The 110,035-nt window shown below is 47.8% G+C and overlaps 6 protein-coding genes across 12 annotated transcripts; 3 read left to right on the plus strand and 3 right to left on the minus strand.

The window, feature by feature from the left end:
• Positions 1-10,274: 10,274 nt before the first annotated feature.
• LOC146356254 (uncharacterized) lies at positions 10,275-18,738 on the plus strand. The gene is given in 5 exon segments (XM_084831348.1): positions 10,275-10,344; positions 10,929-11,053; positions 12,113-12,225; positions 13,931-16,222; positions 16,225-18,738. Coding segments are annotated over 3 exon segments (2,421 nt in total). The 5' UTR covers positions 10,275-10,344; positions 10,929-11,053; positions 12,113-12,137; the 3' UTR covers positions 16,266-18,738.
• Positions 18,739-26,789: 8,051 nt separating this feature from the next.
• Positions 26,790-42,844, minus strand: LOC146356255 (zinc finger BED domain-containing protein 4-like). 5 transcript variants are annotated; one of them, XM_084831329.1, is made up of 5 exons: positions 42,028-42,844; positions 41,313-41,410; positions 40,475-40,603; positions 39,807-39,890; positions 26,790-35,920 (listed from the first exon to the last, which is right to left on the minus strand). In XM_084831329.1, exon 5 carries the CDS (start codon positions 34,828-34,830, stop codon positions 32,320-32,322), a length of 2,511 nt encoding a protein of 836 aa, XP_084687455.1. In that variant the 5' UTR covers positions 34,831-35,920; positions 39,807-39,890; positions 40,475-40,603; positions 41,313-41,410; positions 42,028-42,844; the 3' UTR covers positions 26,790-32,319. The 5 variants fall into 5 exon arrangements, with proteins under 5 accessions (XP_084687455.1, XP_084687454.1, XP_084687452.1 ...); XM_084831328.1 differs by having other exon boundaries at positions 41,313-41,573; XM_084831326.1 differs by lacking the exon at positions 41,313-41,410.
• Positions 42,845-52,096: 9,252 nt separating this feature from the next.
• On the minus strand, positions 52,097-96,707 carry LOC146356256 (uncharacterized). Of its 2 annotated transcripts, XM_084831868.1 has the most exons (3): positions 95,733-96,707; positions 78,931-80,605; positions 52,097-54,938 (listed from the first exon to the last, which is right to left on the minus strand). In XM_084831868.1, exons 1-3 carry the CDS (start codon positions 95,803-95,805, stop codon positions 52,319-52,321), a joined length of 4,368 nt encoding a protein of 1,455 aa, XP_084687994.1. In that variant the 5' UTR covers positions 95,806-96,707; the 3' UTR covers positions 52,097-52,318. The 2 variants fall into 2 exon arrangements, 1 of the variants encoding a protein (XP_084687994.1); XR_014787299.1 differs by lacking the exons at positions 52,097-54,938; positions 78,931-80,605 and adding an exon at positions 94,267-94,354 and having other exon boundaries at positions 95,733-95,818.
• Positions 61,953-77,869, plus strand: LOC146356257 (uncharacterized). 2 transcript variants are annotated; one of them, XM_084831643.1, is made up of 3 exons: positions 61,953-62,103; positions 63,460-63,695; positions 65,684-77,869. In XM_084831643.1, the coding sequence occupies exon 3, from the start codon at positions 65,755-65,757 to the stop codon at positions 67,534-67,536; it is 1,782 nt and encodes a 593-aa protein (XP_084687769.1). In that variant the 5' UTR covers positions 61,953-62,103; positions 63,460-63,695; positions 65,684-65,754; the 3' UTR covers positions 67,537-77,869. The 2 variants fall into 2 exon arrangements, with proteins under 2 accessions (XP_084687769.1, XP_084687768.1); XM_084831642.1 differs by having other exon boundaries at positions 63,613-63,695.
• On the minus strand, positions 80,512-95,719 carry LOC146356258 (uncharacterized). The gene is made up of 2 exons (XM_084831412.1): positions 87,189-95,719; positions 80,512-83,937 (listed from the first exon to the last, which is right to left on the minus strand). The coding sequence occupies exon 1, from the start codon at positions 94,123-94,125 to the stop codon at positions 91,819-91,821; it is 2,307 nt and encodes a 768-aa protein (XP_084687538.1). The 5' UTR covers positions 94,126-95,719; the 3' UTR covers positions 80,512-83,937; positions 87,189-91,818.
• A 221-nt stretch (positions 96,708-96,928) lies between the features above and the next one.
• On the plus strand, positions 96,929-109,729 carry LOC146356259 (uncharacterized). The gene is made up of 3 exons (XM_084831715.1): positions 96,929-97,112; positions 98,551-98,656; positions 102,859-109,729. The coding sequence occupies exon 3, from the start codon at positions 103,111-103,113 to the stop codon at positions 104,566-104,568; it is 1,458 nt and encodes a 485-aa protein (XP_084687841.1). The 5' UTR covers positions 96,929-97,112; positions 98,551-98,656; positions 102,859-103,110; the 3' UTR covers positions 104,569-109,729.
• The last annotated feature ends 306 nt before the right edge of the window (positions 109,730-110,035 follow it).

The following is a 110,035-nucleotide window of genomic DNA, read 5'->3' on the forward strand; positions in this document are numbered from 1 at the left end:
TTGGCCATAGCTTTCCTCCCAAGGAGCAAGCGTCTTTTAATTTCATGGCTACAGTCACCATCTGCGGTGATCTTGGAGCCCAAGAAAGTAAAATCTGTCACTGCTTCCATTTCTTCCCCTTCTATATGCCAGGAAGTGATAGGGCCAGATGACATGATCTTAGTTTTTTTAATGTTGAGTTTCAAACCAGCTTTTGCACTCTCCTCTTTCACCCTCAACAAGAGGCTCTTGAGATCCTCTTCGCTTTCTGCCATTAGGGTGGTATCGTCTGCATATCGGAGGTTGTTGATAATTCTCCCGGCAATCTTAATTCCGACCTCTGATTCATCCAACCCGGCATTTCTCATGATGTACTCTGCATATAAGTTAAATAAGCAGGGTGACAATATGCAGCCTTGTCGTACTCCTTTCCCAATTTTGAACCAATCGGTTGTTCCATCTCTGGTTGTTACTGTTGCTTCTTGACCCTCGTACAGGTTTCTCAGGAGACAGGTAAGGTGGTCTGGTACTCCCATCACTTTAAGAATTTGCCACAGTTTGTTGTGATCCACACAATCCAAGGCTTTAGCGTAGTCAATGAAGCAGAAATAGACGTTTTTCTGGAATTCTCTTGCTTTCTCCATGATGCAGCGAATGTTGGCGATTTGATCTCTAGTTCCTCTGCCTCTTCGAAACCCAGCTTGTACTTCCGGTAGTTCTCGGTTCGCATACTGCTGAAGCCTAGCTTGTAGGATTTTGAGCATCACCTTGCTGGCATGTGAAATGAGCGCAATGGTGCGGTAGTTTGAACACTCTTTGGCGTTGCCCTTCTTTGGAATTGGAATGTAAACTGACCTTTTCCAGTCTTGTGGCCACTGTTGAGTGTTCCAGATTTGTTGGCATATTGAATGCAGCACTTTAACAGCATCATCTTTTAGGATTTTAAATAGCTCAGCTGGAATACTGTCATCTCCACTAGCTTTGTTGTTACTAATGCTTCCTAAGGCCCACTTGACTTCACTCTCTAGGATGTCCGGCTCAAGTTCAGTGACTGCACTATCATGGCTATCAGGGACATTCAGATCTTTCCTGTATAGTTCTTCTGTGTATTCTTGCCACCTCTTCTTAATCTCATCTGCTTCTGTTAGGTCCCTGCCTTCTTTGTCCTTTATCATGCCCGTCTTTGCACAAAACGTTCCCTTGAGATCTCCAATTTTCTTGAAGAGATCTCTAGTCTTTCCCATTCTGTTGTTTTCCTCGATTTCTTTGCATTGTTCATTTAAGAAGGCCTTCTTGTCTCTCCTTGCTATTCTCTGGAACTCTGCATTCAGTTGGGTATATCTTCCCCTTTCTCCCTTGCTTTTCGCTTCCCTTCTTTCGTGAGCTACTTGTAAAGCCTCATCAGACAGCCACTTGGCTTTCTTGCATTTCTTTTTCTTTGGGATGGATTTCGTTGCTGCCTCCTGAACAATGTTACGGACCTCCGTCCATAGTTCCTCAGGCACTCTGTCTATCAGGTCTAATCCCTGAAATCTATTCCTCACCTCCACTGTATATTCATCAGGGATATGATTTAGGTCATACCTGAACGGTTTAGTGGTTTTCCTGACGTTCTTCAATTTAAGCCGAAATTTTGCAAGAAGCAGCTCATGATCTGAGCCACAGTCAGCTCCAGGTCTTGTTTTTACTGACTGTATGGAGCTTCTCCATCTTTGGCTGCAAAGGACATAATCAATCTGATTTCGATATTGACCATCTGGTGATGTCCATGTGTAGAGTCGCGTCTTGTGCTGTTGGAAAAGAGTGTTTGCTATGATCAGCATGTTCTCTTGGCAAAACTCTATTAGCTTTTGTCCTGCTTCATTTTGTACACCAAGGCCATGCCTGCCTGTTATCCCGGTGATTTCTTGACTTCCTACTTTAGCATTCCAATCCCCTATGATGAAGAGGACATCTTTTTTTGGTGTTAGTTCTAGAAGGTGTTGTAGGTCTTCATAGAACCGATCAACCTCAGCTTCTTCGGCCTCAGTGGTTGGGGCATAGACTTGAATTACTGTGATGTTGAATGGTTTGCCTTGGATTCGTACTGAGATCATTCTATCATTTTTAAGATTGTACCCCAGTACTGCTTTTCCCACCCTTTTGTTGACTATGAGTGCTACTCCATTTCTTCTAAGGGATTCTTGCCCACAATAGTAGATATGATGGTCACCTGAATTAAATTCGCCCATGCCTGTCCATTTTAGTTCGCTGATTCCCAAGATGTCGATGGTCAATCTTGCCATCTCATGTTTGACCACCTCCAGCTTATCTTGATTCATTGATCTGACATTCCAGGTTCCTAAACAATATTGTTCTTTACAGCATTGGATTTTCTTTTCACCACCAGACACATCCACAGCTGAGTGTCCTTTCGGGTTTGGCCCAGCCGCTTCACTCTTTCTGGCGCTACTTGGAAATACCCTCTGCTCTTCCCCAGTAGCATATTGGACACCTTCCGACCTGAGGGGCTCATCTTCCGGCGTCATATCTTTTAGCCTTGTGATACGTTCCATGGGGTTTTCTTGGCAAGAATACTGGAGTGGGTTGCCATTTCCTTCTCCAGTGGGCCACATTTTGTCAGAACTCTCTGCCATGACCTGTCCGTCTTGGGTGGCCCTGCACGGCATAGCTTATGGCTTCACTGAGTTACCCAAGCCCCTTCGCCACAACAAGGCAGTGATCCATGAAGGGGCAAGGGAGAGTATGGGAATGTAAAGTATTATAACCCATGCTGTTAGGCTACAAACTTACACAGTTACTAGGGAGTAACCCCCATTAAACATAGTGAGATTTTCTTCTGAGTGACTCACTCACTCCCCCTCTCCATCATCAACAGCCAAGACTTTCTGGGCAGGTCACAACAATTAATATATATACTTTATAAAGATATACTCTGAGCATGTGCAGCTTTGCATTTTAAATTCACTTAAATCGCATCATGGCTTTGGGAATAAAATTGAATGTGTTGTGCTGCCCTGATGTTTAGCACGTTTACTTGAGACCAAGCACCGTTTTGTTATAGAAAAGGAAAATATATATTGAAAGTAAAAATATTAAAATGAGTATATATGTATATATGATTAAGAAAGTTGCCATGCCCTTCCTTCTCTCCATACTCTCTTCTGCCACCCCTGGCAGTAGTGGGGAGGGGCGAGAGGACCCAAGGCAGCCCCCCTCCACTCAAAAGCAGGCGCTCAGGTCGAAGGTGGTGTAGTAAAAATGTAACCTAAAAGCCATTGTATGTGTCTTAAGCAGCACATAGTACTGTAAGAGCTGCGCATGCCTGGAATGAGCAGACAGTAACCCTAAGATAAGGTTGCTAAGCAAACCGCTGGCAACCAATCAAAAGTAACACGCTGGCTGAGGAATGCAAGCTAAGTGATAAAACTGTAGCGCGGAGGTTGCCCAGGGTCGACTCTGCTTTGAGCGTGAGCTCCTTTGTCGAACTGTTTGCAAACAATAAAATCGAGTTGGACCCAGCCTGAAGTTGACTCTCCTCTTTGGGGCAAATTGGACTAGCCTCCAGGGGGCGAAACTAGCATTTTGTGCAACAAACTGGCGAGCTGGCAGGAGTCCCTTGGACCACCCTGGGGTCAAACGACAGAACCGGCGAAGGTGCCTGTGGGGCGCGCCGGACCGCCTTTGAGGTCTGCCACGGCACCAGAGAACGGGGGTCGGGACACCCAGGAGGTTAAAGGCATGGACTCCATTGATTGAGTCAACCAGGCTGAATGGGTCTGAAGAGACGGCACTAGGGTGTTGGGCAGAGTAAGTACTTGATTTCCCTTCTGTCTTTCTGTTTGAGTTGCCTTCGGAGCGTCTGAGGTTTGTCAGACTCTGTGTAAACGTCTGAGGTTTGTCAGACTCCGTGTCAGTGTCGGAGGTTTGTCAGGCTCCGTGTATGGTTTCAAATAGAGGTAGGCACAATGGAGGCGGGTAGCTCCCGTTTAGAAAGCTCTGCCATTCCCTTGGGATGCATGCTAAAGAACTTTAGCAAAGTCAAGCGTCTGAGGTTTGTCAGACTCCGTGTACTAAGATGTCGAAAGGCAAGCTGGTTACACTGTCAATTGGACTGGCCAGCATTTGGAATTAGTTGGCCAGACATAGGATCCTTTGGTGTAAATCTTGTAAATGCTGTATATAAAAATGTGGTGAATAATGGGCAATGGGATCAATTCGCCTATATTGATGGGTGGTTGAATTGGTGCGGAAAGAATCCCCCTTAGTTACAGAAGTGTAAATGTGTAAATGTGTTACTGGCAAAGGACCACAGGGGCAAGAGACCCCGGGTGGTGTCTGAATCAAGTAGTAAGAGATAAATTTGCCTCAGGGAAGGTGAGGTTATCAGCATTTGGATGAGTGCCAACCAAAATCCACTGAAGGTGAGAAAAGGTTGAATATAAAGTTCAATATTGTAAAGTCATGATGGTATGCTCCGAGGTGAAGCCCAAAGCCCCTGTTCCCCCCGATTCAAGCCCCACGGAAGGAGCTTGAAGACTGGGAGACCCTGCCCAAGGTGCCCTGAGCTCCCCCCGGTCTGATTCGGCCTGTTAGGTTGGGAGGAGAGGTTGTTGGGGGGAGGGAGGGGGCCCTCCAGAGACAGTTTGTCTGCCACCGTATCCAAGTTTGTTAGAAGAAACAAAAGCAGTTGAAAAAGTTGCAACTTCTGAAGAAAGAGATTTGTTTGACGACTTAAAGACTGTGGCAAAATCAAGAAACAAAGACAGAGCAAGTTCTTAAAATATCAGGGTCTGTGTAAGCTTATCTCTGTCAGCCTGCTCAGAGCAGAGCCAAGGGGGACTTGCCTAACCCCCCTTCGCCGCGGCTGGTTTAGCCTTAGCAAGCAGAGAGGCTGGAAGGTGTCTGTGAGGACCTGACAAAAGAGTGAGATTTGCAAAAAAAAAAAAAGCATCACAGCTGGAAAGCTGAGCAGCACTGCTCTGTTCTTATCTGTGGAGGAATCTAGAAGAGGTGTAAGGTTACACCTTCCCCATTCGAACTGATGAAGAGACACAGAGCTTTTGTTAAAACGCATCCCTTCTTTATGGCCCAAGGCCTTCTTTGTTAGAGGCACTCTGCACATGGACTGGAACTTTGGCCAGTTAAAGACTTGCCGTAAAAAGTACTGTGAGGCTTGTCATAGCCTTAAACTCCCGTTGTTGTAGATTATGTGTTTGTTTGTGATCAGCTCAGTGTACAGTTTGATTTGTGATTTCAACACTCAGATAAAAAGCTGCATTTGACTGAAAGAACTGGGTATATTTAGCCTTGAAAAGAGAAGACTGAGAGGAGATCTGATAGCACTCTTCAAGTACTTAAAAGGTTGTCCCAGAGAGGAAGGCCAGGATCTCTTCTCAATAATCCCAGAGTGCAGGACACGGAATAATGGGCTCAAGTGACAGGAAGCTGGATTCCGGCTGAACATCAGGAGAAACGTCCTAACTGTTAGAGCAATACGACAATGGAACCAATTACCTGGGGAGGTGGTGGGCTCTCCCACCCTGGAGGCATTCAAGACGAGGCTAGACAGCCATCTGTCAGGGATGCTCTGATTTGGATTCCTGCAGTAAGCAAGGGGTTGGACTCGATGGCCTTGTAAGCCCCTTCCAACCCTACTATTCTATGATTCTATGATTTCCAAGGCTTTGATTTCATTTACCCTAATGAAGCATACAGACACAAATTTCTAGAGATTCATAGACTACAAAGGAAACAGCCTTCAAAAAGTTCAAAGAGAAACTACGAAAGTTAGTTTCCCTTTAAAAAGGGGGCAGCAAATTCTCTTAACTTAAGAGGTGAGAGAGAGAGAGTCCCCCACTCTCCCGTGATACTTCTAAGCCCAGCTGTGTTTCTGAAGCCTAAGAAAGTTCCTGCCCCATGTGTTCCAGCTCTTTCTCAAAATCTGAACTGTTCTGACGTTCCATTTGCTCAGAGGCAAACCTGACACTCTGCCAAAACTCATGCAGTGTGGAGTTGCCGATGCAAAAATGGTGGCTTGGAACTCTTTCCACATATGAGAACGCCCTTCCCTTAATTTTGATGGGCCCTGACCATGCAGTCAGAGGAGCAGTATAATGGTTAGATCTGCTCCACCATGCCCTACTATACAAAACAAATGTTTTCCAGTCATGGTGTTAGATTTTAATGATATGAAAAAGGTATAAAAGAAGGCAGAAGAAAGTAGCAGACAAAAAGGCTTAAAAAAAAGAAAGAAAGCTTATTCCAAATTTGTGTCGTTGAAATTAGTAAGATCTAAGCAAGCAAGTCTCTGTCGAAGCAATGGCAAACAGCCTAACTTGCAGAGAAAACAAAGAGTTAAAACTGGTGCATGGCACAGAGAATTTAAAACATGATTTGCAGAACAGGCAAGCCAAAAGATAAGTGTGCCTGTTACAAGAGGGAGGCTATAGTAGCCATAAAAAGGGGTGAAGCCCCCGTATGAAGCTTTAACAAAAATATTACCCACTAGAAGTGGACAATTAAAATAAAAAAAGGCTTTTCTTAAATTGAAGCAAGCCTTAATATCACCGCCTGCTTTAGCCTTATCAGACCCCAGATCATGAAGTTTTTAGAGCTATGGTGCACATGAGAGCACATAAAAAAGTGCCATTCCTGGAAAAAGGAAAAGGCAATGCTGGCAGCCACCATGGGCGGAGATATAAACAGCAGCTTGAGAGCACAGAAGCGACGGGGGGGGGGGGGGGCAGAAAAGGAAAGGGCCGACCGAGGCTCAATAAATGTGCGTATTGCCGAGAGAAGAGACATTAAAAGAAAGATTGTCCAGAGCTGAAAGAAAAAAAGAAAAGAGACTCACCCTGAAGGCTGCCAAATGCTGGCAGGGTCCTCCAGTGGGGGGGAGTCTAGCTGAAGGGCCACCACCCTACGAACAAATGCTCGGGAGAATCCCAAGGTAAAAGTAAGGGTTGGTGGCGAGGACTGTAAAGCCCTAGTAGATACTGGAGCCACATTTTCTATGATCCCTGTGTAAGCCCCTCCTCACGAAGACTGGAAATAACATACTGGAACATGCCTTTGTAGTTTCATCTGCATACCTGGTTGCCCTCATGGAGCGGGACTTGTTAACAAAACTGCAAGCTAAAATCTTCTTCAGTGATAATCAGATTGTAGTACAGCTGCAAGCAATGCAGGGCTCAAATTATCAAATGGCCTTTCAAGCAATCAAGATTGTGTCAGAGGCCAAAGAGACTGAGATTTTAGAGAATGTTGATCCATGTGTGTGGGCAGACAGAACCCCTGCCCAAGCAAATGCATGACACCAGTTAAAATCTTCTTTAAAAAGGGAGAGCCCTGTGTGCGTGAGGCAGTATCCTCTGAAAAAAGCCACCTGTGCAGGCTTGAAGCCGCTCATTGAAAAGTTCAAAAATTATGGTTAGCTAATAAAGGGATCGTCCCCCTTTAACACCCCAATTTTAGGTGCGCCCGAGGCAAATAGCACCTCCTTCAGGTTAGACCAAGACCTGAGAACAGTGGCTGATTGCCCTTTGTGCCTCAAAAATGATTCAAAGATGTTTGAGCCCCCAGCTCAAATGAGAAGTCGCCCATGTGCTTACTTTCCTTTTCAGAGATTTCAAATTGACTTTTCAGAGTTGCCCCAGACTCATGGCTATCGGTACCTGCTAGTAATGATAAAAGCAATTGACTGCACCGCTCAGACAGTAGCCAAGATCCTGTTAAAAAGTAATCCCTAAGCTCTTGTTACCTAAAGAGAGTGAATCAAATCAGGGGCCCCATTTTGTTGGACAAGTGACGCAAGTAGTGGCCCAGGCATAACAAACTAACTAGAAGCTACACCCCCCTTGGAAACCTCAATCTACAAGTCAAGTTGAGAAGATGAACCGCACCTTAAAGACAATGCTCATTAGAATTTGTTGAAAGATTAAGTTGAAAGGCCACAGGCCTTGCCAATCACCTTGACTCGAGTATGGTGCGCCCCCAAGGGAAGTATTAAATTGACACCTTTTAAACGTTCCATAAGTGCCCACCTCGAATATTACCTATGGCTGATAGCTTAAATGTGAATTTAAAAGTAAAAGTTTTAAGATTCAAGGTTATGTTACTGCTTTGCAGTCTGTTTTGTTTTCACAGGTTTGCAACACCGCACCAATCCTGGCCTTTAGATGCTCCAGTGCATAATCTCAATCCCAGCGATTGGGTGCTAATCCAGTCCTAGAAAGATGAACCACCTACCAAGAAGCAGAAGGGTCTGTTTCAGATCCTACTTACCACTCCCATTGCTATGAAAGTCGCCAAAGAAAAGAAGTGGATTCATCACACTGAATAAAGGCATCACCTGCACCAGAGAGGGTCACACCGGAAGCTGACCCACCTGAAGGTCACCGTTGGAATAATGAACCCCTGAAAGGACTCAAGTAGCTCTACAGAAAGAGGGTGCTCTCGTCTCAAGGGTTCCTGATGAACGGAACAATACTGAGTTCCAAAAGTTCAAAAAAAAAAGTGTTTTTGTTGTCAGCATTCTAGTAGCTAGAACAAAGGCGTCCCAGGCCTCACTTGCTGTTTAGAGAAAACCGTCAATGCCACAGCAATAATAGTTTGCGCCTTTAAGTGCGTAGTCCACCACTGGACCAAAGAGAGTATAAATTTGAGAAAAGCCTTTTGAGGGGGGAATTGTAGTAAAAATGTAACCTAAAAGCCATTGTATGTGTCTTAAGCAGCACATAGTACTATAAGAGCTGCGCATGCCTGGAATGAGCAGACAGTAACCCTAAGATAAGGTTGCTAAGCAAACCGCTGGCAACCAATCAAAAGTAACACGCTGGCTGAGGAATGCAAGCTGAGTGATAAAACTGTAGCGTGGAGGTTGCCCAGGGTCGACTCTGCTTTGAGCGTGAGCTCCTTTGTCGAACTGTTTGCAAACAATAAAATCGAGTTGGACCCAGCCTGAAGTTGACTCTCCTCTTTGGGGCAAATTGGACTAGCCTCCAGGGGGCGAAACTAGCATTTTGTGCAACAGTGGGAAAGTCGAGCAGGTGGCCAGCCAGGTCTGCCAAGTCCAGGGTGCCCAACAGGATGGGAGGAGGGAGGCAGTGGGACGGAGCACACCGAAGACCAGCTCAGCGGCTGTCACAAGGAGAGAGAGGGAGGAAAAGAGACACCCCTGACTCCCACCCCCCATCCAAGCATCTGGCTGCTAGTTGACCCGTAGCCCAACACTGCCTCTCAGGAGATGCACCTGAGTGCATGCAGAGTGCAGTCCCCATCCTGCCAGGAAGGCTGCTTCCCTTCCTGCTTGCTTGCTTGCACCACAGTCATCATCAAAATCAATGGTTTTTCTCTCTCTCTCCTCCCCGCTCCCCTGGTTTCTGCTTCTGGCCAAAACAACCACAGATTTATGTCTTTATTCCTAACGTTTCTCCTTCTCTCTCTGGTACAGCGTGCAGGGCTGACTCAGCCTGGCCACAACGAGGCCCCGGGGGCGACAAAACGCTGTGCTCTCTCCGAGCTGGGGCATGTTTCCATGCTATCAGCTTCACTTTATTTGCAGCTTTGTTGTGATGTTTCCCCAATCGCATCTTCTCCTTTTCCAGTTTTCACAGTACTTAAAGCCCCAGCTTATCATCGCTGTAGCCTGGGGCTCTGTGCTGTTTCCACTGAACTCTAATCAAATTATTTTCTTGATGGCTGGCCATTGATTGGCCCTAGTACAGTCTCACCACCAATCAGTTGCAAACAAACACCTGTGAAGAGCAGATGTCAAGAATGGTTCCTTTGCCCTGCATTTGCCCTTTGCACGCATTTCACTCCAGAGATTCCCCACACACACACACAAGTGTGCTTACCCCAAGGGAGGCTTGGAAGACAACAGCAAGGGAGAGGGCCTTCTTGGTGGTGGCCCCACCAATTATGGAATGATCTCCCCAATGAGGCCTGTGATGAGTTTTCATTGATCCTGGATAGCTCAAAATCGTTGTTTTTTAGCTATATGATGTCTTTGTTCATACTGTCTGTTCGTGTTTTTTGTATTTTAAATTTTGCGTATTGTACTAGTCGGGGGAGACCGGAAGCGCTGGTTCCCTCCTGGCCTCTCCCGAGTGAAAAAGCCGCAGCCTGGAAGGAGCCCACAGAACCCGCGCAAAAGTTTCAGAGAAGGGAGGCAGCCCAGCTTCTGTCCTCCAGTCCTCCAAGAGTTAAAAGGACAGCGATGAGGTTCCTAGAGAGGCAGGAAGTTCCACAATTGGGGAGGGAGAGACGTTCGGAACTGTTTCCGCCTTTCCGTTCGAGGAAGGGAAGTCCGCCCGGTGAGGTTTCCCTGGGAGGACGCCCGTGAGGGGACGGGGCTGAGAGGTGAGGGGGCTGCATTGCGGGGTGGAGAAGGAGGGAGGCAGCAATGTTTTGCTTTGAGGGAGTTTGGGGGGAAGAGAAAAGCCCCCCCATTACCTCTTCAGAAGGGAGGGGGAAGGAATCATAGGTAGCGGGGACTTGATCCAGGGAATCCAGTCGCCAAGTGGGGGCCAAAGATTTGCATGGCTGCGGTTGCAGGATCTACTCAGAGTTCAACCCAAGCTCTATGGGGGGTCAGGGATCGGGCGTGTGGGGAGGCTTGGTGCGGAGCAAGGAGTTTTGCTGGGTTGTGTGGGAGGAGGAGAAAGATCACTGTCAGAAAAGAAAATTATATAAAAGGGGAAGAGCCGCCTTGCAGCCTGCCCTGACCTGGTGCCCTCCAGATGTGTTGGACTACCACTCCCATAATTCCCAGCCAGCATGGCCAGTTGAAATATTAAAATCTATGGCCGGTGGCCATGCTCATTATGAATGATGGGAGTTGCAGTCCAGCACAACTGGGGGGCAACAGGTCGCAGATGCTGAAGTGAACCAAAGGATTTTCTGGCAGACTCTACAAATCTCTTCCCTTTGTTGGGTCTCTTCAGGAGGAGGAAAAGCACCGCCCGCCTCCCCTGCAGCTGGAGGGCTGGTTCCCTCCCTGCTTCCTCCCAGCGTATTCGGGGGAGAAAAATCAACAGCCCAGAAGAAGCCAACAGAACCTGCATAAAAGGTTCGGTGAAAGGAGGCAGTTTGAAGAGAGGCAGCTCAGCTTCTGTTCCTCAGTTTTCCAATGGTTAAATGAACCAACCTCTGGTTCGTAGAGAGGCAGGGAGTTCCACAGTTGGGGAAGGGGAGACCTTGGGTAATGTCCCCTCTTTTTATTCTGGGAAGGGAAATCCACCTGGGGGAAAGAGGTAAGGGGTTTGTACTGCAGGGGTGGAACATAGTAAAAGAGGCACCAATATTTTGCTATTGGGGGAGGGATTGGGGAATGGAAAAGCCCCTCCTCCAATTTCCCTTTCTGAAATACAGGTAGGGTGGACTTGATGCATGCAGTCTAGTCGCAAATTGGGGCCCAAAGGTTTGCATGGTTACTCTTGGACTATCCTTTCAGAGATCAACCCAGGCCCTATGTGGGGGAGGGTACGGATGGCACTTGGAGCAGAGCAAATAGTCTTGCTCATGGTGTGGGAGGAGGAGAGACAGGACAGGACAGGACAGGAAAGCGCCACCTTGGAGGAGGTCTGTGCAGTGTAGCCTTCCTGACCCTGGTGCTGTCCAGATGTGTTGGACTACGAATTTTTCTTTTATGAGTTCTAGTGAAGATCTTGTTTTATCAGTATTGTTTATTGTGTTTGGATTTTTCTAAGTGCTGGATTTTGTGGTCCTCAGGAGGAGAACTTCTGACGGTGCTGCATGCTCCTGAGGTTTGCCTCAGGAGTAGCTGTAATAGAGTGCTTAGTGCAGCAGCACCCACCCTCCGGGACATGCTGTCCATTGACATGAAGCAGGTGTCTTCAGGCTTGATCTTTAGACTAAAGATCCACGTCTTCGTGCAGGCTTTCCCTGAAGGTTGACCCAGTCAGGATGTGGCTGATGCATGATTCATTTACTGTGTTTTTATTGTTATCTTCTCTGTTTTTATCATTTCTGTACGCTGTTTTGATAGCCCACTGCAAAATGGCATATAGATCTATGTAATAACTACAAAAATAAATAAAATAACATCACTACTTGTATGTTTTGTAATGACAATATTCTTTTCTTTTTCCCCCCTTTCTGGTCCCAGTGCCCTTTGAGGAGTGTGTTTCTCCATGGAGGAGTCGGCTCTGCCCGATCCAGGCCAGAGGGGTCTGTACAAGGGACTCACAATGGAGAATTACAGGCATGTGGCCTCTCATGGTGAGAATCCCTTTTCTCTTTCTTGATAGAGGCTAGAAGCCTTGTTCCTCTTATTCCCAATACTTGCCAGAAAGGATGCAGCCAGAGAGGACCTGTGTGGCTAGTAGGTCTGCCTGGGACATTCTGGCTATACCTACCCTTCCTGTGCTATTTTTTCCAGCCTGGCAAGGATTCAGGGAGTTCTTTGCAGAGAGGGATGTCCCTAACAGTGGGATGGGTCTCACTGCAGACCCATAAGAGGGGGCTGTGCTATGGAGGTGGTGCGATAGTATAAGTGGATGCTTCTCTCTGGGCAGGGCCTTCTCTTCAGTTAGATATATTGTGAGACTGTGCTTCAGACAGATAGTGAATTTTCATGATTCTCTTGTTTGTTCCTCAGAATAGTCTGGAGTCTAGAGACATTTAGTTATCCTATAAATATCTCTAGTTAGCCACTGCATTCCTCATGGCACCTCCTTCCTCAGGGTTCCACATGCCTTGAGAACATTAAGGTTGGACTACTGCGCTGTGCTCTGTGTAGGGCTGCCCTTGAGCAGCGTTTGTGTACTGCAGCTGGTGCAGATTGCTGTTGCCAAGCTGGGGTCAGGAATCCACACTGTGGAGCACATTACTCCAATACTGTTTGATGTTTAATTGGAACACCGGAAATGGCTGAAAAATACTGAGTCGGACCACTTTTCCATCTAACCCAGTACTGTCGACAGTGAATGGCAGCACATCTCCAAGATAGTGTTTTACCGCCCTGCAGTCTTATGATATTCACCCTTGATGCTCGTAAGGCTCCAAACTCAAAGGCTTATGATCATCCAAATGGAGAGCAGGAGGCACAATGGAGACGATCATCGCCTCCCTGTCCTCCCGCTCTGCATTTTAAATGGGCTCTTTTGCCTATCTAGCTGGGGCATTCCAGAGAGGGAGGGAAGGGGTCTGGAGAGGCCTCAGGATAACGTGAATACTGGCCTCTCCCCTCCCACTGGAACGCCCCAGTTACCCCCTCTTCGAAGTCGATTTTGCGACCTGAAAGAGGAAATGGGGGTGGTTGTGTCCGCACTGCTGGTGAGGGGGAGGGGGCGGGGAGCATGGGTTCCCAGCTCCAAGGTCGGAGCATTCTCTATGAATTGGGAATCTGAAAAATCCTGTGCCTGCCCCCCCCCCCCCAATCTAGGGGCCATAGGAATACTCCTTTCACTGATGTAGAGGATGCCTTTTTGAATGTCCTTGTTAACTTTTATAATTTTTCATGCCTACTTTCAACAGTGGAGGACAACGTATAATGCTTAAAATGAACACCACTGTGGCTGATGCCTTCCTGGTTTCTTTTATTTATTCATTTCATTTCTATGCCGCCCTACAGCCAAAGCTCTCGGGATGGTTCTCAAAAATTGAAACCACAAGATACAGCATAAAAAATATAAAATATGAATGCACAAAACAATGATATAACAGTACAACCAGAATAAAAACCTAGCAACAATGCAGAGATTTAAAACAACAGAGCTAAAAGACTAGGAAGCTAAAATGGGCATCTGTGCTCAAAATCTCAATTTTGTGCTCAATTTTGGGCATCTGTGCTCAAAATCTTACTTGAGCAGATAAGAGTCGATTAGGTTTTGGGAGCTCTTGTGTTCCCTTCTAAGGAAAATCAAGTGGATTCCCTGCTTTGCAAGTTCCTTTTTGCTTTGCACTCATGTTCTGTTTCTTTCAGCCGGGAATGCATCGAAGGAAACAAATGAAAGAGCACATCAAGTGTCTGGAGAAAACAATGAGTGGCCAGACATGGAGGAGAATGTTGGGAATCAAGATGGGAAGGACAAGCTGGAAAGAAACCAAAAAAATACGGCAAGAAAGAAAGCCATTTCTTCTCTGGATGGTGACGTCCGTGCAATTACGGTACAACAAATAACACCAGAACAAAAGAGAGCCAAAAAATGTCTTGTGGTTGGAAAAAGGTTTGCTCATAACTCAACTCTTGATGATGATTTAGCAAGTGACGGAGTGGAGAAACGATATAAATGCCTTGAGTGTGGAAAGAGTTTCAGGCAGAGTACAGTACTTATCTCCCATCAAAGAACGCACACAGGGGAGAAACCATTTAACTGTCTGGAATGTGGAAAAGCATTTAGTCAGAAGGGGGCACTTACTTCCCATCAAAGAATTCACACAGGAGAGAAACCATTTAAATGCCTGGAGTGTGGAAAGAGTTTTCGTCAGGTCTCGTGCCTTTATTCCCATCAAAGAACTCACACAACAGACAAACCATTTAAATGCCTGGAGTGTGGAAAGAGCTTCAGTCAGGGCTCTCTCCTTAATTCCCATCAAAGAATACATACAGATGAGAAACCATATGAATGTCTGCAGTGTGGAAGGAGCTTCAGACACAGCTCAGCTCTTATTTCTCATCAAAGAATTCACACAGGGGAGAAGCCATTTAAATGTCAGGACTGCGGAAAGAGCTTCAACCGGAAGTATGACCTTGTTGCACATCAGAGAATTCACACAGGAGAGAAACCATTCGAATGTTTGCAGTGTGGAAAGACCTTTCGTCTCAAGCCAAGCTTTACTAGTCATCAGAGAATTCATGCTCAAGAGACCCCATTTAAATGCCTAGAGTGTGGAGAGAGCTTTAGCCAAAAGTATGCGCTTGTTTCACATCAGATAATTCACACAGGGCAGAAGCCATTTGAATGTTTGCAGTGTGGAAAGAGCTTCATTCACAGGCAAAGCTTTACTAGTCATCAGAGAATCCACACAGGAGAGAAACCATTTAAATGCCTGGAGTGTGGACAGAGGTTCAGGCGGAAGGATAGCCTTACTGCACATCAGAGAAATCACACAGGAGAGAAACTGTTTGAATGTTTGCAGTGCGGAAAGAGCTTCAATCGCAGACATAGCCTTACTAGTCATGAGAGAACTCACACAGGAGAGAAACCATTTACGTGCCTGCAGTGTGGAAAGAGCTTCAGGCAGAAGGGTGCCCTGAGAGCACATGAAATAATTCACATTGGGGAAAAACTATATAAATGTCTGGAATGTGGAAAGAAGTTCAGGCGAAAGTATGCCCTTAATTCCCATCAAAGCATTCACACAGGAGAGAAACCATATCAGTGCTTGGAGTGTGGAAAGAGATTCTGCCAGAGTAGTGCCCTCAATTGCCATCAAAGAATTCACACAGGGGAGAAACCTTACAAATGCTTGGAGTGTGGAAAGAGCTTCAGTCTGAAACCATCTCTTATATTACATCAAACCACTCACACAGGGGAGAAACCATATCAATGCTTGGAGTGTGGAAAGAGTTTCAGTCGGAAGGCATACCTTTCTTTACATCAAATAACTCATGCAGGGAAGAAACCATACAAATGTCTGCTGTGTGGAAAGAGCTTCAGTCTGAAACCGTCTCTTACATTACACCAAACCACTCACACAGGGGAAAAACCATATAAATGCATGGTGTGTGGAAAGCGCTTCAGTCGGAGGGCATATGTTTCTTTACATCAAAGAATTCACACAGGGGAGAAACCATTTAAATGCTTGGAGTGTGGAAAGAGCTTCAATCGAAGGGAATACCTTACTTCACATCAAAAAACTCACAGAGAGACCTCTTCGGAAGAGGAGGAGTCCGATACCCCAGAACAGCCCCCTCTTCCTGTAGACCTCAGGGAATATGAGGGAACCTGTGACAGCAGGCCTTCATCTGCGGTTCCCAACAACCCTTTGAACCCTGTCCCCATCCCAGCCATGATTCCAGACTCTCCTCCCACCACCCACGGCTCAACAGAGCGCTGGTGGCAATGTATCAGGTGGGATACTCAGAACCATGGTGGGAAGGCCCACCTGACTCCCAGAAGACCCTTTCGCCCAGGGTATACTCATGAGGAAGGGTCTACTCAGGAACAAGGGTCTGCTTCTGAGGAGGAAAACCCAGCTGTGATTACTAGTGAGGCTGACTCAGCTGCACCTGCTGAACCAGGGTCAGCCAGAATACAGGCTCTCAGTGTTCCCCAGACCTTTCCTTGGTCAACACTTCCCACAGAGCTATTTGACTAATTGCAGACTCAAGACAGGAGAAACTATTTAAGCGTGTGAAGTATAATGGGAGCTTGAGGCAGAGCACACATCTTCCTTTGCAGTGCATATGACCTAAATGGGTCATCTTTAATGCCATGGGGTGATTATATCGCATCAAATAGTATATGTGAGGGAGAATCCGTAGAAACGCTCCTCATATTGCGAAGGCTGTTTTCATAAAATAGGTCTTAACAGACATCAGCTGATTCACACTGGGGCAAGCCCAAGAAATGTTCTGGTCGTAGTGAGATCTTTTACAATAGATCAAAAGTTATACACTTCTGTGGGGGCATATGTCACGCACACACTGGGACTGTGGAATATGCTTTAGTGAATAGAAATTGTACTGCAAATGAAATAGTCTGCATGGAAGGGAAATCATTGAAAGGCATAGACTATAATGAGGAGGGTTTTTATGTGTGTAAATGAATGTGCTTCGGAGAGCTTTTATTAAAGACAATGAAATATTGGAATGTGAATGAAAAATTAAGCCTTCCACTACAAGGAACTAATCAGTACGTAACTAGCTTCTGTTGCAATAAAGGCTTCCAGCCTTTGAAAAAGATATTTGGAATCCATCTCAGTTAACTGTGGTGGCGATTCTGAGCTTGGAGGATATAAAACCCGCATTGGCATATGCCTCCTCAGTTTCTAGATTGTATTGCTTTTTGTTCAGTCATTAAGTCGTGTCCGACTCTATCCTCTTAATCTTAATTCTTAGTCATGTTTAGTAAAGCCCAAATATTAAATGCTTATGTGGCATTTTAAAATGTATTTTATTTTGTCCTCTTTTAAATGTGGTGCAGATATGTTTATTCTATGTAGAATTTTAAATGCATTTTACTTCATTATCTTGGATACGGACTTCATATGAATTCAATAAACTATTCTACATCAGAGAAACCGTATGAATGCCTGGTGTGTGGCAAGAACTTGGAAAGATTATTCACCAGACACATTGACAATTAGAATAATAATTCTCTGTCTCCATACACTGTTCCCGTTGGATTTCCATGTGGTTCTATCCAGTTGTGCCCTCTCCATTGATAGGTTTTATGATCTAGTGGAGTGGCAGAGTTGATTTTCAGATTCTTCATTCCCCATGAGGGTCCCCTGCTCCTCCCTGAAGTGAAGTCTTGGGTGATCCTCTAGCACTGTGTAGGAGGTGAGGCGGGGCTGAAGAAGAAAGGGGAAATTTCTGGAAATCACACAATCCTCCCCCACCCCCTTCCAGGTAGAAAAGCCTGTGTAACGTTATCAGTGGGGACACTTGGAGAAGGGCTGCAGCATAAGTTCTTAACACATGGCCAGGTTGGTATTGGGATAGCTTCTCTCTAATGTCTTTGGGGCCCAATCCATTTATGGCTTTAAAAGTGAGTACCAGCACCTTGAACTGGGCCCACAAATGAGCAGCCAGCCACTTTGGGCATGATGTGAACAAACCGTGCCATACTAGTTTTTTAAAAAGCCGAGAAAGAGGAATGGCTGGATGTCTCAGGAGGAATGGGGTGTGTGCTTCTGTTGCCAGAGGTGGGGGGTGGGGATTGTATATTTGCTTTGTGTGGGTTTTGCCTGTTTGGGGGAGCGGGAATGAGGGGGTGTTTGGCCTCTGTGTGTGTGGCCTAGTGAGGCCAAGGGAGGTGTCTGCGAGTGCATTATTGCCCACAGGCACCACGTTGAGGACCCCAGCCATAAACCCCTTCCCACCCATCTAAGCCCCTCTGCTCTCCCATTTTTTGCCACTGTTAACTGACTCAGGTCCCAGTCTGTGATCCTCCTTCCCCTCCAAACACAAATCCCCAAACCACAGTGTTGTCTCTTTTGCAACAGTCACCTTAATATCCTGTTTCCTTCTCACAGGCATTAGGAGGTATTAAAGCACATTTCAGTCCCCATTTAATTGGGGAAATTTTTCTTTAATGTGTAAAAAGAGTCGTCCCTAATCTGGCTCTCTCCAGATGTGTTGGACTGCAGCTCCCATTCTCCCCAGCCAGCATGATTAATGCGAGTTGCAGCCCAACACATCTGGAGGGCGGGAAGTGTAAGATCTGGAACACTGCAAGGCCTCTAGTAGCAGCAGAGTAGTCTTTGAGCTTCCCTGAGCCAGCAGGAGCCTACAAGAAGCCAGAAGGGACACACTAGATAAATGCAGTGTAGAAACTCCCCTAGGGATTGCTTGAATGCATTACAGTAGGAGTTATAGAATCATAGAATAGTAGGGTTGGAAGGGGTCCTCAAGGCCATCGAGTCCAACCCCCTGCTCAATGCAGGAATCCAAGTCAGAGCATCCCTGACAAATGGCTGTCCAGCCTCGTCTTGAAGGCCTCCAGTGTGGGAGAGCCCACCACCTCCCCAGGTAATTGGTTCCATTGTCAAACAGTTGAACCTCTTTCAGTCTGAGGGCCAAATTTAATTCCCCAGAAGCCCTCAGAAGCTGCATTCCAGGGGTGGTCAGGGCAAAAGGGTCTTGCCAAAAATCCCAGTATATTATAGCTTAAAGCTCTTAGTGCCATTAGCTAAGCCTTAGGAGAGGCATTTCAACCTTTTGGAATTGGGGGGGGGGGAGCTGCACAAAAGTGTTTTTCTTAAAAATACTGTCAAACTATGAGTGGACCAGGGGAAGAAGCTGGGCCAGGGGAAGGAGTGGGGCAATTGAAAGAATCCTGGAGGTCCAGCTTTCCCCCACGGAAGGCCAGATATGGGCCCCGTCCTGAGGGTCTATACACACATCCCTTAATCTCCCTAAACCACTGATATCTAATAATAATACATAATGGTTTAAACTGCACAATCTATTTAATTTGGCAGATGGCTCCCAGTCTTAGAACATTTTGGTGGGTTTTCAGCCATTAGCAAGTCCTCCAACTGCCTGTTATTGGCTGGAACTACTATTGGATTAGAGACCATCAATCCAGGAACATAAGAGAAGCCATGCTGGATCAGGCCAAAGGTCTATCTATTCCAGTATTCTGTTCACAAACTGGCCAACCAACTGCCTGAGGGAAGCCCACAAGCTGACACGAGCTGACATCATCCCAAAACCTGGGAGGGACCCATTACCCAAGCCTGATGGGGTATAGTATGTGTCATATCTTTCAGATATGTTGTGTGTATGTATGCTGATAACATTTTTTCTTATTTTTACATATATTTTCCAAAATTATAAAACAAATAAACAATAATTCATTCATCAACAGTGGGTTGCTGTGGATTTCATAGAATTCATTCAAAGAATTTGCAGCAGGCACTTACAATCCATTGCAGTTTATCTGAACCTAGTAAGTCTGTCCATAGATTCCCATGTGCGATTGGGGGTGATAATTCAGTTTTATTCTGGTTCACATAGTCAATAAATGGTTTCCAAATGTCATAAAAATCACCTCTGGTTCTTGAATGTATACAGTCAGGGCCAGAAATATTGGAACAAGGATAACTGTTTTGGCAGTTGGCCTCTGTACACCACCACATTGAAGTTGAAAGGAAACGCACCCAGATGGGAGAGAAGTCAGGACTTTCAGCTGTAATTCAAGGGGTTTGGCAAAAGTGGGGCACTAACCATTCAGGAAGTACAGCCAGTGGCATACACACACACCCATCATTGGTGGCTCATAAGTAATGGAACAAACCAACATCATTTCAAACTTCAGGATCACCTTTAATACCTGGATGAAAATCCTTTGCAGTCGATGACTGCCTGAAGTCTGGAACCCATGGACATGACCCAATGCTGAGTTTCCTCCCTCAAGATGCTTTGCCAGGCCTTTACTGCAGCTGCCTTCAGCTGCTGCTTGTTTGTGGGTCTTTCTGCCTTCAGTCTTGTCTTCAGTAAGTGAAAAGCATGCTCTATTGGGTTGAGAGCAGGTGATGGACTTGGCCATTGAAGAACATCCCACTTCCTTGCCTTGAGAAACTCTGGGGTAGCTTTTGCTGTATGTTTTGGGTCATTATCCATCTGCAATATGAAGCAGCATTCTATCAGTTTGGCAGCATTCGGCTGAATCTGAGCAGAAAGTATAGCCCTGTACACTTCAGAATTCGTCCTGCTGCTTTTATCAGCAGTCAGGTCATCAATAAACACCAGTGACCCAGTTCCATTGGCAGCCATACATGCCCATGCCATAACACTGCCTCCACCATGTTTGACAGATGATGTGGTATGCTTTGGATCATGAGCTGTTCTTTTCCTTCTCCATACTTTTCCCATCATTCTGGTACAAGTTAATCTTGGTTTCATCAGTTCAAAGAATCTTATTCCAGAACTGGGCAGGCTTTTTTAGGTGTTTGCTGGCAAAGGCTAATTTGGCCTTTCTGTTCTTGAGTGTTACGAGTGGTTTGCACCTTGTGAAGCCTCTGTATTTACAATCATAAAGCCGTCTCTTGACTGTAGACGTTGACAATGACATGCCTACCTCCTCAAGAGCGTTCTTGACCTGGCTAGATGTTGTGAAAGGGTTCCTCTTCACCATGAGCAGAATTCTGCGGTCATCCACTTTAGTTGTCTTCCGTGGTCTGCCAGGCCTTTTGCTGTTGCTGAGCTTGCCAGTTAATTCCTTCTTTTTCAGGATATTCCAAACTGTTGTGTTGGCCACTCCCAATGTTTCTGCTATTTCTCTGATGGGTTTATGTTGTTGCCTCAGCCTAATGGTGGCCTCCTTCACTCGCATGGACACCTCTTTGGACCTCATGTTGGGAGTTCCAGTGAACAGCTACCAAATGCAAATGTAACACTCAGAACCACCTCCAGGCCTTTTATCACCCAGGAAACAGGCCACACCTGGCCATGCAGCTGCTTGTCAGCCATTCATTCCATTACTTATGAGCCACCAACGAGGGGGGGGGAGGGGTATGCCACTGGCTGTACTTTCTGGATGGTTAGTGCCCCACTTTTGTCAAACCCCTTGAATTACAGCTGAAAGTCCTGACTTCGCTCCTATCTGGGTGTGTTTCCTTTCAACTTCAATGTGGTGGTGTATGGAGGCCAACTGCCAAAACAGTTATCCTTGTTCTGATATTTCTGGCCCTGACTGTATATTCCACATGTTTTGTCAGTTCTTCAAGCAGAGTCATAGACCACAATCTTTGTCCTCATCTGATTGTAGTAATCAATTGTGTGTTTTTTTCCCCTGGAAAGTTTAGTTCTATGGTTTGTTCAGTGATTTTTTCCAGCTTCTTTGAAGTTTATAGTCTTGGGTACACACTGCTGTCAGACCTGGTTTGGATGCTGATAGTCCAGACACTTGGTGCAGTGGTCTGCATCTGAGGAGCAGAAGAGCGGCTTCAGCATTGCTCACGTGTCTCTTACATTCGCAGTACTCTATGTTCTTGTATATATTTCACCATCTGTATGCTGCCTAAAAGGCCCTTGAGGTTGCCAACAATAAAATTGTAATCCAAAATCAAACAAAAGCAGCAGCAGCAAAACAAAAACAAAAAAACCCCCAATGTGATACAGCCCATCTGTGTGGGATAAATCCTCTCCCTGCTTCACTCAGTGGACAGGGGATCTGGCTTCTACTCTTCAATACCGAGTCAGGCAGGGGTGGTGCTAGGTACCTAAAAGGTCTGGGACACAGGCCCATAGGACAAAAAATTGCAGACATTTCTGTATACTAATTTTCATATGCAAATATGTGCATAATTAGAAATAATGACTGTAATTTAAATTTTAGAGCTAATTAGCTCTTCCTTGCATTCAGGACAGAACTGTGCAATGTCCCAAACTGCTTTGTTAAAACTTTCCCCCCAGGCACCCACACTTTTCCTTGGCCTTTTGGGCCCAAATCCAGACGGGGAGGATGGAGTACCAGTGAAGAGCTGTTGTTGTTATTGTTCAGTCGTTGTGTCCAACTCTTCGTGACCCCATAGCACGCCAGGCCTTCCTGTCCTGCGCTCTCTCCCGGAGTGTGCTCAAGTTCATATTCATTGCATCGGTGATGCTATCTAGCCATCTCATCCTCTGCCGTTCCATTCTCCTTTTGCCTTCAGTCTTTCCCAGCATCAGGGTCTTTTCCAGGGAGTTTTCTCTTCGCATTAGGTGGCCAAAATATTTGAGCTTCAGCTTCTGTATCTGTCCTTCCAATGAGCAGTCAGGGTTGATTTCCTTTAGGATGGACTGATTTGACCTCCTTGCAGTCCAGGGGACTCGTAAGAGTCTTCTCCAGCACCACAGTTCAAAAGCATCGATTCTTGGACGCTCAGCCTTCCTTATACTCCAGCTCTCACAGCCATACATTACTACTGGGAAAACCATAGCTTTGATTAGACGGACCTTTGTCGGCAAGGTGATGTCTCTGCTTCTTACTATGCTGTCTAGGCTTGCCATAGCTTTCCTCCCAAGGAGCAAGCGTCTTTTAATTTCATGGCTACAGTCACCGTTTGCTGTGATCTTGGAACCCAATAAAGTAAAATCTGTCACTGCTTCCATTTCTTCCCCTTCTATATGCCAGGAAGTGATGGGGCCAGATGCCATGATCGTCGTTTTTTTAATGTTGAGTTTTAAACCAGCTTTTGCACTCTCCTCTTTCACCCTCAACAAGAGGCTCTTTAGATTCTCTTTGCTTTCTGCCATTAGGGTGGTATCGTCTGCATATCTGAGGTTGTTGATAACTCTCCCAGCAATCTTAATTCCGACCTGTGATTCATCCAAACACGGCGTTTCTCATGATGTACTCTGCATATAAGTTAAATAAGCAGGGCGACAATATACAGCCCTGTCGTACTCCTTTCCCAATTTGGAACCAATCAGTTGTTCCATGTCTGGTTCTTAGTGTTGCTTCTTGACCCTCGTACAGGTTTCTCAGGAGACAGGTAAGGTGGTCTGGTACTCCCATCTCTTTAAGAATTTGCCACAGTTTGTTGTGATCCACACAATCCAAGGCTTTAGCATAGTCAATGAAGCAGAAATAGAGGTTTTTCTGGAATTCTCTTGCTTTCTCCATGATCCAGCGAATGTTGGCGATTTGATCTCTAGTTCCTCTGCCTCTTCGGAACCCAGCTTGTACTTCCAGTAGTTCTCGGTTCACATGCTGCTGAAGCCTAGCTTGTAGGATTTTGAGCATAACCTTGCTGGCATGTGAAATGAGCGCAATTGTACAGTAGTTTGAACACTCTTTGGCATTGCCCTTCTTTGGAATTAGAATGTAAACTGACCTTTTCCAGCTTGTGGCCACTGTTGAGTGTTCCAAATTTGTTGGCATATTGAGTGCAGCACTTTAACAGCATTATCTTTTAGAATTTTAAATAGCTCAGCTGGAATACTGTCATCTCCGCTAGCTTTGTTGTTAGTAATGCTTCCTAAGGCCCACTTGACTTCACTCTCGAGGATGTCCGGCTCGAGTTCAGTGACCGCACTGTCATGGCTATCAGGCACATTAAGGTCTTTCCTGTATAGTTCTTCTGTGTATTCTTTCCACCTCTTCTGAATCTCATCTGCTTCGGTTAGGTCCCTGTCTTCTTTGTCCTTTATCATGCCCATCTTTGCACAAAACGTTCCCTTGAGATCTCCAATTTTCTTGAAAAAATCTCTAGTCTTTCCCATTCTATTGTTTTCCTCGATTTCTTTGCATTGTTCATTTAAGAAGGCCTTCTTGTCTCTCCTTGCTATTCTCTGGAAATCTGCATTCAGTTGGATATATCTTCCCCTTTCTCCCTTGCTTTTCGCTTCCCTTCTTTCCTCAGCTACTTGTAGAGCCTCATCAGACAGCCACTTTGCTTTCTTCCATTTCTTTTTCTTTGGGATGGATTGAGTTGCTGCCTCCTGAACAATGTTACGGACCTCCGTCCATAGTTCCTCAGGCACTCTGTCTATCAGGTCTAATCCCTTATATTCATAAGGGATATGATTTAGGTCACACATGAATGGTTTAGTGGTTTTCCCTATGTTCTTCAATGTAAGCTGAAATTTTGTGATAAGAAGCTCACGATCTGAGCCATAGTCAGCTCCAGGTCTTGTTTTTACTGACTGTATAGAGCTTCTCCATCTTTGGCTGCAAAGGACATAATCAATCTGATTTCGATATTGACCATCTGGTGATGTCCATGTGTAGAGTCGCCTCTTGTGCTGTTGGAAAAGAGTGTTTGCTATGATCAGCGTGTTCTCTTGGCAAAACTCTATTGGCCTTTGTCCTGCTTCATTTTGTACACCAAGGCCATGCTTGCCTGTTATCCCGGTGATTTCTTGCCTTCCTACTTTAGCATTCCAATCCCCTATGATGAAGAGGACATCTTTTTTTGGTGTTAGTTCTAGAAGGTGTTGTAGGTCTTCATAGAACCGATCAACCTCAGCTTCTTCGGCCTCAGTGGTTGGGGCATAGACTTGAATTACTGTGATGTTGAATGGTTTGCCTTGGATTCGTACTGAGATCATTCTATCGTTTTTGAGATTGTACCCCAGTACTGCTTTTCCCACCCTTTTATTGACTATGAGTGCTACTCCATTTCTTCTTAAACATTTACTGATTAATTGCAAACTTGACCATGGCACGCTAGCAAGGGAGGGTGTGGGAGTGTATGGTAAACTATAATAACCCATGCTCTTCAGCTGCAAACTTACAGAGTTACTAGGGAGTAGCCCCCATTAAACATAGTGAGATTTATTTTTGAGTTAATCCTCAGTCATTCTCCCCCTGCGCCCTGCATCACCAACAAGGAGTACAGCATGAGACAGAGACCTCAGGACTGCAGGACATTGCTTTGTTGCTCCTGGTATTTGGACCAGGTGGGAGGCAGAGAGTGCACCTTATTTTATAAGGTGGCTCCTTATTTTATTTGACATACCTTTTTTGTGTGTAGTTTCTGGAATTCTAGAACACTTCTTTTTTTTTTAACAGTTCTTGGAAACTACCTTCTTGAAATTCTAAAATCTACCCCAAATGTTGCAATATTGTTTCTAGCAACCTCTTACAGAACCAAAATGCATAATTGGATACCTTTATTAGGACCAACCAACATTCCTAAAAACGGTATTGCCCCAACTGTGGGTTTGAGGTTTTATTTCTCATGGACCAGCATGGCTACCTTGGCCTATGGTTGTTTGTTTTTTACATTACCAAAGTTATCAAACCCCAGGTTTCTCTCTGAATCCAGATACTGTAACTATCTATAGTGCAGATGAGACAGGTTGCAGTTCTGAGCACATTTACTAAGGTATTAAGACTCCAATCCTACATACACTTACCTGGGAGTAAATCCTACTGAACTCACTATAACTTCGGTCTTTTGTTCCAGTTACAAGACTGGGAGGGGGAATAACTTTTCCCCCGGTGGACCCCTTCTTTATGTGGGTTCCCCAGGAAAAGCATCACTGACAGGCTGCCATCAGTCAGGAAGAACTTCTTGACACACCCTTGTCTGTCCAGCTGCTTGGGGAGTTTCTGAGCCCTATTGCCAAGGAACCCTGTCTTCAGACCGGACCTAGGAAAAAGGATGAAGAAAAAGTGCTTTGGACTTTCCTTCCTAAAGCCTAGAAACAGAGAATTTTCCAAAACCCTTCTAAACGTCTTAAAACAGAAGTGGTAGTTTTGTAACTATGCAGTCTTTCACATGGGGAAGAGCTCAGTGAGAAATCCCTTTCAAAACAACATGGCCAAATGTCCAAATATACAGTTGCAATCAAAATTATTCAACCCTCATTGCAAATCAAGTTTATTGTCAAAATTTACAGACTTTCAGCTGTTTGCAATAAACAAATCAAACAAAAGCAATTGAAATAGCTCAGCACAACGAATGCTTCAAGTGGTTTCCCCAAATTCAGCTGAAAATGCAACTTAGAATGACTTCCCCAGTCTCAAAATTATTCAGCCCCTTCATGGCAAGCATCTTTAGTACTTAGTAGAGCACCCTTTTGCTGTTATGACCTGCTGCAAACGAGATGCATAGCCAGACACCAGCTTCTGGCAGCGTTCCTGAGGAATCTTAGCCCATTCCTCATGAGCAATGGCCTCCAGTTCAGTAATATTCTTGGGTTTGCGTGCTGCGACCGCCTTCTTCAAATTCCACCAGAGATTTTCTGTGGGGTTCAAATCAGGTGACTGTGATGGCCACTGTAGAATCTTCCAGGACTTCTTCTGCAACCAAGCCTTGGTGCAATTTGAGGTATGCTTGGGATCATTGTCCTGTTGGAAGGTCCAACGACGCCCAGGCTTCAGCTTCCTCACAGATGGCATGACGTGTTCTCCCAGGATTTCCTGATACCTCAATGACTCCATCTTGCCTTCCACACGCTGCAGGTGTCCAGTGCCAGAGGATGCAAAGCAGTCCCAGGGCATCACCGAGCCACCACCATGCTTAACTGTAGGCAGAGTGTTCTTTTCAGCATATGCTTCATTCTTCTTCCTCCAGACATACCGCTGATCCATCAGCCCCAAAAGTTCCAGTCTTGTTTCATTGCTCCACAGAACAGAATCCTGAAACTTCTGTGGCTTATTGATATGATTTGGAGCATATTGGAGCCGACATTTCTTGTGCTTTTGGGTCAGTAGTGGTGTATGTCTTGGAGTTCTGTCATGGAAACCTTCTGCGTTTAGTACGTGCCTTACTGTGCTCAGTGAAACTTCAGTGCCTTTTGCCACCAAGTCTTGCTGCAGGCCTGTTGCAGTCACTCAAGGGTTTTTCTCAGCCTGCCTTCTCAGAAATCTGGTTGCAGCCGTTGAGAGCTTCCTTTTTCTGCCCCGTCCAGGTAGTGTGACCACTGTTCCTTTGACTTTGAACTTGCGAACTATGCTTCCAACCGTGTCTCTAGGAACATTCAGTGCCTTCGCTAGCTTTTTGTATCCTGTTCCTTGTTTGTGAAGGGTGATGATCTCTTAACTTTTTGGACCATTCTTCTGACATAGCCATATTTCTCACACGCAGTCGAACAGGACACTCAACAAACCCCTAGCCAGTTCAGGTATTTCATGTGTTCCAGCTCAAGCGCACCTGGTGCAACTAATGAAGCCCTTGATTCATTGCATCAGGTGTGCTTAAGACAACACCTGTTTTGCACATTTGTGCTGTTGTGAGGGGTTCTATTCAGGGGGTTGAATAATTCTGAGACTGGGGAAGTCATTATAAGTTGCATTTTCAGTTGAATTTGGAGAAACCACTTGAAGCATTTGTTGTGTTGAGCTATTTTGATTGCTTTTGTTTGATTTGTTCATTGCAAACAGCTGAAAGTCTGTAAATTTTGACAATAAACCCAATTTGCAATGGGGGTTGAATAATTTTGACTGCAACTGTAAAAAGGGGTTTATTTAGGAAATGTATGTTCTGAGTGAGAGAGAAAGAGAGAGAGAGAGAGAGAGATTCCAGTTAGATGGTATAGCTCAAGAAGGACGGAGGGGTTCTTTTTATGGGGATCTCTGCTCAGTAAAAGCCAATCCCTTTGCAGAGAGTGATGGATGGTCTATCCAGTTACACATAGCCTCCATTTCCGATGTCAGTGGCCTAGATTGCAAAATTACCTAGTGGCTGGACCTACCTTCTTAAAGATGGTAACTTACATCTCAAAAGCCTAAGGTGGCTGAAACCAGTCAGCCTATTCAAGAAAAGGGATAAAGGTTTTGTTCACATTTTGGAGGACAAAGAAGTGAGATAAAGCTATTCAGGTTGCTCAGCAGGGTGCCAACTGACCAGATGCTCTAGGGGGCACTCTGGACCTATATCAGAAGGCATGGGGTTGTCACAGTTCACATGCAGGAACTACCATTGTCAACCATTGAACTACCAAATCACTGAAGCATAGTTGGCATACCTATTGTGTTGAGGTCATACTAGTCAAGATTTCACAGCTTTTATCTAAACTATATAAAAAAAACCCCAGTTTGGGGCAGTCAGGGTGCCTGACCTCCCACGGTAAATTGCCATGTTGCTGCTGAACTCAGAGACCTGACACGTGGATGAACAATCCATGATGGTTTGTCCCCCTGGTTTGTTTCAGTGACTGGGATCACATGACACACCAACCAACGATGGTTTATTTTCTGGAACAAACCATCGTTAGTTAGCTCGTCAGCTGAACCTGGACCGTTGTTATCAGGGTGGGTTGTTTTTCCCAAACAACCCACCCTAACTACCTCTCAGCTTCATAACTGTCTCCCCTGTTTGCAGGTAGCCATTTCCTACAAAGCAGTCCCTTATCCCAAAAAATCTGCTCTCTTTGGGCATCGCTTAACTGAGCCTCTCTCTACAGACTGAGCCCTCAAAAACTGCAGGCTAGGATCAGTTACAGTTGCTTGTCTGAACTCGCTGTCAACGGGTGAACATGCCTTCCAGGAGCCCAGAGGTGCAGTAGCCTCCTCAGGGCAGTTGCTCTGGTTGCTAAGCAACAGTTCTGACTGGGAGTAGGCCTCAATTGCTGTGCGTACTACAGGGCGGGCTTCTCCTGCTGTAGGTGGCTGTGTGTAGGCCTCATCTTTTGTAGGCCTCATCCGGCTTTCTGGCCTTAGTTTGTGATCTTGTGACTAAAATTACTTGTCTCCCAGATGCCATGATATGTTGGCCCAACACAAAGGGCTCCATTCATTCAGAATTCACCCACCTTCATATGTTCCCTCAGATCCTCTCCATGACACAGTAACTCGTGCCATGGATTCCGGGTAGGTTTGCCCGTAATGCCTTTGATAGTGACATTTTTCCGAGGCAAAATGTCATCTTTATTAACCAGTTGCTGGCTTATAAGAGACAAATCCGCCCCCATGTCCAAGACAGCTAAATAATCACTTTCATTTAACTTCTCTCTCTCTTTCTCTCTCTGTGTGTTATCAGCGTCTGGCACTTTTCCCCACTTCAGCATGTAGCAGGACAAACTTTGGGTTTCTTTTACCTCAGGGGTGTTTTGAATTTGTACTCATTTAACCGGAGTAGGTTTGTCTTTCCTGTCCCCCAGTCGAGGGTGATGGGGCTTATTGTGACCCACTAAGCCACAATTATAACAAGCTTTGTCCGTGTTCCCAAATAAAGGTTTTACTTGATATCTTCTCTTAGAATTGTTCAAGGTCGGTTAATTTTTCTCCTTATCAGCTTCACTCTTAAATCCTCCAGATTCCTGGTAATCTTTATTTGTTCTACCAGTAAAATTAAATCCTCTAAAGCAAAACTATTGGTTAACTCAGCAGCATCCTTGACAGCTTTTGGATTTCGATCTAGAACCAAAAGTTGTATATCCTGAGGCAAGTGATGTACAAATTGATCTAGAGCCGTACGATTTCTCAGATCTTGTTTGGATTTAAACATTAACACTACTCACTGATCCATTTCTCAGAATTGTCAATAAGCTTATAGCTAAACTTCACATAGGACTTACATTTAATTTTTGTGAACCGCCCAGAGAGCTTCGGCTATTGGGCGGTATAGAAATGAAATAAATAAATAAATAAATAAATAAATACATGATGTTATTGTAGTGTTCCTAAACTTCTTTCTGAAAATTTTTGGCCCGTATCTAAACCTTTGATATACAGCAGCCTTGAAGGATTCAAAGTCCACTACCTCATCCACGGGAAAGCTATTATAAACTTCAGACAAGTCTCCTTTAATCAAACTAGGAACAAATCTCCTATATTCATTGGGAGCCATATTCCACATCTGAGCAGCTTTTTCAAATGTGGTGAAAAACACTTGTGGATCTTCCCCAACCACATACAGCGTAAAATCCTTAGGGGATAATGTAGGAGGTCTGGCTTCCTCCTCAGTTCTCCTTTTATCCTTCCTCAACTTTTTATCTTTTTCCAGTGTAATCCTTCCTATATCAATTTCTTTTCGGTACTTTTTCTAATTATACCTGTCCCTCTCTTTTTTACATTTCTGTCTCTCTCTGCCTCTTGTTGTATCTCTATTCTACAAATTCCAAGTACTGAGGCGACATTTCTATATGTGGATGTCTTAGTGGATTTATTTATTTATTTATTACATTTATATCCCACCTTTTTTTCCTCTTTGAGGAACCCAAGGTAGCGCACATAATCCTCCTCTCCATTTTACCCTCACAACAACCCTGTGAGGTGGGTTGGGCTGAGAGTCTGTGACTGGCCCAAAGTCACCCAGTGAGCTTCCATGGCCGAGTGGGGACTAGAACCCAGATCTCCCGGCTCCCAGTCCAGCACTCTCGCCACTACACCACACTGGCTCCCTGGATTTACCTAGTCTCTCCAGCACTCTGCCTCTGAGGTGATCTATTAACATCACTTTTAATTCTTCTACTGATTTCCCCTCATATGGTAGATTCGGACTCTAATATCTCTCTAAAAGTCCTTCCTTCTTCGTGCTTAAAAACCCCATTACTCCCCAGAGTTTTTTCACCCACACAACATTACTACTTGGGTTTCCTTAAGAGAGGTTTAGGATTGCTATTTTGTAACAGTACTTCCTGACTACAGAAATCTCTTATCTCTTATTCAGCAGTGTAAAAAATAAAGCCCCTTTATTTCAGATCCCTTCACTTTGGATCTCTGCGCTCTGCCGCTACTTGGGGAGAAATAAAACACACTTTTTCCATGTCCCAACCCTGCCACCGCTTGTGATGTAACCCCCCCCGCAGGTCCATCTGCCTCCGCTTTGGGACAGCTGTCCTCACTGTCCCACAAGCTTCAGCCTCTAAATTCACCAGGTAAAAGAGACACCCAATATGCTTAATTGGTTCCCTTTACCCAACCAGGAGAAGTACCGGGGAAATATGAACGCTATTGGTAGCGCAGAAAGATGAACAAGGTGTGGTATTTTATAAGTTAAAAACAAAGTTTATTTAATACAAGAGATGTTATATCTTATAATTAATCACGGAGTTTCCGGTCTTACCTTGCCTACCCTCCTATTCTACCCTAATTCCTATTCCCACAGCCCCACTATCTAGATGTAGCTTCATCAAACTCTAAGGCCCTGTCTCCAAACCCTATCTAACCAACTAACTGTCTGCTCCTGCCTTTTATAAACTTAGGGCACAATCCTATGCAGGTTTAGACAGAAAAGAGCCCTACAATTCCCAGCATTCCCCAGCCAGCAGCTGGCTGGGCAATGCTGGGAATTGTAGGGCTTTTTTCTGTCTAAACCTGCATAGGATTGCACCCTCAGTCTCTTCACACACACAAAAGCCCCTGCCACCTTTCACTCACTCACTCACTCCCAAGCAGTAAACCCTAACTAACTTGGGTTCTACTTAGCAAAGCATACACATTTAAACATCGATATAGACTCCACATGGCAAGAATTGTGATTTTGTCACAACCACCTTACAGGGAGCTAAGTCATAGCCACCAGCAGTACCAGCCAACCACCACTCCGATGGGCACGTTCAACGGTGGCACAGTCTCCCTGGAAGTGGAGGAACTGTGCAAGATGGCATGGGGGGCAGAAGCTGGCAGAGGGCACCGTGCTGGCACCGGGCAGGCAGGTTGGCAGAGATACCTACCTGTTCAAGGCTGGCACAGTCCCCCTGGTGGTGGAGGAACCGTGTGGGACAGGCTAAGAAGAGCGTCTCACCCATTCAGAGTTGATTTACTGCGCTGAAGGCAGCACAGTGGGCGGGCATGGGTGGCAAAGGCTTGCGGAGGAAGAGGGCAACAGCAAGGAGGGGACTGTGTGGGCACTGTGTGGGCAGGCAGGGAGACAGCTATGGGCATGGGTGTAAGTATGCCATAGGCTCATGCCACTGAAGGCACCAAGCCCAGCTACATCACCCTGGCACCAGGTGAGCAGGAAGGCAGAGTGACAGAGCCCTGCAGCAGACCTATGCCATGTAGGCATAAATCTGCAGCATTGGAGGGAGACACAGATGCTACAGCATCCCCTTATTCATTTCATTCAGAGCTACAGTCCTACACTGCAAGTGCAGCCAGAGGACAATACTGAAAATAATTATAATAATGATATGCTCTGAGTGGAGGACCCATAAAGAGACACAGAGATGCTAGGAGCATCTCCTTGGGCTCATTCAGAGTTGAGTGACTGCACTGAAAGCACAGCCAAATTAATAATAATAAAATATATAATGCCCAGCCTGACTCAAAGACAAAAAGCAAGCCAAAATATGAGGAAAAAGCAGGGTGAGTGTGCCACTCACTCACTCGCAGGCTTGAGGGTGGGGTATCCCAGCAGGGGAAGATTGACCTTGAGGAAGACCAGCTGCTCCAACAATTCAGTGTCCAAGCAGGAGCAGTGGGGTGTTGCATTGTCACCCACCACTGAAAACACCCTCTCGCTTGGAATGCTGGTTGGTGGGCAGCTGAGTCGTTCCCTGGCCACTTGAGCCAGGTCTGGCCAAAGCTGGCTGCGGGATGACCAGTAGGCCATGGGGTCTGTGGACCAGTCCTCCATGGGCTCCGCCAAGTAATGCTGCACAGATGTTATGGCGTCATCCTGGCGCCCGGGTTGGGTGCCTCTCACCCCAACCGCTGCCTGCACTGCCTTGGCCCAGAACCCCTGGCCTGTGGTCCTGCTACTGCTACAGGGAGTGCTGCTGCTGCTGCTGCTGGAAGGGACAGTCCCCTCTCCCTCCTCCGGCACCTGCCCCAGCCTCTTTGCCTGTGCCTCCCTAACTTGCCCCACCAGGATTTCCTGCCACCCCCTCAGGGAGTTCTCCTCACAAAGCCCATCCTTGAGACGGGGGTCACACATGGTGGCCAACATGTACGCCCTCTCCTGGCATAGGGGCTCCACCCGCCGTGCTAGGCCATCCCTCAGCCTTATCACCACTTCCCGCATGTCTGGCAGGAAGCGCCTGCCTGTGACAGTGGGATCCCTGAAATCCAGAAACTCACCCATCTGTTTCTGGAGATGCCTGGCCACAGGGATCACCTGGCTGAGGAGGGCCGTGCTGGTGCTCACGGTCTCTGTGGCCTCAAGGAATGGCTTGAGGACCGCCACAAGCTGGGACATGGCATCCCACTGCTGCTTGCTCAGTGGTGCCTGGATGCCAATGTCCCCAACCCTGGACACCTCGTGGACAGCATGCTGTTGCTCTACCATACGCTCCAGCATGAAGTATGTGGAGTTCCAGGTTGTTGCCACGTCCTGCACCAGCCTGTGCTGCGGGAGCCCCAACTCCTCCTGCTTCTCCCGCAGCAGCCTACTGCCCTTGACGCTGTGGTGCAAGTGCCCAGCCACCTTCCTGCAGCTCTCCAAAAGATTATGGATGCCAGACAGGGGGGTGGGATACACTATCGTGCTGCCCATATCGAGGGCATCCCTCACTATCAGGTCGAAGATGTGCGCAATGCAGTGGATGCCCTCAAATAATCCAGCATCGCTCACAGCTTTCACCACGTTGGCTCCCCCGTTCATGACCATGTAACCACGGGTGAGCTGGTGCCCGGCCAGCCACCCCTCCACCATGTGGTTCATGGCCTCCGTGATCTCTGCTGCCGTGAAAGACTGGTCCATGACTTGTGCGTGAAGGAGGGCCCAGCAGTACCCATCCTTCCCAGTCCCAGAAGTGCTGGCTGCCACCATCCCCGTGGCTGCCCACCAGTGAGCCGTCAGGGACAAGTAAGCATGCGCTCCACCCTCACTGGACCAAATGTCCAAGGTGAAGTGCGCCACCTGTGCCTCCGCCTGGCGCAGATGCTCCAGCACTCTCCCCCTGCATGCCTGGTACAGCGAGGGCACCACCCGCCTGCTAAGGCTGGTGTGACAGGGCAGCTTGTAGTACGGGACCACAAGGGCCATCAGCCTCTTGAACCCCACGTTTTCAACGAGGCTGAAGGGCTGGTCGTCCAACGCCACCATCTCACCAATGCAGTTTGTGATCTTGTTGGGCGTGGGAAACCTCCACCTCGTGGCCCCATACTTCCCCCACCCCATCTTCTCCATGGTGGCCTGCCTAAGCCTCTTAGGGGTGGGAGACTGAGAGCTTGCAGGAACTCCGGCCCCTCCAGCCCTTTGCTTGCCCCTGCTGCCGTCTGGCTGCTGGGACTTGGGGGCCTCTGCCCCGAGCAGGACCGACTGGTGCTGCCTCCGCAGGTGCAGGAGCAGGCTGCTGGTGCTGAAGTGCCCTGGCCGCTTCCCCCTGCTCATGGTCACCCTGCAGTGGCGGCAGAGAGCGGTGCTGGGGTCCACGCCCACCTCGAAGTGGTCCCACACGATGCTGCTCTGCCGCTTCTGTTGAGACTGAGCCTGCCTGCCTTCCGTCTCATCGGCCGCCGCAGGGGGAGCGGCGGGAGCAGCGGAAGGGGGGTCGGGGGGTGGAGAGTGAGCCTCGGCTTGCTGCTCCCCCTCCCCCGCACCCCCGAGGCTCTCCTCCTCCTGACCCTCTGCCACGCCGAGGGCATCTGGCGCCTCTGATGTGACACCCATCAGCGGGCCGCCCTCTCCCACGGCAGGAGGAGGGGGAGACGCTCCTCCTGCCAGGCTGCTGCTGCTGCTGCCACCACCAGCACCTGCCTCCTGAAGTGGCGACCTCTGGGCAGTGCTTTGGCTGGGCTCCGGCTGCTGCCAAAGAACAGGACACGCTATCTGGTCCGGGGGTGAGCCAGCCTGGCGACTGGCACTGCTGGTCCTACCAGCACCTCGCCCACGTCTGCCCCTGCCAAGCGCAGCACCACGGGTGGTGGTGCCCCGAAGACGCTTCATGTGTGCATCGTATGTAGCGCTGTGCCCCACCGTATATACTGGACTGTGGACGTACTGCTTTGGCCACGCACTGTTTGCTTGTGCACAGTAATGTGTATGCTGCACTCACACAGCGTGCGCACGTGCACTCACACACACACGACTAAAGGAAAAGTAGATGCAGGAAGAAAAAAACCACCAACACAAGCTCGGGGGGGATGACACTAACACTATCTATCTAAAGCCTAACAGAAAAGGTTTTTTTGGTATATGTTTTGTTTTTCATAAGATGATAGATGAAGAGTTGAAAAATGGGAAGGAATAGTAATTAAGAACGGGGGAGCCAAAGAACAGGCAATAAACAAAACAAGGAAACAAACTGAAGCCTAACAGCTAGACGAGAAAGGGTTTTTAAATATATATATCTAGAAGAAGGATTTAAGGGAAAGGGAAGACTAAGAAATGGAACTGAGAAAGGCTGGGTAGGCACTGGGAACTGCTGCACTAGCAAAATCCAGCACTAAAGGACTCTCCTCCTACCAACTCTCTCTCACACTGGGAAACGAAAGCAGAATCTCCTGTTATATACAACTCCTCCTCCACCACTGGGATTGGAGACTGCTGGGTTAAAAGTTCAGCCCTATTGGCACCTATAGGTGTCACTTGCCAAGGCTCATTTCCCTCGTCCCAACTCCTCCTTTCCCCCTCCCTAATCTTAAGCAAATCGTTACATTTCCCGGACAGGTTGTCTGGCCTTCGGAATCGTCCGGATCAGTCCAAAGCGATTTAAATTGATCTGATCCACTTCAGTTCAGAATTTGGATCCGGAACCGAAGCGGTGCACAGCCCTAATCACGAGTTGATTTATGAGTGAACTTTTTTCCACACCCAGGCCATTTCTTCTCTCTTTTCTTCGGGTGTTTTTTTTTCTTATACCGTAATTGCATGGAAGTCACCATCCAGATATTTATTCCTCTCTTTTTTCTTTGGTTGTCGTCCAACTTGTTCACCCTGTCTTGATCTCCAACATTCTCTTTCATGTCTGGCCACTTATCGCTTTCCTCAGACACTTGATTTGCCTTTTCATTTGTTTTCTCCCACACATTCCCGGCTGAAAGAAGCAGAGAAACTGAACGTTAAGTGCAAAGAAGAAAAGCACTTGCAAACCAGGGAATCAACCTGATGTTCCCACCCCTTCAAAGGGAACACCTCAGTTCCCTAAACCTAATCAAACTTCATCTCCACAAGTAAGATCAAGAGGAAGGGCACCAAAGAGATTTTTAATGGAAACTAGGAAGGCTGAAACCCTAGCAAAGTTCATTTAAAAAGTTATACATTGTCCTCCTGCATTGAGGAAAGCAGGCATGAAAAAGAAAAAAGGTGAAGGGGACATTCAAAAAGGCAACCTCTGCTTCAGTTTAGCTGAGCTCAAGAAGCCACAAATGCAGGAGGTGCTGTGTCCACTGCAGAGCAAATCAAAATACTTTCCTAAGTCACCTTCGTTTCAATTCTGTGAGGCTGCTGAAGCATCCATGCATTGAAATTCAAGAGCGTTTGCCCAATTCCTCCAAAAAAAGAAGTATGGAAGAGGGACAGACCTCAGTTTTACAAGGCCTTCTGGGCAACCCAAAAGTTCACAAAGAGGCTTTTATGATCCCAAGTACTGAGCACTGAGCCAGGACTCTCCATTTGGAGTGCTTCTTGAACCCTCTTTCATGGTTCTACCAAGCACCCATCCCACTGCATCTTCCTCATCCTACCACATCTGGCACCCAACTTCTTGTCACTTGACTGGCTGGTCCAATGAATATACTATCAGGCAGAGGTGTATTGCTACCAAGAAGAGAAAAATTATGGCTACAGTGTGAAGGAACTTAGGAAAGTGAACGTCTTATCGCAGAAGATATAGGACAGATACCTGTGCCTGAACGGATGTTTCCAGGAAGGGAGTCTGAGGGACTGAGGCAAATAGTGGTGACAAAAGATCTAAACCTTGCTGATAAGTTGAAAGCAAATAAATCACCGGGCCCAGATGGTATCTTTCCTAGAGTTCTCAAAGAATTCAAATATGACATTGCTGATCTTCTAACCAAAATATGAAACATGTCCCTAAGATCGGCCTCTATACTAGGAAGTATATTATCCACTATACTAGAAGACGGCCGATGTAAAACCAATTTTCAAGAAGGGATCCGGGGGGGATCCAGGAAATTACAGGCTGGTGAGCTTAACGTCTGTTCTGGGTAAATTGGCTGAAGGCATTATTAAAGATAAAATTAGTGAGCATATAGAAGGACAAGCCCTGCTGAAAAGGAATCAACATGGCTTCTGCAAAGGTAAGTCCTGTCTCATTAACCTTCTAGAGTTCTTTGAGAGTGTCAATAAACATGTAGACAGGGGTGATCCAGTAGACATTGTGTACTTGGACTTCCAAAATTCTTTTGACAAAGTCCCTCATTAAAGACTCCTGAGCAAACTTAGCAGTCATGGAATAAGAGGACAGGTCCTCTTATGGATCAGTAACTGGTTAAAGAACAGAAAGGGAGTAGGAATAAATGGGAAATTCTCCTAATGCAGGGAAGTCAATAGCGTGGTCCCAAAGGGATATATATTAGGACCAATGCTTTTCAATGTTCGTAAATGATCTGGAATTAGGAGCGAGCAGTGAAGTGGCCAAGTTTACAGATGACGCCAAATTATTTAGGGTGGTTAAAACAAAAAGGGATTGTGAAGAACTCCAAAAGGATCTCTCCAAACTAGGAGAATGGGCATCTAAATGGCAAAGGTGGTTCAATGTAAGCAAGTGTAAAGTGATGCACGTTGGGGCAAAAAATCCCAACTTCAAGTATAGCCTGATGGGATCTGAGCTAGCGGTGACCGACCAGGAAAGAGATCTTGGGGTTGTGGTGGACAGCTCAATGAAGATGTCAACCCAGTGTGTGGCTGCTGTACAAAAGGCAAACTCCATGTTAGGCATAATTAGAAAAGGGATTGCGAATAAAACTGCCAACACCATCCTGCCCCCTATACACATCTATGGTGCAGCCACACTTGGAATATTGTGTACGGTTCTGGTCACCACACCTGAAAAAAGATATTTCAGAAACACAAAACCAGCTAGGGAGGTAGTTCGACCATCGGATGACACTGGATTTAAAGGAGTACTGAAGGAAGACAAGGAGATTGCAGAGAAGCTGAATGAAATTCCTCTCATCCGTCTTCACTGCAGAAGATATAGGACAGATACCTGTGCCTGAATGGATGTTTTCAGGAAGGGAGTCTGAGGGACTGAGGCAAATAGTGATGACAAAAGATAAAGTTCTAAACCTTACTGATAAGTTGAAAGCAAATAAATCACCGGGCCCAGATGGTATCTTTCCTAGAGTTCTCAAAGAATTCAAATATGAAATTGCTGATCTTCTAACTATTCCAGCTAACCAGCTGGAAAAAGTGCAGAAAAGGGCAACTAAAATGATCAAGGGGCTGGAGCATCTCCCCTATGAGAGAAGATTACAACAGCTGGGATTGTTTAGCTTGGAAAAGAAGAGGATAAGGGGAGATATGATAGAGGCGTACAGAATTATGCATGGTGTGGAGAATGTGGATAGGGAGACATTTTTCTTCCTCTCTCAAAATACTAGAACCCAAAGGCATCATCCCATGAAGCTGCATGGTGGGAGATTCAGGACAGATAAAAGGAAGGACTCCTTCACACAGCGCAGAGTTAAACTATGGAATTTGCTACCACAGGATGTAGTGACGGCCACCAATTTGGATGGCTTTAAAAGGGGGTTGGACAAATTCCTGGAGGAAAAGGCTATCAATGGTTACTAGTCCTGATGGCTGTGTCCTACCTCGAGTACCAGAGGCAATGAGCCTACGTACACCAGGTGCTGGGGAACATGGGCGGGAGGGTGCTGCTGCACTCATGTCCTGCTTGTGAGTTTCCTGTGGGCAGCTGTTTGGCCACTGTATGAACAGAATGCTGGACTAGATGGACCCTTGGTCTGATCCAGCAGTGTTCTTCTTATGTTCTTAAATCACATCACAAAAATCTATAAGGTTTTCTTTCCAATTTACATTCCACAACACACAGGTATCAAACTAGCACTTTGGCCTTTTGCTCAAAGCAGTCCACCAAAGCAACTCAAAATAATATTAATACCAAGTAGGGCAGTCTGGTGTATTTGTCAGAGTGTTGGACTGGGACTCAGGAGATTCGGGTTCTAGTCCCCATTTGGCTGTGAAGTTCACTTGATGACCTTGGGCCACTAACTGACTCTCAGCCTAACCTACCTCACAGGGTTGTTGTGAGGTTTTACCATGTAAACTGCCTTGGGGACCTCACAAGAGGAAAAAAGGTAGGATATGAATGTACTACTAATAAAATAAAAAATAAAGAGCTCACTTAAAGCAACAGTCAGCCAAATAAGGAGTAGCAAAAACAGATAGAAAACAAGAGGCATCTAGTATCAGCAGTAAAAGCAATCCAGGAATGGGAACATATAGCCCACTGAAACATGATAGTCTTCAATATCCCTGACGAAACCAATGTGTGGCCAAAATCATGTGAGAAGAGATAGTCCCAAACTCTTCAGGGCTTTAAAGGTGATAAATGACACTTTGAGCTTGGATGTTTTGCATGAAAAAAGTCCAGGGTTCCATCCACAGCATCTCCACCTAGTGCTAGGAAAGAATCCTGCCTGAAATGCTGGAGAACTGCTGCCAGTCATTGTTAACAATACTGAGTTAGATGGACCAATGGACCCACCCTACTGGCTTTCCAGGGATACCTGCAACCAACCAGTAGCACCCAGTAGCAGCAGCAGCTGGACATCTAGTGGATAACTAGAGGTATTTGCAGTAGAACTAAAAGCCCCCAAACTGCAGCCTGTTCACTGGGACATAGAACAGAATCATGAAAATCCACCAGCTGTCTGAGGGAGTCCTGTGATTTCCAGGTAAGGCACAGCCCCACGATATATCTGAGGACCCACCTGTCAATGTCTCGTGGGCAAGCAGCTCTTCCTCCTTTCCTTCAAGCCAGGAGATGTGGTCAGATTTGGGCATCAGAGGCCCTTCTTCATGGGGGAACAAAACATGAATGTTATTTATGGCACTCGTAACTGAAGAAAATATCCAGAAATGTCAAATGAGACTTTGTCTGTTCTCCATCACATATCCCATCCAAGAGGCGAATGGTAGGAAGGCAAGATATTCTCAGACAGGAAAGCCACAGGTGGGGAGGGGAGAGGATGCACCTGGAATCATCCACCTGGTGTCTGCTGATTGCCTAGCTAGGGCTGAGATACCAGACGGGCCATGCTGCAGAGGAAGAGAAGCCAGCACCGCCCGGGGAAGGGAAGGGCCAGCCTAGAGAAAAGCACCCACTAAGACCATCCCACCACCTCCAAAGGAGAGCCCCACCTTATAGGCCTGGCACAGGATCATCTGACAGTTAGGGACTCCCCTCTCTGCAAAGAACCCCTCCCAGTGCTTGTCAGGCTGGAAAACATACCACAGGAAGGGTGGGGTTAGCCTGAATGGTCCAGGCAGATATGCTAGCCACATAGGTCCTCTCTGGCCACATCCTGACTGGCAAGTAATGGGAACAACAGAAACAAGCTTTTCAGCCTCTACCAAGGAAGGGAAAAAGGATCCTCACCCAGAGAGGCCACGTGCCTCTAATCCTCCATCCTGTCTTCCTTGTACAGAGGGTCCCCTACCCTGGATCCAGCAGAGCCCGCTCCTCCTCGGAGAAGCCCTCAGTGACCTTCTCAAAGGTCACTGGGAGCTGAAAGGGAAAAAAAAGAAAATAATGCATTCTCACCACAAAAATATCCAGGTAGTCTTGCCATTTTGTTTATTTCATAGATTTATATACCACGTTTTAATAGGCTATTAAAGTGGCTTACATGAATGCGGAAAACAGAAAATATAATAAAAACACAGCAAATTAATCACTAGTCAGCCATCACTCTGCTGGCTGGGTCACTGTGGCATTCCTGCCTTCTCCTAGTGAGAATTCCCCTTCTCTAAGGCCTTTCCCACTCCCAGCAGAAACCACCTTCTCTCATACTCACTGGGTTTCGCTGCCACCAGGACCTTTAAGGCTGAGGTCCAACCCTTTACTCCATCCTCTATCTACACAGACACACAGACTTTACTTATAAGACTCCCGCCCAAAGGAAAGTCTCCAGTAGTTCATCTCAGACTGCTAGGATCCAGCTACAGCAGACCTGGCTAGCAGATCTTTGATGTCTCCACCCACAGCATAAACATACACATTTCTTATACTTTAATGCAATACAGAGCCGTGGGCAACAGGCTCATCACATCCCTGTCTCATCCCTATCTGGCTCTCTCAAGCAAAGCGCCCAGTTTATATAACGTACATTCCACCCCACATCACTTTCTCAGCCAACCACCATACATACACAAATCCACCATTCGCCCAGTCACTCCTCTCTCTCTCTCTCTCCCCCCAACACAGAAATACTCACCATAAAATACAGTGATATAACAGGAATACATAACCATAGACTTATAAAATACAGATGTGTAACATCACAGTCACTCTTCATGGAAAGCCTGCAGACTTCTAAAGATCAAGACTGAAGTCACCTGCCTCATGTCAACGGGAGCATGTCCCAGAGGGTGGGTGCTGTGACACTAAGCGTTCTGTTACAGCAGCTCTTGAAGCAAAGCTCAGGAGCATGCGGTACCGTCACAGGTTTTCCTTCTAAGGACTGTAATATCCATCACTTAGGGAAAAAAAAACAATCCAAACCCAATAAACCATATTGGTAAAAGAAAATCTTCATTGGTCCTCATAGAAGACAAACTGGTAGCCCAGCAGATCTGGAGGACGCTAGGGCCAGGAAGGCTGCATCGCACGAACCTCCTCTTCCGAGGTCCCCCATCCCTTCTTTTTCTTTGCCCTCTCCCCGCACCACCAAGCAAGCCTATTTGCTCTGCACCAACCCGCCCCCCAAAGCGAAATACTGGTGCCCCGCTCCAGGGGGCGCCTCCCTCCCCCAAATAAGCTCAGCCCCTTGGGTGGCTCCTTTAGAGTCCTGGCAGGTACTGGCTGAGACCCAGAATGGATTCGCAGCCCACCGACATCGGAGCCACCAGCTTCCACTGCCTCCGTCCCTCTCTTCCACCCTGCAGTGCAGACCCCTTGCCCGCCCACCCCCGCCCGGCCAGGAACCTCACCAGGCCAATTTCCCTTCGAGGAACACAAAGGGGGGACATTTCCGAGTGTCTCCACGCCTTCCCAATTGTGGAACTTCCTGCCTCTCTAGGAACCAGAACTCGGCTCAGTTCCCCCTTGGAGGATCGAGGGGAAGGAGCTGGGCTGCCTCTGTACGCTGAACCTTTGCCAACCTGGGGTGCAAAACATAACTCAGCCTTCCCCGATCTGGGGTCCTCCGGATACGTTGGACCGCAATTCCCATCACTCCCACTCAGCACGGTCAGTTAAAATATTACAACCCGCAGCCTTGCTGGCTGTGAATGATGGGAACTGCAGTCCAACACATCTGGAGGGCACCAGGTTGGGGAAGGCTGAAATGATGCAAAGGGTTTTCTGGCCAACTCTTCCCGTCGTTGCTTCTGTTCCGAAGGAGAGGAAGCACCGCCTGCGATTCCCACCGCCCCTGCAGCCCGGGGGCTGCTTCCCTCCCGGCCTCCTCGGAGTGAAAAAGCCGCAGCTCTGAAGGAGCCACGAGAACCCGCGTTAAGGCTTCAGTGCCCGGAGGGAGTTGCAAGGGAAGCAGCCCAGCTTCTGCCCCTCAGTCCTCCAAGGATTGACTGAGCTGAACTCCTAGAGGGGCAGGAAGTGCCTCAATTGGGGAGAGCCTTGGAAATGCCCCCACCTTTGTATTCCAAAAAGGGACATCCTCAGGTTGAAGCTTCATGGCGAGGAGGGGGAGGGGTGTGAGGTTTGAATTTTAATTTATGCCCATGACCCTTCAGTTGATCAGGCCGAGGGGTCTGGGGTCTTTTGAGGTGGAGATAGGACACACACAACCAATGCAGATGAAAGAAAAAGGAGATTTATTGACAATAAAGAAACAAACAACAGCTGAGCCTCCCCAGAGAGTTGCAAACTATCTGAGGCTTAAGCGGCAGTTCACCTCTAGCTGCAAACTTAGTTACAAGTACCTCAAAGAACTATATGCTGCTTGGTCACAACTTAGTTACCCAAACGTGGTGCCTTAAATGATTAAATATACAGTTAGGCTCTGTCTGTTACGCAGCTTCCCTGCAGCCAGGCTCAAGCCAGAATCTGCTGTCTGAAAACCTCCAAAACTGTATGGCAGCGCAAAGATAACTGTGCCTCATCTATGCCTTGGATGGTAAAATCATATTCCCTGAATTCTACCCAATCCATACTCACCACACGCTGCCAAGCACTTGGCCAGAGCGCTTGACACGTCTCCTGTGGATCGAGGGTACTGTTGGCATGTGCACATACAATGATCCAGATGAAACCATGCCCCTCCTGAGATCCAGATGCAACCACACACGGGCAGGCTCAGGGGTTTTATCCTCCTTTTCCTTCCTTGGGGCCTATAGCATCAAAGAGGGCTTCGATGTGTTCTTTGTTGATCATGTCTCAAATTCCAAGATTGATGGTTGTTTACTGACAGGCTGACCATAAAGTGCTGCCCTTTGTTATTAAAAATCTGTGGATGCCCCTCTTAATCGCCCCGTCTCCATCTTTTGTAATTGATACTTTGGCAATCTTCAGCACATACCAAGGCTCCCCCATTAGGCCTTCTTGCAATAAAACCATCCACTCTCTATTCACACTCTCCTGCCCAGCTTTCCTGACCTGAGCTGGAAGGTTTCCATTGACACTTAAATGTTTTGGCTAAAAGGATTCACTCAGAATATTTACAACTCAAGTTGCATTCAGGGTCAAGCTTTGCATACATCCTTTTAGTTTTTCACCACATTTCTTACATTTCAACACATAAACTTAACTATTAAAGGGAAATATATGTGGATATAAGGAAATACGGGGCAGACAACATGAAAAATAGGAAAAATCAAATCACACTGTCGGGGGTTGGGGGTAAGATGTAAGGGGGCTGCACTGCAGGGTGGAAGTAGGGACAACACCAATATTTTGATTTGCAGGGAGGGTTGGGGGAAGGGAAAAATTCCGCTTTCGGAGTCATAGGTGCGGGGGGGGGGCTTGATCCTTGCAGTGCAGTCACCAAGTAGGGCCTGAAGATTTGCATGCTTGTTATTGGAGGATCCGCTCAGCGATCCACCCAGGCCCTAAGGGCGGGGGTATGGAGCGGGCATGGGGAGACTCTTGGTGCAGAGCAAATAGGCCCACTTGGTGATGTGGGGGGAGGAGAAAGAGCACTGTCAGAGAAAGAAGGGAAGGGGCACCTTGGAGGGGGAGAAGGTCCATGAAGTGCAGCCTTCTCCAACCTCCCCCCCCCCCCGATATGTTGGGCTACAGATTTTTCTTTTAAGAGACTCATCCAGATGTTGTTTTACCTGTATTCATAGAATCCTAGAATAGTAGGGACTAGTTCCCCTCTACTCAGCACTGGTTAGGCCTCATCTGGAGTACTGTGTCCAGTTCTGGGCACCACACTTTAAGAAGGATGCAGACGAACTGGAGAGAGTTCAGAGGAGGGCAACAAAGATGATCAGGGGACTGGAAACAAAGCCCTATGAAGACAGACTGAAAGAACTGGGCATGTTTAGCCTTGAAAAGAGAAGACTGAGGGGAGATGTGATAGCACTCTTCAAGTACTTGAAAGGTTGTCACAGAGAGGAAGGCCAGGATCTCTTCTCGATCATCCCAGAATGCAGGACATGGAATAATGGGCTCAAGTTAGAGGAAGCCAGATTCCAGCTGAACATCAGGAAAAACGTCCTGACGATTAGAGCAAGATGACAATGGAACCAATGACCTAGGGAGGTGGTGGGCTCTCCCACACTGGAGGCGTTCAAGACGAGGCTAGACAGCCATCTGTCAGGGATGCTTTGACTTAGATTCCTGCATTGAGCAGGGGGTTGGACTCGATGGTCTTATAGGCCCCTTCCAACCCTACTATTCTATGATTCTGTGAGATTAAGGAAATCAGAGTTCCTAACATTGTGGAAGGAAAAAGAAAGGTTTGGGGGTGAGCTTGTAAGAGTGGGGAGGAAAGGAAGGATTTGGAGGGCTTTGTCTTAACAATGGGGCGCCGCAACCACGCTAATCTTGACACACAAGTCACAATAAGAAAAGGGGCTCAAAATACATTCACGCTCATTTCTAGCACCTTGTGCGCTGTTCCTAACTGTGTTTCCTCCTTTTTATAAAGGATCTAGCCACCATTTGTCAAACCAGTTTCTCCGATGACCTTGGCTTGATCACAGTGGGGTGTAGGGAAGGAAAAGTGCAATAAATGGACTCAAATAATATTCCTGCCCAACAAACCTTCCCATTAGATGGCCAGGGAAGGCTGTTTGGGCTCCAACCAAATAGTGTCCAAAATGAGATAAAGCTCTGGGCATACACACACAGCATACAACGCGGATGTACTGTAGGAGGCTACAAGTTGTACAAGAAACTTCTGAAAATAGGATAAAACTGCAAAGATACTTCTCCCTGTTACTGTGCAATCTGTTCCTGGAGTGGAAGCCTGGGGTATGTTGAAACTCCTGGTTCTCAGTGGCTGAAGGAAAACTATGTCCATTTTAAAAAGGGGGGCTGCAGTGGAACTTTGCCTGTGTCTAGTTCCAAGAACCGCAGCTGCCAGACTCAGATGAGAGTAGGCAAAAAGTGGCAGAGAAGTGACATCACCATGGTATCCCATTCCTTTGTCTTTCTCTGGGCTTGCCCACCAGATTCCAGAGTTTGTCCTGCTCTGATCAAGTGGCTGGAACTCCTTCCAATAATGGATTGGCAAGGACACCAAGGTGGTTTCAGTAGGGTGGGCCCAGGTGGTACTTATTGGACAGATACGAATGGAACTGATCAAGTAAACCAACACACTGAGTGCTCAGAGCTTGGAACTCTTGAGCCCTTTGAACAAAAGTTTCAAAGGAACAAACAGGTACCACACATGATATGACAAAAGCACAAACAACCTGAAGGATTCCCAGGTGGGTACAATCTGGGCTCAAACAACCAGGGTGGGAACAACTCCTTCCCAGAGATATCTCACATATATAAGAAGGTGTTCTTGAGATGGACAACAAAATTCAGAAATTCCTGGTCTTGCGCCTGGGCATTGATTCCATCACATCCCAGGGAAATAACTTGCATGCATGATTACATTACCAGTGGGCCCATCCTAAGATGTTTGCTGCCACAAGATGTCTTGGATATCTTTAATATCAGCGCTGAAACAGTGTATTTCCCCTGCTGTGCAGCTGATCAGGTGGGCTGCGGGGGAAATTAGGTGGAGTCCCCACAGCTCCGTGGACTGCACTGGCAAAAGCCATAGGTTCTGCACCTAAGAACATAAGAACAGCCCTGCTGGATCAGACCAAGGGTCCATCTAGTCCAGTATTCTGTTCACACAGTGGCCAACCAGCTGTCAACCAGGAACCCACAAGCAGGGCATGAGCGCAACAGCACCCTCCCACCCATGTTCCCCAGCAACTGGTGTACATAGGCATACTGCCCCTGATACTGAAGGTAGTATATAGCCATCAGGACTAGTAGCCACTGATAGCCTTCTCCTCCAGGAATTTATCTATCAGAACACCTCTGCTTTATGGAACACTAGGACTGCTTGCAGACTTGCAAATCAGTTGAGTGGCTGAGTCTCCTTGCTTTCAAGTATTTTGAGACACACACCCAGGAATGCTGCTTATACAAGCAAGTCAAGAGGAGCCACTTCCAGTTTAAGAAAATCCAGCTGAACACCCATCCGAAAAGATGCTGCCCAATAACGAGAACTCTGAGGAAACTAATTATTTATTACTATTCCATAACACTCAATGGCCAAAACTCTCTGGGCAGTTCACAAAATTTTAAAACCCTTAAATTCAACGTGATCAAACGTAACATAAAACGGTTGAACATTTAAAACAGAATAACACGAAAGTGAAAAAGAGCATTAGGGAAAGATCTAAAAACATAAGATCCCACTTTTAAAAACAAACTGAAGATCTATATACACTGGGTGGTGGTGGTGAGGTTTTCTCCTGGTGCTGAAAAGACCAGTGTTGGCACCAGGCAAGCCTCTCCATGTAGAGCATTCCAGAAGCAGGACACCACCACCAAAAAGGCCCTCTCTGTAGTAGCCATGCACCTCACTTCATTTGGTAGAGACCCCCAGAAGAAGGCCTCTGAAGACAATCTTAGGGTCTGGGCAGGTATATTTGGAAGGAGACAATCCTTCATGTCACCTGGCCACAAGCCATTTAGGGCTTTAAAAGTATCAGCAATTTGAATTTGGCCTGTGGAGCTATGAACCTGGAAGCCAGTGCAGATCACAGAGCACTGGTGTCACATGATCATATTGACCAGTCCCTGTTAATGATCTTGCTGCCCTGTTTTGGACCAGCTGAGGTTTCTGGACCGTTTTCAAAGACAGCCCCATGTATTACACATTGCAGTAATCCAGATGAGAAGTTACCAGGGTATAGATAACTGTAGCTAGACTTTCTCTGTTCAGATTGAGTCATAGTTGGTGAATCAGCCTGAGCTGAGAAAAAGTGCTCCATGCCACTGAGGCCACCTGTGTCTCCAATGACACTGCTGGATCAAAAAGCACCCTCAAACGACAAACTTGATCCTTTAGGGAGAGTGCAGCCCCCTCCAGAAGAGGTTGAACATCACCTTGGAGGGCGTACAAACCACCCACAAATAGCACCTCCATTTTGGCTGGACTGAATCTCAGCCTATGGGCCCTCATCCAGTCCATTACAGAGCCCAGGCACTGAATGAGATCACCCACCGCCTCACCGGAATTTGATGAAAAGCAGCGATAGAAGTGGGCATCAACAGCGTATTGATGAGACCTCAGCCCACATCTCCAGATCCCCCCTCTCAGTGGCTTCCTGTACACATTAAACAGCATGGGAGAGGAAATAAAGCCCTCTGGAACCCCACTGCATAGCTGCCAAGGCACAGGGCAATAGTCCCTGTGCACCACCTTCTGGAACCGGCCACCCTATTTCTCCTGCTGGGGCAAATGTATGGAGAATAAGGGGCAAATTCATGGAGGGAAAGGCTATCGATGGCTACTATTCATCATGGCTACATACTACCTCTAGTACCAGCCATGGTTTGGTGCCTCCCCTAAGGCCTAGTTACTGCCAGGAAGAGCTTGAAACTAAAATACATTGGTAGTTGGCCAGCTCCTTTTGCCCTGCCCACCAATGGAATCTGCCCCAAGAGATTCTGCAGAACTAGATTCATACCATGGGCTGAGAGACGTTCAACACCCCTACTGCAATGTGTTCAAGCAATCACTAGGGGAGTTTCTGCATTGCATGTCTCAAGTATGCCCCCTCTGGGTTCCTGTGGACAATTGCTGGCTCAGGGAAACTGGCTCAGATCACTGCTGCTATGGAAGGACTTACAGCGTTCCCATGCTCCAGATATTACACCTCCCTCCCTCCAGATGTGTTGGACTGCAACTCCCATTGGCCCTGCTGGCTGGGGATTGTAGAAGAAGAGTTAAAAATCCTTTAAGTAAAATGACTGAAAAATAAGAGAAACTCTTCCCAGGAATTTGTGTATGTATAGCTCAAGATAAGAAAAGGCTGGCTTGTAAGGAAGTAAAACTAGATAAGGGACCAGATGTCACAGCAAACATCCTGTGAAAACTATGTCACTTCTTCACCTTAGCTGTTGTTTAGACAACATAATTATAGTTGTGCTTACATGTAACCATATAGGTGTTGAAAATTGTTGATGCAACTTAAACAATACATCAAATTGTTGATGCTGCATAGGCCTCATCTGGAGTACTGTGTCCAGTTCTGGGCACCACACTTTAAGAAGGATGCAGACAAACTGGAGAGGGTTCAGAGGAGGGCAACAAAGATGATCGGAGGACTGGAAACAAAGCCCTATGAAGAGAGACTGAAAGAACTGGGCATGTTTAGCCTTGAGAAGAGAAGCCTGAGGGGAGATATGATAGCACTCTTCAAGTACTTGAAAGTACTTGAGAAGAAGGCCAGGATCTCTTCTTGATCATCCCAGAGTGCAGGACATGGAATAATGGGCTCAAGTTACAGGAAGCCAGATTCCGTCTGAACATCAGGAAAAACTTCCTGACTGTTAGAGCAATACAACAATGGAACCAATGACCTAGGGAGGTGGTGGGCTCTCCCACACTGGAGGCTTTCAAGATGAGGCTGGACAGCCATCTGTCAGGGATGCTCTGACTTGGATTCCTGCATTGAGCAGGGGGTTGGACTCGATGGCCTTGTGGGCCCCTTCCAACCCTACTATTCTATGATTCTATGATTCTATAAAGAACTGAGTCAAAGTAAACTGTTGTTAGTCCTCTCTCAGAGCTCTAACCACGAATGCATGCACTCTTAATAAAGCCGCTTGAAAGAGTGACAGACTTGCATTTTCTTTGGTTGTCTGGGCCTCCAGCCTAAGAGAACCCCTTCCCCAACAGGATAATGGAAGCTGGAGCCCAAGACACCTGGAAGAAGCAAGCTTGGGGAAGCCTCTTATTACACAACAGTAGAGAAAATGTCCCCCAGTAGAGAAAATGGGGAGTGAAATACGCTTTAACACCTCCTAATCCCTGAGAGAGGGAAGCAGAATATTAAGACGACTGTGACAAAAAGACAGCATTAAGGTTTGAAGATTTGTGTTTAGAGGGGAAGGAGCAAAACCCACACAAGGCACATACCATTCCCCTCCCCACAGAACAAATGCATGCCCCATTCCTCCTAAGCCCCCCACCCGTTCCACTTGGAGGACAGAGGTGTGTGAGCCCCATGGCCTGAGCCTCTTAATCTAACCTGCTGCCATGAGCGTCCACAGGATTCCAGGTCCTGTGGATTCCAGTCATGACATCATTGCAAGCATAGCAACAGCAGCTGCAGTGCTGCGCTTTCCCCGTCTGCCTCTACGTTCAGCCTCCAGCTACATGGACAAGGCTCAGGACAGGACAGGAGATCAGGGAAGTCAACCTGCGACCCTTAAAGTAACCTGATATCCTCAAGTGGGGTGGAGGATGCTATCCTGCGGCTAGCGTTCAAGTGAGATTCAACGGTTTGATTGACTTGCTTAGGCAGAGAAATGTCTTGGGTTTGGCCAGAGCCTACCCCATACACCTACAGTGCTGTGAGCACAGCATGACTATGAAAAGTCCTCCATAAGTGTTACTGCAATGTGTTATGCGTGGGACCGCCCTTGACAACTCAGAAGCTTCAACTGGTGCAGAATACGACAGATTTTTAAGCAGCACGGCACAGTTTAAGCACATCATGACCAACATGGCTGCCTGCTCATTGCAGGCCCAGTTCAATGTGCTGGTACTCAATTTTAAAGCCATAAATAGATCGAGTCCTAAATACATTAAGGGGCAGCTATTCCCATACCTATCATGCCTCCCCTGGAGGACTCTTCCTCACCTGACGAAGACAGCTTACCAGACCAGGAACTGGAGGAGGAGACCCAAGAAATACCATGCCAGGCTGACTGTGAACAGCCAAGCCGCTCCCTTGTGTCTCTGCAGAACTCTGAATCTGAACAGGTGCAGTCTCCTCTCATAACTCCCCAGAAGAGGCGTATAGAGCAGACTCCATTTAGGTGCAGCGCTAGACTGCAAGAAAGGGCTCCTCGAGAGGAGGGCGTCTGCAGGCCCCTGATTAGTTGCAGCTGGGTGGTGGACAGAATCTGAAGCTGACCGGCTTGAAAAACCTTGCAGGACCCTGGCCTCTCTGCTGGAAACAAAACCTGTCTCTGGCCCTCTTCAGATGTCATGCTAAGCCATGGGGGTTCACTCCAAAAAGTGATCCACAGTGGCTTTTCGTGTCATTTGGGGGGAGATTGCAGTGGGGTTAGCAGGCTTCCACAGTGGTTCTGACAGGATCCCTGTGGGCATTTTCAGCCGTTCCACAAAAGAAAAAAAGGTGGACCATAAGAGTGTGATGGCAAGAGCAACCACGTCTGCTCATCGCCACGGACTTTCGCTATGGTTGCACAGCCATGTTTTCCTTTTTCCTACAGAGCGGCTGAAAAGCACGTTTTCGCACCATGGCGGCCACTGGGATTACTTGTGGCAGCACTGGCGTCAAGAGGATGGTGTGGGACTCACACTGCGGGGAGAGGTCAGAGAACTATGGGGCAGCCCATAGTTTGTGGTCCTGCGGCGGGCCCCTTGTAGTGGTTTTCAATCCTCTCCCCACAGCATCATTCCCCTGTCCACTCACCCCTCCTCGAATGTGTGAACAGGGCCTCTGACTCAAGCTCCTGCGTGTTTCTCTCTGTGCTCCACTTGGATTCCCTGATTTATGACCCAGACCATACTCAGGTTTGCTTCTTGTCTGCTCCTTGATTTATTTGGCTATCATCGCCTTTCTCCTTAGCAGCTTCTATATCCTTGGAATGTTGCTATGGCAACTCTATTGCAAACATCACAGGGTTGGCATACCAGTTTCTCCAGCTCTGAACTCCCGCTCTGTCTACAACCTGATTTCTGCTGGCTGGAAGCCCACACTGATCAGCTGAAAGCCCCAAGACAGTTGCAGAGCAGGACAACACCAACCTGACCATGCATTAAGATCTTCTGCTAGCTGGGGCCCCTCTCCATGTATCCCCATTGATACATTACAGGCTTCTGTAATGGGAAAGCGGAGTATGTGATGTCCACAAATTTCCTCTATTTTCTACGGTCCCCTGGGTCACCTCCCACACTGTTCAAGAGGATCACCCAACGCTCTAGAGCAGATCTAAGTGGGAGCAGGGGCTCTAGATGGAAGGAAGAATCTGGAAAAATCAACTCCGCCAGATCATAAAGCCTTCTGTCAATGGAAAGGATGCAGTTGGACAGAACCCAATGAAAACATGAGTGTGGAGGCAGATAATTATTATTCTAATCGCCAATGTGTCTGGCTAATAAGCACTGCAAGTTCTTTCCACACACCAGGCATTCATATGCATTGAGTACATTTATTTACCCTCACTCTGCCCCGCAAAACTTCTCATATTCTATGACTTTAAAGGATTTCTCTTCTATGCAAATTATTTCAAATAAAGGAAGATTTCTATTCACTAAAGCATGTTCCACAGTCCCTGTGTTTGTGTGTGTGTGTCTGACACATACCCACGCCCACACGCATGTGTAACTTCTGATTTATTGTAAAAGGTCTTACTACAACTGGAACATTTTTTGGACTTTCCCCAAGTACATCCTCTGATTTCTGTTAAGGCCTATTTTATGACAGCAACCTTCACTGTCTTAGGAGCATTTCTATGGGTTCTCCCTTACATAGACAGCAATTAAATCATCTGTGTGAAATAAGATGTGTGCTCTGCTTCAAGCTCCCATTATTCTCCAAACACTTAAACAGTTTCTCCTGTCTCGAGCCCATAAATAGAGTCAAATTGCTCTAGGGGAGCTGTTAACCAAGGAAAGGTCTGGGGAATATTGAGAGCAAATGTTCTGGCCGACCCTGGTTCGGCAGGTGCAGCTGAGTCCGCCACATTGGTCATCACATCTGGGCCTTCCTCCACACAAATGGACCCTTGTTCCCGAGTAGGCCCTTCATCATGACTATACCCAGGACAAAAGGGTATTCTGGGAGTCAGGTGGGCCCTCCCATCATGGCTCTGCGTATCCCACCTGATACACTGCCATCGGGGCTCTGCAGAGCCATGGGAGGTGGGAGGGGAGTTTGGAACCAGGGCTGGGCTCGTGACGAGGTTGAATGGGTTGCTGGGAACCTCAGACGAGGCCTCGCTCCCCCCAGACCCCTCAGGGTGCCCCAGGACTACTGTAGCAGAGGGCTGTTCCAGGGGATCGCACTCCCCCTCCTCTGAAGAGGTCTCTGTGTGAGTTTTTTGATGTGAAGTAAGGGATTCCCTTCGACTGAAGCTCTTTCCACACTCAGAGCATTTAAATGGTTTCTCTCCAGCGTGAGTTCTTTGATGTAATGTAAGCGATGATCTCAGAACAAAGCTCTTTCCACACTCCAAGCACTGATACAGTTCCTTGCCTGTGTGAGTTCTTTGATGTAATGTAAGTGACTGTCTCAGACTGAAGCTCTTTCCACAGTCCAAGCACTGATACGGCTTCTCCCCTCTGTGACGTCTTTGATGGGAATCAAGGGCACCCTTCTGCCTGAAATTCTTTCCAAACTGAAGGCATGCGAATAGTTTCTCCCTTGTGTGATTTCTCTGATGTGAAGTAAAGTCATACTTCCGGCTGAAGCTCTTTCCACACTCCAGGCATTTAAATGATTTGTCTCCTGTGTGAATTCTTAGATGGGAATTAAGAGCTGAGGTATGTTTGAAGCTTTTTCCACACTGCAAACACTGAAATGGTTTCTCCCCTGTGTGCCTTCTTTGATGTAAAGAAAGGGCCTCCTTCTTGCTGAAGATCTTTCCACACTCCAGGCATTTAAATGGCTTTCCCCCTGTGTGAGTTTTTTGATGGTATTGAAGGGCACCCCTCTGGCAGAATGTTTTTCCACACTCCGAGCATTTAAATGGTTTCTCCCCTGAGTGGATTCTTTGATGGATAGTAAGTGCTCCCCTCTGACTAAATGCTTTTGCACACTCAAGGCATTTAAATGGCTTCTCCCCTGTGTGTGTTCTTTGATGTGTGAGAAGGTCAGAACTCCGCCTGAAACTCTTTCCACACTCCAGGCATTTAAATGGTTTCTCCCCTGTGTGGATTCTCTGATGAGAAACAAGGGCATTCTTCTGCCTAAAGCTCTTTCCACACTCCAGACATTTAAATGGTTTATCATCTGTGTGAGACCTCTGATGTGAAACAAGGGCTTTCTTCTGGCTAAAGCGCTTTCCACACTGCAAACATTCAAATGGCTTCTCTCCTGTGTCAATTCTCTGATGCAAAGCAAGATCACGCTTCCGGCTGAAGCCCTTTCCACACTCCAGGCATTTAAATGGTTTCTCCCCTGTGTGAATTCTTTGATGGGAATTAAGAGCTGAGGTATGTCTGAAGCTTTTTCCACACTGCAGACATTTATATGGTTTCTCATCTGTATGTGTTCTTTCGTGGGTAACAAGGAGAGAGGGCTGACCAAAGCTCTTTCCACACTCCAGGCATTTATATGGCTTTTCCTCTGAGTGACTTGTTCTGTGGAAATTAAGAGCAGAGGCCTGTCTGAAACTTTTTCCACACTCCAGACATTTAAATGGTTTTTCCCCTGTGTGAGTTCTTTCATGTACTTGAAGGGCAGCCTTCTGGCAGAATCTCTTTTCGCACTCCAAGCACTGAAATGGTTTCTCCCCTGAGTGGATTCTCTGATGGACAGTAAGTGCCCCCTTCCGACTAAATGGTTTTCCACACTCCAGACATATAAATGGTTTCTCCCCTGTGTGCATTCTTTGATGGTTGAGAAGGTCAGCACTGTCCCTGAAATTCTTTCCACACTCCAGGCATTTAAATGGGTTCTCTTCTCTGTGAATTCTCTGATGAGTAGTAAGGCTTCGCTCATGATTGAAACTCTTTCCACACTGCGGACATTCAAATGGTTTCTCTCCTGTGTGAATTCTCTGATGTGAAGCAAGCTGATCATTCCGGTTGTAGCTCTTTCCACATTCCAGGCATTTATATGGTTTCTCCTCTATGTGGCTTTTTTGATGGGAATTAAGATTTGATATCTGTCTGAAGCTCTTTCCACACTGTAGACATTTATATGGTTTCTCATCTGTGTGTATTCTTTGATGGGTTTTAAGGTGAGAGCCTGAACTGAAGTTCTTTCCACACTCGAGACATTTATATGGTTTTTCTCCTGTGTGAGTTCTTTGATGAAAATTAAGGAGATAGCCCTGACTGAAGTTCTTTCCACACTCCAGACACTTAAATGGCTTCTCCCCGGTATGAGTTCTTTGATGTACTTGAAGGCCTCCACTCTGGCGGAATTTCTGTCCACACTCCAAGCACTGAAATGGTTTCTCCCCTGAGTGGATTCTCTGATGGACAGTAAGCGTCTCCCTCCGTCTAAATGCTTTTCCACATTCCAGACAGTTAAATGGTTTCTCTCCTGTGTGCGTTCTTTGATGGGCGCGAAGGTCAGCATTATCCCTGAAACCTTTTCCACACTCAAGGCATTTATATCGTTTCTTTGCTGTGTGGGTTGAGCAGTGGTCATCAAGGGTTGATTCACGAGCAGACATTTTTCCACACACAGGGGATGTCTTCTCTCTCTCTTCTTCAGGTGTTTTTTGTTGTACCATAATTGCATGGAGGTCACCATCTAGACATTTAATCCTCTCTGCATTTCTTCCATTTCCCAGCTTGTTCACCCAGTCTCAATTCCCAACATTCTCTTCCTCGTCTGGCCACTTAGCACTTTCCTTGGACACTTGAAGAGCTCTTTTGTTTCTTTTCTCCCATACATCCCTGGCTTAAAGAAACAGAGAAACAGAACATGAGTGTGTCAGAGCTCCCCTTATGACCTGGACCCCCTGGACAACTCCTTAAGGATCTCTTGCCTCCTGAATGGTCCCACCTTCCTTTTATTAAACTTCCCCTTCCCAATAATGTGGGGTTTAGGCTGTAGACATATCCTAGCTGCATTTAGACTGCTCTAGGCTGCTTCTTCAGGCTCTGGTCTCTCTGACTCTCTGGTCTTCTTCTGTCTGGCTTCCCTCTCCCTTTATATCCCCTCCTTCCCTCAAACTGAAAATACTGTTTCAAACCTGGAGAAAGGACACCCAACTCAGTAAAAAGAAACCAATCACAGAAATGAATATGAAACTTAACTGGGGAAATGAAACTACTCTTCTCAGGGATACCCCCTCCCAACAAAAATCCCAGGCCACTAGGCCAGACCGTTTTCTTTTCCTTGGCTCTGTAAGCCTCAAACCTTTACAAAGTTCAATGAAAAAGACTTGTAAACCAGGGAATCCTCTTGATGTTCCCACCCTTAGAAGGGAACACCTCAGTTCCCTAAACCTATAGTAAAATGAGGAGCAAGGACTCCAAAGAAAATTTAAAGGAAACTGGGAAGGCTGAAACCCTAGCAGAGTTCATTTAAAAAGTTATACATTGTCCTCCCCCCTTGAAAAAAGCAGGCACAAAAATTAACATCCAAGGGGCCATGCAAAAAGGCAGCCTCTACTTCAGTGTAGCTGAGTTCAAGGGGTACAAAGGCAGGAGTTGTTCTCTCCACTGCAGAGTAAATCAAAATACTTTCCAAGGTCACTTTATTTCAATTCAACGGTGGGGGGGGACTGCTTTCCAGAGGCTTCTCCCACCTGTTTACCATCACCAGCTGACCAGTGTAATATGGTTATGTGGTTGGGGTCAGTCTAAATCACCTCTAGGATCCCTTACAATCCAGTGCTGCTGAGCACAAGAGACTGCAGGTTTCCCCCAAGGCTGTCTTTTGGGCAGGTTACCCAAAGGTTACATTGAATTGGTAGCCTTTGTCCGACAAGGCCTGAGGGGGTAGGAGGGAGTGAATCTGGGGGAAGAGTGGATCAAAGGCAAAAGGAAAGATTGGCTTTTGTCCTGGAGAAGAACATCGCTGGGCAGCTGAGAGGGAGCAGGGATCGCTTGGAGCTGTGATGCTGAGGGCCTTCATCCTGAGCGCAGGGTAAACACGCCTTTTATAAGAGAAACCCCACAAGTCTCCAGTGCCCTCCTTCTAGGACACTGAAGTCCGGGTTGGTGCTGAAGCCCCTGCAAGCTCTCCCCCGTCAGGAGTGGGGTGCAGGAGCGCAGCAATATAAAAGAGCGACCAGCAGCTGAGAGGGAGCAAGTGAAGATCCCCCTTTGCTCCTCGGTCCTCAGTCCTCGAAGCTGCTGCCCTCTGCTGCTGCTGCTGCTGGCTGGTTGCAGGTATCTGGGCAAGGCGGCTGGGTGGGTCTGGCATGTGCTCCTCTGCGCGTCTCCAAGTGCGAGCTGGTGATATTACCAGCGCCAGCTGACCAGCCGCTCCCCTCCTCCCCGGGTATTAAAGGGTGGGGGCTGCCACAGACCGCACCTCTGCGCATGCCTCGGTGTCGCGCTAAGTGCGTTCTTAGCGTCGTCCTTACAGATGCTCAGACGAGCGCATGCCAGACCCAGAGAGGGCAGAAGCTTCAAAGCACAAGAACAAAAGAGCAAACGTTGATCTTCACTCGTTGCCCTTTCTTTTATATCGTCCTTTATTTTGTTTTTAATATGTGCCTGGGGAATAGATTGAGTTAGGGGGGAGAGGGTGAGGCCCCAGAACTGTAGTCACGGGCAGGGGGAGGCATGGCGTTGGGGGATGAACCGTCCAGCTGAAGAGAAGGGGGGCTAGACCCCTTATGGCCAGCCCCTCTTCTGGTTCTTCCCCCAACCAGATGGTTCCTGGCGGCCTTACCAGGGGCCTAGTGCTGCTGCTGAATGCCAAGTTGGTGCAAAACAAAATCTCTCTCACCCATGATTTGATTGTGGATGAGGGGCCGACCTGACATGCATTACTGAGATCTGGGTGCGGGAACTGGGAGGTGTTACTCCCTCCCAGCTGTGCCCTCCTGGGTACTCGGTGCAGCACCAACACCGACTTGAGGGTTGCTGTGGTCTCTAGGAGTATGACCTCCCTCTCTAGGCTTCCTGTTCACTCGAGTGTGGATCTTGAGTGTCTGCACCTTGCATTGGGTAGCTGGAACGGATTAGGGATGCTGCTGGTGTACCGCCCACCCTACTACCCATGAGACTCCCTGCCTGAGCTGATGGAGGGTGTCTCGGATTTGGTGTTGAGGACGCCAAGGATGATGGCTCTGGGGAACTCCTCTTCCATGCCAAAACCACTATATCCAGGGCGGCTCAGGACTTCAAGCCCCCCATGACAACCATGGGGCTGTCCCAACTTGTCATCAGCCCAGCACATGCAAAAGGACACGCTCTTGATCTGGTTTGCGCGATTGGGAGGGAGGATGGTGATCAGAAAGTGGGGGAATTAACTTCTCTCCTCTGGTCCTGGTCAGATCACTTGCTATTGGGGGTTGACTCTCAGCGGCCTTTCCCCTATGCAAGCGTGGGGAACTATTAAAATGGTCTGCCCTCAGAGGCTAATGGATTCGGAGGGATTCCACAGGGCTCTGGAGGATTTTCCTGCTGGTATGGCTGGTGCTCCTGCTGAAGCCCAGGCCGCTCTGTGGAATGCAGAGATGACTCGGGCAGTCGATACGATTGCGTCGAAGTGCCCTCCACCTTTGCACCTTTGAGCAGAGCCCAACCAGCTCCTTGGTATATACCCGAGCTCAGGGCAATGAAGCCAGAGGAGAGACAGCTGGTATGCAGGCAGAGGAAAACTCGGAGTCTGACCAAACACAGGATCGAGCCTACTCTGTGGCGCTGAGGGTGGCAAAGAGAGGTTTCTTTTCCACCACCATTGCATCTTCTCAGTGTCGTCCAGTGGAGCTTTTCCAAGTGGTTTGCGGCCTGTTACATTCTGGGCCAGGGAGAGAGACTGTGGAACCCTCGGTGGCAGGCTGTGATGAGTTTGCATGACACTTTGAAGACGTTCAAACTGGTCAGCACGATTAATGCAGTTCCATTAGCAGATGTCTCCAGAGCACCATCTGGTCCAGTTTTATTGGATGAGTTTCAGTTATTGAAGCCTGAGCATGCGGACAAGCTGCTTACTCAAGTCCGGTCAACCACCTGTGTGCTTAACCCTTGCCCTTCATGGCTTATTGCATCGAACAAGGAGGAGATGTCTGGCTGGGTCCAGGAAGTTGTAAATTTCCCCTTGAGAGAGGGAGTGGTGCCGGCCTCTTTAAAAGAGGCGGTAAAAAGGCCACTCCTGAAAAAGCTTGACCTGGACTTGGAGGATATAACTTGAGGCACAGGTGGCCAACATCCCCTTCCTGGGCAAGGTGCTTGAGCAGGTGGGTGCAGGACAAGTCCAGGCACTCTTGAATGAAACGGATTATCTAGATCCATTTCAGTCAGGCTTCAAGCCCGGCTGGCTTTGGAATGGAAACTGCCTTGGTCACCCTGTGGGATGACTTTTGCTGGGAGAGGAACGGGGGAGTGCGACCCTGTTGATTCTCTTAGGTTTCTCAGAGGCTTTTGGTACCTTCGACCATGGTATCCTTCTGGATATGTGGTCTGGGCTGGGAGTTGGAGAGACTGCGCTGTGGTGGTTCCACTCCTACCTGGATGGCCGATTCCAGAAGGAAGGGTGCTGGGGGATTCCACAGGGCTCTTTTTTATCCCCCAATGCTGTTCAACATCATCATGAAACTGCCAGGGGAGGCTGTCTGGAGGTGTGGGCTGAGGTGCCATCAATATGCGGACGACACCCAGCTCTACCTCTCTTCTTCATCAAATCCAGGTGAGGCAGTGGCTGTCTTTAATCAGTAAAAGCGGAGGGAGGTGAGCATCCGAAGAAGGCCACAAAGAAGAAAAGCAGGTTCAACAGACGCAAAAATATTTATTTTTGTTAATAAATATGTTAATAGATTTTGGCATCCTGAGAACCCGTTTCTCTTCTTTGTGACCTGTTCTGAATCAGTGTCTGGGCATGGTAATACACTGGATGAGAGCCAATAAACTGAGACTCAATCCAGACAAGATGGAGATACTGTTAGTGGCTGGTTGGTCTTCCCGGCTAGGTGATGTTCAACCTGTTTTGGATGGTTTGCGCGCCCCCTAAAGGATCAGGTTCGTTGTTTGGCGGTGCTCTTGGACAAAGAACTGTCACTTGAGGCACAGCTGGGCTCAGTGGCACAGAGTACCTTTTATCAGCTTAGGCTGATATGCGATACATGTGGGGCTGCTTTTGAAAATGGTCCAGAAAATTCAGCTCGTCCAAAAGAGGGCGAGATTGTTAACAGGGACTGGCCAATGTGATCATATCATGCCAGTACTTTTCCAGCTGCGCTAGCTGCTGGTCCCTTTCCAGACCTGATTCAAAGTGCTGGTATTAACATTTAATAACCTCAGCAGCTTGGGGCCAGCTTATCTGAAGGATCATCTCCTCCCATACGTACCTGCCTGAACCCTAAGATCATATCCAGGGTCCTTCTTCAGGAGCCCCTGCCAAAGGAAGTGAGGCAGGTGGCTACCAGGAAGGGAGCCTTTTAAGCCATGGCACCCTGGCTGTGGAATGCGCTCCCCAGAGAAGTTCACCAGGCGCCTATGCTGTGCTCTTTTCGGCACCAGGTGAAGACTTTTTTATTCTCCCAGGAATTTTAGCATTCTAGTCTTTTAGCTGTAATCTTTTAAAATTTGTTGCAGTCTTTTAAAACTCTGCATCACTGCTAGGTTTTATTCTGGTTGTACTTTTCTACTGTAGTTTTAAGCTTTTGTATTTTATATTGATTTTATGCTGTACTTGTGGTATTAATTTTTGTGAACCACCCAGACAGCTTCAGCTATTGGGAGTTGAGGAAATGTAATAAATAAATAAATGAAATGTTGTGAGGCTGCTGCAGCATCCACGCATTGAAATCCAGGAGTGCTTGCCCAAATCCTCCCAAGAAGAAATGTCTAAACAAGGAAGAGGGGCAGCCCTCAATTTTATAAGGCCCTGATCTGCGCAAGCCAAGAGTTCACAAAGAGGCTTTTACGATGTGAAGTACTGAGCCCTGAGCCAGGACTCTCCGTCTGGAGTGCTTCTTGCACTCTCTTTCATGGTTCTGCCATGCACCCATCCCATTGCATCCTCCTCTTCCTACCAAATCTGGCACCCAGCTTCCTGTCACTTGACTAGCTGGTCCAAGGAATATGCTGTCAGGCAGAGGGATACTGCTCTGCCTGACACCACTGCCTGCAATATTTGAGAACTGCTGCCAGTCTGAGTAAACATGGCTGAGAAAGCCCAATGATCTGAGGAGGGTGGTGCTGTAAGGAATGCAGTGGATAACTAGAGATATTTGCAGAACTAAAAGCCTCAAAACTCCAGTCCGTTTGGTAGGACGTAGGACAAGAAAACCCACCAGCTCTCCGAGAGAGTCCTGTGATTCCTAGGGAAGGCACAGTCTGGCGATATATAGAAGGACCCACCTGTTGATGTCTCTTGGAGGAGCAGCTTTTCCACCTTTTCTTCACACCAAGAGATGCGGTCAGATTTGGACAGCAGAGGCCCTCAGATTTGGACAGCAGAGGCCCTTCTTTGTGGGAGAACAAAAACATGAGCACTTGTGACTAAAAGACATATTCAGAAATGCCAAATAACATTCTCGCTGTGCTCCATCCCACTTCCCACTATCAGGGAAGACATGTCCACACAGGAAAGCCATCGGTGGGGAGGGAGCGGGACGGGCCTGGAATCGCCCACCCGGTATCTGCCGGTTGCCCAGCTGGGGCTGAGATACCAGGCGGGCCACGCCGCAGCGGAAGAGAAGCCGGCGCGCTTTCCCTCACAGCCGCGCCTCAGCCGGGCCAAGGGAAGGGCCCGCCTGGAGAGCGGCACCCGCCGGGCCATCCCAGCCCCTGCAAAGGAGAGCCCCGTCCTGCGGGCCTGGCACGGGCCGCCCCGCTGGTCGTCCGCCCGGGGCCTGCGAGATCCGTCCCTCGGGGACAAGCAGGCAGTAGCAGGCGCCGCTGGCGAAGGAAGGGCTCCGTTACTCCTCGCCCGAGAGCATCCCGCAGCGGGGCAGCCGGGTCGGGGGGCAGCCGGGTCGGGGGCTGCGCGGGGCGCCCCCGCAGGCGCCCCGCCCCCGCACGCCCCGCCGAGCCGGCCTATCCGCGCGGCCCCCCCGCCCGCCACGGGGCCGGAGCGGCCTCTGCAGCAGCGCCCGCGCAGCCCTTCGGGCCCCTCGGCGATGGCCGGCACGTCCCGCCCACCGCCCCGCATGGCTCCGGGACGGGGGCTGCGGGGGCGCCACCCTCCCCCCGCAGAGCAAGGCCGCGCCGCCTCCCGCCAGCCGCCTCACCTCGCTCCCCGGCCCCGCACGAGCCGGCCCGCCTCCTCGCAGGGAAGCCTCGCCCGGCCGACGTCCCCGCGGGGCACGCAACGGCGGGGGGTTTCCGCGCGCCCCGCCCCCACTGCGGCACTTCCTGCCTCTCTAGGGAGCAGCGCTCGGCGGCCCCGGGAGGCGGCCCCGCTGCCCCCTCAGCTCCGCGGGGTCGGGAGAGCCGAGCGCAGCCTCCTGGAGGGAGGGCGGCCCGCCGTGGGGGCGGGGGGCGCGCGCGCCTGCCCCGCCTGCCCCTTCCAGGAGGGGAGATCGGCCTGGTGAGGTTTCCCTGCGAGGAGGGGAGGCTGGTCGGGGGGGGGGGGCTGCAGTGCGGGGCTGACAGGTGCGGGGGCTGCGAGGTGAGGGGGCTGCAGTGTGGGGCTGAAAGGTGCAGGGGCTGCGAGGTGAGGGGGCTGCAGTGCGGGGCTGAGAGGTGGGGGGCTGCGAGGTGAGGGGGCTGCAGTGTGGGGCTGACAGGTGAGAGGGGCTGAGAGGTGCGGGGGCTGCATTGTGGGGCTGAGAGGTGCGGGGCTGCGAAGTGCGGGGGCTGCAGTGCGGGGCTGAGAGGTGGGGGGCTGAGAGGTGAGGGGGCTGCAGTGTGGGGCTGACAGGTGAGAGAGGCTGAGAGGTGCGGGGGCTGCATTGTGGGGCTGAGAGGTGGGGGGCTGAGAGGTGAGGGGGCTGCAGTGTGGGGCTGACAGGTGAGAGGGGCTGAGAGGTGCGGGGGCTGCATTGTGGGGCTGAGAGGTGCAGGGGCTGCAAGGTGCAGGGGCTGCATTGTGGGGCTGAGAGGTGCGGGGCTGCGAGGTGAGGGGGCTGCAGTGTGGGGCTGACAGGTGAGAGGGGCTGAGAGGTGCGGGGGCTGCATTGTGGGGCTGAGAGGTGCGGAGGCTGCGAGGTGAGGGGGCTGCAGTGCGGGGCTGAGAGGTGGGGGGCTGAGAGGTGAGGGGGCTGCAGTGTGGGGCTGACAGGTGAGAGGGGCTGAGAGGTGCGGGGGCTGCATTGTGGGGCTGAGAGGTGCGGGGGCTGCGAGGTGAGGGGGCTGCAGTGCGGAGCTGAGAGGTGGGGGGCTGAGAGGTGAGGGGGCTGCAGTGTGGAGCTGAGAGGTGAGGGGGCTGAGAGGTGCGGGGGCCGCAGTGTGGGGCTGAGAGGTGAGGGGGCTGCAGTGTGGGGCTGGGGGGACTGAGAGGTGAGGGGGCTGCACTGCAGGGTGGAGGACAAGGAGGGAGGCACCAGTGTTTTGCTTTGGGGGGAAGAGAAAAGCTCCCCCCTCCAGTTCTCATTTCAGAATCGTGGGGGGAGGGGGGCTTGATCCATGCAGTCCAGCCACTCAGTGGGGCCCAAAGGTTTGCATCGTTGCTGTGGCACGATCCTCTCATAGATCCACCCGGGCCCTTTCAGGGGGATGTGCAGAGCAAAGAGCCAAGAGCCTTGGGTAGTGGTGTGGAGGAGGAGAAAGAGGAAAAGAGGGGCAGGGGTGCCTTGCAGGAGAGGGTCTCTGCAGCTCAGCCTTCCTGACCTGGTGCCCTCAACTACAGACTTATTTTTTTAATGAGGACTAATGAAGATCTTGTTTTACTAATATTGTTTACTGTATTTGGATGTTTCTAAGTGATGGCTCTTGTGGTCCTCAGGCTTTCCTGTCTGGACATATCTTGCCTGCCTTCCATTTGTCTCTTGGATGGGATGTGTGATGGGGAACAGAGAAAGTGCCATTTGGCATTTCTGGATATTTTCTTCGGTCACAAGTGCCATAAATAACACCCATGTTTTGTTCTCCCACGAAGAAGGGCCTCTGATGCCCAACTCTGATGGCATCTCTTGGCTTGAAGAAAGGAGGAAGAGCTGCTTCCCCGAGAGACATTGACAGGTGGGTCTTTAGATATACTGTGAGACTTGCCCAGCAACCACAGGTCTCCCCCAGACAGCTGGTGGATTTTCATGGTTCTCTTCTACGTCCCTCAGAACAGAGTGGAGTTTGGGGTCTTTTAGTTCTCCTGCAAAAATCTCTAGTTATCCACTGCATTCCTCACAGCACCTCGATCCTTAGAGCTCTTTGCCATTGTTCCATATGCCTTGCCAACATTAAGGTTGGGCTACTGCACTCTGCTTTATGTGGGGCTACCCTTGAAACGGGTTTGTATAGTGCAGCTTGCTGCTTCCAGGTTGGTGTCAGGGATCCACTATTTGGAGCACATTACTCCAATATTGTTTGATGCTCACTAGGAATTATAAGTAGCCATCTTTTGTCTCTTCCTGGTAACAATACAGCTCTGCCTGAAAGACCTGTACCAGCCAGTCAAGTGACAGGAAGTTGGTTGCCACATTTTCTTTGGATGAGGGGGATGCATTGGGGTTGGTCCATAGTAGAACCACCAAAGAGAGTGCAAAAAGCAGTCCAAATTGAGAGCCTTGCTGTCAGGGTGGACACTGAGCCCATAGAACCTCAGAGCAGTTCTGATTCTGAGGAGGAACAGCCGTCCTTGGGAGAGGAGCGTGCTCATCCCTCCCAGGCCCTACAGCTGGCAGAGAGTCCTCCTGCCGGCATTCCAGACATAGATAGCGGTCCTGGGAGTGAAAGAGCACTGGAGGAGGGCTGGCTGGATGCTCGATGCAGACGCAAAGAGCGACGAGCTATGGAGGGCGCGGAAAGGAGGCGTAGCGCCTGTTTGGCATGCAAGCAATGGTCGCGTCCAGAGGACCCAAGGGAAAAGGGGAGGGACTCTCCCTAGCCTATAAGTTCAGGGTCTGCAAGTGATTCTCATTCAAACAGGGACCAACTGTTTCCAACCCGGGGCATAGGTTACTCTGCTGTTCATAGCTTAGTCGCTGGTGATAGTCATTAAGTTGTAAATGGAATAAAGCCTTGAAAAGAATCCTTTGTCTGTGTCTGGAGTTGGCTACTGGAGTAAACTGAAAGAGGCCGGCTCGGTCCCCGTTTGAACGAGAATCACTTGCAGACCCTGAACTTATGGGCTAGGGAGAGTCCCTCCCCTTTTCCCTTGGGTCTTCTGGATGCGACCGTTGCTTGCACGCCAAACGGGCACTACGCCTCCTTTCCGCGCCCTCCATAGCTCGTCGCTCTTTGCGTCTGCGTCGAGCATCCAGCCAGCTCTCCTCCCATGCTCTTTCACTCCCAGGACCGCTATCTATGTCTGGAATGCCGGCAGGAGGAATCTCTGCCAGCTGCAGGGCCTGGGAGGGATGAGCGCACTCCTCTTCCACGGACAGCTGTTCCTCCTCAGAATCAGAACTGCTCTGAGGTTCTATGGGCTCAGTGTCCACCCTGACACTTGCCTCCTGGCTCGGTACTCAGAATCATAAAAGCCTCTTTGTGAACCCTTATCCAGATCTTGGCCTTGTAAAGCCAAAGGCTGCCCGTCTTCCTCCTTCTAGAAGTGTTGTTGTGGGAGGAATTGGGCAAGCGCTCTAGAATTTTAATGTAGAGATGCTGCAGCAGCATCACTGCATGGAAATGAATGTGACCTTGGAAAGTATTTCGATTTACTCTGCATTGGACAGCACACCTCCTCCATTTTTGGTTCTTGAGCTCAGCTAAACAGAAGTGAACTTGCCTTTTTGAATGTCTCCTCGATTCTGTGTTTGTGCGCATGCACCCAATTTCCTTAATGGAGGGAGGCAATGTTTAACTTTTAAAATGGGCTCTGCTGTGTTTTCAGCCTTGCTAGTTTCCCTGAAATTCTCTTTGGAGTCCTTGCTCCTCATCTTACTGGTGGATATAAAGTTTGATTAGATTTAGGGAACTTAGGTTCTGTTCTAAGGGGTGAGAACATCAAGTTGATTCCTGATTTACAAGCACCTTTCTTTGCCCTCATGTGCTATTTCTATTTCTTTCAGTCGGGGATGTGTGGAAGAAAACAAATGAAAAAGCACATCAAATGTCCGAAGAAAGCGCTTAGTGGCCAGATATGGAGGAGAATGCTGGGAATCGAGACGGGTTGGACAAAATCGAGGGAAACCAAAGAAATAAAGAACGGAATAAATGTCAGGATGGTGATCTCCGTGTAATTATGGTACAACAAAAACCACCCAAAGACAAGAGAGAACGGAAACACCCTGCGTGTGGAAAAAGATTTCCTTATAAATCAGTCCTTGATGACCATTATACAATCCCCACAGCAAAGAAACGATATAAATGCCTTGAGTGTGGAAAGAGTTTCAGCCACAGTTCCGCACTTTTCACTCATCAAAGAACACACACGGGGGAGAAACCATTTAAGTGTCCAGAGTGTGGAAAAATGTTTAGTCAGAAGGGGGGACTTGCTTTCCATGAAAGAATCCACTCAGGGGAGAAACCATTTAAGTGTCCAGAGTGTGGAAAAATGTTTAGTCAGAAGGCAGGACTTGCTCTCCATGAAAGAATCCACTCAGGGGAGAAACCGTTTAAATGTTCGGAGTGTGGAAAGAGATTCTGCCAGCAGTCTGCCCTTCAAGCACATCAAAGAACACACACAGGGGGGAAGCCATTTAAGTGTCTGGAGTGTGGAAAGAGCTTCAGTTGGAGCTCTCTCCTTAATTCCCATCAAAAAACTCACACAGACGAGAAACCATATAAATGTGTAGAGTGTGGAAAAAGCTTCAGACATAAATCAAATCTTAAGCCCCATCAAAGAACTCACAGGAGAAGCCATATAAATGCCTGGAGTGTGGAAAGAGCTTCAAGCGCAATAAGGAGCTTGCTTCACATCAGAGAATTCACACGGGAAAAACCATTTGAATGTTCACAGTGCAGAAAGAGTTTCAATCACAAGCAAAGCCTTACTACTCATCAGTTAATTCACAGAGAAGAGAACCCATTTCAGTGCCTGGAGTGTGGAAAGAGCTTCACCCGGAAGCCTGACCTTGTATCACATCAGAGAACTCACACAGGAGAGAGACCATTTAAGTGCCCGCAGCGTGGAAAGAGGTTCAGACAGAGGGGTGCCCTGAGAGGACATGCAATAGTCCACACTGTGGGAAAGCCATATGAATGCCTGGAGTGTGGAACTTGTTTCAGACGGAAGGAGAACCTTAATTCCCATCAAAGAATTCACACAGGGGAGAAACCATATATATGCTTAGAGTGTGGGAAGAGGTTCTACCAGAGTAGCGCCCTTATTCACCATCAAAGAATTCATACAGGGGAGAAACCGTATCAGTGCTTCGAATGTGGAAAGGGCTTCAGTCGAAGGCAATTCCTTATGTCGCATCAAAAAACTCACAGAAAGACCTCTTTGGAGCAGGAGAAAAACGATTCCCCAAAACAGCCATCTCCTACAGTAGACCTGGGGCAACCTGCGGGATTCTGTGAGAGTGGTGCCCCGTCTGTGGTTTCCAGCAAAGCATGCAACCCTGTCGTGAGCCCAGCTGTGATTCCAGGCTCCCCTCCCACCTCCCATGGCTCAGCAGAGCCCCAGTGGCAGTGTATCAGGTGGGATACGCAGAGCCATGGCGGGAGGGCCCTCCTGACTCCCCAAAGACCCTTTCCGCCAGGGTATACTCACAAGGAACAGCCTACTCAGGAACAAGGGTCTACTTGTGAGGAGAAAGACCCTGTTGTGACTGCAAATGAGGCAGATTCAGCTGCACCTGCTGAGTCAGGATCAGCCAGAACGTTCGCTCTCACTCTTCCCCAGACCTTTACTTGGTTAGCAACCCCCACGGAGTTATTTGCCTCCATTTATGGGCTGGGGACAGGAGAAACTATTTAAGTGCGCAGTCCTATGTGGATAGGTGGCCACCTCCAACCTCGGAGGCGATCGCCTATCCAGTGTACAGCAGGAGGAACACAGAGGGGATCCTCTCCTCTGCGGTCCAGCTGCCCTAAATTCACGGCTCGATGGCCAGTTTTGGCCATCCAGCCGCAAGATGTTGGAGTGTGGGGTGGCGAAGCTGGACAGCACATAGGAAGTGTCGTATCGGCACTTCTGCACTCCCCACCCCCGGGAATGCGCCCATTTGCCCTGCTCAGTGCTCCTCTTACGAGTGCGGAGCCTGGAGACAATCTGCGCCGCCTACAAGGTGGTGGGGGAGGGCATGGGGAGGCGGTTCTCTGGGAGGCACGGGCTCCAAGGTCAGTGCCCGGAAACCGAACAATCCTATAGCCATCTAGCGGCTGACTAGCAGCCACAGGATTGCGCCCCAAGTGTCTGGTCTTGAGGCAGAGCACACGTCTTGCTTTACATCAAAGAAGCCTCACAGTACAAATGGTTTAAATGCCTCGGCTGGAGTGGTTACATCGTATCAAATAATCCATGTACGGGAGAATCAGTAGAAATGCTCCTAAGGCTGTGAAGGCTGTTCTCATAAAATAAGCCTTAACAGGTATGGGAGGATTCTCACTGGGGAAAGCTCAAGAAATGTTTCTGGTTCTACTAAGACCTTTTGCAATACATCAAATGTTACACACATGTGAATATGTGTGTGTGTGTGTGTCTCACACACACCCTGGAAATGCGCTTTATTTTTTTTTCCTTTTTTAATTAAAAATATTTGCGTTTTCCAACAATAACAAGTACATCAATCTCTCCCTCCCAATCCCCCAAATGAACAAATTATTATGACAATATGTCAAATACAGTCACACACATACATTGTCAATACGCCTGTAAATAATACAATCAAAATATTGTATCTATTGTTATATGGTCCATTTCTATGCCAGATTAGGATCTACTATGCCAAAAATCCAGCTGATTAGTTGGAGGTCCATCTTCAACATTCAATTGCAGGAAAAACATTTAAGAATGGGTACCAAGGTGCTGCAAAGTTATTTATTTATTTATTTATTTATTATTAAATTTATTAATTGCCCATCTGGCTGGTCACCCAGCCACTCTGGGCGATGTACAACATACAATAAAAACAGTTTAAAACAATAAAATTCTACAATAAAAACATTTTCTAAAATACCCTAACCCACCCCAAATGCCTGCCTGACCAGCCACGTTTTTAATGCACGGCAGAAGCTCATTAAAGAGGGGGCATGGCGGAGTTCCCTAGGGAGGGAGTTCCACAGAGTAGGGGCCACCACAGAAAAGGCCCTCTCCCTCGTCCCCACCAGTCTAGCTGTCCTGGCTGATGGGACAGAGAGAAGGCCATCCGAGGCTGATCTTGTTAAGCGGCCTGTCTGGTGCTGCTGGAGGCGCTCCTTAAGATAGGCTGGGCCGGAACCATATAGGGTTTTAAAGGTCAAAACCAACACCTTGAATTTGGCCCGGAAAACAACTGGTAACCAGTGCAACTCCTTCAGCGCTGGAGTGATGTGATCTCGCCGGCGGCTGCCTTTAATCAGGTAAGTTATCTTCCTTTATTTCTCCTCTAGCAACACGAAAACATCTGCTTATTTTCTCCACAAGTGCAACCAACCATATTCTATTAAGGTATCTCCAAAATGAAAGTCCTTGGGCATTTTCCCAAGTTCTAGCAACATTGCTTCTCGCAGCTCCTACAAGCATCACCAACAATTCTTTATAACACAATCCCTCATTCTCCCCAGTACACAATGAGAATAGTAATAGAGTTTCATTTGCACTTTATTGAGTAGAAACCTTAGCACAACCTTAATGGAAGAAAAATCATTTAAATACATAGAACTGGAGAAACAGTATGAATGTCTATTGTGTTGAAAGAACTTTGAATGAATATTCATCAGGCACATTGGTGATTAGAGTGTTTCCATACTCTGTTTCCCTTTAAGGACATAATTTTGTCAGATGTATGTAAAATACCTGGCTCCAACTGTGTGTGTTGACAGAAAGCTTTATGATTTAGCAGAGTGGGGGCCTTGATTTTCACAGATGCCCCCTGCACCCCCCAAATCTTCTCCAGAGTGTTGTGTGATCCTCTGGCACAGTGTGGGAGGTGATGCAGGGAGCTGCAGAAGAAGAGGGGAACTTGCAAAAATCACACGCACACACACCCCACTTTCCACTTACAGAAGTCTCTCATGTATTAATGGGGACAGCTGGAGAATGCACAGATGTATGGGAGTAGGTGCTAGCCAAGCCCATGACATTTTTCTGCCTGAGGAAAAAGACAAGGTGGCACCCCTCCCTTCCCAAAGACAAACGTCAGCTGAGGGGGCAGTTGGATCTCAGTTTAACGCTGACACTCAGTGCTCTGCTTTGTACATTTTGGCAGGGTTCCCCCCACATGAATATCCCTGGAAGGGATGCAACATCCAGTTAAAGGAGGTGGGTTTGGCTTTCCAGATCTTGCTTTATATCATCAGCCCTATTTGCTGACATGTACTAAACTGGGATCTTTTCCACTTAGATCAGATTTTCCACCTTGGTCAGTTTAAATGGAGGGCATTAGGTTCTCAGCACAAATGGTTAAGGTTCCTCCCGCAGGATGTGTCACATCAATTACTTTGTGATCCATTTTCTCATGCTAAGTTGACTCTATGGGGAAAGCCAGATGTAAAAATGGGTAAGAAAATGTTTTTTTTCTGGCGGAACTAGACGGATAAGTTGATTGTTACCTTGGATTGGGTGCTGGTGATGAGTTTTTGTCATTCTTGGCTTTGCATGCCGAGTACGACTTGCCTGCTCTGGCTGGAGGGCAATACTTGCAGTTGCAACTTGTGTTAGAATCTAGGTTTGGCCACTTTCACAACTTCAGAGTCTATTTGAAGCACTTATTGAGGCTGATCAGTCATATCGACCCACGATCCAGGTTTAGAAGTACTTATTATTGGTGAATAAATATGAAACCCAGGGACTTAAGCAGCAAAAGAATAGGGAACTAGATTGTCCCAGTTTGCCTAATCAATGTATCGCCGCTTTAGCATCTGTATCTGAAGCGTCTGTGGGTCTCGGATTCTGCCTTGTTCAGCAAAAATTATTCTTCCGTGGTGTATTGAAAGCTGCAACATCTCTTTAATAAGGGTTTGTCTCAATTGGCCAATTGTTGGAGGTGTGACACAACAAATGCTTCTTTTAAGCATATTTTTGGGCAATGCCCATCCTTGCCTCTTTTTGGAAGGAGGTTATTATGTGGATAAATCTTGTATTGCAACACTGTTTAATATTTAGGGATGTACATGTCCTTTTAAATTACCTACGTGTTTCCTAGACATTAATGCACAGTCAGTGCAAATGGATTCGCCACTCCCTTTTGAGGGCTAAAAGATTGATATATCAAGATTGGGATGATAAACGCTCATGTCCTATAATGGAATTGACTGAGGACCTAACAATGCTTTCAGCATTTGAACAGGTGGAGGGCGGGTTCGTACATCACAGCAACCCATCTTGGGTGATAAGCTACACAGTGTGGTTTGTTCTGCAAACCCACAGTGTGTAGTTTGCAACAGACATTCAGGCTTGCCATGGCTTGTTTTCCGCCTCGGTCCCCCATCTGATATCCCAGGGTCCTGCATAACAGAACCTATCTTGTCTGCCCATCCCATTCCCCTGCCCCAAACTTGACACCTTCCTGTTCCCAGGCTTTTTTTCTGCTCCCCCCCCCCAGCCCATTTGCACAAATGGGCCCAAAATATTTTTTTTTCAGCCCCTGAAATACGCACAAATATCTTTACAGTTTTCTTCCCTCCAGTTTTTTGCATTTGCAAAAGTGTGCACTTGCAGCCGGCAAACTATACAGAGCCTTGCCCTGTGTATTGCCTTGTACGTTTCGGCTCTCCAAGGGAACAAAGTGTACTAGGAAATATACAAGGTAATCCACAGGACCGGACTACATATAGACTAGTTTGACAGCTGTTGACAGGTTGGGGAAAGGGGACCAGATCAACCCCTTTGCAAAGTTACCCTCAAGTTTGGAAGTGTTGAACTCACCCTTGGGGTCCCCCCCTCCATTGCACAACTCCCTGAGTGTTCAGCAAGTGGTTTTAAGGGCAATCTAGGGTCCCCCCTTTTTGCGGCTACCATTTGCATTAACGGGAGCTGCAAAAAGTGGGGAGGGGGAGCCCTAGACTGCTGAGATGATGCACGGTTCCATGGCACTTTTCAAATGTCATAGGCGATTTTTGACACCATAGCAGGAGAAATTGGCCCAGTAATCCAGAGAGCAGTTGCACCAATGAGAACACACGGGCCAGTAAAAGAAAGGATGGCAATGACCAGGTACAAACTAGCACTCAACCTGGGCTGCCTCCTGCTCAGTGCCACCTTCAGAGCTGGGAAATCTACAGCCTGCAAAATTTTCATAGAAACGGAGTGAGTCCTGAAAAAGCTGTACTTGACAGATGTCATCAAGGTGGGCAAGGAGCGAGAGAAAAGGAAGGTTTCCATGAGCTTGTGGAAACCTCAGGTGTGTGTGGGGGGGGGGCTGGCTTGATCCTTCACATGTGTACATCTTGGCTACAGAAGGTAGAGATTCACAGTTGTATAACCATGTTCCTACAGCATGGTATTGCAGGTGGTTTTGGACACCGAGGGCAGGTTCATGGACATGTAGGCAGGTCTTTCTCAAAGAAGCCAGGACCCTGCCATCTTCTGGAATTCCCCTGCGGCCGATTAGCTAGCCTCAGGCACATCTTTCAGCAGCCCCCTTGCCATGGTGAACAGCCTCCCCATCCGCCCCCTCATCCTGGGTGACCAGGCTTACATGCTTCAACCATGGCTAATGGCACCATACCGCACTCAAGAGGACTCTCAGAGTAAAAGATGGTTTAATTACTCCCACAGCTGGGCAAGAGTCCTGGTGGAGCGAGAATTGGGTGACTAAGAGCTTGTTAGCACACCCTGCACATGCTTCTGAAAGTGGAGGAAGACCTAGTAGTGGATGTCATTGTCACATGCTGCATCCTCCACAACATCTGTGAGTCCAAGGGGGATGTGCTCCTGCAGGACAACCCCGTTTCCCAGATCTGGGGCTGAGAATAACGCAGTCTCTAGTACTTGAAAGGTCACAGAGAGGAAGGCCAGGATCTCTTCTTGATCATCCCAGAGTGCAGGACATGGAATAATGGGCTCAAGTCACAGGAAGCCAGATTCCAGCTGAACATCAGGAAAAGTCCTGACTGTTAGAGCAATAAGACAATGGAACCCATTACCTAGGGAGGTGGTGGACTCTCCCACACTGGAGGCGTTCAAGACGAGGCTGGACAGCCATCTGTCCAGGGATGCTCTGACTTGGATTCCTGCACTGAGCAGGGGGTTGGACTCGATGCTCTTGTAGGCCCCTTCCAACCCTACTATTCCATGATTCTATGATCTCTGGCGTATTCCCACCACCACCACACATGTGCCAGTGGCATGCTGGGGGGAGTTGCGTAATTACCCTTGTCGGCATGGCTCATCATGTCATGTGAACCCGGCCAGGGTGGCTTGTTGCCATGTTTAACAAGCCACCCAGACCTCATGTGATCATGCAAACAGGCCTAGCGTGTTCCACGGGACTTACTCCCAAGTGAGTGAGCGTAGGATTGCATTCACCTGCCCACCACTCAACAGGGAGGCAGGAGCGGCTGCCAGAGGCTGGATTTTTCTCTTGGGGTGTTTCCAGACAGAGGACTTCCTACTGCTACCGGTCAAAAGGGGTTGTGCCTTTTCCTCCTTGATGGGTTTTTTTCTGGTAAGGAAAAAGATGGAAGAAACTGTGAGAAAGCAACGGAGGGATGTCAATTTAAGGCAAAGTTGTCTGGACCTCCTGTAAAATTCCTTCTTAGAGGCAGGGCGATTGCACAATAAAAGCCTGGCTTGGAATCATCCTTGGGTTGAATCACCCAGGACAAAAAGCCCTCTGCTGGTGGAGCCAGGCTCAAGTGGGCCCCGGCATCGGGAGGTGGGAGAGGGAAGGTGGGAGGGAGAGACAGAGTGAGCGCTCATCCCTTCCCCCTTTCAAAGCAAGCAGGATCAGGGAGCAGAGCTGGGAGCCGGCCAGTGGAGCTCTGTGTGCTGAGCTCCTGGCCTAGACAATGAACTGACATCTTTGAGGAAGGAGTGTACGGAACACTCGCCCTGTTCCGGTCCGGGCATCTGCGGGGTGTGTGTGGCAGCAATCCGTCCCTCCCCCCAGAATCCTGCCCAGCCGGCTCCGCTCCGCAGTGAGTCCACGGAGCCACCAGCCGGGGCCGCCCGCAGCCGGACTTCCGTCCGCTGTCCAGCTGCGGCCGCAAATGGCGTCCAGCGTAGGGGACACCATTTGTGTCCCTGCCCTTGGCCGTGATTGGCTACGTAAATGCTCCTATTCACTGTGCTAGTCAATCAGACATGCCCTCCTCCGGACTACACATTTTCACTTCCCTTGCCACCCTGTTTTCCCTGTCCCTGCCCCCAAGTTAGTTCGTATCGTTTTGCCACTCAACATGCTCTGTCCTCGTTGGACTGTTTGGGGGCATTTTCCCCACTTTGGGTTTTTATTTCCTTTTTTTTTTTCTGTTCCTACTTGCAAAAATTAGGGCTTCCTCAAGCCTCTTGATACTGTTTTGGCTACATAGGGATTGGCACTCACACCTGAACACTGGAAATAGAGGGAATTATATTTTCACAGTGTGCTGGGGAGGAGCCATTTGGATTTTCTCCTTCAGACATTAAGTTGTATTAGGCCAGTGCTATTGCAAACAGCCACACAGGATGTGCTGCCAATATCAAAACATGATCCGCCTGGACAAAAGAGATGTGTAGCTGCTGGCATCCGTGTGCTGACTCCCTGGCATGCAGCTTCTTTCACTTTGGGCAAAGGTGGGGTGCTGGGCTGAAAGGGGGGTGCACCGCAGCACATAATCTCTGCAGCAGAGCCGAGTCAAGAGGAAGGAACAGAAAAAATGAGAATGCTCCCCTACCTGAGTGAGCTTGCGCATCAATGGGCCCTTCCTCTGGGAGAAGGGAGCCTACAGATTGAGACCCTAAACCAGGGGTTGGAAAAACATATATCTGGATTCGCTGGTAGATCTCTGGGTAATCTGCAGTAGATAGGCAAGGATATCTGAATCCCAATTGCAGTAGCAACAAAATAACCCTGTCTCCGCACCCTAAATTATACTACTGAAATGAAGACAGCCTCAAGGAACCAGGAGTGGATTTGGGTGTAGAAAGACTGTGCACTTCACTCAGTTCTGGTACTCGGAGCTAATTTCTGGGTTCTGAATTCCTTTAATCCAACTGTCTATCTTGTGCATCAGGCTCCAGTTGGTGGATCTCAGGGTTTTAGAGAGCCAAAAAAACAGATCTTTTGGTTGTATTTATCACCTTCAGCACCCAAATTGTGTTCAGAAAGTTCTTCACACGATCGATCATTAACACGTGGAGATTGCTGCCACAAGATGTGATGGAAATTAGCTTGGATACCTTTAATATCAGCACTGGTACAGCGTATTACCCCGCTGTCCATCTTATCAGGTGGCCTGCGGAGCAAACTCGGAGTCCCCACAGCTCCACGGGCTGCACGTGCAGGAGGCATGGGTTCCACAACTCCGCTGTATAGAACAGAAAATCAGCAGAGTGGTCGAGTCTCCTTGCCTCCAAGTATTTTAAAGCACACGCCCAGGAAAGCTGCTTATAGAAGCAAACCAAGAGAAGCGTGCCTTCCACCCCTCCTTTTACCAGGCTTTCCCCTATTATCCCTTCTTGCCTAAGAGGATAAGCCTCAGGAGTGGGAGGTCACTGCCAAATCAGCTGTACCCACTGACTTAGCTAACCTTTTACCCAGCCACAATTAACGCCAAGTGTGTCGAATGTGTCACTGTTACTTTTACTTCCAATTTGAGAAGTCGGTGCTGGGTAGTAAGTGTTTATGAATGAGATAATGTAAAGGAAGATCAAGCTGGCACATGGATTTAACTCGGGAAAATAGAAGTTTATTATTTACAAGATGTTGTTTCGGTGTTATAGATGTTATTATTATTTACACAGACGTTGTTAATTAGCCTGAATCTTTTTGTGAGCCACCCAGAGAGCTTCAGCTATAGAATCATAGAATCATAGAATAGTAGGGTTGGAAGGGGCCTACAAGGCCATTGAGTCCAACCCCCTGCTCAATGCAGAGTATACGGTGGTGTACAAATAAATACATAAATAAATCTGCCTCGCTACCCCTCTAAACCCTCTCTCCCCATCCAAGATGGTGCTCTGCCGAACGCCAAACCCTCTCTCCCAAAACTCACTGTCCAAACAGAAAATAAACCTTCCTGTGACATCACTCACTCACCCCCCGCCCCAGGTTAACCATTTCTTACCTGTATATACATTTCCTGCAAAACTAAATACATTAATATTAATACAATAACACTAATATAACAAGCAGGTGATTTTGTCACAAGGAGCCACTTCCAGTTTGAGAAAAAGTCTAGCTGAACACCCATCTGAAAAGATGCTGCCCAGTCACAAGAACTCAGAAGAATGAATTTATTTATTACTTTTCTATAATTCTCATTGGCCAAAACTCTGAGAAATTCACAAAAAATTAACCTCCCTTAAATTCAACATAATAAAGCATAACATAAAAAACTTGAACATTTAAAACAGAATAAAACCAAAGTAAAAGAGCATTAGGGAAAGATAAAAAAAAACACAAGAACTCACATTTGAAAACAAACTGAAGATCTATAAAGACTGGGGGACTGTTGCAAGCTCTTCACCTGGAGCAGAAAAGAACACAATGCAGGAACCAGGCAAGCCTCTCCAGGAAGAGCATTCCAGAAGCGGGACGCCACCACCAAAAAGGCCCTCTCTGTAGTAGCCATTCACCTCACTTTATTTCGTAGAGGCACCCAGAAGAGGGCCTCCAAGACAATCTTAGGGTCCGGGCAGGTATATTTGGAAGGAGACAATCCTTCATGTAACCTGGACACAAGCCGTTTAAAGCTTTAAAAGTGAGTATCAAGACTTGAATTTGGCCTGGAAATTGACTGGAAGCCAGTGCAGTTCACAGAGCACTGGTGTCACATGATCATATCGACCAGTCCCCATTAGTGATCCTGCTGCCCTAGTTTGGACCAGCTGAAGTTTGTGGACCACTTTCAAAGACAGCCCCATGTACATTGCAGTAATCTAGATGAGAGGTTACCAGGGTGTAGATAACTGTAGCTAGGCTATCTCTATCCAGATAGGGCCATAGTTAGTGTATCAGCCTGAGCTGAGAAAAAGTGCTCCGCGCCAAGGCCACCTGCGCCTCCAGTGACAATGCTGGATCCTAAAGCACCCCCAAACGGCAAATCTGATCCTTTAAAGAGAGTGAATATCACCTTGGAGGGCATACGAACCGCCCACAAATAGGACCTTCATCTTGTCTGGACTGAGAATCAGTTTCTTGGCCCTCATCCAGTCCTTTACAGTACCCAGGCACTGAATCAGACCACAAACTGCCTCACCTGAATTGGATGAAAAGGCAAGACAGAAGTCGGTGTCAACCTCATATTGGCGACACCTCAGCCCACATCTGTGGATCGCTTCTCCCAGTGGTTTCAAGAACATGTTAAACAGCATGGGGGGTGAAGTAGAGCCCTCTGGAACCCCACAGCATAATTGCCAAGGCGCCTTCTGCAACCGGCCACTCTATTTCTCCTGCTGGGGAAAACTTATGGAGAATACGGCTCAAATTCATGGAGGGAGAGGCTATCAATGACTACTATTCCTAACGGCTACATACTACCTCCAGTAACACCCATGGCTTGGTGCCTCTCCTAAGGCTTAGTTACTGCCAGGAGGAGCTGGAAGCTAAAATATATTGGTATTTGTCCAGCTCCTTTTGCCCTGCCAGCCTTGCAGGACCCTGGCCTCTCTGCTGGAAACAAAACTTGTCTCTGGCTCCAGCTCCAGGCTATGTTTCTCTGTGCTTTGTTGGATTCCCTGATTTAGGACCCGGACCGTACTTGAGTTTGCTTCTCATCTGCTCCTTGATGAGGCGCCAACCTGGCCATGCATTAAGATCTTATGCTAGTTGGGGCCTTTCTCCATGTGTCCCCATTGATACATACAATAGGATACAGAGGACAGAACAAGATCGAAACAAAATTGAAAAACAGGAGTATGGAGGCAGATAATTATACTAATCACCGGTGTGTCTGGCGGATAAACTTTCCAAGTTCTTTCCATACACCAGGCAGTCATATGAGTTTTTTGGTGTGCATTCATTTACCCCATTCCCTGCAAAAACCACTCTCATTATATTCTTTAAATGCCTTTAAATTATTTTAAATGATTTCTCTTCCATGCCCACTATTTCATTTGTACTCTGAGCTCCTGTGTGTGTGTGTGTGCGTGTGTGTGTGTGTGTGAGAGAGAGACAGACAGACAGACAAACCCATGCATGTATAACTTTTGATCTATTGTAAACCATCTTATTACAACTGGAATGTTTCTTGGGCTTTCCCAAAGAGAAACCTCTGATGTCTGTTAAGGCCTCTTTTATGAGAACAGCCTTCACCATGTTAGGAGAATTTCGACGGATTCTCCCTTACACAGAGAGCAATTAAATCATCGGTGTGAAATAGGTGTGCCCTTTATACTCCTGACCCTTCAATCGTTTCCCCTGTCTCGAGCCCGTAAACGGAGTCAAATTGCTCTAGGGGAGCTGTTGACCGAGGAAAGCTCTGGGGAAGAGTGAGAGTGTGTGTTCTGGCAGACCCTGGTTCAGCAGTGGAGTCCACCTCATTGGTCGACACGTCTGGGTCTTCCTCCACACAAATGGACCCTTGTTCCTGAGTAGGCCCTTCCTCGTGTGTATACCCTGGACAAAAGGGTATCCTGGGAGTCAGGAGGGCCCTCCCGCCATGGCTCTGCGTATCCCACCTGATACACTGCCATCGGGGCTCTGCTGAGCCATGGGAGGTGGGAGGGGAGTTTGGAACCAGGGCTGGGCTCGGGACGAGGTTGAATGGGTTGCTGGGAACCTCAGACGAGGCCTCGCTCCCCCCAGATGCCTCAGGGTGCCCCAGGACTACTGCAGCAGAGGGCTGTTCTGGGGGATCACACTCCCCCTCCTCTGAAGAGGTCTCTCTGTGAGTTTTCTGATGTGAAGTTGGGGATTCCCTTCGACTGGAGCTCTTTCCAAACTGAAGGCATGGAAATGGTTTCTTGGCAGTGTGAGTTCCCTGATGCCTAGCAAGGTTTTGCCTGCGACTGAAGCTCTTTTCATGCTGCAAGCATTCAAACAGCTTCTCTCCAGTGTGATTTCTCTGATGTGAAGTAAAGTCATACTTTTGGCTGAAGGTGTTTCCACACTCCAGGCATTTAAATGGCTTCTCCCCTTTGTGAGTTCTTTGATGGTATTGAAGGGCACCTCTCTGGCAGAATCTCTGTCCACACTCCAGACACTTAAACGGCTTCTCCCCTGTGTGTGTTCTTTGATGTGGTTGAAGGGCAGATTGCCGGCAGAATCTCTTTCCACACTCTGAGCATTTAAATGGTTTCTCCCCTGAGTGGATTCTTTGATGGATAGTAAGTGCTCCCCTCTGACTAAATGCTTTTGTACACTCCAGGCATTTAAATGGTTTCTCCCCTGTGTGCGTTCTTTGATGAGCAATAAGTACTGTACTCTGCCTGAAGCTCTTTCCACACTCCAGGCATTTAAAGGGTTTCTCTCCTGTGTGAATTCTCTGATGGGACACAAGGGCATTCTTCTGTCTAAAGCTCTTTCCACACTCCAGGCATGTAAATGGTTTCTCATCCGTGTGAGATCTCTGATGTGAAACAAGGGCTTTCTTCTGGCTAAAACGCTTTCCACACTGCAAACATTCAAATGGCTTCTCTGCTGTGTCAATTCTCTGATGCAAAGCAAGATCACGCTTCCGGCTGAAGCCCTTTCCACACTCCAGGCATTTAAATGGTTTCTCCCTTGTATGAATTATTTGATGGGAATTAAGAGCTGAGCTTTTTCTAAAGCTTTTTCCGCACTGCAGACATTTATACGGTTTCTCATCTGTATGTGTTCTTCCATGAGTAACAAGAAGAGAGGGCTGACCAAAGCTCTTTCCACACTCCAGGCATTTATAAGGTTTCTCCTCTGAGTGACTTGTTCGATGGAAATTAAGAGCTGACTTATTTCTGAAACTCTTTCCACAGTCCAGGCATTTAAATGGTTTTTCCCCTGTGTGAGTTCTTTGATGGTATAGAAGAGCATCCTTTCCGCATAATCTCTTTCCACACTCCGAGCACTGAAATGGTTTCTCCCCTGAGTGGATTCTCTGATGGACAGTAAGTGCCCCCTTCCGACTAAATGGTTTTCCACACTCCAGACAGATAAATGGTTTCTCCCCTGTGTGCGTTCTCTGATGGGTGAGAAGGACAGCACTGTCTCTGAAATTTTTTCCACAGTCCAAGCATTTAAATGGCTTCTCCCCTGTGTGAGTTCTTTGATGTACTTGAAGGGCACTACTCTGGCGGAATCTCTGCCCACACTCCAAGCATTTAAATGGTTTCTCCCCTGAGTGGATTCTCTGATGGACAGTAACTGCCCCCCTCTGACTAAATCCTTTTCCACACTCCTGACAGTGAAATGGTTTTTCCCCTGTGTGCGTTCTTTGATGGCAGAGAAGGTCAGCACTGTCCCTGAAACTCTTTCCACACTCAAGGCATTCATATCGTTTCTTTGCTCTGTGGGTTGTACAGTGGTCATTAAGGGTTGTTTTATGAGCAGACATTTTTCCACGCACAGGGGATTTCTTCTCTTTCTCTTCTTCAGGTGTTTTTTGTTGTACCATAATTGCGTGAAGGTCACCATCCAGACATTTATTCCTCTCTTTATTTCTTTGCTTACCATCTAGTTTGTTCACCCAGCCTTGCTTCCCAACATTCTCTTCCACATCTGGCCATTTAATGCTTTCCTGGAACACTTGAAGAGCTCTTTCATTTTTTTTCTCCCATACATCCCCGGCTTAAAGAAAGAGAGAAACAGAACTTGAGTGCAAAGAAGAAACACACTTGCAAATCAGGGAATCCAATTGATGTTCCCACCCCCTAGAAGGGAACACCTCAGTTCCCTAAACCTATAGTAAAATGAGGAGCAAGGACTGCAAAGAAAATTTAAAGGAAACTGGGAAGGCTGAAACCCTAGCAGAGTTCATTTAAAAAGTTATACATTGTCCTCCCCCATTGAGGAAAGCAGGCATGAAAAAGAAACAGGCTCAAGGGGCCATGCAAAAAGGGAGCCTCTACTTCAGTGTAGCTGAGTTCAAGGGGTACAAAGGCAGGAGTTGCTCTCTCCACTGCCGAGTAAATCAAAAACTTTCCAAGGTCACTTTATTTCAATTCAATGGCCAGACCCTCTTCTGGTTCTTCCCCCAACCAGATGGTTCCTGGTGGCCTTACCAGGGGTCTAGTGCTGCTGCTGCTGCTGAAATGTTCCATGACCACTGTTCCAGGGCACAGTTGTTTAGGGTATCAAGAAGTTTAGCCTCTTTGTCGTGAGTGGACCATGCATTTATCCAGTCAATGTGGGGGTAATTGAAGTCTCCCATTATTACAACACTTCCCTGTTTGGAGGCCTCCCTGATTTCATATTCCATCTCAAGGTCACCCTGAGCATTCTGGTCTGGGGGATGATAGCACTTTCCTAGCATTAAATTAGTTTTGGAGCCTGGAATTGTCACCCACAGCACATCCTTGGAAAAGTCTACCTCTTTTAGGTGTTCTAGTCTGCTTGACACCATGTCCTCTTTGATGTACAGAGCAACAACTCCCCAGTCCCCCCTTCCCTGTCCTTCCTGTAGAATTTATATCCAGGGATGACTGTAGCCCACTGGTTCTGTCCATTCCACCAGGTTTCTAAAATGCCCATTCTGTCTAGTTTCTCCTTTAAAACCAAGCACTCCAACTCTCCCATTTTGGCTCGGAGGCTTCTAGCATTTGCATAGAAACACCTATACACGGTCTCCCTTCCCAGATGCCTCTGACATGTGCATCTTTTGCTGTGGCACTTAGGCCTCTCTGACTGGCTATCACGTTCCACCATATACTCATGTCCTATTTCCTCCCCTTCTACATTTGAGCAATCAAAAACATTTTCATCTTCATCCCCTTGGGATGGTGTAACCCCAAGTGGATGCTTCCCTGCTCCTGTAGGCTTTCTCCCAGGGTTCAGTTTAAATGTTGCTCTGCCACCTTTTCTATGTTTCGTGCCAGCAGTCTGGTTCCATTTTGGTTCAAGTGGAGCCCATCCCTCTTGTACAGGCCCGGCTTGTCACAAAATGGATTTAAAGGACTACTGAAGGAGGACAAGGAGTTTGCAGAGAAGCTGAATGAATTATTTTCATCGGTCTTCACTGCAGAAGATATAGGACAGCTACCTGTGTCTGAACTGATGTTTTCAGGAAGGGAGTCTGAGGAACTGAGTCAAAGTGCCACATGATATCCTGATGAGCAAACTAGCTCAAACTGGGCTAGATGAAACAACGATCCGGTGGATCCACAGTTGGCTACAGAATCGGACTCAAAGAGTGCTTATCAATGGGACCTTCTCAAACGGGGGAGAGGTAACGAGTGGGGTACCGCGGGGCTCAGTCCTGGGCCCAGTGCTCTTCAACATTTTTATTCATGACTTGGAGGAGGAGGTGCAGGGAATGCTGATCAAATCTGCAGATGACACAAAATTGGGTGGGATAGCTAATACCTTGGAAGACAGAAACAAAATTCAAAGTGATCTTGATAGCCTGGAGCGCTGGACAGAAAACAACAGAATGAAATTTAATAGGGATAAATGCCAAGTTCTGCACCTAGGAAAAAGAAACCAAATGCACAGTTACAAGATATACTTGGCTCAACAACACTACAAGCGAGAAGGATCTTGGAACTGTTGTCGATCACAAGCTGAATATGAGCCAACAATGTGATGTGGCTGCAAAAAAGGCCAATGCTCTTTTGGGCTGCATTAATAGAAGCATCGCTTCCAAATCCCGGGAAGTACTAGTTCCCCTCTACTCAGCACTGGTTAGGCCTTATTTGGAGTACTGTGTCCAGTTCTGGGCACCACACTTTAAGAAGGATGCAGACAAGCTGGAGAGAGTTCAGAGGATGGCAACACAGATGATCAGGAAAAAAAGCCCTACGAGGAGAGACTGAAAGAACTGGGCATGTTTAGCCTTGAGAAGAGAAGGCTGAGGGGAGATAGGATAGCGCTCTTCAAGTACTTGAAAGGTTGTCACAGAGAGAAGGCCAGGATCTCTCCTCAATCATCCCAGAATGCAGGACACAGAATCATGGGATCAAGTTACAGGAAGCCAGATTCCGGCTGAACGTCAGGAAAAATGTCCTGACTGTTAAGAGCAATACAACAATGGAACCAATGACCTAGGGAGGTGGTGGGCTCTCCCACAGTGGAGGAATTCAAGACGAGGCTGGACAGCCATGTGTCAGGGATGCTCTGACTTGGATTCCTGCATTGAGCAGGGGGTTGGACTCGATGGTCTTATAGGCCCTCTCCAACCTTACTATTCTATGGTTCTATGACTCCGGCCTCTCTGCTGGAAACAAAACCTGCCTCTGCCTCAAGCTCCCGAGTGTGTTTCTCTCTGTACTTCGCATGGATTCCCTGAGTTCTTACCCAGACCGTACTTAACTCTGCTCCTCATCTGCTCCTTGATTTATTTGGCTGTTGTTGATTCTCGGCTTATACGTTTCTCTGACCTCGGAACATTACTACAGCAACTCTGTTGCAAACGTCACAGGTTAGGCATACCAGCCTCTCCAGCTCTGAACTCCCTCTCTGTCTACAATCTGATTTCCACTGGCTGGAAGCCCGCACTGATCAGCTGCAAGTACCAGACAGTTGCAGAGCAAAGCGATACCAACCGGCCATTTATTCTGCTCATAGTAAACAAACAATATTGCAGTAACGTGCTCCACAACAGTGAATTCCTGACACCAACGCCGCACCAGCAATCTGCCCGAGTTGCAGTAAGTCCAACCTTAACATTGGCAAGACATGCTGAACAGTGTCAAAGAGCTTTGAGGAGGGTGGTGCTCTAAGGAATGCAGTAGATAACTGGAGGTATTTGCAGGAGAACCAAAAGCCCCCAAACTGCAGCCTGTTCAGTGGGACGTAGAACAGAATCACGAAAATCTACCAGCTGTCTGAGGGAACACTGATTTCCAGGTAAGGCACAGTTTCATGATATATCTAAGGACTCACCTGTCAACGTCTCTTGGAGAAGCAGCTCTTCCTCCTTTCAAGCCAGGAGACGAGGTCAGATTTGGGCATTAGAGGCTCTTCTTCATGAGAGAATAAAAACATGAACATTATTTATGGCACTTAAGACAAGAGACAAATGGAAGGAAGGCAAGGTTTTTCCAAACAGGAAACCTACAGGTGGGGAGGGGACAGGATGCACCTGGAATCATCCATCTGATGTCTGCTGGTTGCCCAGCTAGGACTGAGATACCAGACGGGCCATGCTGCAGTGGAAGAGAAGCCAGCACTGTTTCCCTCACAGCTGTATTGTAACTCCGCCCAGCAAAGGGAAGGGCCAGCCTAAAGAGAAGCACCTACTTTGACCATCTCACCCCCTGCAAAGGAGAGCCCCATCTTACAGGCCTGGCATGGGACCCATCCTGTCAGAAGTTCACCCCCCTGGGGACTGCAAGATCCATTACTTGGAGAAATGCAAACATTAAAAACAATACTGGTAAAAGAACATCTTCATTACTCCTCATTAGAGAAAATTCCGTAGCGGAGGGCAGCAGGGTCAGGAAGGCTGTGCTGGGCAGACCTCCCCCTCCTCCAAGGCGCCCCTTCCCTTCCTTCTCTTTTGAGTGCTCTTCCCGCTCCCCCCCATACCACCAAGCCATCCTACCTGCTCTGCACCAAGGCTCCCCCCCAACCCCTCTGCCATAGGGCTTGAGTGGGTCTCTGCAATAGTAACCATGCAAATCTTTGGGCCCCACAGCCTGGCGAAGGGAATGGCCAGCCTAGAAAGAAGCACCTACTTTGACCATCCCACCCCCTGCAAAGGAGAGACCCGTCTTATGGGCCTGGCATCCAGGCACCCATCCTGTTAGAAGTTCACCCCCTGGGGACTGCAAGATCCATCACTTAGAGAAATGTAAACATTAATAAACAGTATCAGTAAAACAACATCTTCATTACTCCTACATAGAGAAAATTGCGTAGCGGTAAAACAGCATCGTTACTCCTTGTTAAAAAAAAAAACAGGACGGTTTAAAAGCCAGAATGGAACAGCCCCTTTATACTGAAAAACCATGGAAAAAATAGTGACATGTGTTAGAAACACTTAAGAACAATATTTTAGGACTAAAACCCTTGCAATATATTATTGTTGTTGGTGTTGTTGTTATTATTATTATTAACCCCATAATGGAACGTAATGAACATATATGGAATAATGAACATATATGGAATGACTCGGAACGGCCACTTCCGAATGAGCAAAATGAACCAGACTCGCCAGTCACACATAACTCCATGGCAGGGGTGCAAAAAGCCCCCAGACATCCACAGAAATCACATTCCAATACCAGTTCCAGGCAATAGTCAGTATTGAAGAAACTGGCCCGAACAGCAACTTCCAAGTGAGCCAAATCAACCAAACTCACCAGTCACAAATAACTGCATGGCAGGGAGGCAATTAGCCACAAAAATTCCACAGAAACCACGTTCCGGTACCAGTCCTCAGCTATAGTCTGTATTCTGCAAAACAGGCTGGGATTGCAACTTCAAAGAGAGCCAAATCAACCAAACTCACCAGTCACACATTACTACGTGGGACAGATATAATAAGCTCTGAAACTTCTATGGAAACCACATTTCATTAGCCATTCCTGGCCATAGTCCATATTCTGCAAAACAGGCCAGAATGGCAACTTCCAAGTGATCCAAATCAACCAAATTCACCAGTTACGCCAGAGATGGGATTGATATAAATACGCACAAAACATCCACGGAAACCACGTCTCACGATGAGCTGCATCAGTTCCATCTAGTAAAATGACAGTGGCGTATTTGATTAGTTTCAGCCACTCCAAAGTTGCCATTCTGGGCTATTTCCCCACAACAGCTTGTGGCTCACTTGGAAATTGCCGTCCTGGGCCAGTTTGTGGAATATGTCCAGAAGGGGTATCGGAATGTGGTTTCTGTGGACGTTTTGTGGCTTACTGCATCAGTCCCTTGCAGTTATGCATGACTGGGGAGTTTGGTTGATTCGGCTCACTTGGAAGTTGCTGTTTGGCCCATTTTTCAGAATATGGACTATGGCTGGAACGTCTACTTGAAACGTGGTTTCCATGGAAGTTTTGTGGCTTAATATATCAGTACCACCTAGTCTGATGTGACTGGTGAGTTTGGCTCACTTGGAAGTTGCTGTTCCAGGCCAGTTTTCTTCATTATGTACTATTGTCCAGAGTGGGTATTGGAACATGGTTTCTGTGGACGTTTGTGGCTTATTGCATCCCTGCCATGGGGTTCATAGAATCATAGAATAGTAGGGTTGGAAGGGGCCTACAAGGCCATCGAGTCCAACCCCCTGCTCAGTGCAGGAATCCAAGTCAGAGCATCCCTGACAGGTGGCTGTCCAGCCTCGTCTTGAACGCCTCCAGTGTGGGAGAGCCCACCACCTCCCCAGGTCATTGGTTCCATTGTCGTATTGCTCTTACAGTCAGGAAGTTTTTCCTGATGTTCAGCCGGAATCTGGCTTCCTGTAACTTGAGCCCATTATTCCGTGTCCTGCACTCTGGCATGATCAAGAAGTTATGAGTGACTGGTTGAGTTTGCTGATTCGGAAGCGGCAGTTCCAGGCCATCCCGTTCCGAACATGTTCTGAGCATTATGGGGTTAATACTAATATACCATTGCAAGGGTTTTAGCCCTAAAATATTGCTCTCAGGTGTTTCTAACACACGCCGCCAGTTTTGGCACTGTTGTTCAGTCCTTCAGTCGTGTCCGAGTCTTCGTGACCCCATGGGCCACAGCACGCCAGGCCTTCCTGTCCTCCGCTCTCTCCCGGAGCGTGCGCAAGTCCATATTCATTGCATTGGTGATGCTATCTGTTTTGGCATATATATTTGAGAGAGAGAGAGAGAGAGAGAGAGAGAGAGAGAGGGGCCGTTCCAGCCCGTTCTGTTCTGGCTTTTAAACTGTCCCGAGAAAATCCCGTAGCGGAGGCAGCAGGGTCAGTAAGGCTGCGCGGCACGGTCCTCCGCCTACTCCAAGGCGCCCCTTCCCTCCCTCCTCTTCCGAGTGCTGTTTCTGCCCCCACCACACCACCAAGCCGGCCTACTTGCTCTGCACCTGGCTCCCCCCCCCCACAGGGCCCGAGTGGGTCTCCGCAATAGCAACCATGCAAATCTTCGGGCCCCACTTGGCGACTGGCCTGCACGGATCCAGCCCGCCGCTATGACCCCGAAAGGGGAGCCGCAGGGGGGCTCTTCCCTGCCCCCCGACCCTCCCTCCGGGGCGAGGCATCGCTGCCTCCCGCCTTCCCCTCCGCCCCGCAACGCAGCCCCCTCACCTCTTCGCCTCGCCCTCCTCGCGGGGAAGCCTCGCGAGGCCGATCTCCGCGCAAGGGACGCGAAGGCGGGGGCGCCCCCGAGCGTCTCGCGCCCCCTCCCCAATCGCGGCACTTCCTGCCTCTCTAGGAAGCGGAGCTCGGTGGCCCCGGGGTTTCCCGAGCGGCCGCGTTCGGCAACCGGGGGCGTTTGGGAGGGAGGCGGCCCCGCTGCTGCCGTCCAGCCCCCGCAAGGGTCACACGGACTGGCGCGCTGTCCCCTAGAGAGGCAGGCAGTGCCACAATTGGGGAGGGACGCGGCGTTGCCCCCGCCCTTGTCTTCCCGGGGAATGGGCCAGCCAGGCTTGGTGAGGGGGCTGCACTGCGGGGGGGGGGTGGAGGAGGAGGAGGGAGGCACCAGTGTTTTGCTTTGGGGGTAGGATTAAGGGGAAGAGAAAAGCCCCCCCCTCCAGTTCCCCTTTCGGAATGGTAGGTGGGGGGGCTTTCTCCAGTTCGAGAAAAAGTCACCTGCCCGAAAAGATGCTGCCCGATAACGAGAACTCGGAGGAAACGATTTATTCATTACTCTTCCATTTATTTAATAAACTGTTTATTCATTACTGCTCCATGAGGCTCAATGGCCAAAACTCCCCGGGCAGTTCGCAAAAATGTAAAAACCCTTAAATTCAACACGATGAAACGTTAACAGGAAACGATGGAACGTTTAAAACAAGAGTAACCCGAAAGCGAGAACGCGCGTTAGGGAAAGATGTAAAAACGTAAGAACTCGCATTTGAAAACAAACTGAGGGCCTATAAAGACCGGGGGGGGGGGGGGCTGTTGCAAGGTCTTCACCTGGCTCTGAAAACAACACAATGTGGGCACCACGCAAGCCTCGCTGGGAAGAGCATTCCACAACCGGGACACCACCACCAAAAAGGCCCTCTCCGTAGGAACCATGCACCTCACTTCACTTGGTAGAGGCACCCAGAAGAGGGCCTTCGAAGACAATCTTCGGGTCCAAGCAGGTATATTTGGAAGGAGACGATCCTTCATGTAACCTCGCCACAAGCCATTTAAGGCTTTAAAAGTGAGTATCAGCAATTTGAATTTTGCATGGAAATGGACTGGAAGTCAATGCCAATCAGAGAACTGGGGTCACATGATCATATCCATCAGTGCCCATTAGTGATCATGCTGCCCTATTTTGGACCAGTTGATGTTTCTGGACCTCTTTCAATGGCAGCCTCATGCATTGCAGTGATCCAGATTGCAGTGATCCAGGTTACCAGGGTAGGTAACTGTAGCTAGGGTATTTGTCTAGATAGGGTCATAGTGTATCGGCCTGAGCTGAGAAAAAGTGCTCCGTGCCACCAAGTCCCCCCTTTGCCTCCAGTGACAATATTGGATCTTAAAGCACCCCCAAATGACAAATCTGATAGTTTAGGGAGAGTGCAGCCCCCTTCCAGAAGAGGTTGAAAATCACCTTGGAGGGCGTACGAACCACCCATTAATAGCACCTCCATCTTGTCTGGATTGACTCTGTTTATGGGCCCTCATCCAGTCCATTACAGAGCCCAGGCACTGAATGAGATCACCCACTTCCTCACTGGAATTTGATGAAAAGCACAGATAGAAGTGGGTGTCAACAGCGTATTGATGAGACCTCAGCCCACATCTCCAGATCCCCCCTCTTAGTGGCTTCCTGTACACATTAAACAGCACGGGAAATGAAATAAAGCCCTCTGGAACCCCACTGCATAGCTGCCAAGGCACAGGGCAATAGTCCCTGTGCACCACCTTCTGGAACCGGCCACCCTATTTCTCCTGCTGGGGCAAATGTATGGAGAATAAGGGGCAAATTCATGGAGGGAAAGGCTATCGATGGCTACTATTCATCATGGCTACATACTACCTCTAGTACCAGCCATGGTTTGGTGCCTCCCCTAAGGCCTAGTTACTGCCAGGAAGAGCTTGAAACTAAAATACATTGGTAGTTGGCCAGCTCCTTTTGCCCTGCCCACCAATGGAATCTGCCCCAAGAGATTCTGCAGAACTAGATTCATACCATGGGCTGAGAGACGTTCAACACCCCTACTGCAATGTGTTCAAGCAATCACTAGGGGAGTTTCTGCATTGCATGTCTCAAGTATGCCCCCTCTGGGTTCCTGTGGGCAATTGCTGGCTCAGGGAAACTGGCTCAGATCACTGCTGCTATGGAAGGACTTACAGCGTTCCCATGCTCCAGATATTACACCTCCCTCCCTCCAGATGTGTTGGACTGCAACTCCCATTGGCCCTACTAGCTGGGGATAATAGGACCTGCAGTCCAACACATCTGGAATGGAGCCAGGTTGGGGAAGACTTTTTACACAACAGTAAAGAAAACTCTTCCCAATTAAATGGGGACTGAAATATGTTTAACCACCTCCTAAGGCCTGTGAGAGGGAAGCAGAATCTTAAGATGACTTACAAAAAGAGGCAGCACAGAAGTTTGACGGTTTGTGTTTGGAGGGGAAGGAGGAGCAAAGCCGCACAAGGCACATACCCTCCCTCCCAGAACAAATGCACACCCCATTCCTCCTAAGCCCCCCACCCATTCCCCTTGGGAGGACAGAGCTGTGAGCCCCACGGCCTGACCGCGCCTCTTAATCTAACTTGCTGCCATGTGTGTCCACTCGTAGGGGCAAGGGGGTGCAACTGCCCCTTCCCACAGCATTCCAGTCATGACATCATTGTGAGGGCAGCAACAGCAGCTGCTGTGCTTTCCCCGTCTCTCCCTATATTCAGCCTCCAGCCATATGGACAAGACTCAGGACAGGACATCAGGAAATTCAACCTGCATCCCTTAAACTAACGTGATATCCTCAAGTGTGGTGGAGGATGCTATCCTGCGGCTAGTGTTCAAGTGAGATTCAACTGTCCATTTGACCGAGTTATGTATGTGGGGAGGAATGCAGTGCTGTCTTGTCCTTTACCTCAGGTAGAAAAATGTCTTGGGTTTAGCCAAGGCCGATCCTCATACACCTACACAGTGCTGTGAGCACAATATGACTGTAACAAGTCCCCAGTAGGGTTACTGCAACATGTTATGTGTGGGGCCGCCCTTGGAAGATGACTCGGAAGCTTCAATTGGTGCATAATACAACAGACAGCTTTTTAACTGGCAAGGCACGGTTTAAGCACATCACGAGCAACATGACTGCTTGTTCATTGCAGGCCCAGTTCAATGTAAAAAAAAAAAAGGTAAAGGTGTCCCCAACCAGTCATGTCCAACTCTAGGGTGTGGCGCTCATCTCCATTTCTAAGCCGAAGAGCCAGCGCTGTCCGAAGACACTTCCGTGGTCATGTGGCCGGCATGACTGAACACCGAGGTGCACGGAACGCTGTTACCTTTCCCGCCGAAGAGGTACCTATTTATCTACTTGCAATTTCTTGCTTTTGAACTGCTAGGTTGGCAGAAGCTGGGACTGAAGACGGGAGCCCACTCCGTCACGCAGCACTCGGGTCTCAAACTGCTGTCCTGCTGACCTTCCAGTCTGCAGTTCAGCGTCTTAACCACTAAGCCACCGTGGCCACCAGTTCAATGTGCTGGTACTCAATTTTAAAGCCATAAATGGATCGAGTCTTAAATACATTAAGGGGCAGCTATTCCCATACCTATCATGCCTCCCCTGGAGGACTCTTCCTCACCTGACAAAGACAGCTTACTAGACCAGGAACTGGAGGGGTGAGACCCAGGAAATACCATGCCAGCCTGATGGTGAACAGCCAGGCCACTCCCTTGTGTCACTGGAGAACTCTGAATCTGAACAGGTGCAGTGTCCTCTCATAACTCCCCAGAAGAGGCATCAGTTGAAGAGGTGTCCACAGCTGACTCTGCTTAGGCACAAGAAAGGGCTCCTCGAGAAGAGGGTGTCTGTAGGCCCCTGATTAGTTGCAGCTGGGTGGTGGATGGAGTCTGAAGCTGACTGGCTTGAAAAGCCTTGCAGGACCCTGGCCTCTCTGCTGGAAACAAAACTTGACTTTGCTTCTCATCTGCTCCTTGATGCGGTGCCAACCTGGCCATGCATTAAGATCTTATGCTAGTTGGGGCCTTTCCCCATGTGTCCCCATTGATACATAGAATAGGATACAGAGGACAGAACAAGATCGAAACAAAATTGAAAAACAGGAGTATGGAGGCAGATAATTATACTAATCACCAGTGTGTCTGGCGGATAAACTTTCCAAGTTCTTTCCATACACCAGGCAGTCATATGAGTTTTTTGGTGTACATTCATTTACCCCATTCCCTGCAAAAACGGCTCCCATTATATTCTACACCTTTAAATGATTTCTCTTCCATGCCCACTATTTCATTTGTACTAAGGCACGGTCCACAGCCCCTGAGTGTGTGTGTGTGTGTGTGTGTGTGTGTGTGTGTGTGAGAGAGAGAGAGACAGACAGACAGACCCATGCATGTATAACTTTTGATCTATTGTAAACTATCTTACCACAACTGGAATGTTTCTTGGGCTTTCCCAAAGAGAATCCTCTGATGTCTGTTAAGGCCTCTTTTATGAGAACAGCCTTCACCATGTTAGGAGAATTTCGACGGATTCTCCCTTACACAGAGAGCAATTAAATCATCGGTGTGAAATAGGTGTGCCCTTTATACTCCTGACCCTTCAATCGTTTCCCCTGTCTCGAGTCCATAAACGGAGTCAAATTGCTCTAGGGGAGCTGTTGACCGAGGAAAGCTCTGGGGAAGAGTGAGAGTGTGTGTTCTGGCAGACCCTGGTTCAGCAGTGGAGTCCACCTCATTGGTCGACACGTCTGGGTCTTCCTCCACACAAATGGACCCTTGTTCCTGAGTAGGCCCTTCCTCGTGTGTATACCCTGGACAAAAGGGTATCCTGGGAGTCAGGAGGGCCCTCCCGCCATGGCTCTGCGTATCCCACCTGATACACTGCCATCGGGGCTCTGCTGAGCCATGGGAGGTGGGAGGGGAGTTTGGAACCAGGGCTGGGCTCGGGACGAGGTTGAATGGGTTGCTGGGAACCTCAGACGAGGCCTCGCTCCCCCCAGATGCCTCAGGGTGCCCCAGGACTACTGCAGCAGAGGACTGTTCTGGGGGATCACACTCTCCCTCCTCTGAAGAGGTCTCTCTGTGAGGTTTTTTATGTGAAGTCAGGGATTCCCTTCGATTGAAGCTCTTTGCAAACTGAAGGTATGCAAATGGTTTCTTAGCAGTGTGAGTTCTTTGATGGTATTGAAGGGCACCTCTCTGGCAGAATCTCTTTCCACACTCTGAGCATTTAAATGGTTTCTCCCCTGAGTGGATTCTTTGATGGATAGTAAGTGCTCCCCTCTGACTAAATGCTTTTGTACACTCCAGGCATTTAAATGGTTTCTCCCCTGTGTGCGTTCTTTGATGAGCAATAAGTACTGTACTCTGCCTGAAGCTCTTTCCACACTCCAGGCATTTAAAGGGTTTCTCCCCTGTGTGAATTCTCTGATGGGAAACAAGGGCATTCTTCTGGCTAAAGCTCTTCCCACACTCCAAGCATTTAAATGGTTTCTCCCCTGTGTGACTTCTTTGATGTGAAACAAGGGCATTCTTCTGGCTAAAGTGTTTTCCACACTGCAAACATTCAAATGGTTTCTCTCCTGTGTCAGTTCTCTGATGCAAAGCAAGATCGCGCTTCCGGCTGAAGCCCTTTCCACACTCCAGGCATTTAAATGGTTTCTCCCCTGTGTGAATTTTTTGATGGGAATTAAGAGCTGAGCTATTTCTGAAGCTTTTTCCGCACTGCAGACATTTATATGGTTTCTCATCTGTATGTGTTCTTTCATGAGTAACAAGGAGAGAGGGCTGACCAAAGCTCTTTCCACACTCCAGGCATTTATATGGCTTTTCCTCTGAGTGACTTGTTCTGTGGAAATTAAGAGCTGACTTATTTCTGAAACTCTTTCCACACTCCAGACATTTAAATGGTTTTTCCCCCGTGTGAGTTCTTTGATGGTATAGAAGGGCAGCCTTTCCGCATAATCTCTTTCCACACTCCAAGCACTGAAATGGTTTCTCCCCTGAGTGGATTCTCTGATGGACAGTAAGCGCCCCCTTCCAACTAAATGCTTTTCCACACTCCAGACAAATAAATGGTTTCTCCCCTGTGTGCGTTCTTTGATGGCGGAGAAGGTCAGCACTGTCTCTGAAATTCTTTCCACACACCAAGCATTTAAATGGGTTCCCCTCTGTGTGAATTTTCTGATGAGTAGTAAGGCTTCGCTCATGATTGAAACTCTTTCCACACTGTGGACATTCGAATGGTTTCTCTCCTGTGTGAATTCTCTGATGTGAAGCAAGCTCATCATTCCGATTGTAGCTCTTTCCACATTCCAGGCATTTATATGGTTTCTCCTCTATGTGGCTTCTTTGATGAGAATTAAGATTTGATATTTGTCTGAAGCTCTTTCCACACTGTAGACATTTATATGGTTTCTCATCTGTGTGAATTCTTTGATGGGTTTTAAGGTGAGAGCCTGAACGAAAACTCTTTCCACACTCCAGACATTTATACGGTTTTTCTCCTGTGTGAGTTCTCTGATGAAAATTAAGGAGATAGCCCTGACTGAAGCTCTTTCCGCAATCCAGACACTTAAATGGCTTCTCCCCCGTGTGAGTTCTTTGATGTACTTGAAGGCCTCCACTCTGGCGGAATCTTTGTCCGCACTCCAAGCACTTAAATGGTTTCTCCCCTGAGTGGATTCTCTGATGGACAGTAAGTGCCCCCCTCCCTCTAAATGCTTTCCCACAATCCAGACAATTAAATGGTCTCTCCCCTGTGTGTGTTCTTTGATGGCGGACAAGGTCAGCATTGTCCCTGAATCTCTTTCCACACTCAAGGCATTCATATCGTTTTTTAGCTGTGTGGGTTGTACACTGGTCATCAAGGGTTGTTTTATGAGCAGACATTTTTCCACACAAACTGGATTTCTTCTCTTTCTCTTCTTCGGGTATTTTTTGTTGTACCCGAATTGTGTGGAGGTCACCTTCCAGACATTTATTCCTCTCTTTATTTCTTTGCTTACCCTCCAGTTTGTTCACCCAGCTTTGATTCCCACCATTCTCTTCCAGGTCTGGCCACTTAACACTTTCCTCGGACACCTGATGTGCTCTTTCATTTTTTTTCTCCCATACATCCCTGGCTTAAAGAAAGAGAGAAACAGAACATAAATGAAAAGAAGAAACACACTTGCAAATCAGGGAATCCACTTGATGTTCCCACCCCCTAGAAGGAAACACCTCAGTTCCCAAAACCCAAAGTAAGATCATCAGGAGCAAGGACTCCAAAGAAAATTTAAAGGAAACTGGGAAGGCTGAAACCCTAGCAGAGTTCATTTAAAAAGTTATACATTGTCCTCCCCCCTTGAGGAAAGCAGGCACAAAAATTAATATCCAAGGGGCCATGCAAAAAGGCAGCCTCTACTTCAGTGTAGCTGAGTTCAAGGGGTACAAAGGCAGGAGTTGCTCTCTCCACTGCAGAGTAAATCAAAATACTTTCCAAGGTCACTTTATTTCAATTCAACGGTGGGGGGGGCAGCTTTCCAGAGGCTTCTCCCACCTGTTTACCATCACCAGCTGACCAGTGTAATATGGTTATGTGGTTGGGGTCCATCTAAATCACCTCCAGGATCCCTTACAACCCAGTGCTGCTGAGCACAAGAGACTGCAGGTTTCCCCTAAGGCTGTCTTTTGGGCAGGTTACCCAAAGGTTACATTGAATTGGTAGCCTTTGTCCGACAAGGCCTGAGGGGGTAGGAGGGAGTGAATCTGGGGGAAGAGTGGATCAAAGGCAAAAGGAGAGATTGGCTTTTGTCCTGGAGAAGAACATCGCTGGAAAGCTGAGACGGAGCAGGGATCGCTTGGAGCTGTGATGCTGAGGGCCTTCATCCTGAGCGCAGGGTAAACACGCCTTTTACAAGAGAAACCCCACAAGTTTCCAGTGCCCGGACACTGAAGTCCGGGTTGGTGCTGAAGCCCCTGCAAGCTCTCCCCCATCAGGAGTGGGGTGCAGGAACCCAGCAATATAAAAGAGCGACCAGCAGCTGAGAGGGAGCAAGTGAAGATCCTCCTTTGCTCCTTGGTCCTCAGTCCTCGAAGCTGCTGCCCTCTGCTGCTGCTGCTGGCTGGTTGCAGGTATCTGGGCAAGGCGTGCGCTCCTCTGCGCGTCTCCAAGTGTGAGCTGGTGATATTACCTGCACCAGCTGACCAGCCGCTCCCCTCCTCCCTGGGTATTAACGGGTGGGAGCTGCCAGGGACCGCGCCTTTGCGCACGCTATGTGGAGACGCACAGACCCGCCCTACTAGCTTTCCCAGCATACCTGCAACCAACCAGTAGCACCCAATAGCAGCTGCATGTCTAGTGGATAACTAGCGGTATCTGCAGCAGAACTAAAAGCCCCCAAACTGCAGCCTGTTCAGTGGGACATAGAACAGAATAATGAAAATCCACCAGCTCTCAGAGGGAATACTGTGATTCCTAGGTAAGCCACAGTCTCACGATATATCCAAGGACCCACCTGTCAACGTCTCTTGGAGAAGCAGCTCTTCCTCCCTTTCTTCAAGCCAGGAGATGCCATCAAAGTTGGGCATCAGAGGCCCCTCTTCATGGGAGAACAAAATATGAATGTTATTTATGGCACACGCGACCGAAGAAAAATGTTCAGAAATGCCAAATGACAGTTTCTCTGTTCTCTATCACCCATCCCATCCAAGAGACCAACGGAAGGAAGGCAAGATATTTCCAGACAGGAAAGCCACCGGTGGGGAGGGGACAGGATGCACCTGGAGTCATCCGTCTGGTGTCTGCTGGTTGCTCAGCCAGGGCTGAGAGACCAGATGGGCCATGGTGCAGCAGTAGAGAAGCCAGCACTGTTTCCCTTATAGCCATATCTCAGCCTGGCAAACGGAAGGCCCAGCCGAGATAGAAGCACCCACTTCGACCAGCCCATCCTCTGCAAAGGAGAGCTCCATCTCATGGGCCATCAGAAGTTCTCCCCCTAAGGACCGCAGCATACACCGCTTAGAAACATGCACACGTTCATAGAATCATAGAAGAGTAGGGCTGGAGGGGGCCTACGAGGCCATCGAGTCCAACCCCCTGCTCAACGCAGGAATCCAAGTCGGAGCATCCCCGACAGATGGCTGTCCGGCCTCGTCTTGAACGTCCCCAGCGTGGGAGAGCCACATTAATAAACAATACTGGGGAAACAGCATCTTCGTTGCTCCTCATTAAAGAAAGATCCGTGGCAGAGGGCGCCCGAGCCAGGGAGGCTGGCCTGCACGGGCCGCCGCCTCCTCCACGGTGCCCCTTCCCTTCTTTTTCCCTGGGGCGCTCTTTCTGCCCCCCCCCCCGGTGCCACGGGGCCTGGGTGGATCTCTGAGAGGATCGTGCAGCAGCACCAAGGAAATCTTCGGGCCCCGCTGGGCGACTGGCCTGCAGGGCTCAAGCCCCCCCGCCCCGCATGGCTCCGAAAGGGGAACCGGAGGGGGGCTTTTCCTTTCCCCACAGCCCTCCCCGCTCCGCCCCGCGGCGCAGCCCCTCACCTCTCCGCCCCCGCGGCCCGGCCTCCCCCGCCTCGCAGGGACACCTCGCCACGCCGATTTCTCTTCCTGGAAGGCGAAGGCGAAGGCGAAGGCAGGCGGGGCGGGGCGGGGGCCCTCCGGGCGCCTCCCCGCGCCTCCCCGCCCCGATTGCGGCGCTTCCTGCCTCTCTAGGAAGCAGAGCGCGGTGTCCCCGGGAGCCCCCGAGCGCTTGGGATGGCGGCGGCCCCGCTTCTGCCCGCCCCAGGCTGACCTGAGCCGAGCTCTGGTCCCCGGAGAGGCAGGAGCTGCCGCCATTGGGGCGGCGGGGCGCGGAAATGCCCCCGACTCAGTATTCCGGGAAGGGAATCGGCCAGGTCAGGGGGCTGCCCTGCGCGGGTGGAGGAGGAGGAGGAGGAGGAGGAGGAGGGGGGGGGCAGCGATGTTTTGCCTTGGGGGGAGGGAGGGAAAAGCCCCCCTCCAGCTCCCCTGTCGGAATCATGGGGGGGGGGCTTGATCCACGCAGCCCAGTCGCCCAGTGGGGCCCAAAGGTTTGCATGGTTGCTGTGGCACGATCCTCTCAGAGATCCACCCGGGCCCTATTGGGGGGTGGGGGGTGCGCAGAGCAAAGAGCCTGGCGTGGGGAAGGGAAAGAGCAGTGTCAGAGAAGGGGGGCTGCAGTGTGGGGCTGGGGGGGCTGCAGTGTGGGGCTGGGGGGGCTGAGAGGTGAGGGGGCTGCAGTGTGGGGCTGAGAGGTGAGGGGGCTGCAGTGTGGGGCTGGGGGGGCTGAGAGGTGAGGGGGCTGCAGTGTGGAGCTGGGGGGGCTGAGAGGTGAGGGGGCTGCAGTGTGGGGCTGGGGGGGCTGAGAGGTGAGGGGGCTGCAGTGTGGGGCTGGGGGGGCTGAGAGGTGAGGGGGCTGCAGTGTGGGGCTGAGAGGTGAGGGGGCTGCAGTGTGGGGCTGAGAGGTGAGGGGGCTGCAGTGCGGAGGTGAGAGGGGCTGAGAGGTGAGGGGGCTGCACTGCAGGGCGGAGGACAAGGAGGGAGGCACCAGTGTTTTGCTTTGGGGGGAAGAGAAAAGCTCCCCCCTCCAGTTCTCATTTCAGAATCGTGGGGGGAGGGGGGCTTGATCCATGCAGTCCAGCCGCTCAGTGGGGCCCAAAGGTTTGCATGGTTGCTGTGGTACAATCCTCTCAGAGATCCACCCAGGCCCTTGGGGGGGGGGGGGGTGCAGAGCAAAGAGCCAAGAGCCTTGCGTGGTGGTGTGGAGGAGGAGAAAGAGGAAAGGAGGGGCAGGGGCTCCTTGAAGGAGAGGGTCTCTGCAGCTCAGCCTTCCTGATCTGGCGCCCTCAACTACAGACTTATTTTTTTAATGAGGACTAATGAAGATCTTGTTTCACCAATACTGTTTACTGTATTTGGATTTTTCTAATTGATGGCTCTTGTGGCCCTCAGGAGGAGAACTTACGGTGCCATGTCATTTTGAGGAAAAGGCAGGCCTGTAATAGAACCATTAGTGTCCCAACATCCGCCCTCTGGGATACGCACCCCACTGACATGAGGCAGGCCTCTTCAGGCTTCGTCTTTAGACCTCTGCTCAAGACCCAAGTCTTCATGTAGGATTTCCCTGAATGGTGTCCCAGCCAGCAGGGTGATGGCTGACTAGTGATTAACCTACTGTGTTTTTGTTATGTTTCTTGTTCTTATCATTTCTGGAATCACTTTGATAGACCACTGGGAAGTGGTATGTAAATCTATGTAATAAATAAATTGTCTTTTTGTGATGAGAGATGCATTTCTTTGTCTTTTTCCTTTCAGCTCCCATGTCCTTTGAGGAGGAGAGTGAGGGTTTCTCCAAGGAGGAATTGGTTCTGCTGGATCTAGAAAGACAGCATGGAGGATTAGAGGCATGTGGCCTCTCTTGGTGAGGTTCCCTTTTCTCTTCCCTAGTAGAGGCTGAACGGCTTCTTCTGGTTGTTCCCATTACTTACCACCAGAGAGGGCCTACGTGGCTAGTATATCTGCCTGGGCCATTCTCGCTAACCCCATCCTTCCTGTGCTAGAAATGCGATCAGTGCATTGAATCTGATAGCACTTCAGTCACTGTTTCCAATTGGTTCAACAATGTGTACATCTCGTACCAGGTCCTAGTATGAGATACACATGTTGTTGAACCAACTGGAAGCAGCGACCACAGTGCTATCAAATTCAATATACATTTAAGAGGAAAATTGCCAAGGAGATATGTGACATCCACTCCTCCTTTTACTCAGGCATTCCCCTATTATCCTTTCACGCCTAGGATAATAAGCCTCAGGAGTGGGAGTCACTGCCAAATCAGCAGTACCCACTGACCCGGCTAATCTTTACCCAAACACAATTAATGCCAAGTGTGTCTGTTTTATCACTGTTACTTCTAATTTGGGAGGTGAGTGCTGGCTACTATGTGTTCACGAATAAGGTAGCATAAACAAAGACCAATCTGGCACATGGATTTAACTCAGGAAAATAAAATGTAAATTTATTATTTACATGATAAATATATTCAGTGTTATAGATGTTATTTCTTTTGTTAATTGATTTAACAAAAGAAATTTCGCTAATATTCCTAATTAGCCTAAATCTGCCTCACTACCCCTCTCAATCCTCCCTCCCCATCAAAGATGGTGCTCTGTTGACCTTCAAGCCCTATCTCTGGAAACTGTCAAAATGGACATTAAACCCTCCTGTGACATCACTCACTTCCCCCACCCCTCAAGTAGAGCTAAAACAGCCAATCACACACAAGCCCCATCCTGTTCACCATTCACCCCTTCTTACCTGCACATACCTTCCTGCAAAATGAAACTCATTAATATTAGCACAACAAAACAGATCAATATAGCTGTGACAAAAAGCTGGTGATTTGTCACAAGGTCCAACACAGTCACATTTGATTTCAAAAGAGAAAACGTCTCTCAAATGAGGGAACTGATGAAAAGGAAGGTGAGACTGGGAGTCAAGAGAGTTAAATCCCTTCAAAATGCTTGAAGGTTACTCCAAACCACAGAAATGGAAGCTCAGTTAAAACATATACCACAGGTTAGGAAAGGTAACACCAAGTCCAAGATGTCAATGGCATGGTTAACGAGCAGTGTCAAGGAAGCTATTAGAGAAAAGGCTTCATTCAGAAAATGGAAGTCTTGCCCAAATGAGGAAAACAAAAGGGAGCACAAGCTTGCACAAAGACAATGCAAGCAGACAATAAGAGATGCAAAAAGAGGCTTTTGAAGAGCACATTGCTAGCAACATCAAGCCCAACAATAAAGAATTATTTAAATATATCAGAAGCAGGAACCAGCTAGGGAGGCAGTTGGACCATTGGATGACAATGGAGTTGAAGGAGTACTAAAAGAGGACGAGATTGCAGAGAAGTTTAATGAATTCTTCCCCTCTATCTTCACTGGAGAAGATATAGGACAGCCATCTGTGCCTGAACTGATGTTTTCGGGCAGGGAGTCTGAGGAACTGAGGCAAATAGTGGTCACAAATGATGAAGTACTCAACCTTATTGATAAAAAAAAAGTTAATAAATCTCCAGACCCAGATGGTATCCATCCTAGAGATATTAAAGAACTCAAACATGAAATTGCTGATCTACTAACAAAAATATGCAACATGTCCCTAAAATCAGCCTCTGCACCAGAGGACTGGAGAATAACCAGTATAACACCAATTTTTTAAAAGGGATTCAGCCAGGAAATTACAGGCCGGTTAGCTTAGCGCCTATTCCGTGTAAATTATTGAAAACATTATTAAAGATAAAATTAGTAAGCATATAGAAGGACAAGCCCTGCTGAAAAGGAATCAACATGGCTTCCGCAAAGCTAAATCTTGTTTCGCTAATCTTTTGGAGTTGTTTGAGAGAGTCACTAAACATGTAGACAGGGGTGATCGGATAGCCATGTTTACTTGGACTTCCAAAAGTCTTTTGACAAAGTCCCTCACCAAAGACTCCTGTCGAAACTTAGCAGTCATGGAATAAGAGGAGAGGTCCTCTTATGGATCAGTAACTGATTAAAGAACACAAAGCAGAGAGTAGTAATAAATGGTAAATTTTCCAGTGGAGGGAACTAAATAGTGGGGTCCCACAGGGGTCTGTATTGGGACCAATGCTTTTCAACTTATTCATAAATGATCTGGAATTAGGAGTGAGCAGTAAAGTGGCCAGGTTTGTGGATGACACCAGATTATTTAGGGTGGTTAAAACAAAAAGGGATTGTGAAGAGCTCCAAAAGGATTTCTCCAAACTGGGAGAATGGGCATCCAAATGGCAAATGCAGTTCAATGTAAGCAAGTGCAAAGTGATGCACGTTGGGGCAAAAAATCCCAACTTCAAGTATAGCCTGATGGGATCTGAGCTAGCAGTGAATGACCAGGAAAGAGATCCTGGGGTTGTGGTGGACAGCTCAATGAAGATGTCAACCCAGTGTTGACAATTGTTGTAAAAAAGGCAAACTCCATGTCAGCCATAATTAGGAAAGAGTAAGAACAGAAGAGCCCTGCTGGATCAGACCAGGGATCCATTTAATCCAGGATTCTGTCCACACAGTGGCTAACCAGCTGTTGACTAGGAAACCACAAGCAGGACACAAGTGCAACAGCGCCCTCCCGCCAGTGTTCCCCAGCAACTGGTGTACGTAGGCTCACTGCCTCTGATACTGGAAGTAGCACATGGCCATCAGGACTAGTAGCCATTGATGGCCTTAGCCTCCAGGAATATGACCAACCCCCTTTTTCAAGCCATCCGAATGGCTACATCTTGTGGTAGCGAGTTCCATACTTTATGTAGTCTTTCCTTTTATCTGTCCTGAATCTCCCACCAATCAGCTTCATCAGATGACCCTGGGTTCTAGTATTTTGGGAGAGGGAGAAAAAAGTCTCCCTCTCCACATTCTCCACATGTCTCCCCTTACCCTCCTTTTTTCCAAGCTAAACGATCCCACCTATTGTAACTTTCTCTCATAAGGGAGATGCTCCAGCCCCTTGATCATTTTAGTTGCCCTTTTCTGCACCTTTTCCAGCTCTACAATATCTATTTTTAGGTGTGGTGACCAGAACTGTACATGGTATTCTAAGTGTGGTTGCACCGTAGATTTCTATAAAGGCAGTTTGGTATTGGCAATTTTTTTCTCAGAGAATAAAGCTGCCAATATCATACTGTTCTTATGTGCCCCATGTGCCCTTGAGGATGGTTTGTATAGTTCTGCTCCTGCAGATCGAAACAAGTTTCTATCATGCAAATTGCTGCTTCCAGGTTGGTCTCAGAAATCTGCTGTTTAGAGCATGTCACTGCAATATTGTTTAATGTTCACTAGGAATTATGAGTAGCTGTCATTTGTCTCTTCCTGGTAGCAATATACCTCTGCCTGATAGCATATTCCTTGGACCAGCCAACCAAGTGACAGGAAGTTGGGTGACAGGTTTTCTTAGGATGAGGAGGATTCCGGGGGGGGGGGGGGGGTGTAGAACTGCAAAAGAGAGTGCAAAAAGCAGTCCAGATTGAGAGCCTTGCGTCAGGACTCGGTACTCAGAATCATAAAAGCCTCTCCGTGAACCCTTGGTTTGCCCAGATCATGGCCTTGTAAAGCCAAAGGCTGCCCATCTTCCTCCTTCTAGAAGTGTTGTTGTGGAAGGAATTGGGCAAGTGCTCTAGAATTTCAATATAGAGATGCTGCAGCAGTATCACTGAATGGAAATGAATGTGACCTTGGAAAATATTTTGATTTACTCTGCAGTGGACAGCGCACCTCCTGCATTTGTGTTCCTTGAACTCAGCTAAACTGAAGTAAAGGCTGCCTTTCTGAATGTGCCGTTGAACCTGTTTCTTTTTCATTCCTGCTTTCCTCAATGGGGGAGCACAATGCAGAACTTTTTAAATGAACTCTGCTGGGGTTTCAGCCCTCCTAGTTTCCCTGAAATTCTCTTTGTAGTCCTTGCTCTTGATCTTACTCGTAGAGATAAAGTTTGATTAGGTTTAGGGAACTGAGGTTTTCCCTTATAAGGGGAGGGAAGATCAAGTTTAGTCCCTGATTTTCAAGAGCCTTTCTCCCTTGCACTCACGTTCTGTTTCTCTGTTTCTTTTAGCCGGGCATGCATGGGGAAAAAGCAAAAGAGCCCCTGAAGTGTTCGAGAAAAGCAATAAATGGCTAGATATGAAAGAGAATATTGGGAATCGAGATGGGATGAACAAGCTGGAAGAAAACCAAAGGAATAAAGAGAGGAATAAATGTCTGGATGGTGAGCTCCATGTAATTACGATAAAACAAAAAACACCCAAAGAAAACAGAGAGAAGAAATGCCCTGTGCGAGGAAAAATATTCTCTTGTAAATCCACTGATGACCATTGTACAACCTACACAGCAAAGAATCAATATAAATGCCTTGAGTGTAGAAAGAGTTTCAGGCAGAGTTCCGCACTTCTCTCTCATCAAAGAACACACACAGGGGAAAAACCATTTAACTGTCTGGAGTGTGGGAAAAGGTTTCATCAGAAGGGGGCAGTTACTACCCATCAAAGAATCCACTCAGGGGAGAAACCATTTGGAGTGTGGAAAGAGATTCCGACAGAAGGGTGCCCTTCAAGCACATCAAAAACTGCACACAGGGGAGAAGACATTTAAGTGTCTCAAGTGTGGAAAGAGCTTCAGAGAGGCCTCTGCCCTTAATACCCATCAAAAAACTCACACAGAGGAGAAACCATACAACTGCCTGGAGTGTGGAAAGAGCTTCAGTCAGGGCTTTCTCCTTAATTCCCATCAAAAAACACACACAGAGGAGAAACCGTACAAATGTCTAGAGTGTGGAAAGAGCTTCAGACATAAATCAAATCTTAAACCCCATCAAACATCTCACATAGGGGAGAAACCATATAAATGCCTGGAGTGTGGAAAGAGATTCAAGCGCAATAAGGAGCTTGCTTCACATCAAAGAATTCACACAGGAGAGAAACCATTTGAATGTCTGCAGTGCGGAAAGAGTTTCGATCACAAGCAAAGCCTTACTAACCATCAGAGAATTCACAAAGAAGAGAATCCATTTAAATGTCTGGAGTGTGGAAAGCACTTCACCCGGAAGCATGGCCTTGCATCACATCAGAGAATTCACACCGGAGAGAGACCATTTGAATGTATGCAGTGTAGAAAGAGTTTCATTCACAGGCAAAGCCTTACTAGTCTTCAGTTAATTCACACAGAAGATAACCCATTTCAGTGCCTGGAGTGTGGAAAGAGCTTCACCCGGAAGCCTGACCTTGTATCGCATCAGAGAACTCACACAGGAGAGAAACCATTTAAGTGCCTGCAATGTGGAAAGAGCTTCAGACAGAGGGGTGCCCTGAGAGCACATAAAATAGTCCACACTGGAGAGAAGCCATATAAATGCCTGGAGTGTGGAACAAGTTTCAAGCGGAAGGAGAACCTTAATTTCCATCAAAGAATTCACACAGGGGAGAACCCATATATATGCTTGGAGTGTGGGAAGAGGTTCTACCAGAGTAGTGCCCTTATTCCCCATCAAAGAATTCATATAGGGGAGAAACCATATCAGCGCTTCGAGTGTGGAAAGGGTTTCAGTCTGAGACAGTCCCTTACATCACATCAAAAAATTCACACAGGGGAAAACCCATTTAAATGCTTGGTGTGTGGAAAGAGCTTCATTCGAAGGCTATCCCTTATGTCACATCGAAAAATTCACAGAAATATCTCTTTGGAGCAGGAGAAGACCAATTCCCAGAAACAACCCTCTCCTACAGTAGACCTGGGGCAACCTAAGGGATTCTGTGAGAGCGGTGCCTGAATCTCCTACCAATCAGCTTCATGGGGTGAACCCCAGGTTCTGGTATTTTGAGAGGGGGAGAAAAGTGTTTCTTTATCCACATTCTCCACACCACACATAATTTTGTAGATCTCTACCATGTCTCCCTTTATCCTCCTTTTTTCCAGGCGAAACAATCCCAGCTGTTGTAACCTTCTGTCATAGGGGAGATGCTCCAGCCCCTTGATCACTTTAGTTGCCCTTTTCTGCACTTTTTCCAGTTCCACAATATCTTTTTTTAGGTCTTCCAGGGCTGAGGTTCTGCACCCTCCATTAAGCTTTCACTATGCCACTGAAATGCTATAATAAACAATGAAAATAATAATGCTATAATAAGCAAGAATAAATAAATAATGGTTTATACTGCATAATCAAATGAGTGGAGGGTGGAGGTGAAGGGGGGGCTGAACTACAGCCACCTAGTTTGAAACACAACACAAACTTCAACAACAACAACATGTTTGGATTTATAATTCATTGCTCAGATATCTCTTTGCAGGTAGGGATCGGATGGAAGGGGTGTGGGAGGGGGCAGGAAAGTTTCCCTCTTGAGCTTGCAAAGCCAAAACACACCCAAAACACATAGCAGAGCAATTCATAAAAAGGCTGTTGCCACCTTGAAGGTTGAAAGGCTCCCTGGATCCGAATTGTGCCACAAAAGCCCGTGGGATTAAACATGGGAGCAGGGGTGGGGATGCCCTCAACTTTAATGGGTGCTGGAGGAACGCCTCATAAGGCAAGAGGTGGTAGCAGGCAGGAGCGTGGCCAGGCTCCTCCAGGGCAAAGTAGCTCCATTCTGAGAGTGGCAACAACACCTCATGCTGTGCACACCTGCCCCATCTATCTACTTTCCTACAAGGGGGGTGGGCAGTGAGGCCCAGCCAGGAGAGAGCAGTAAATTAAACCTGGGGATGGGATTCCATAGAGCTCAGCTGAGAGCAGCTGCAATGCAAATGGTAGAATGTGGACCTGGAAGGGGCAGTGAGGCCGGCTTTCTGGCAGGCCCAGACAGGCAGCGCTGCAGCCTGTCAGGCCCACAGTTGGGTAGCCTGCAAAGTATCCCTCGCTGACTGCAACTATGGAAATCACTGGCTTCCCCCCCTGTTCCACCTGGCATGGGCCCCTGGCTGAGTTGGCCTTGACTTAAAGTGAACCAATGAATTGTTTTCCAGCCCACAGGTGAAGTGAAGTGGGGGAGAACCCAGGAATTTCACCTGTGAGGTTCCTGCTGAAACAGGACGTCTGCCTCCCCTTTGGTCAGTTGTCCTCACTGAACCCCAGAGTCTTAGCCCTTTTACTTTATGTCAAGGAGCCACCCAATAGGTTAACTGGTTTCCTTTAACTGATACAGGAGTAGTAACAGGAAAACAGACTTTTCTATTTGGTAGAGTTAATAAATTAAACCGACACATGGGATTATATAAGAAAACAACTAAAATTCTTATTAAATACACAGTTATATAGGTTATTATTTAATCATCCTGACTTAGTCCTATTATTATTTATTACATTTATATTATTTATTACATTTATATCCCACCTTTTTTTCCTCTGTAAGGAACCCAAGGTGGCGTGCATAATCCTCTCCGTTTTATCCTCACAACAACAACCCTGTGAGGTGGGTTGAGCTGAGAGTCTGTGACTTAAAAGTCACCCAGTGAGCTTCCATGGCTGTGCGGGGCCTAGAACCTGGATCTCCTGACTCCCAGTCCAATACTCTAGCCACTACTCCACACTGCCTCTCTCGCTCACTACACCACACTAGCCACTGACCTATATACCTTCCTACCACTTCTAAACCCTTCACCGAAAACCACTCTCACTAGATGTACGTTCACTGATCCTTAAACCCTATCTAACCTTTAAACCAGAGCTTTCCAAACTTTTCGCGTTGGTGACACACTTTTTAGACATGCATCATTTCGTGACATGGTAACTCAGTTTTACTAGCAAAACGGAGGTTAAACTAACCCGTTAGATATGGATGCATACATAAATTGTAATAACGAAATGTATGGGGATACAACATATTTCATGAAAACCTTTCATTTTTAAAAAATATATGATTTGTAAGATAATAACATTGTTGTCATTTATGAGTAACAGTATGTAAATATGTGCAAGAATTTAAAAAAGTTGAAAGACACCAATAACTACTTACCATTTTAGTGGGATGTATGAGGTTGATGGGATGAACACAGCGTTTCAATATTTGGTGGAATATTAGATAAAGACACTCGCATTTTGTCATCAAGCATTTTTAAGCTTCCACGTTTCAGTGTCTTTAAGTTTGCCATCGTTGAAAAGGATACTTCACAAATGTATGTAGTACAAAACTGCAGAAGAATTTTTAATGCTTTTTTAGCTATGTTTGGATGCATTTTTGAAATGTGAATCCAAAAGCTGTCTAAGTCACCCTGTTCATGCATCATTAACAGATTTTGATCATTTTTTATGTCAGCTAATTCTTCAATAAGTGAAAAATTCCTCATTGCAGTTGAAAGAAATGGATTTCTGATCCAATCATAGTCTTGGATTTCAACATTTGGGAAGTAATGATGAACTTTCTCTCCAAGCAATGTTAAATGGTCAACAATTAGCGAGCTGATATCACATTTTAGCTGGCACTCAGCAGTTTTGGAAAACATTTCAAAATTTCCTTCTTTCACTTTCCTTTTCCAAATTGCTATTTTGTCTCTCATAGCACAAATTTTATCTACCGCTGTTAAGATATTTTCTCCTTTTCCTTGCATACTGGTGTTTATTTTATTCAAATGTTCAAATATGTCAGCAAGATATGCCAATTTTGTGCACCAAAGTTTGCTTTGAATTAGATCGCAGAATTCATTTTGCTGATTTTCCTCAAAAAGTTTAAGCATCATTTCCCTCAATTCATATACACGACAAAGCACTCGACCTCTTGAGAGCCAACGGACTTCTGTGTGTAGTAGAAGCTTTTTAAACCTTGCCCCCATGTCTTCACAAATATGAGCAAATAATCTTGATTGAAGAGGTCTACTTTTAATGTAATTGACCATTTGAACCACTTTGTCCCAAACTTTTCTTAATTCATTTCCAATGGTTTGCGCGACTAGTGCTTCGCGATGTAAAAAGCAATGAGTAATTATAATATTTTCATTCTCTTTCTTTGCTAAAGCTATAAAACCTTTTGTTGGACCAACCATTGAGGGTGCACCATCTGTGCATATTCCTATACAATTTAACCATTGCAAATTATTTTCCTTCATGAAGCAATCAAAAGTTTTAAATATATCTTCACCTCTAGTTCTCATTGGAAGTTCTAGACAACACAAGAATTGCTCAATAATTCTGTCAGTATGAATGAAGCGTATAAAAACCAATAATTGTGCTAACCCATTGACATCTGTTGCTTCATCTAATTGCAATGTAAAGATCATATTATCGTCTTGAAAAATATCCTTCATTTGCTGCTTAATGTCATCAGACATGTCTTGAATACGTCTTCCGATTGTGTTATCTGCCAAAGGGATTTTATTAACTTCTATCTCAAATTCGGGCCCAAACATTGTTCGAACAATAGCACAGCAAGATTCCTTTATGGTGGTTTCGGCAATAGCGTGTGGGTCCTTATTTTTGGCAATTATTTGAGCAACCAAGTAACTTGCCTTTTGAGCTTTCTCTGATGTCTTCATTCTCTTTGTGAATGATGCAGACTGCTTCTTTATAGATTTTGAAAGCTCAATAAAGTATTCTACTGGCTTTTCTGACAAATGATAGTGTTTTGAGGTAAAATGACGCTTTAATTTATTTGGTACCATACTTTCATTTGCAAGTATATCCCCACAAACTAAACACTGGGGACAAGGATTGTTTTCATTACCAGAAAATGTGAACCCCCGTTTCATATAATCTTTACTGTATAAACGAGGCTTGGAAATTGTTCCTTTACACTTCTTACGTACTAATACAGACCGTTCAACAGTTGATTCTTGCGTAGCTTCCTCTATAGCCGCTACATTTTGTTCTTTACAAACGTCATCTTCACCAGCTTTCCTTTTCTTAATTAGAAAAGTATCCATTTTATGGGTAATCCAACTGCAATTTAATGAATAAATCTATGCAAATTTATTTCTAGGTTTTAGCATTAACTAAATATGAAAATAACAGGACTGTTTTTAGCGCTTATCTTTCTCTGTTTTTTCTTATGAAAATAACAGCACCTGCTCTCCACTCCCACAGCGATAAAGTGAGGTAAAGATAGGAATCAGGACCAGGAGAAAATGTGAAAAATAAACAGAATTAAGTATTTACAATACATATTAGGACACGTAGGTCCAGGTAGGAGCTCAGCTGCAAAAACACATGAAGTAGAGAAGCAAAAGTCCAACAAAAATGGTGTAAATATATATGTCTCACTACAAGGCTATACTGCTGTAAATATTTGCAATGCCTATGTCCAGAGTCCAGTTCCAGCACTCTCCGGTGGTACACTGCCAGTGGGTGGTTAATCCACAATTACAGCAGAGTAAAAATAAAAATAAATGGCAGAAATCAACTGAGCTCCGTTCCGACTGGCCAAGATGGTGGACGGCCTGCTCAGTGCAGTCCCAGGTGGCATGTCCACCTGTGTGTTACTTTGGCCTGGCCGCGCGGCAGTGCAGTGCAGAAGTCCGTGAAGGCAACGCCTGAAACCACGCAGGGCTGGTGGCCACTGCCACTTCTCCGCACCGGTGTTGGCTGAGCTCTGCTCCCAGGGCAGTGCCTCCCTTCCCCTCTCTTCGCCCCGCGCCTCTACCTTTCCGGGGAGCGCAGGCTCAAAGCTCCTCGCCTGCCCGGCGCAGCCCTCCCTGCTCTGGGGGCATCCAGCGGGCCGTTGTTCTCCCCCGCTGCCCTGCAGCCGCACCGAGGATGTGGGGAAACCTCTCGCCCGAGCTGATTGCAAATTGCTCGACTAATTGCTCTGCTAACTTCGAATTCTCCACACTCCTCATGCAGCCAGCGTTACCACACTCCTCGCCGTACCGCTCCAACACCGCCAATCACGTGCGTCCTGCGTCAAGACGCCACGTGATCCTAAAGCAGCTAATGTTAAAGCACCTAAGCCTTAGCAGCAAAGCTGCTTTAACATTAGCTGCTTTAGGAAGTTCCAGGGGAGGGACCAAGCGAAGCAAACGTGAGTAAGGGAGCTCCGCGGTGCCCTTCCGCACAATTTTCGCGCGACACACCTACACGCTGCCGGCGACACACTAATGTGCCGCGACACGCAGTTTGGAAAGCTCTGCTTTAAACTGTCAGTTTTCTCCTTTTAAACCCCTTAGAATTCTCTCACTCACAAGCCCCTGCCATCTTTCGAAAGCACACACATCATTCCATTTACTCAAACTTACCTGGATAATATTTTACAATTAAAACACAAACATTTACATTATTATGCATATGGTACATCGCCCATGCCCACCAGTTTCTG

Source organism: Heloderma suspectum, chromosome 2 (genome assembly GCF_057233095.1).
Source record: "Heloderma suspectum isolate Gila_16-S chromosome 2, 16-S_ref, whole genome shotgun sequence".
In the NCBI taxonomy this organism is placed as follows: Eukaryota; Metazoa; Chordata; class Lepidosauria; order Squamata; family Helodermatidae; genus Heloderma; species Heloderma suspectum.

Bases quoted from the DNA above. Each gene is read 5' to 3' on its own strand.
- LOC146356255 (XM_084831326.1), bottom strand. From the start codon at position 34,830: ATGAAGCGTCTTCGGGGCACCACCACCCGTGGTGCTGCGCTTGGCAGG.
- LOC146356257 (XM_084831643.1), top strand. From the start codon at position 65,755: ATGGAGGAGAATGCTGGGAATCGAGACGGGTTGGACAAAATCGAGGGA.
- LOC146356258 (XM_084831412.1), bottom strand. From the start codon at position 94,125: ATGTCTGCTCATAAAACAACCCTTGATGACCAGTGTACAACCCACACA.
- LOC146356256 (XM_084831868.1), bottom strand. From the start codon at position 95,805: ATGCCCAACTTTGATGGCATCTCCTGGCTTGAAGAAAGGGAGGAAGAG. The intron at 80,606-95,732 runs GTGGGTCCTTGG...TCTTTCTTTAAG, and splicing joins TCTCCAAGAGACGTTGACAG to CCGGGGATGTATGGGAGAAA. The intron at 54,939-78,930 runs GTATGACTTTAC...ATTTAGACGGAG, and splicing joins GGAAACACCTTCAGCCAAAA to GGAGACGCTTACTGTCCATC.
- LOC146356259 (XM_084831715.1), top strand. From the start codon at position 103,111: ATGACCATTGTACAACCTACACAGCAAAGAATCAATATAAATGCCTTG.